The sequence below is a fragment of the Colobus angolensis genome, unplaced genomic scaffold, assembly GCF_000951035.1.
Source record: "Colobus angolensis palliatus isolate OR3802 unplaced genomic scaffold, Cang.pa_1.0 Scaffold23, whole genome shotgun sequence".
Lineage (NCBI taxonomy): Eukaryota > Metazoa > Chordata > Mammalia > Primates > Cercopithecidae > Colobus > Colobus angolensis.
Window position 1 is genome coordinate 14,499,175 of NW_012115488.1, and position 134,566 is coordinate 14,633,740.

Genomic DNA, 134,566 nt, shown 5'->3' on the forward strand with positions numbered 1-134,566 from the left:
CAGAGATGGGTTTTGCCATGTTGCCCAAGCTGGTCTCGAACTCCTGGACTCAAGTATTCGCCCACCTCAGCCTCCTAAAGTGCTGGGATTACAGGCGTGAGCCACCATGCCCAGCCAGGATGGAGTATTTATGACTTAATCACCTGCCAAAGGCCACATCCCTTAATATGGTTGCATTGGGGATAAACTTTCAACATGAATTTTGGAAGGGACACCATAATTTAAACCATAGCATGTATAATTAGTATTTCATTCAAGAAATTCAGTAATTCCATGTTACTAGCAGGTCAATGACCATTTAAAAATATATTAATGGTTTAATCATAATGAAAAGTTATCTGATTTTCAACTTTTTCAGTTTTATGTACAGAGCTCAGTGACTAAAATTTTTCTTTAAAAATACAATAAAGTTCAGCTGGTAATAATGTGTATGAAGTACACTCCTCTAATATAACTTTGTAAAAAGAAAATGAATTGAGTGTGCGGAGCTCGCTTTAAACCTAACTCTATAATGATTATAAACTAGATTAAATTTTTTCTGTAATCTAATAGTTACCCAGTTTTTTACTTCATTGTGAGAAGCCTTTTCATTTTCAATGATTATTTTCCAGCTAACAACTGTCAAGAAACACACAAACATTAACTGACATCTCAACAAGGGTTGGTCAAAATCTATCTCAATAGAATTATATCTCTAGTGTTTTTCCATGGGTTTTTATTACTCAGAAACATTCCCAGATTTTCTTTTTTGATATTCCAAAAGGAAGTTAGCTATCTCCTTACTTTTCCTCCCTCTCCCAGCAGCGAAACAAAAACCCATGTCGCAGACTTTCTTTTAGACTGATTAGGAACAGATCCTTTAATGGCCCACTTGATTCTATTAGGCTGTGAAGTCTTCCTGAATAAGGAGAGGATTCACTTACTTCCTAGAGGAACTGCCCAGTTGATATGGTTAGGATGTGTGTCCCCACCCAAATCTCATGTCGAATTGTAATTCCCGGTGTTGGAGGAGGGGCCGGCGGGAGGTGATTGGATCATGGGGGCGGATTTCCCCCTTGCTGATCTTCTGATAGTGAGTGAGTTCTCATGAGATCTGGTTGGTTAAAAGTGTGCAGTACCTCCCCCTTCCCTCCCTTTCTCCTGCCCCAGCCACTAATGGGTGGAGACGTGCCTGCTTCCCTTTCACCTTCTGCCATGCTTGGAAATTTCCTGAGGCTTCCCCAGAAGCAGAATCCTGTACAGCCTGCAGAATTGTGAGCCAATTAAATCTCTTTTCTTTATAAATTACCTAGTCTCAGGTATGTCTTTACAGTGTGTGAGAACAGACTAATACACCAGTAGATAATCTAAGATAGATCTCCTTTACATCAGATAGGTAAATTAAGTTGTTTCTCTCCCTTCTCATTCCTTTCATCATTTATGTAAAATCTTATATTCTAATGTTTTTTTCTTCAGTAACTACAAAAGAGGACAATTTCTCCCCTTCTCAATCTTATCTAAACAGAAACTCTGAATACATTATCCAAACCTTCAACAATATTTATTTGTTTTAAAGTCACACAAATACACATGTGCATATATATACATAATTTTGTATGCAAAGTATACCTTTATTAATATTTGTTTAATATTTCTACTTTAATGTTAAAGAGACAATAAGATCCCTGCTATCAGAAACAAGTCTTATCAAGTCACTTGTATAATATAACAGGTCAATGTAGAGTTTGATTTTGCCATTTTGACCCTACTGTTTTCGACCCTGAGGGTATTTTGATGCGAAAGTATTTTTTAATAAAAATATGTAAATCAGAAGCTAACATTAGTGAATCTTAGAATTCTACAGTCAGCTAAATTATCATTCAAGAAAAAAAGTGAAATGAAAGCTTATTTTGAGACAGAAATCAGAAGAATTTACCATGAATAGGCCCTAGCTGTGAAAGAACTACTTAAGGAGGAATTTTAGAAACAAGAAAATCCTGGAGGAAGAACGAATGTGAGAAGGAAAGATAAGAAAAGAGAGTGATTAACACATGGATTAGTTCAAACAGACATGGACCTTTAGAACAAGAATAATGACTAAGTTTTACAGTTAATAAAAAAAGAATGCTGAAGTATTGGACAACAATTACATGTAAGTTGGGCATGGGGACATTCACATAAAATTTATATATTAACTAATTAAGAATTGAGATTCAAATGATGGCAAGCTGTTTCATCCAAGAACATGTATGTCAGATTACATTTTCCAAAGATGCTGCACTCCCATCCCACAATGTGACCTTGACACTCCTCTCATCGAGAAATGGGGTCTATGTCCTCACCCCTTTAACCTGAGCCATCTTGTCTCTGAGTTGTAACCAGTAGAATGCAGCTGAAGTGACACTGTGTGAATTCTAAGACTAGGTTATAAAAAGTGATGTAATTTTCTCCTTGTTCACTGGCACACCCACTTCTGTACCCCGGCGCCACCATGTAAGATGTCCAACTACCCTGAGGCCTCTATGCTGTGAGGAATGCAAGGGCAGGGTACGTGTAGGGCAACTGGTTATCAGCCCCAGCTGAAGTCCTAGCCAACAACAAGCATCACCTGTCAGACATGAAAGTGAAGGTGCCTCCGGATGATTCCAGCCTCGAGTCACTGGGCCACTTGAGGATGTTGAATCACCGCAAGTCATTTGAGTTTTCCCACCTGAGGCCCCAGACATCATGGGGCAGATACAAGCCATTCCTATTGTGTTCTATCTAACCTCTGACCCACAGAATTTGTCAGTAAAATGAAATGGCTGTTTTAAGCCCCTAAATTCTAGGATAATTTTGTTATCCTAATAGTAACTAGAGCAAACAGGGAAAGCCTTTTCCATGTTGTTTTTTTAGTTGCTTTTCTTATTAATGTTTAAAGTTTTCTTCATATAGATCTCATGCATTTCCAGTTAGTTGCATTCCAAGAGATTTTATCCTTTTTGTTATTACTGTCAGTGAAATATTTTCTCCTATTAAGTTTGTAAGTGAGTGTTGTTTACATATATAGATTATGCGTGCATACATTTGTTCCCAGACAATTTACTTAATTTTTCAATTTGTTTTAGTTGGTTTTCTTGTTGATTCTCTTGGGACTTCCAGGCATACAATCGTATCATCTGAAAATGATTTTATCCCTTTTCCCTAATTTTTTGTATCTCTATTTTATTTTTCTTTTATATTTGCCTTGGGTAATTTAAATTCTATACATGTTGAGTTTGCATAGATATATGATTTTAGATAAAGTTAGCGAATTTTTGTTATTAAGCTTGCTGGGGAAGATCAACTGGGGATGACTAGGCAAAGAGAGTAATATGGGATCTGAGAATTTGAAATCTGAGAATCATCAATGTAGGGGCAATCACTGAAGTCATGAGAGCAGATGAAAGGGCTCCAGGAGGAACAATGTATAGCAAGAGGAGAGAAAAGAGCCTAGGACAGAACCCTAAGAAACATCAACATGTAAGAGACTGACTGAACAAGTTATCCTGCAGCAGAGAAGTTGAAAAAACAAGAGCATTTTGCAATAGAAGGAAAAAAAGATGGCATTTCAAAAAGGGGGAAAGGTCTGCAAGCTCTTGAGAAAGCTAAGGATGTCCTTCGGATTGGGCAATTTGAGGGCTGTTGGTGACCTTGAAATAGCAGTGTGACTGGAGTGGTGGAGGAGGAAACTTAGTTTGTAGTGAGTTGAGAAATGAATGGCATGTAAGAAAGAATCATTTTTAACAAACTTTGAGGAAGTTTGTCTTAATTATTAGAATTAATAATGGGACTTAGCAGAGTTATGAAGGCAAATCAATTTCAAAAAATCAACTGTATTTTTTTTTTTTTTTTTTTTTTTCAATCAATGTTGACCAGGTTGGCCTCGAACGTGTGGCCTCGCCTCCCCGAGTGCCAGGGCAACCGGCCTGAGCCACCGCGGCTCCCAACTGTATTTTTATACACCAATAAGAAAGAGGTAGGTGATGAAACAGGAAATTATTCCCTTTATATTCACTTTATAATAATATCTAAAAATATCTGGTATGTAGGAATAAAACATCACTGAAAAACATTAAAGAAGACTTAAATAAGTGAAGAGATACATACTATGTTTATAAATGGGAAAACTGAATCCCATATTAATTCACAGACTTAATACAATCCCAATTACAATCTTAACTTCTTTCCTTTGTGTAACTTGATAGTCTGATTATAAAATTTATGTAAGATTGTGGCCGGGTGTAGTGGCTAATACCTGTAATCCCAGCACTTTGGGAGGCCAAGGCAGGCAGTTCACAAGGTCAGGAGATCAAGACCATCCTGGCCAACATGGTGAAACCCTGTCTCTACTGAAAATATAAAAATTAGCTGGGTGTGGTGGTGCGTGCCTGTAGTCTCAGCTACTCAGGAGGCTGAGGCCGGAGAATGGCGTGAACCCGGGAGGCAGAGGTGGCAGTGAGCCGAGATCACGCCACTGTACTCCCGCCTGGGGAACAGAGAGAGATTCCATCTCAAAAAAAAAAAAATATGTAAGATTGCAAAGGGCCAAGAGAAGACATATTTTTCAAAGGTGAAATAATTAAGGCAGCATAGTATTGACAGGATAACCAAGTAGACGAATAGAAAAGCACAGACACTTAACATATGAAGTAGATGGCGCTGCAGAGCAATAGGGAAAGGAAACTCTTTTCAAAAAATGAAATTCAAACAATAGAATATCCATATGGAGAAAAAGAAAATTGTTTTCCTGTTTTGTGTTATGTATAAAAATTATTTGCAGGTAGATTAAATACCTACATGTGAGAGGCAAAATATAATGCTACTAAAAATAATACAGAAAAAATTTTATGATCTCAGGGTAGGGAAGAATTTCTTTAACAAGACAGAAAAAGTCCTACTTATAAAGGAAAATATTGATAAATTTGATTTCATTAAACTAAAGAACTTCAGTTCAGCAAAACAAAGAAACTAAAAGATAAACTACAGAATGAGAAGCCATAAGTAACAGATACAGCTAACAAAAACTAAAATCTAGAATACAGAAAGAATTTGTTCAGATCTAGAACAAAAACCACTCGATGTAAAATATGGACAAAAGAGTTCAACAGATACCACATAAAAAGACAAATCCAAATGGCTAATAAAGTCAATCTTATTGTTGTCAAGGAAATGCAAATGAAAATCACGATGACTCACTGCCCACCAGAATTGGCAAAAATACAAAAGTGTGAAAATAACAGGATAGTTACTTTGGTGAGGATACAGAGTAACAGAATCGCTGTGTACTATGGGTGCAGTGTAAATTGAAGCTACCACTTTGGAAAATTGTCTGGCATTCTCTTATAAAATTAAATATATGTATATTTCATGACATGGTAATTTCAATCCTACATATATACCATAGAGAAAAATGTGTATATAGATGCATATATCAAAATGTTCCTAGATGCACTGTTTATGATAGCTTAAATCAGGAAACAACACACATAGTCATCAACACTAGAATGGATACATAAACCATGGTATATTCATGTATTAGAATTCCATACAGCAACAAAGATGAAAGAACTGTTATATACAACAATATGGATGAAGCTTCTATAAATAACATGGAACAAAGGGAGCACAACACAGGAAAATATACACCATGACTCCATTTATATCAAATTCAAAAGCAGGTAATTATATGATTTAGGATTGCATGCTTGGAAAGTATATTGGCATACTTAAGCTGAATAATTAAGGACTGTTTAATAAAAGGTGTGGGCAGAGTTTAGGAAAAACTACAAGGAATAGTGCATGCCCTCGGGCTCATAACAGCCAGAGCCATAACCAATCCTAGGCCTGAGAGAGGTGCATGGAAAGGTAAGTCTCATAAAAAATGTGGCCTTTTGGGTTGAGCACAGTGGCTCATGCCTGTAATCCCAAATAGCAAACAACAACAAACAAATAATAGTTGTAATGCCAAAATACTTGAATAAGGGGTCCAGATATTAGCTACTTTAAGCCATTTTAGTTAGGGAGAAGATTTGTAAAAAATGCAAAGCTCTCAGGACCCTAAAATAGGAGTGTGTGTGTGTGTGTGTGTGTATGTGTATTTTAAAAATAAAAGGCAGAATTCTCTATTTCTAAAAAGGCCTATTAAATTTTTAATTGGGCCAGGTGTGGTGCTCATGCCTGTAATCCCAACACTTTGGGAGGCTGAGGCAGGCAGATCACCTGAGGTCAGGAGTTCAAGACGAGCCTGCACAACATGGCAAAACCCCATCTCTACTAAAAATACAAAAAAAAAAAAAAATTAGCTGGGCATGGTGGTGATGTACTCCAGTAGTCCGAGTTACTTGGGAGGCTGAGGCAGGAGAATTGGATGAACCCGGGAGGCAGAGGTTGCAGAGAGCTGAGATCGCACCACTGCACTCCAGCCTGAGCAACAGAGCAAGGCTCTATCTCAAAAAAATAGAAATGTGGCCTTTGTTTGGTGTGACAGTTAATTTTATGTGTCAGCTTGGCTGGTGATATGGTTTGGCTATGTTCCCACCCAAATCTCACCTTGAATTGTAGCTCCCATAATCCCCATGTGTCAAGGGAGGGACCTGGTGGAAGGCAATTGACTCATGGGGGCAGGTTTTTCCTGGGCTGTTCTCATGATAGTGAATGAGTCTCATGAGATCTGATGGTTTTATAAAGGGCAGTTCCCCTGCATATGTTCTCTTGTCTGCTGTCATGTAAGACATGCCTTTGCTCCTCCTTGCCTTCTGCCATGATTGTGAGCCTCCCCAACCATGTGAAACTGTGAGTCCATTAAACATCTTTTTCTTTATACATTACATAGTCTCAGGTATGTCTTCATTAGCAGTCTAAGAACAGACTAATACAATAAATTGGTACCAGTAGAGCAGGGTGCTGCTGTAAAGATACATGAAAATGTGGAAGCGACTTTGGAACTGGGTAACAAGCAGAGTTGAAACAGTTTGGAGGGCTCAGAAGAAGACAGGAAGATGTGGGGAAGTTTAGCACTTCCAAGAAACTTGTTAAATGGCTTTGACCAAAATGCTGATAATGATATGGACAATAAAGTTCAGGCTGAGGTGGTCTCAGATGGAGATGAGGAACTTGTTGGGAACTGGAGTAAAGGTCACTCTTGCTATGCAGAGACTGACAGCATTTTGCTCTGCCCTAGAGATCTGTGGAAGTTTGAACTTGAGAGAGATGATTTAGGGTATCTGGCAAAAGAAATTTCTAAGCAGCAAAGTGTTCAAGAGGAAGCAGAGCATAAAAGTTTGAAAAATTTGCAGTCTAACAATGCGACAGAAAAGAAAAACCCATTTTCTGGGGAGAAATTCAAGCCAGCTGCAGAAAATTGCATAAGTAAGGAAGAGTCAAATGTTAATCTGGTGATTAACAAAGACAACCCGCAAAATGTCTCCAGGGCATGTCAGAGACCTTGCAGCATCCCCTCCCATCACAGGCGCAAGGACTAGAAGAGAAAAATGGTTTCCCGGGCCAGGCCCAGGGCCCCCTGCTGTGTGCAGCCTAGGGACTTGGTGCCCTGCATCCCAGCTGCTCCAGCTGTGGCTAAAAGGGGCCAAAGCTCAGGCCGTGGCTTAGAGTGTGCAAGCCCCAACCCCTGGCAGCTTCCATGTGGTGTTGAGCCTTCAGGTGCACAGAAGACAAGAATTGAGGTTTGGGAACTTCTACCTAGATTTCAGAGGATGTATGGAAATGCCTAGATGTCCAGACAAAAGTTTACTGCAGGGGCAGAGCACTCATGGAGAACCTCTGCTAGGGCAGTGCAGAGGGAAATGTGGGGTGGGAGCCCCCACACAGAGTCCCCACTGGGGCACTGCCTAGTGGAGGTGTGAGAAGAGGGCTGCCATCCTCCAAACCCCAGAATGGTAGATTCACCCACAGCTTGCACTGTGCACCTGGAAAAGCCGCAGACACTCACTACCAGCCCATGAAAGCAGCCAGGAGGGGAGGTTATACCCTGCAAAGCCACATGGGCAGAGCCATGGGAGCCCACCTCTTGCATCAGTGTGACCTGCATGTGAGACATGGAGTCAAAAGAGATGATTTTAGAGGTTTAAGATTTGACTGCCCCACGGGATTTAGGACTTGCATGGAGTCTGTAGCCCCTTCATTTTGGCCAATTTCTCCCATTTGGAATAGTATATTTACCCAATGTCTGTACCCCCATTGTATCTAGGAAGCAACTAACTTGCTTTTGATTTTACAGACTCCTAGGTGGAAGGTACTTGCCTTATCTCAGATGAGACTTTGGACTGGTGGACTTTTGAGTTAATGCTAAAATGAGTGAAGACTTTGGGGAACTGTTGGGAAGGCACGATTGGTGCTGAAATGTGAGGACATGAGATTTGGGAGGTGCCAGGGGTGGAATGATATGATTTGGCTGTGTCCCCACGAAAATTTCATCTTGAATTGCAGCTCCCATAATCCCTACGTGTCATGAGAGGGACCCAGTGGGAGGTAATTGAATCATGGGGGTGAGTTTTTCCCATGCTGTTCTCATGATAGTGAATAAGTCCCATGAGATCTGATGGTTTTATAAAGGGCAATTCTCCTGCACATGTTCTCTTGCCTGCCACCATGTAAGACGTGCCTTTGCTCCTCCTTCACCTTCTGCCATGATCATGAGTCCATTAAACCTCTTTCCTTTATAAATTATGCAGTCTCAGGTATGTCTTTATTAGCAGTGTGAGAACAGACTAATACGGCTGGGTCATGGGGTCCATATACTTGGTTGCTTCTGTGAAGGTATTTTTTGGATGAGATTGACATTTAAATTGCTGGACTTTGAATAAAGCAGATTACCCTCTGTAATGTGGATGGGACTTATCAACTCACTTGAAGGCCTTAATAGAAAAAAGATTGTCCTCCCTCAACCAAGAAGGATTTCAGCCGGCAGACTGCCTTTGAACTCAAACTGCAACTTTTCCCTAGGTCTCCAGCCTGCCAGCCTACCCTGTAGATTGTGGATTTATTTGAGTCTCCACAATTGCATGAGCCAATTCCTTAAAATAAATATCTCTCTCTCTCTCTCTCAATATATAGATATGTGTGTGTATATGTGTGTGGGTACACACATTATATACATATATGTATATGTTTGTATATACAAACACACACAACACACACATATATATATACAAACATCATGTTGGTTCTATTACTCCAGATAACTAATACAGTTGGTGACAAAGGAGACTCTGCAGGGGAGGAGCCAGGGGAAGGAAATATCCTGTCTCATTCTGCTCCCTCTGATCTCTGCATTGACTAAACCTATCTAGAAGCCAGAGGCCAAAGGACTCTGTTGATATACAAGCTAGCTTCCCAGTGGATGGAGCAGGATGGAGAAGGGGAGGAATGGGCCTAGAGGGACAAAGAAAGGGTTAAACCCATAAAGAAAAGGTGAGGAATCATTATAATAAAATTCAGGATGGTGGTTATCTCTAGAAGGGTGAGAAGATCAATTTAGAAGGGACATATAGGATGGGGTTATTTCCTTGATCTAAATGACAGTTAACTGGGTATTTGTTTTATAGTTATTCATTAAACTATACATTTATGTTTTATACCTTTTGTATATTTTGTAATTTAAAAGTTTAAAGAAGAAAACAATACTGAGCAATTAAGAACTTATAAAATATTTGAATTCTAAGTGGTAAATAATTTTCCAGGTGAGCAATTTTGTAGCATTTAAAACCAGTTTGCTTTAAACACTAGAAAATATGTTATAGACCATTATACAAGTCATAACAAGTGAAAAAGTTAAATAACCCTGAACTAAAAGATACTTTCTCTCTTTTTTTTTCTTTAAAAAAAATGTTGCTTCTAGCCATAGGGGGAAGAAAGAATAATAGCTAGAGACTTGCATATGTTTAAACCCTAACAGCGAAGAGCAGTAGAGAGATAAAAGTTGAAGACGGGGAGAAGAAAAGGGAAATAGATGCCATGCAGTCCCTCCAAGTTAAAAGGTCTACACACAGCACTATCAGAGGGATCAGCCTGAGATCAGATAACGCATTCTTATTGCATTTTGACTGGAGGAAAAAGTAAAGGACGGATGTGGCTACGTGCACATTTGTTAGCTAATTGTGGGAAGCTGAGGGAAGTTCCCCAGTTGATGCCTCCATTTTCTCTGTGACAGAAAACATGAGACTGAGGGAAGAGATATCAAAGTTACAGACAGGGGAAAGTGAGAAGACTTGAATCACTTTGGAGAGCCAGGCAACACCAAATGCTCAATTGAAGTTGGAGGCCATGAATTTATAGTGCCATCAATATGCACTATTTTGAGATTTTTCTACAGCAATATTTTGCAACCCAGATATGGGTATTGAAAAATCACACACTAAGGTTGATCCAGGGTTGGGGTTTTAGACTGAAAAACAATAGAAAGGAGCTATGAGAACAGAGACAAGAGATGCAGCATGAAATCTCAGTTGGACAGGGAAGAAAACGAAGACAGAAGAGGACTAGCAGAGAGGAAGAAAGCAGGAGGATCAAGAGTTAGCAGGTCCCAGGAGAGCAAAAGCAGGGAGCAACTGGATGATGGAAACAGGGTAGAAGGCTGCTTGTCCAAGTTGTTGGATAACTGAATGTGTTGTTTTAGATGTGGAGCTGTTGCAGGCAGTGATATTATCTAGGGTCTGGCCATGGTAAGGAGGTATAAAGTGGAAGGGAGGTGAAGGTCATCATGGAAAAAGAGGCTGAGATGTTGAAAAGGAGTTCATGAGGCCATTGAGATCATAGAGGACCATGAACATATCTGGGGTCGAGAGAAAGACAGAGGCTAGATACTGAGCATTTAATGAACAATGTGTGTGTTGACGGGAATGAGGTTAGGTGGTTGACTGGGAGGTTGCTAAATGACAGCAACAGGAGAGAAAGATGGGAGTATAGTAAATGTCTTCCTTGAATCTCAGAACAGAAGTGCTTCAGGAGGATGAAAGAGTAATTAACTGGCTCTTCCTCTCTACCCAGATTGGAATTCCAGAAGGTGAACTAGAAAGACTCGACAGGAAGCAAAGCATGGGTAAACCTAGATGGGTAAACCTAGATGGCCAAGATACGTTACAGCTGGGCCTGTAATAAGGCTATCAGGGAATAGGGCAAGTTAGGTTAAACTGGCTATAAAATTTTCAAGAATTCATTTTAGTAATACCCTGATATTGGGTAGTGAGCAGTATTGGTCTAGCTCTGGAGATTCCAAGTTTATACATCACTACTTGATATGAGAATCTAATAGTAAAACACATATATGCATTACATGCAATTATTTGCATACCTGTTCAGTTATAAGATTTATTTGAAGAACCATATTCAGAGACTGGCTTTGTGACTGTGGCTCTTGGATGATCTTTGTAGTTAATGCCATCATGCAGAAAGGTCACCAGTCTTTCCTAAATGGCTGAACCTGCCAATCAGAAGAGAAAATTTTAGAAAATTGGTGAAGGCGTAAATTGGCTTAATGCAGTTTGCTCTGGAAATGGTATCTCTCTGTGATAACTCAGTGTTGGTATAGTTCTAATAAAAGTGTTTATAGACACAAAACATCCTTGGGATAAAATGTACAGGTCATTTTGATCCAGGTGCTTAAAAAATGTCTGTTGAACTGAAAAGATAATGATAATGATGGGCTTCCCATGTAGACTTTCCTATAAGAGAAGACAGTATTTGCTACCTATTATAAGTTTCTACCCCTTTAATAGTCGAGAGTCCCATTACAAATAAGCAAATAAGTATTCTAGTTTACACATTGGCCTCTTGCGCTTTGGATTGGGACAAACCTAGTCCCCTGAGTGTGATCAACCCTGGGCACCTTGACAAAATAAAGTTTGTGGACTTGCAAAACTGAAGAATGAGCCTTGGACAATGTGACTTAACAGGCAATGTCATCCTGAGGCCAGCCTGAGCAGCCCAGCTGGCCTCTCCCCATGACATTTCTAGCTCAGTTGTTTAGAATAGTGACTCTATTTAGATCAATTTCACTTCCTGCAGTAAAAATCTTTGAGATCATGATGGGGATCATTAGCAAAACATTGTTGTAATCATAGTTAATGCAAAAGGACTGAGGAATTTATATTAGATCATAGTGAGTTAATAAAATGCACTGGCTGAAAATGTCTCCTAATTCTAGAGTCTAGCATGGAGAGTTACTAATAGTGTACAATTTGTGGCTGTTTGTGGGTGGTGGCCTAGTAACAGACTGTTCCATTTCAAGGCTACAGCTAGTGAGCACTAAAATGCTTGTGCTGAAACAAAACAAAGCAAACTCAACTCTGCTTTTTTTTTTTTTTGGCCTGTTTTGTTTTGTTTGTATTACATTACACTTCACTGCTGCTTATGTTATACCAGGGCTGCACATTTCTGAGTGTCTCATTCTTTTTATTCATAGATAGACTCATAGACTTTTCCCATGATTCTGAAGAGTTAGACATAATGATCAGTAAAAACAGATTTTTGCCAATATGACAAACATTCTAGTAACAATGACTGATTATTCTTTTGTTTCTGTTCACCTACAAAAAGAATTGTGCACTAATTTGTTCAACAAAATGTCATTTGTTGCCATGTTTTACTGAAGAAAAGGATTTTCTGGCTCCTTAGAATTGAAGAGGTTCTTCTTATGATTTGTCAATTTCTATGGTGGTAAACCAAAGTATATAAAAGAAAAGTCAGTCTAAACATGGCACATCCCTTAATTTTACCCGGTGGTTAAGTAATCCTTATTTTTATATTCAATCAATAAGGATACACTATGACTTAAAGGCAAAAAAAACTCTGGGAAGTCTTTGAAGAAATCAGGGCCTGCACTGTACTATTTACGTTGCAGCCTGAATGAGAGTTTAGGGATGGGAATAGTGGAGGCTTTGCTCAGGTATCTCTAACTTAGTGGAGAAGTTTGAAAAGCTCTGCTTGCCACTGAGATTAGTCCAGAAGGACCTTTGCTTGGCTATCCATACTTATCACATCACTGAGAAAGGTCTAAATGCCTTTTAATGCAGTTGGAGAGTGCCCTTGTCCTACCCAGGTCCTAGAACTGGAGGGAGCTGGTAACACAAGAACATGTTGAAGATGAACATTGAAAACACTCCTTCATTAGCAGAAACAGAATGGGCCTTGTCGGAGTTGTGACAGTTACTGATGGGGCAGGGGATTTGGATCTGGCTAAATATAGCCAGGGGAAAGAAACTAGTAGTGTAACTGGAAAGATGGTAATGATTACACGAGTGCATATGTTTTAATTTGAAGGTAAAAGAGGAGAGAATATCAATCAGAGATATTACTGAAGTCCCAGCTTAATATTTTAAATATTTAAGGAGCTCTAAAGAGGAATATCTGATTCTACTTGAGAGACAGCATTTCAATAAAAAAAGGAATATGAAGATCAAAATAAGTAAGAATGTGTCCAAGGGAATCTCAGGAAAGACTAAATGAGCAGGAAAAAAAGAAAAGTGAAAAAATGTCTGTAAGATAAGCCAAAATTGTTAAATGTTTCAGCTAGGTGATGTATTAGAATGCCAAAAGGACTATTCATGAGGGGTAGAACTGCCAGCCTAATATATAATGGCATTAGCAGGACTTTTCTGAAACAAAGAAAAATCTCTAAGAAAATTTTAATTACTATTAACTGTAAAATCAAATTTTTAACTGCAGACAGGATTATAGAGTGAGAAGTGAAAAGTTATAAACAAGTTGAGAAAATTGAGGACCAAATGTATTGTGTGAGGGCAGACGAAGTCAGGGGAAATGATCTGTGACAGCTTCTGAATAAAAAAGGAGAACATTTCAAAGCATTTCAAAGCCAGCTGGGATAGTACCCAATGGATGGCCATAGCAGAGATGCATGTAAACAACACAGCAAGCAAAGGGAGTGCAGGAGATGGGGAAGGCTTTTAGTACAGTTAAAACATGAGCCAAATTATAGCAATACTGAACAAAATCTATTTTTTAACATATTAGAGTTCATTGAAAAGAAGACATACCAGCAAAGTATTATACCACTTAACTCTAACATACTGTATTTCTGTATGACTACCAATGGAAAACTTCAAAAAAATTATGCATAACTACATAATACACAATCAATGGTGCTTGATAATACTTGTATTTATTTATATACATCCCTGGGGAGTGGTATTTTATAATTTAAAAGAGGTTTTTTTTGTTTGTTTTTTGAGATGGAGTCTTGCTCTGTCACCCAGGCTGCAGTTCAGTGGCGCGATCTCAGCTCACTGCAACCTCTACCTCCCGGGTTCAAGCGATTCTCCTGCCTCAGCCTCCCAAGTAAGTGGGACTACAGACTCCCGCCACCACGCCCGGCTAATTTTTGTATTTTCAGTAGAGGCGGGGTTTCACCTTGTTGGCCAGGCTGGTCTTGAACTCCTGTTGATCTTCCCGCCTCAGCTTCCCAAAGTGCTGGGATTATAGGAGTAAGCCAGTGTGCCCGGCCTAAAAGAGTCTTATCACTTTTCAAGAGCTAAATAACAGAGCAGGCATATTAAAGGCCAGATTACCAGATTTCTTTGGAGTTCAACCCTTTGAAAAATGCTAGTAGAAACAGGGAGTTCTGATTCAAAGAAACGTATGTTCTGCTATTTTTAAGTAATATTTTAACTGTAAAACCAAACAGTTGTTTTAAAAACATCACTGAACACAATGATAGAGGTGGGTAGATAACCGAAGTTCAAACAAAGAAGAGTTTAGGATAGCTGGATTTCACACGTACATAACATTCTAGATCAGGGCTTCCCTGGGCCACACTGGAAGAAGAATTGTCTTGGGCCACACATAAAAAAAAAAAAAAAAAGGATAGCAAAAAAAAAATCTCATAATATTTTAAGAAAGTTTAAAAATTTGTATTGAGCCACATTCAAATCCATCCTGGGCCACATGTGGCCCTTAGGCCGCAGGTTGGACAAGCTTGTTCTAGATTCTCACTTTGACTTCTCCAAACACAACTGAGATTACAGCCTTGCAATTTAAAAGAAATCGACAATTTAGAAGAAGACTGTAGGCTCCTTCTCTGGGAAGAATGACCCAGGGAATAAAATAAGTAAAGTCAACTTTGCTGAAGACTGACTAAATGGTCATTGGTCTTGGTGAATTACTTTGCTTAGGTTACTCTCATGAAGTACATGCAAACTCTTGTTTTTGTTGTTGTTTAAAAAAAGCTAATCTTGAATTTTATAAATTTTGTGTAAATTTGCACACTTTATCTCTCATTAGATTAGTTAAAACAATACAAATACATTTTTCGTGGAGCTGATTTCTAGGAAAACGGGTCTGCAGTTTATCTGTGTTGCTTTTCCCTATCTCTCCTTTACTTCCTGTCTCGCAGCCTCCCTTACCACAGTAGCCAGCCCCAGTGCTGTGTTCCGCATCCTGGCAGGCCCAGCTTCACTGTGGTGTCTCTAAGCTTGTCCTCCAGAGCACAGCTCAAAGCACCAGCCAGGAGTCTCCGAACTTTTTTGACCGAGCACCCCATCAGAAAAAAATGTGAGCACACTCCCAAGGGCTATAAATTACGTGCATATATTACTATGAATACAATAAAACAGAAACAGAAAATTTTTAATAGATGAGATAAAGATCAAGTCAATCGTAGTTTAATGTATTAATTGTCATACATTATTTGATAATGATACATACATTATGAAATTTTCCTCTCAAAAGTTATTGTGAATAAAGCTTTACAGGGAGAAGGACAATTGAATATGTCTCATTTTAAAATCTTGGTTTACATTTTATGACACAGCAATACAGTTATCTGGTTTTATGTTCAGTTTATTTAAAGGCTCTCTGAAAAGAACTTAAAAAGATCTGTGGATTTTATCAATGAAGAACTGCTTCATGATTCTCATTTTTCAGTCCCATTATGCAAAGGTTTTAGTTGATATTTGATGAATATATTTCCTGCTTGCAAAATGTTACTCATCTGTTTCTGAACTAATCAGAAGTGTAATACATTTTTACATGTTTAACACATAGTTTCAGAACTGATTGAAAGTATATTTGGAAAATGTTTAGGGAGTTAGAAAATTCTATAATATGGAAGAGTTTTTATAGGTTACATGCCTTGTTTTCAATCACAAACATTACATAATGAAGGAAGTAGTTTCAAACACTGGGTAAGGGCACAGACCCTGGGGCCAGTTGTCTGAATTGGAATCCCAGCTCCCCTGCTCCCTACTTGGGTAGCTGGGATTACTTGCCTCAGCCTCCCAAGTAGCTGGGACTATAGGCCCCCGCCACCATGCCCAACTAATTTTTGTAATTTTAGTAGAGATGGGTTTCAACATGTTGGCCAGGCTGGTTTCGATCACCTGACCACAGGTGATCCACAAGTTTCTTGCCTCTTTTTTCATGTGGTCAAGTTTCTTAACCTCTTTGTGCCCCATTTTCTCTCCAGTAAATTAGGATAATAATAGAACCTACTCCATAAGGTGGCTGTGAGAATTAAATGAGTCAATATTTGCAAAGCACTTAATGTAATGCCTGGTACATGGTAAGTATACTTAAGTGTATAAAGAATTATGGAGCTGGGCATGGTGGCATGCACCTGTAGTCCCAGCTACTTGGGAGGCTGAGATGGGAGAATCAATTGAGTCTAGCCTGGTCAACAAAGTGAAACCCCATGTCTTAAAAAACAAAATTATGTGTAGAACCCTGGATATACACATGCCATGTGACCTAGCATACCCACAAATATACTATATTTTGAAGCAAAAGTGATCCTAGCAGCTTTGTTTATAATAGGCAGAAACTGGAAATAGCCCACGAGTCTATCTACAATGGGATGGATAAATAAATGGTGGCATGTATTTGTATTGGATGCTATTCAGCAATGAAAAGGAGAAAAACAAACCACAGCTACATCAACACCATTGAATCTTACAAATGATGATGAATAAAAGAATCAAGGCACAAATATATATAGTGTGATCCCACTTAGAAAGAGCTCAAAAGGAAGCCAAACCAAAATATCTGTTTAGGAATGCACATAGAGGTGGTAAAAGTCTAATGAAAAATGAATAATCATTACAAAAGCCAGGCTTATTATAATCTCTGAGGGAAAGAAGAAGAGGGCTGTAGCTGAAGAGGGGCGCCATGCGTGCACACACACAAGCACACGCCTTTGCGTGAGCACTGAGACTGCTCTCTTTTTTGACCTGAGAGATTTTAGGAATGTTTGTTTTATAATTATTCATTAAATCATGTGCATAGCTTTTCTGCATTTTCCTTTATGTGTGTTGTATTGCACAACAAAAACTTTTTCAAGCTGCTATAAAATTCTTGTTTCTACAAAATTAACTACTTGTATAACCTCTTACAGTGTTCTGTATTCTGGCTCCAGCTTCTTTGTTAGAATGAATTGCATAGGAGATATGCTGTGAATGAATTTTATGTAGTTGCTCTCATTGTAATGTTAGCTTGGAATTCTTCTTTTCTATTCTTTTTTTTTTTAATGTTTAGTCAAAACAACTAATCCATCAGTGGTTACATGTAAAGAAGTTTTGCATAAAACACAGTTTTTATTTTTAAACAGTCAATTATTGTTTACAGTATTGTCAAAAGATGTAGAAGAGAAAATATGTCTTCTCTACTACAGCTTTTCTTTAGTGGAAAAGATGTAGTAGAGAAAATATGTCTTCTCTACTACAGCTTTTCTTTAGTGGATCACAGAAAAAGTTATTTCAAAATGTATTTCATTTATTGGAACATAATGTAGTAAATACTAAACTGAAACAGAATTTCTCAAATACCATAAAGTGGAACATATTAAAAACATCTGTGCTTTCAGTTTAACCTTATAGTAAACTTCCCACATTGTTGAACTTGTTCAGATTCTTATGACTGGATGTTTAGCAAAACTTCATGTGAATATTCTCAAGGTATTTGCTAACAAAGGAATGCAGTTGTTTTTTTTCCATTTGTGTTCTATGTATTATTTTAGATATTTTTATCTTGGCAAGAAGAAAACTATTTCCCCAAGAGTGTGCTGCTTTTTGACTTTCATTTTTAAGAAAGCTCAGAAGAGACTTTGTAGCATTTATTCTTGGTGACTTTTCTTGAAAGTATTGACTTGTATATAGTACACTACTTAAACACGCTGGAAACTTTATTGAGTTTGCCTTCAATACTTTGATGTTTAGTTTTTAAGTTGCTAGCTAATTGTAATCAGTTCAGAATATCATTATCTATTAACTATAATATGCACTTAGGGTGAAATCAGTGTTACCAAGAATGGCTGTAAATACATACTTAAAACAGTGTGTTTTATGATCCGTTAGTATGGTCAACTTCTTGGCAAATCTGATTAGTCGTTGGTTTTTTACCTTGCAATGTGGCTCCCAAAGAGTGTCAGAAACATCAGCTTGGCTGGGTGTTTTTGCTTCTTCTTGCATTTTGAACACTGTCTCCCTTGGTTCCTGCTCTAACAGTAGTTTACTTAAATATCATTCGTAAGTCTCCTTAGAAACAGAAAGTGCAACATGTGACAGCCCTCCCGCTACCCCTCACTGCGCATCCTATTGCTGCCATGCCCCCGACACTCCTTGTGTCTGCCCACTTACTGGTCAGCCTGGGGTACCAGCAACAATCCTGACATTAACTAGTAGTAAAGCTTAATTTTTTTCTCCTCCCTTTTTTTTTTTCGGTAGAAAAACAACGGGTGTGATTAGAAGTTTATTCTGGAATTTCAGGGATCATCTTCTGTACCCCACCCTGAAGACTCTGGCTCTAGATAAGTGGTCTTAAAAATTGTGTTGGTTTTTAACCTTAGAAAACCTATCTTTTTAATGAAAATGAATATGAAACTTTTTTTTAAAAAAGATAGCAATAAGACCGCCCTGATTGACTTTAAGATGAAGTGTCAGAGTTCAGATCTCACTGCTTACCCTTTTTCTGCCACCTCCTCAAGCTGATTTGAAGATTCTTCTATGGAAACCTAGTTTTCCTTGAAACATAGTTGGAAAAAATCTTCTGCCAAGCCTAGATCTCTAGGCCTGCCCTCACCAATGCTTACTTCCTCTCCAGCTGTTAAGGAACCAACACGTTTTTCAAAAACGGTGTATGAATATTCACAATTTGGGAACTAGTACTAGCCCACCCAATTACTTTACATGTCCTCACTGTACCTTATGCTACATCTTATTTAGGGATAAGAACATCTAATAGAGTAAATATGAAATGGTGGCATTTCAGCCACTAAAATAGGAAAAAAATATTGTTTGGGTTGGAAGCCCTTCCTGTGTGTTCCCCAGTGACCTTGAGGTTGGAGGACATGTGATATCTGTTCTTTTAACACTGGTAAAATAAAATGTTTTAAATGTGCTAATGAGAGAAACTACAAATACATAAAACAAATAAAAATTTGAAATAAAAGGGAAATAACTTTAAAGAAGTGGTCATAAGAAAATTATGAAAAGATCTTTAAGATACCAGGAAACGGGCCATCTGTGATATTCCTTTAGCCAAGATAAATAACACTTGCTGCTGTAATAATTGACCTCAAAATGTCTGGCTCAACTCACTGAAGATCTGTTTATCACTCAAATCACAGTACAATGCATGCTGTGAGGAGGCTCTGCTCTAACTAGTCATTCAAGGACTGGTTCCACACTGCAGTCCCAATAGCTTCAAACACCTGGCTTCAGGGTTGACCTGACTTCATGTGGTTGAGACAGGAAGATAAAAGAGAATGGAGAGACACACTTCTCTACTGCTCAGCAGGGATCATATTCCGTTGATGAGAACTAATCATGTGGCCCTACCTATATGCACAAAATTTGAGAAATGTCATTTAGCTGTCTTGGAAGAGAAAACAGGTTTGGTGAGTATGTAGCCAGGCTTTGTACTAGATACTCAATTTGTAGCTTGAGTATCACCAGGTAGGACTCCAGAAATCTCTTGGGAAGCCTCCACCACTCTTTTTTCTGCCTGCTTCAATATAGAAATCTTCATGCTAGCACTAACTTCATCTCTTGCTATTCCTAGGATGAGCCATGATCTTCCATTTCTTTATACCTTTGCATCTGATATCTGTTCAGTTCTTTCAAATACTCCTTCCCTTCTAACCTCCTCTTGCTCCAAAGCTAACAAACTCTTAATCTTTTAAGACCTAAGACAATGTTTACTTCCTTTATGAACTTCTATCTGACACAGAAAGCACAGATCTCTTCCTAACATTCACTGAACTTATCTTTTACTTTGTACCTATCTCTTTTACTGACTGCTTAGGCCTGTGTCATAATCACTTAAGGAACTAGAATGTTTTCAAAAGGATTACGTGTGCTAATATTCACAAACTAATTAATATGTCAGAGGCGTTTGAACCAGAGCGACTCCATCTTGAGTAGGGGCTGGGTACAGCAAGGCTGAAACCTACTGGGCTGCATTCCTAGGAGGTTAGGCATTCTTAGCCACAGGATGAGATAGAAGGTCGGCACAAGATACAGGTCACAAAGACCTTGCTGATAAAACAGAATGTGGTAAAGAAGCCGGCCAAAACCCACCAAAATCAAGATGGTGGTGACAGGGACCTCTGGTCAACCTCACTGCTCATTATATGCTAATTATAATGCGCTAGCATGCTAAAAGACACTCCACCAGCACAATGACAGTTTACAAATGTCATGGCAACGTCAGGAAGTTACCCTATATGGTCTAAAAAGTGGAGGAACTCTCAGTTCTGGGAATTGCCCACCCTTTCCAGAAAAACTCATGAATAATCCACCCCTTGTTTAGCATATAATCAAGAAATAACTATAAGTATACTCAGCTGAGCAGCCCATGACACTGCTCTGCCTACGGAGTAGCCGTTATTTTATTCCTTTATTTTCTTAATCAACTTGCTTTCACTTTATGGACTCCCTGAATTCTTCACTGGAGGTCCAAGAACTCTCTTTTGGAGTCGGGATTGGGACCCCTTTCTGGTAACAAAGTGCCTTAGCTTCTTAAGGTCAATGACCAAGTCTTATGTATCTTGGGATCTCCCATGCCTACCCAGCACAGGCTTGGCTCACATATTCAGTAACTAAGGAAAAAATGAATACTTTCTCCCTTTCTGACACTTACCGGTTGTCAGCAACTTTGGTGTCTTTTTTTGTTTCATTTTTGTATTAATATTTTTATATTGTCATAAAATATAACAATATTTACCACATTAATCATGTTCTAGTGTTCAGTACATGTTCTAGTGTTTAGTTAATAATGTTCTAGTGTTCAGTCCTATAGTTCAGTATAGTATGAACTATAGACGCACCTCATGCAACAGATATCTATAACTTTTTCTTCCTGCAAACCTGAAACACTATACCTGTTGAACAACGACCCCTTTTCCCCTCTCCCCAGCCCCTGGTAACCATTATTCTACTTTCTGTTTCTAAGAGTTTGACTACTTTAGATGCCTCCTATAAATGGAATCACTTTTTGTGATTTGCAACTGGCTGATTCCACTTAGCACAAGGTTCTCAAGGTTCATCCATGTTGTAGTTTATGAAGGAATTTTCTGCTTTTTTAAAGAAAGGCTAATCGTCCATTACATGTGTATACCACATTTTCTTTATCCACTCATCCATTCTAGTGCCTTTGCTTTTGACTTATGGGTTTCTGGAAGAGACTGATGAGAAAATATATTTTCCATTAACCCAAAAGAAAAAGTGATCCTGCATTCTGGAATTTTTAAGGATGGTTTAGGTTCTAGAGACTAAAAGAGAAATCATAGAAAATGCAAAGGGAAATTAGATTTAAAAAAATTAGTGACCACATAAAAATGTCTCCTATTATATCTTCTCTGAGCACGAGAAACTACTAAACTACTTTCAACTGAGCAATAAGGGCCCATAATAAAAAGCTGTTACCCTAGTTTTTTTACTACCCTACTCAATACCCCCTCTTTTATACCCTCAAAATAGCTCAGTTGAGAAAAGAAACAGTCCAATTTTACAGAAGGGAAAAATAAATAGATAAAAGGATAAGCAAGAACTCTTTTCAACACGGAGTAAGGTACTGGTTAGAATTTTAATACTGTATGGAGGAGTCTAACCCCAGAGTAATCCCTGGCCCATTTTGGTGTTAGTAAGTGGATCCCAGTGTTCGTTTGTACTGAGGTAGTTTGAAGCACGTTAGGGATATTCATAGCCTTTACTTCAGTGCATTATTATGAAAGAATCTAAAGTATCTTTGCATTTACATGATTATGTTTTCAGTTGGTCTGCGGAGCTATTATTAAATATGTGTCCATAATGTGTACAGAAAAATCTCCAAGTAAACTGGCATTTAACTCACCAACACATTAAACCCCCATACATAACTTCCTTTGAAAACGATCACACTAAAAATCCCAGCATTTAAAATCCTGAAGTTTTCGCTAAAATACGCTAAATATAGCTCGAAATAGTAAATAATCCCCCCAAGGCGACATTAGCAAATTAATTGGTGTGTGAACAAAGAACCCTTTCTGCAGCGGCATGAATGTTGCCTTTATTTTTTCTCACAAGTATGATTTTAGAAAACAGCTGTAGCGCATGTTGACAAATGACAAAGCGGCAGTCGTGGTAAAGCACTTTCGGTCAAAGCCAAGAGGGGGGGGAAATCGGGTTGCTGGGGCGGCACTCGTGCTGGAATCCCTAGCTTCCCTAACCTCCTTTTTCCAGTCCGGAGTGAGCGGGGGCCCCATCGCCCCACCCCCCTTTCCTGGCTCTGGTTACGGCCTTGCGAGTTGAACAAACTTGCTGCAGGCGGATTGGCGGTCGGGAGCTCTCGGGCTGGGGCGTTGTATTTATTAATTTATATTCCGCGGCGCCCCGCGCGGGCCACTCCTTTGTGTCCGGCCGCCGCCGCGGGAGCTCCGGGGCGGGGAGCGAGGTCCCCGTGTCCGCCTGACCCCCGGGGCCGGCACGTGCTGAGCCCGGTCCGCCGAGGGGGCGGAGGCCCCGATCTCCCCGACCCCCCTTCTCTGCCTAGAGGAGGAGGAGGAGCAGCGGCAGCAGCAGCAGGAGGCGATAGCTGCCAGCCGAGGAGGCGCGGCGGAGAGGGGACTGCGGTCAGCTGCGTCCACTCGGGGCTGCGCTGCGGTCCCGCGCCCGGCGATGTTCCCGGGCAGTCCCTGAGTAGCAGGAGCTTGCCCCCCGCCCGCTAGCCCGCCCTGGTGTCCGGCTCGCTCGCTGGCTGGCGCGGCCCCGGCCCCGCTCTGCGTCGGCCCCGCCGCGGTGGAGGCGCGCGAGAGGGACGCGGCTGGGGATGAGCGGATTGCGGGTGAACTCGCCGCCCGGGGGCCCCGCGAGGCCGTAAGCCGCTGCTTTTCTCCGAGTCGCCGCCCTGCCCTTGGATTTGAGATCATGTACGTACGCGCCGCCGTCCTGCCATTGTCTCTCTCCAGCGCGTGCCGTGAGCCCCAGGGACGGGGGCTGGTGCCCATCCTCGCCGCGTGCTGTCCCCCGCACTTCCTGTTCCGAGGAGGGACCCGCGCGCTGACCGTGCTTCCCTTCTCCCCTCGCCCCCTCTCTGTCCGTGCAGGTCCATCCACATCGTGGCGCTGGGGAACGAGGGGGACGCGTTCCACCAGGACAACCGGCCGTCGGGGCTCATCCGCACTTACCTGGGGAGAAGCCCTCTGGTCTCGGGGGACGAGAGCAGCTTGTTGCTGAATGCGACCAGCACGGTCGCGCGTCCGGTGTTCACCGAGTATCAGGCCAGTGCGTTTGGGAATGTCAAGCTGGTGGTCCACGACTGTCCCGTCTGGGTAAGGAACAGCAGCTGCTCCACGCCGAGGCTGAAGAAGCTTTTCTTTCCTTTTTTTCCCCCTCCCCCTTCTGCCCACTTCCGTGAGTGTGGAGTATCCGCGTTACATGGGTCAAATTTTTAAACGTTTTTGAGAAAATCTTTGGTCCTTTGTTTCACTGGGCAGGGGACAGCCCCGTCAGAGAGCACTCTTAGGAAGATAGAAGGCTCCAGTGGGAATGTGGAGCACTTACTGGTACACTTCACAACTATGGGTTGTCCCTTGGTAGGCAGCTGACAGTTGAATGTGCCAACTCCAAGGGACAGGGTCACTAAGTTTCACCAGCAGAAAGCAGTGTTTTTTTATGCCTACCCTATTGGTGATAGTGTAATATTGGTGTTCTAAAAATACAGCCTTCTCAAAGCTCAGCACAGGCAAAAATACTTTTCACTGGGACAGTTCAGAAATAGTTCCTCTGGAAAGCGGAGGAAAAGACAGGGACTGGGAGTTAATTTTAAATGACTCATTTATAGCACTATTAATTGATCTCTGAAAACTTTTAATTTTAATAATGCAAATACTCTATGTATTAGCCATTTGTCTTAGTGACTCATAAATCAGAGATAATATTACTAATGTTGCTTAGAAAACTTTTTAAAAATTAAAATTTGTAATAATGGAACAAAATTGTAGTGAAGTGGATAAATTGTAGCCCGATTCTTGAGCGTTTGATTAAGGGAGAAAGGAATTTAGTTTCTGACACATACAAGTATTTTCAGTATACAATAACATTATGTTTGAATGTTTTCCTTTAGTCTTATTTGAAAATCTGTGATTCTTTACTGATATTGGAGTTACGTATGTTTCAGCTAAGTTTACATTTAATAACAGAAGAAAGTTTAGTGCCTGAAAAAATACGAATTGTCATTGTGTGAGATTTCACATTTAAACAGCAATATTAAAAAACTGAATCAGGGCTATAGGAAACTATCATGCCTTTCTAAAAAATGTGTAGAGTGTACTCGGAAAAATTTTTTATGCAAAATTCCATGTAACAGAAAGAAAAGATCACTCGCTTGTGTAAGTTTTCAGTTAAAGAAGAAAGTTATGTTAATTTGGTAAAATAAAAAACAGGCCTTTTCAATTAAGAGATGCTATTAAACCCCTAGTTATGATAGTGATGACGCTGTTCATAAGAAGTATTGATGGAGAGCTTACTGACCAGAGTCTATGCAGGCAAATGAAACACTTCTTTTAACTTGGACTCTTTTCGTCGTGAAAGATCTTACAGCCTAAAAACATAACGGTTCAACATGCAGTTGAACAAATGTTTGGTGAATAGAGTAAACGTAGGAAAAATAAAATTAGCTACATTAGGATGTTAGGATTGCTTTCCTTGTATTTAATTTGAGCTGTTAACACTTTCCTGTTTATATTGTTAATTTCACAAATAGCAATGCTTGTGATCCCATACACTTTGTCTAGTAAAATGAAATCTTCCAAATGGAGAAAATAAGCCTCTATAGTACGGATTTTTCCCATATGCTGGTTGTTATGGTTTATTTTGCTAATCACTTTTTGTTTGGTTAGACTCTGGCCCTATTTAAGGCCCCAAGTTTATAACCCGGTACAATTTGCTGGGTTACAATGATCTTCAGATATGAGATTCCATTTCTAGAGTTGCTCTTTATAAGGTGCTTTTCTTCACTTGGTGGTAAGTAAAGCCTATCAGAGATACTAAAGCTGATTGCATTAATCAACTGTTACTTGACATATTACAGAATCAGAATATTACATATAGCAGAGCAGATAAAGCACGGCCTTTGATATCAAAAAGATCTGATTTCAGATTCTCACATTGCCATTTCAGGTCTGCGTGTCCTTGTTAAATCACTTACCTTCTCAGCCTTATTTCCCTATCTATAAAATAATCTGCCTCCTAGAGCTGTGCTGAGAAGTGAATGAGAAACTAGCATGCATCAAGTTCTAAGTATAGAGGCTGACATTTAGTAGCTGCTCTATAAGTGGTAGCTAATATAAGAATAAAGTGTTTGTTATAACTTTAGTATAGTTATGTATCACTTGTATTAATACTAAGCAAAAGTAAGATTTTCACAGGTCATTCAAGATGTATACAACTACAGTACCAGTACACTGGGGCAGCGATGTTCATTCTTCATACATGCAGCCCCACATTCAAGTAAAATAAAATAGTTTCACTGTAGAAATTTGGATTTTTTTTTTTAAAGATGAGTTCAATTCTCCAAATGTGGCTCCAAGCCTTGTGTTGCATAACCCCCTAGAGGAAATCCTGGAACTGATTTACAAGGGGTGGGAGAATTTGATTTCCTTCATAATTCTAAAAATCTTCGGAGTATTTTCTCTTTGACATAGTTTGAGAAGAGATGTGTTGTTGCCTTGAAGTTTAAATGAGATATCTGTGTTTCTCTTCCCTAATTCTCGTCTATAGATACTTAGCCTTGCCCTGAATCCTTGCCTTAAATACTTGGAACTTTTAAAACAAATGTGCTGCAGATTCGTTAGACGTAGCACATTATTTAGTGTGTCTTTCTCTCTTTCCTATCCGTTTTTTTGGTGTGGTACATTATTATTTCATTTCATGTTTCTGTATCTTTTACTATTTGTTAAAAATATTCCACAAAAAGCAGTGAGGTAGTTCAGTAGATTTACAGTTTTCTTTGCAGGGTTTGAAGCTCTGCTTTGGATTACAAATAAAAATATTTATAGTCTACACATCCTCAATCCCACAGAGTTAAAGATGCCCGGACCCATTTTTTCATAACGTTTTCCCTTAAAGGTCCTCCTCTTCCCCGGATACTTCTCCAGTAACTCTGGAATTTTGAACTATTTGGAATTCGAAAAGCAGCTACTTTTGATTTATTCTCTCAGAGTTAAATGGCTGCTTAATATTGGCCCCTCTTTTGTTTAGCTTTTTTTCTCGTTTGTCTTCCTTGTTATACTTATGCACTCTGTTATACTTGTATACGTTGAACTTGAACCCTATAACAGAGGCATTTGGAACTGAATAGGCTGTGTGGTTTGGGATTTGGCAGTTTGAGAGTTCTGCTGGGAAGCTTTCCCATTTTCTTGCACTGTGTCCCACTTCCCTTCTCCCCCCTTGCACCCTCTACCAAGTTCAAGCCTTGCTTTTGTTGTTTATAGTCCATAGTTTGCCTTTTTTTTTTTTTTTTGGTTCTTTTACCTTCCTTCAAAAATACTGTACGCATCCCAGTTTTGATAGGGTATTCATGACAAAAAATTCTGCAGTTCTTGTTACTCTGAGTGTACTTGTGGGAAATGAGTGGCTGGGAGGGTATGGGGAACTGGAGGAGGCACTGATGAGAAGAAGCTTTCTCTGCAGAAGGGCATTGCTGTGTGATACTCCTCCAGAATATTCCATTGTTGGATAAAAGCTCTGTCACGTAGACCTTGGTTGGCTGATTCAAACGCTGTTAACCCTGTTTTAGATTCATTATTTCAAAGTTTGAACTTTCTTAGCTCAACAGATTTTGGACCTGTTAGTCACACCTAGCTATTTTCTTAATCTAGCTTTATTACATCCTAGAAGTATGTACCAAAGGCCACATAAAAGGACAAATGATTAATAGTTAACTAGAATGTGAGAAGAAAACTACTTGTACTTATTTGGTAGTGGAATTAAGATACCTAAAGATATTTTCCTTACATCACTATTCATACAAAAACTTTGAAAAATTACATTTAAAATATCAACCCAGGCCAGGCTCATGCCTGTAATCCTACCACTTTGGGAGATCAAAGTGGGCAGATTGCCTGAGCTCAGAAGTTCGAGACCAGCTTGAGCATCATGGTTGAAACCCCATCTCTGCTAAAGTACAAAAAATTAGCTGGAATAGTGGTGCACACCTGTAGTCCCAGCTACTCGGGAGGCTGAGGCACAGGAATTGCGTGAACCTGGGAGGCGGAGGCTGCAGTGAGCCAAGATCACGTCATTGAACTCCATCCTGGGCAACAGAGTGTAAGACCCTGTCTCAAAAAAAAAAAGAAAAAAAAAATCAAAACATTATATTTTTAAGGAATAGTGTTTATAGTAAATTACTTACGGCCCCAGTTCTAAATAAATATAAATGTTATTAGCTGTAGCACAAAAGTAAATATTTCAGAACTAGAAGTGTTTATCCTGAATTTTTAATTTATGTAAGCAAAATACATGAATTGAAAAAAATATTCCTTACCATGTTAACACCTTGTAATACACAGTATTTCTTTTTTATAAAGGAGTTTCTCCCTCACCCGACATTCATACTCTATATTTACAGTACTGTCCAAAGGATGGATGAAGTTGAAAAGTATAGATGGATTTTGAAAATACAAATAAAGTATACAGAACTTCACAGAATTTAAAATGTATTGCAGTTCAAAACACTGAAAATCCTGCAGTGTCTAACTGGGTCACAGGAAAACCTTTGAGGCTTCGTTACTCATACTGTTGCTCTTCCATCTAATGCCATAATGTTATACTTTTGAATTTATGAGGTGATAAAAATATAGTGTAATTTTAAAACAAAGGGCTTATTTTTAAGTGCAAATAGTGAAAGAGGTTGCTTATTTCATCTGACTCTCAAGAATTCTCAGGTTCTCCTGTTTAACCATTACATAATTGTGCAGGCTACACGAGTAAGTAAACATTTTTAAGAAGAAGGTTGGCAGACTGCAACACTTTTAATTTTATGTAGTTACTTATTTTAAAATAATTTTTTATGAATTCCAAAAATTAATGTCATAAATTATTTCAGCATTGATTGGAAGATAAGTAGACTAAAGATTGCTATTTGCATTTTGGTTTAGGACATATTTGACAGTGATTGGTACACTTCTCGAAATCTCATTGGGGGCGCTGACATCATTGTGATCAAATACAACGTTAATGACAAGTTTTCATTCCATGAAGTAAAGGATAATTATATTCCAGTGATAAAAAGAGCATTAAATTCAGTTCCGGTAATTATTGCTGCTGTTGGTACCAGACAAAATGGTAAGTATTTAATATTCTCTTTTATAGTGAGCATGCAAATATTGTATATTTTAAATAGTGCTAACTTTATTAATGAATAATAGGGTTTGTTTTTGAAAACCAAAGTGACTTTGGTTCAATGCCAGCTGCTATCACTTCATCATTTGATACGATAAAAAGGCAACAAAGGAGAGGATTATGAACTTCTGCTGTGATTCCACTGGGTGCAAATCCGTCTTCTAAATGGCTCTTCTGCAGTAGTGATGGAAGTCAGCAATTGTGTTATTTTGACATATGAGAGGTATTAGGCTGATGCTGAGCCCTAGAAAACTCTTTTTGATGGTCTGAAGGTCTACCCAATTGGGAAGGATAGATTGTTCACATGAAAATGTGGACTTGGGAGCAGGATTTTTAGGTAGATAATAATGAGTGAGCTGGAAACACTGACAGTGCTGCCTAAGAGAAATTGCTTATTCCATGACTGGCAGATTCACTGGGTTTGGGCTGCTTCAGCCATTACTGCTGTGCATATTATTGTCAGATACCTTTGGGCCAACTCAAGATTCAGTTTGATTTGGTGGTATTTTACAGATCTTCTTAGTGGAATTTCCTTAGTAAAACTATTTAAAAATTTTTACTTTTACACATTATTCTAAAAACTTTTAAATTGAGAAATTGCAAAGTAAAGGACATAAAATTTGGTCATCTTAGAGTACAGCTAAATGCATTTTTACCTATGTATACAGCCGTGCAACCCACACAGATCAAGGCATGGAACATTTGCAGCACTTGAGAACGCTCCCTCATGCCCTTCCCAGTTAATAACTCTCTTCCTCAGAGGTAACTGCTATTCTGACTTCTAACAACATAGATTAGTTTTACCTATTTCTGAACTTGATACCAATGAAATTATACAGTATGTGGTGGTGTCTTAGGTCAGGCTAATTTCAGTTGGCATAATACTTTTGAGATTTGTCCATGTTGTGTTTATCTGTAGTTCGTTCTTTTTATTACTGTATATTATTCCATTGTATGAATATGCCATAATGTATTTATCTGTTCTTTTGAGGATGCTTAGGTGGTTACCCAGGAGTGGGATTGTTGGGTCAGAGGGCGGGTATATATTTAGCATGAGTAGATACAAATAAGGCAGGCATGACCCACCCATGACCTCATATCCTCTCTATTCCCTTATCTTTCTTTTTATTTCTGGTCATGATTCATAAAAGAGGTATCCACACTTCCCGAGTCCATTTCCTATTCATTCTTCAGTCCACTACAGTCTGACTTTGACTTTCACAAGTGCACCAAGTTTGTTCTCACTCAGGGTCTCCAGTTGCTGTGGAGTCCCAAAAGAAGAGAATAGAGAAAATGGAGGGATGGTAATATCTGAAGTCACAAAGTTAAGACTTTCAAAGTTCATGTGATGGACACAGTGTTGGGCAGTGGGACTTTAGGAGGTAATTAGGGCAAGAGATCTCTGCCCTCGTAAATGGATTGATGCTATTATCTCTAGAGTGGGTTCATTATCATGGGAGTGGGCTCCTGATAAAAGGATGAGTTTGGCCCCCTTCTGCCCTCTGTCTTGTGAGCTCTCTTGTACTTCTGCCTTCCACCATGGGACGATGCTGCAGGAAGGCCTCACCAGATGCTGGCACCTTGATGTTGGACATCTTAGCCTCCAGAACTGTGAGAAATAAATTTTTTTTCTTTAGAAATTACCCAGTCTGTGGTGTTCCATTTTAGCAGCACAAAATGAACTAAGACACCATTTATATCCTTGTTAGCCAAATTTAATACACTTTAATAACAATCATCTCTTATTGAAGAGATAAGAGATAATAATAGTTATCTCTTATTGAAATTATTGAAATAGACTTCTCCCTCCATTTAATAAAGCTACTGTTTCCTTCCTGGTTCTTCTAACTCTCTGTCTCCCTTACCTTTCTCCCATCTCCCACACACACAGCGGCACCAACATATCATGGAATTGCTTCTCAGGGTTCCATATTTGACTTCACCTGTTCTTACTCTTCAACCAAACCATTAACCTGCTAATCTGTTACCCTGGCTTCTCCTATATAAACACTGATGACTGTTCAGTCTGTCTCTCTGGCTTTAGTCTCACTCCTGACATGTATCTCCATAGACATCATCTTCCTCTGGCCAAATTCCCTGTCTTGGTGAATGGTGCCAATCCTATCCATTCACCCAAACAAGAATCATCCTAGACCCAGCCCAATTCCCCATATCCAGTTGATTAAGAACCCCTTTTGCTTTTATATTTTAAATAAATCTCAAACTCATTACTTTCTTTTCATCTCCGTTGGATTTCACATTCTAGTCATTTAATTATTTGTCATGGTGGCCTTCCTTTTGGTCTCTTTAAGGGATGGTTTCAGATTTTGTAGGTCCTTTGTAAGGAAAAAACCCCACAAAATAACAGATACACATATGTACAAAAGTAAATATTTAGAATGATAAGTGAAAGCACAGCAAATTACAACTAAAAAAGCTGTTGAATACGATAAACGTTTTTAAATACATGTATATATTTTTGAGATAGGGTCTCGCTCTGTTGCCCAGGCTGGAGTACAGTGGCATGATCGTGGCTCACTGCAGCCTCGGCCTCCTGGACTCGAATGATCCCCTCACCTCAGCCTCCTGAGTAGCAGGGACTATAGGCACATGCCACCACACCTGGCTGATTTTTTTGTAGAGACAGATTTCTGCCACGTTGCTCAGGCTAGTCTCCGTCTCCTAGGCTCAAGCCATCTGCCCCCCTCAGCCTCCCAAAGTGCTGGGGTTACAGGCATGAGCCATCACATCTGGCAACACAACTTTTTAACAGCCTGATACTTCTTCAACTTTTCTTATATTTTTGGGGTGACCATAGTCTTTGGTCATCTCTTCATATGATAACCACTGATAGGTTATGGCTGTGTCCCCACACAGATCTCACACTGAATTGTCATAATCCCTGTGTGTCACGGGTGGGACCTGGTGGGAGGTAGTTGAATCATGGGAGCAGGTTTTTCCCGTGCTGTTCTTGTGATAGTTAATAAGTCTTGTAAGATCTGATGGTTTTATAAAAGGGCAGTTCTGCTCATGCTCTTTTGCCTGCTGCCATGTAAGATGTGACTTTGCTTCTCCTTCACCTTCCACCGTGATTGTGAGACCTCCCTAGCCATGTGGAACTATGAGTCCGTTAAACCTCCTTTTCTTTATAAATTACCCAGTCTCCGGTATGTCTTTACTAGCAGCATGAGAACGGACTAATACAACCACTTTGTGATATTTTCTATGTAGAGAAGAGAATGATAATCAGTTTTTCTTTCTGCATATTTCTTCTCTTTCCACATCTTTCTGGTCCTGGGCACCAGAGTTTGTGTTGTATTCCTATTTCAGCTCAGGATTCTTGTCATAATACCAAGTAAGTGTGCACTGTGGGTGGCAGAAACATTTCTGAAAGTCATACATGTATTAGGATAGTTATCACTCAACTATACATGGACGTGACTATAAATCACAAATAGCTAACTAAGCCTAAAGTTAAATTCACCTTAGCAGCATCCCCAAAATGCCCATAGTTATTCCAGAGCTGCCTGATACAAGATGAAGTGATCTGGAGTGGAAAGAGACAGTAGTCTTGACTAAATATCTTATTTTGCAAATTTTACAAAAGAATATGACCATGTGAAGATATATTGCTTAGGTTCTTCCTGGGGCTTGGAAAGGATCCATAAGAAAAGAGCCTTGAAACTTGAGCTTCATCAGCTTCATGGTAAATTGGCCTCTGGTGTGCTATTCCTGGTTTGTCTCTTTCTGAAATAAATTCTCTCAGAATAGTCATCCTAGAATACAAGTGAGATCATGGCGCTCAATGCTTGGGATTCTTTAGGAACTTTCTTCTTTGCCTCTTATTTTGCAAAATTTCAAACCTAAGAAAGTTGACAAAAATGAGACATTGAACCCTAGATTTTATAAGCAAGCGCGCACATGCTCAAACACACACACACACACACACACACACAATTTTTGGCTGAACTATTTGAGAGTAAATTGTAAACGTTATGAGATTTCTTTATTCGTATTTACTTTAGCATGTATTATCTCATCATCAATCAAGAAATCTAACATACTATTATATTTTTACTATTATTTAAGATATAATCCATATTTACATTTCCTCAGTTGTTTCTTTATAATGTGCGTTAGAGCTGGGGTTTATTGTTGTTGTTGTTTAACCAATCCAGGATGCAGTTAAAAATTACACATTGCATTTAGTTGTTACATGTCTCTATTCTCTTTTTTTTCTTTCTTTCTTTCTTTTTTTTTTTAGAGACAAGATCTTGCTGTGTTGCCTAGGCTGGTCTGGAACTCCGGCTTAAGCAATTCCCCTGCCACAGACTCCCAAGTAGCTAGGATTATCGGCATGCATTACCACGTCTACCTTCTAATCTCTTTTAATTTGGAGCAGTACTCCCAATGGTTTTTGGCGGGGAGGGACCGTGTCTTTTGTAATGTTAACATTTTTAATGAACCCAGGCCCTTTAGTTTCATAATTCCTTCATTTATGATAAATATGCTTGGAAAATAGTGATGTTTCTATCATTCCTCCTACACTGATACTCTTCTGTAAATGGAGCTTTCCTTTTTCTGTGCTCCCAAATTTTTCTCTTAGAATTATCATGATTCACGGATTTGTATTTTAAATTCAGTATTTTATAATCTGTTCTGATTATTCTTTCAGATGCTCGCATTGTTCCATATTTGCCTAGAGGTAGTCATTTCAAGCTACCTCTAATCAGTTTTTAGCCCCTTCCTTATTTTCTGGCACAAGATATTCAACTCTCAGACTTCGCCTCTCCCAGTCCTAGAATCAGCCATTTCTTTAGGGAATTCTGGTTCCTTCTAGGGGGCAATGATATTTAGAAACCAAGGTCTGGACTCTTAGATGCTCATGACTTTAGGTGTCTTTACTTCTAAGCCCTTTAATTGGCTAGAGCCAGGGATTATACCTTTTCTTTAAATTATGGGCACCGATACCCTTATTTCAGTTCAGTATCTGTATCTCATTTCAATAACTTTTGCTTATAAAATTGTTACCTGAAATACAAGATCCTTCATGATGTAGCCTCTGACTGTTTCTAGAATCTTGCAAGGCACAATTCCCTGTCTTATGTAACAGTCACACTGAACTGCTTGAAAAACTTTATGTTTTTATTTAGGTCTAGGAAAGTCTTAACTTTGTGACTTCAGATATTACCATCCCTCCATTTTCTCTATTCTCTTCTTTTGGGACTCTTGTTAGACTGATGTTGAAACTTCTGGATCTCTTCTCTGTTTCTTTTATCTTTCTTTTATATTTCTTATTGCTTTATTTCTTTGTGTTGCATTATGGTAGATTTCCTTGGCCTTTTCTTCTGGTTCACACGTTAGTTCTGCTGGGTCTGTTCTGCTATTCTGCCTTATTACATTTTTTGTTTCAAAAGCTATCCATACAAGATCTGTAATGGCTCTTTTCATAATTTCTTGTTCCAGTCTTAAGGATGCAAACTTTTGCTTAAAAAAACTCTCAGGGTAATTAATGATACTTAATAATTTGATTTTGATTTGTCTATTAAGTTTGGTTTTAAGACAGCATTATAAGTCATTCTGCTTGATGAGATTTTATTTTATGGTATGGATGCTTCTTAAACATTGGGTAATTCTTAATTTGCCTACCTTTGCAGTTGACTTTCCTTGTTGGATTGATGGCTTCCTCTTTCTCTGCCCAAGTGCTGTCTGGGGATGGGGGTGTAAGTAGGAAAACACCCAGGATCAACAGGCCTGGCTGCTTCCACGGGGGTTCTCCCACTCATCCCCAGTCATTTGCCTTTGGGCCTCCTCCTCCTTCTTGCTCCCCGCATTGTTGAGCAGAGAGCGCTATGGATGTGACTGCAGTGTGAACCTGTACTCAGAGCTTCAGGAGGCCTCTTTTGTCCTGTGCTGCCTGCCTTCATTCTCTCAGGCACTGCTAGTTTCTGAGCTGATGAGGTTTCCCCTCTAGTTTTTGAATGTTGCTGTCTATTCAGTCCTTCCTGCTTCCCTCTCTCTCTTTCTCCTTCCCTCCCTTCCTTCTTTCCTCCCCTCTTCCCTCCTTCCCTCTGTTCTTCCCCTCCCCCCCATTTTTTTTTTTTTTTTTGAGACAGAGTGTCACTCTGTCACCCAGACTGGAGTGCGGTGGCATGATCTCAGCTCACTGCAACCTCCACCTCTCAGGTTCAAGTGATTCTCCTGCCTCAGCCTCCTAAGTAACTGCAATTATAGGTATGAACCACCATGCCTGGGTAATTTCTGTATTTTTAGTAGAGATGGAGTTTCATCATATTGGCCAGGCTGGTCTCAAACTCCTGACCTCAAGTTATCCACCTACCTCAGCCTCCCAAAGTGCTGAGATTACAGGCATGAGACAATGCATCTATCCTCTCTCCCCCTTCCTTCTTTCCTTTCTTCCTCCCTTATTCCTTTCCCCCCTCCCTCTCTCCTTCTTTCTTCTCTCCCTCCTCCCCGCTTTATTTCATCATCTCTGTGATTTGGCAGGGAGGGGAGATCACAGTGTGAGCTTAGCTTTCCATCTTGAAACTGAAAATGAATGTTTTCCTTTCTTCTCACACCCCGTCCTCTGTATATGCTGTATTCTTAACTGTAGTGCCCCTCTACACAGCCCCTGTCATATCAGCATAGCGAATTTATACTTACCTTTTAAATCATTACACTTTCTGTGAAGCCTTCCATAATCCCCCCCAGACAGTTAACTTTCTCTTCTCTGTTCTGTGGTGGCTTTGGACACCTTTATTTCAGTGCTTATTATGCTATATTATAACTGTTTGCAGTCATGTCTATCTTGTCTCCGTTGACTATGAGTTTTTTTATCATTTCATTTTTATATCCTTGGTACTTGATGTGTGGTAGGTGCTCACTAAACGTTTATTCAGTGAGTGAATGGTTTTATGGATGATCTAAGTAAGCGAAAAAATCGGTTTCACTAACAAGATGAAATTAATTTGCCATACAAGATGTAATTATAAAGTAATTACAAAGCTAAATCTGGCTATTCAACTCAAGGACCTTTATTGGCTTCCCCCTATCCATCCCTTGGAATACATGAAGCTGTGCTGGGTACGCTCCTTATGATTCCCTTGCAATTCTTTTTACCTTTTTGTTTGTTTGTTTGTTTGTTTTAAATAGAGATGGGGCTGGCCATGGTGACTCATACCTGCAGTCCCAGCACTTTGGGAGGCTGAGGTGGGAGGATCACTTGAGATCAAGAGTTCAAGACCAGCCTGGGCAACATGGTGAAACCCCATCTCTAGTAAAAATATGAAAATTAGCCAAGTGTGGTGATGCACACCAGTAGTTCCAGCTGCTAGGTAGACTGAGGTGGGAGGATCACTTGAGCCAGAGATCATACCACTGCACTCCAGCCTGGGGACAGAGTGAGACCCTGTCTCAAAATAAATAAATAAATGCATAAAAATTTAAAAAATAAAAAAATGGAGATGGGATTTCACAATGTCGACCAAGCTGGCCCCCAACTCCTGAGCTCAAGGGATCCTTCTACCTCAGCCTCCCAAGTGACTGGAATTAAGCACATGCCATCATGCTCAGCTTCTTGAAATTCTTTTTAAAATTAAAAAGAATTCAGCAAATATAGTCCAGTCTCATTTCTTTCGTTTGTTACCCATGTTTTTGACAACCTTGACCCTATGGATATCTTCATCATATTTGGCTCAGAATAAATTTTCAGCTTCTACGAAATATTGAATCTATCTTGAAAAGAGATTTTTTTTTTTCAGAATGTGCTTAGAGTGTATGCATAGCTTTAAGCTCCCAAAGACAGTCATCCTTTCAGTTATTTTTGAAACTCCAGTAGAGCCTGGTCCTTTACTAGGCTAGAATTTTTTAAAAGAATTTCTAAAACTTCCAAGCAGTGGCAGTGTTGCAAGAATTAACTTACAGGTTCTCAAAGCCACTACTGTTCAAAGAGATGTTACCCATTTGAATGTCAGAGTTACATTGTGCTTGCTTTAAAAAAAAATAGACAGCATTTTATGATAACATCTTAAGCATGTAAGGGAAAAAAAGACTATAATGTTAGCTAGAAGTGTAGCACTGATTCGGTCACATGACCATGCTGCACCACAGTTTAAAATTAGTTTGGTTCCTCTGCTTGTTTCTGATTAAATGGTTAATGTAAATTAATTTAATTCAGAATTGGTTCTCCTGCTATAACCAATACAAGTCAGACTTCTACTTGGAATCTTAGATCGTATAGCTGCTTGATATTGAAGAATATAGGAATGGTTCAAAAGAGAACCACAAAGTAACTATTTAGAAACAAAAGCCTCTCTAGAAGGTTTTAAGAAGTAAGATTTTAGAATCCAGATAAAGGGTAAGTAGCTAAGTTTCAACACAGTTACAGCATAATATGGTGTACAATGACTAGACATTTTTTTCCTTTCTGGTGAGTGAACGAAAACAAATGTCTTCAGTGATGTAGAAGAGTTACAGGGCACTTTCTAGGAACCTGTGTGGGTAAGTTGCTTACCACCATGCACAGTGGAAAACCCGCCCCACTAGCAGAAACCTGAAATTCGTTGTATTTTCTCCCTCAAATCAAGATTGTTAAAAATTATTTTACATTGTGTTCACTTCATTTTTCCACTTGAAACACTCCTGTCTCTGCTTGATTTCTGTCCAGAAATAAAGTTTAATAAGATGATCTGCCTGCCCACTCCATTCCATCAACATAAGGAGACCTTTGTAGATGTAAGAAGACCTCTGTTTTCAGAAAACCAAAGGCACTGTTTACAAAGGCTTTGTAAAGAATGTTAAACACCAACATATTATTTTTCAAGATAGGCTAAATTCTGTATGAAAACTTTATTTGCTCCAAACTTAAAATGATCTTAGAAAAAGTAAAACAAGTAAAATCTCAAATTAGAATTTATGGCATAATTTAGAGAACTCAAGTTTAACGTTTAAATCACTGTATCTTTGGAATCAGTAATTCTTTACTAAAAGTATATCTTTATTTTTTCTTTTGGTGTCACTTTTACTTTCAGGTGAAGCAAGTAGCAGTGTTATGATTGTTTATCTCTAACCCACAAAGAGACTTGGAAAAGTCACATAACCTCTCTGAGCCTCAGTTTCTTCCTCTGCAAAATGAGAATATGAATATATGGCTTCTGAGCTCCAAAATGCTTTCAGTGAAGCTAAAATTATCTAAGTCATGTGTGTCTGTGTGCATGTGTGTGTGCATGTTTATGTGCATTCTTACATACAAGGTATGCATATACACTAAATATAATTCGCATATACCCAGTATTTACATATATCTGCTCCATCTCTGTGCAGTTCATTCATAGGGAAGTTGCTGCATATGTGATGGGGAGTTGCTCAAATGTCCTTTCAGGGCCAATGTACTTACTGCCTCAGTTATTGGGGCTTGTTGGCTGCTGGTGGTGCACACGTGAGCCCCTTTCCATGCATTAGTCTGTGCCGATGGGAGCTGCCATGCCCAAGTTATGCCTGCTCCAGGGGTTTAGTCCTTGTCTGATTACTGGTTGATTTAGGGATAGGGTACAGCTCAGCTACCTCCTTTCCCCAAATGAGGAACAACTCTAAAAGACCATCTAAGCTCCAGAGCCTCCTGTAGGATCAGCTTTGGTCCCTGTTCCAACAGGACTGCAATTCCAATTTTCCCTCTGCCCAGTCTTGCATTCCTCACCCCCGAGAAGGGTTATTCCCAGGATCACTCGCCAATTAACCTTCTCCACACCACTCTTCATCTTAGAGTCTTCCTCCCCACGGGAAGCCAATCTACAACAACTTGCATTTCTGGAAATGAATTTACTCGCTTTTGATCTGGCAGCCGTTTTGAATGGTGACACATCTGATGTTGTGGTCACGATACATAACAAATCTGGCTGACAAATATGGAGTTAAACATATATTTTTAGCCTTACTAGGGATGTTCTTAATAGATAGATTGTTCTCCCACCTTCCTAGCCATAGATGTATACGTGATACAACTGTGAATCTTGGGACATTTCATTTTTTGAGTTAATGCTTTTTATTCCTTCAGTTTTTAATCTTAAAGGAAAAGATAAAGAATGATTGAAGTTGAATGCTTTAGAGTTTAATGATGAAAATGTCTGAATTAATAGGAATGTACTTCATATGAAGTTTACAAAGAGACTGACAATTTTGTTGCCTGGAAAATCAGGTCAGATTGAAGGTTCTGTTACAATAGAAGTATAAGGTTTGCTCAAACTTCGTAAATAGATTTAAAGTTTATTATATTAAAAAAGCAAATCCACTGTTTCCCATGCTCTCCATGGCAATCAAGTTGTTACATTTATCTTCTTTTCTACTGGCCTAGAAATATTGATATTCAGGATGTCAAGGTTGTGTAAAAAGAAGCAGGTCCACGAGTACTGGTTATTTGTTAATATCCATTCACCTACTTTTAAATTCTTCTATTTTCTAAAATGCTATTTATTATTCTTGCAGTGACTGCTTGTTTATTTAGGGACCTTCCTATGGTCATTGACACTTTTTATTCAGGGTTTAGTGGGTAGTGGATATACTGAAGGCTTTTGAACTGTGGCTGTGGTGTGAGCTCTTAGTTTGTTGTTTAATGTTCAGATTGTCTGTGTACCATTTTTTTTCCTGTTTAATTCCAAAACTCTTGGTTTTAAAATTCGTTTTCTCAGAAGAATTACCTTGTACATGCCCACTGTGTACCTCAGACAGAGGGAGCTGTGTTAGTACAACCGAAGGGATCCAACTTGCGAAAGAACTAGGAGCGACCTATCTTGAACTCCACAGCCTTGATGACTTCTACATAGGAAAGTATTTTGGAGGAGTGGTAAGTGGAAATTCCTATTAAGTATAAAGTTATTTGTCGGGTTGGCTCATTAGGTATTTTCTAGAACATCAGTTAGAACTTCAGATTTAAAAGCATGGTTTGTCTTACTTAACCTGGAGAAATAAAATGAGAGTGAGTGGCAGAGGTTTTATCAGAATAAAATTATAATTTTATTTTTCTCTCCAAATGAAACCTTTTCTGTTATCTAATATGGTATTTTGGAATTTTTCATTTGGTGATCTTTAGTAGTCTTTGTTGTGTGTATCAAAAGCGTGTTTACTTACCCAAACCTGTGATGCCAGTTTTAATAGTCATCTTTATACAGCTGAATGAGCCTGGCCGCCTAAGCCAGCAGGCCCTGAAAGTTCTCTTTCATTTCCATCTACTAGTTGAAAAAAATAATTTTTCTTCCTCTGTGTGTGCTTTGGCAAAATTTTATATACTCCTAATTTTGTTGTAGCTCAAGCAGATTCAGAGGAGCTACTTACACAAATAGCTACTTGTTGGATATGTGGGAGCAAGTCTGCTTGCTTGGTTGCAGTGGCACATATTGGGTTCTGCAGTCATTTTGATACTGATCTTAACACACAGCACTTCCCATATAGTATTAGGACTGTAACGTCCTTGAAGAATACTGTGGAGTTGTGTCATTTAAGAATTTGCTGACATAGAAACTACATTTCCAAACCTCTAAGAAGCAACTCCTCTCAACAGACAAATCTGATATACATGGATGAGAAGTTAAAAGCAAAGAAAACCTACTTTACGCAGGAGCACTTTGGCATCCCTCATGAGTTCCCTAGCTCTTCACCATGTACTCTTTCCAATATGCCCCAGTAGTCATTATGTAAATTCATGTTGAAATGTTGAGGTTCCACAGATGACTACAGAAGTGTCATTTGTGTAAATGGGTAAAATAAAGACCAAATATAAATGCTGCTAATTTCCATCAAATATAAATGGCTTTTATTTACCCAATAATATAAAGAAACATTAATATTACAATGTTAAGGAAGATATACTCACAATATTGATATTATCGATGACTGTGAGAAACTTTTGTTGCATTCATTTATAGTGATGAGCAGTGAGTAGAAAGGTGAAGAAGAGAGATTTAATCTTCCTGTCAAGCAGATTATATTCTAGTGGCTTTTTAAAAATCTTAATTTGGCGAAGAATGGTACATTTCCTAAAATGCTTGGGGAGCTGGAGAGCAAAATGATGGTTTGGTTTTGCTTGTTGTCAAGGTTCATTTGTCAGATAGTTTCATGCATTAGATTTGGTTTATTTGTTGAGGGGAGGCCGTTCCCATGGAAGCCACAGGACTCCTTGCTCCCTGTTCCAGGATCCTGAACCTGAAATTCCCAGGATCACTCTTTCCACCTTCCCACTCCCATTTTCTCTCCTCTCTTTCTCTTCTTCTGGCTCCTTTTTTCTCTTTCTTCCTAATATCTAATATTGCAATTAGGGTTAGAGGTATGATGAGGATTGATGTGGCCAAGGTTGGGAGAAAGACATGGCAGTTTCTTTTTTCCTTAACTTAAGACCGGATGAGAATATGGAAACAAGATCAGAATGATCTCTCTTTAGATGCTTTACTTTCTAGTAAAGTACAACTGGGATCTCAAGTGTAAAATAGAATGGCATTGGCAAGCATATGGATGGAGATGATAATGTTAGAATAAAAGGAGCATTGAAAATCTGCATTTAAGGGTCAAGGTTGAAGAGCTCTGCAGTACTACCCTTAGACCTAGGCCAGAGAGAAAGCCACCTGCCTTCCAGTTTTAGAGAGCTCCATCTGTCTGTCCTCCAGTTGCACCCTTCCCCACAGGGTACAAGTCAGTGGAGCCAAGGGTTGTGCCCACCTGGAGCTGGTGGACTTCATTCCTTTCTAGACCTGTGCTGTCCAGTATGGCAGCCACTGGCTACATGTGGCTATTTATATTTAAGTGAATTGAAATAAAATAAAACCAAGTAAAATTCAGTTCTTCAAGCATATGAACCATATTTTAGGTACTCTATGGCTACATGTGGCTAGTGGCTACTGTATTATATAATGCATATATTACAGAACATTTCCATCCACACAGAAGTGTCTGTGGAGTAGTGCTAGGACTATGCTCCCAAACCCAGTACCCCAGAATTCTCTGGCCACTGGTCTTAGGCCTGTTTCGACCTGTGCAGGCCATTTTCCTGGGACAGTCCTCCTGGTGGTGGACCACATGGCTGGTATATGCACCCCTAGGCCTGCCCGGTGACCCAGTGGTGAGTCTTTATAGGGAATGGGGGAGGGGGCGGTAGACAGAGCTTGGAAGTCCACTTCTGTGCACAGAGCTCTTTAAAGCATGAGTTAGAGCAGGAGGTGAGAAGAGAATGGGTGGTCTTAGGGCTCAGGAATTAGGGACCAGTTCTCCCTTTGTTGTATGAACCTCTGAAGAATCTGAGAATTTAAATATAAATCTTGTCTGCAAGGCTTTTGTGATGATGTATTTGTCAAAGCAGAAGTATAGAATATCTTATATATATTACGGTTTGTTTTCTTTATTTACAGCATTTAAATATTTAGGTATGTGGTGGGTGGGCCTCCTTTTGGACTTTTGTCCCAGGCCTTGCAAGCTAGGTCACAGGCCTGAAGCTGTGTAAATGCACCTGAGTGAGATTTTTAATTTGTAAAGGACAGATTTTAAAGAAATTTGTTCCAGAGAAGAAAGTGAGGTTTCCTGCTCATGGGAACGTCTGTAGACACAGAGGCAGATCTGTTCCTGCTTTGAATTTCACTAATATTAACTGTGGTGGTTGCCCACTGAGAAAATTATTAGTAGCGTCACAATTGTAGAGATTGACTTTCTTGAGTATTCAAGAGAGTAGCAGCGTGGGATGGCATGCGCTTATAATCCCAGTGACTTGGAAGGCTGAGGCGGAAGGATCCCTTGAGTCCAGGAATTTGAGTCTAGCTTGAGCAACATAGCGATACTCCATTTCTAAAATTAAAATATATATATATATATATATATATAATTTAAAAAAGAGAACCAACCAATTCCTTCTTTTAAGAAAAAAAGAACTTAGATTCAGGGGCATATGTTTGTTATATAGGTAAATTGTGTGTCACAGGGGTTTGGTGTTCAGATTATTCCACCAACTAGGTAATAAGCATAGTACATGGTAGGTAGTTTTCTGATCCTAACCCTCCTCCCACCACCCTCTCAAGTGGGCCCTGGTGTCTGCTCGTCACTTCTTTGTGTCCATAGGTACTCAATGTTTAGCTCCCACTTACAAGTGAGAACATGTGGTATTTGGTTTCTTGTTCCTGTTAGTTCGTTTAGGATAATGGCCTCTGGCTCCATCCATTTTGCTGCAAAGGACATCGTTTCATTCTTTTTATGTCTGCGTAGTATTCCATCGTGTGTATGCACCATGTTTTCTTTATCCAGTCTATCGTTGATGGACATTTAGGTTGATTCTATGTCTTTGCTGCTATGAATAGTGCATGTGTCTTTGTGGCAGAATGATTAATAACAACTCCTTCTTGAGTGGATAGTTTATTTATGTTCAGAGAAGGCACAATCTCCACTAGATTCATTTTTTTAAATAAAAAAATTGTTTATATGTGTTTGCTAATGCATACATATACATGGTACTGACATTTAAAACGTTTGACAGTTGTGACTTCGGATACAAATTTTCATGTTGGATATATAGTTTTGTTGGATCTTCAATTAAAATTTGATTCCTGTTTTAGTTGGAGTATTTTATGATTCAAGCCTTAAATCAGAAGACAAGTGAAAAAATGAAGAAAAGAAAAATGAGCAACTCATTTCATGGAATTAGACCACCTCAACTTGAACAACCAGGTGCATTTCTTAGCCAATGTGTAGACATTCATTGGACATTCATTACAGATCCTTTCTCACAGGTCTTAGAGCAATTGTTCTCAAACTTGAGCATGCTCAGAGCTTACCTGACATTCTGATTCAGTCAACCTTGGATAGGGCCTAGAATCTACATTAATCAACTTCCCAGATGATGCAGAAGCAGATTGGTACTTGAATCACATTTTGAGAAATACTGCTTTAAAAAATGAGCCTATAGATTCTAAAAATAATATGTGTCGTGGGTGGAGAGCTGTTCTAGATTAAGGTCTAATGCTAAATAACTACTAAATGCAATGCATGAACCTTGATTGGATACTGGTTCAATAAAAATATCTAGAAGATGCTCCTGCAACATGGGTTAATTTTAATGCAGACTGGAAATTCGATTATATCATGTAATTACTGTTAGTTTTCTTATGTATCATAATGGTATTGTGATGAATAGGAGAATGTTCCTATTACCAGGAGATGAAGGTGAAAGTATTTTAGAGCTGAAGCATCCTGATGACTGCAACTTTTAAATATTTCAGCTGTGTAGCTGTGTGTGTGTGTGTGTGTGTGTTTGCATGTGTGTGTCTTTCTGTCTTTCTAGAGATAAGGGGAAAATAAAATGTTAATAATTGCAAAATCCAGGTGATGGATATATGTGAAGGGTATATGTGTGTTCATTGCATCATTCTTTCAACTTTTTTGAATGTTTGAAAGTATTTTTAATACAAAGTTCAGGGCAAGTAAACTTAAAAATAAATTATATCAACTGTTATCAGAATTTTCTGCATGATTTTGTAATAGAAATAGTAACGTAGCACTTTATTGGATCAATATCCTTTGGAATTTAAGAGACCCCATCTCTTTAAAAAAGTGCAGATGTATAGACCACATATAAATCTAAATGATACACATTTGGCTTTGAATTTCCTGGTGTGCAAAGGTAAAGGGGAGACATGGTCTATTAGGTTGCAAACCCTTGGGCATTAAATCCTTTCTGGATTAGAAAATGAGTGGGAAATGACCAGATAAATAATGTAGATAGTTCTTAGTTCTCATTAATCAAGAAGACAAAACATACTACATCCTGGGAGAAAGCAAAACATTACATGTCATTTAGCTCTAAAAGAAATATCTGGGCCCAGGCGTGGTGGCTCATGCCTATAATCCCAGCACTTTGGGAGGCCAAAGTGGGCAGATCAGCAGGGGTCAGGAGTTCCAGACCAGCCTGGCCAACATGGTGAAACCCTGTTTATACTAAAAATACAAAAATTAGCCGGGCGTGATGGTGACGCCTGTAGTCCCAACTACTCGGGAGGCTGAGGCAAGAGAACTGCGTGAACTGGGGAGGCAGAGGTTACAGTGAGCCGAGATCATACCACTGCACTCCAGTGAGACTCTGTCTCAAAAAAAAACCAAAAAAGAAATCTCTTGTGTGGGTCTTCATGTGGGGGCACTAAGTGATATAGGCAGATATTTTACAGTTAGGGTCGGTGGAGAGGGCCTGGAGTGTAGGTATTCTGAGTTGATTGAGGGCTCATCTCTCTTTATTGGTGATCAAACTAGTAGACTGAAGGTTATCCTCTATTAGAAATTAGGGAGCTGGGTCAGCACTTTTGCTGAAGCATTTTAGTAGAAGGAAAAGTACTAGTTTTGGAATCCAAATAAAGGGGTCAAAATGTTTTCCAACAATAGCGTTCAAGACAGTGAGCCTTGACTTTGAGAAGTTGCAGAATTTTAACAGCTCAGCCCTCTACCTCTGCTTCTAGTCCCAAGAGGAAAAGGACTTCAGATGTGAGGTTCGGTTCTTTGGAACTTATTCAGTACTCTGAACTTTTAAAATCAGGTAGAAGTAAAGAGTGATGACTATGAAATACTCAAGTTCGGTATTTGGTGGTTTGTTTTATTTTGGGACACACAAGTAAGAAGAAATGTTATTTTATTGCTCCGTATGTCATTAGTAGGTTTTTCATTTGCTCTATAAAATGTAAATAAACATAGTATTTGTGTGTCTGTGTTATAAAATTCTATAGTTCCTGAATAATTAGTTTATATGTGTTTATAAATTAGGTTAAGCTGTACAAATTTGCTGTTTTTGTGCATCAAAGAATGGTTAAATATTGGCTGTTTCTTATGGTTTAACCTAATAATCTTTTAAAATATTATACAATTGTATTTAAAGTAAACATGAGATTATTGGGTCTGTAAACCTGAAAGGAGTTTATTATTTTTATTTTCTTTTTCAAAACAGAAAAAATGCCTGTCTTAAAGGCTGAAGCATCACATTATAACTCTGACTTAAATAACTTGCTGTTCTGCTGCCAGTGTGTGGATGTGGTATTTTACAACCCCGATTTAAAGGAAGTTGTAGAGGCCCACAAGATCGTTCTCTGCGCTGTAAGCCATGTTTTCATGCTGCTTTTCAATGTGAAGAGTCCCACTGACATTCAAGATTCCAGTATCATCCGAACTACCCAGGATCTCTTTGCTATAAACAGAGATACTGCATTTCCAGGTGCTAGCCAGGAATCTTCAGGCAACCCACCATTACGAGTGATTGTTAAAGACGCCCTCTTCTGTTCTTGTTTATCCGACATCCTTCGCTTCATTTATTCAGGTATCTTGTCAAGTGGTTCTGGTTACTTACAATCTCATAAGCTTTGGAAATGACAGGTGCCTGTGGTGCTCAAGGGTACTGGTTAGTTTTACAGTGATCTTTTCCTACCATCTGGGATGAAGATTATACATGAAATATTATTTGCTTTATATATAGGAATTGGTCCAAGCTTTCTGTTTTCCTTACAAATGTACTTGCCTCATCTTTTTCCTATCAATTTCATAAGATTTTATTGTGGTAAAATACGTAGAACATAAATTTTACTATCTTAACCATTTTCAAGCACACAGTTCAGTGGAATTAAACACATTCATAATGTTGTGTAACTATCGGCACCATCCGTGTCCCTAGTTCTTTTCATCTTATAAAACTAAAACTCTCTACCCATTAAACAATGATTGCCTATTCCACCCTCTTTCCTGCCACTGACAGCCACCATTCTACTTTCTGTCTCTGTGATTTTAACTCTCCTAAGTGCCTCGTGTAAGTGGAATCATACGGTATTTGTCATTTTGTGATTGACTTATTTTACTTAGCATAATGTCTTAAAGCTTCATCCAAGTTGTGGTGTGTATCAGGATTTTCTTCCTTTTGAGGTCGATAATACTCTGTGGTACATATAGACCACATTTTGTTTACCCATTCATTCATCCATGGACACGTGGGTTGCTTCCACTGTTGCTGCGATTGTGAATAATGCTACTGTGAACATAGTGTACAAATATCTCTTTTGAGACTCTGCTTTTATTTTTTGTTTGCATATATACGCAGAAGTGGAGTTGATGGATCCCATGGTAATTCTATTTTTGATTTTTTACAGAACTGTCACACTGTTTTCCACGGTAGCTATTCCACTTCACGTGCCTACAAACTGCACAAGGGTTCCAGTTTCTCCACATCCTTGCCAACACTTGCTATTTATTTTTTTTAATGGTAGCCATCTTAATGGGTATGACATGGTATCTAATTTTGGTATTGATTTGCATTTCCCTAATGATTAGTGATATCAAGCATCTTTTCATATGTTTTTGTATTTGCCTTGGTTTTAAATCTACTTGTAAAAACAATAATCTACCAAACAGGTATGTTAATATTTTATTTCCTTTAAAAACATCCAAAATATGAAATCTGAGGATTTATTGTCCAATTTAGTTTTAAAGACATAAAGTATTCCAAGAGTGAATGAAATCAAATGTCTATACCTTAAAACCTCACTATTAACTCTTTGGTTCGACTCTTAAGATTTTGTAGGGCGTCAAAGAGAGAGTTGCATTCAGCTTAGGAACTGGAAATCAATATCCAGTGTTAGTTGAGGTCTGATTAACTTTGGCCATGACTATCATAGACGTTACTTTTTTTTTTTTCTTTTCTGTGCCCTTTCTTTTTAAGATTTAACTTATCAAGTATTTTTCTCTTTGCCCTTTTAAAAACTCAGCAGCAACTATATTTTAAAGATAGAAGTTCTATCTGAGTCATTTTAGCAAATGAATTGAAGGTCTTACATCTAAGTGTCCCATGTAAGAATGGAAAAGAACAGATGTAAAATGAATTTTAATGTAAGCATCTAAGTATAAGTTTTCTGAGAACTCCTGTCTTTAATTTTCTTTACCCACTTCAAATCCTGTACCGATGACCTGTTAGGCTAAGTCACTCCTGCTCTGCAATGTGTCTGGAGAAACATTTATAATTAATTTGTTTTTAGGCTTCCAATAAAGCGTAATTGGGAACAGATAAAAAGTTTAAGGTTTACAAAACAAGTATCATTTCCTACAGTTAGAGAAATTTGGGGCAGCCTTTATTTAAGTAATTGATATTTAAAATAAGATATTACTTTGTTCATGTGGGTTGTGGTCATGTAATTTTATAAGTTAAAACTTAAATTATGATTTTGAAAAGTACAGTTGCAGCATGCAGATTTATGTGGATAAAAATGTGGTGTAGAATGTGGTGCTAGGTTAGTGAAATATTGGCTTGGAAAAGGCATAAATTAAGCACCTGTACAACACACACCCAGCACATTGCCTTCAATGGGTTCTCTATAAGTTTTAGTTGAATTAAAGAGTAGGCTCCAGTAGCCGGGCATCATCATATCAGTAAGCCAAACTACTTAAAGACTTCATTTAGTACTATAGATTTTAACATTTAAACTTAGAATGTCACAGTTCAGAGTTTAAGATTTTGAAAAACTAACATGTTTACATGTTAAGAGAAAAAAATGTTTTTAATCATATGTTTAAGGAACTGTGAGGGACGTAACATTTTTATGATAATTTTCTGTTGAAATTACGTGAATTATTCAGCAGGTTTCCAAAATTATGATTGACTACTTTCAAAGACACATGAGCACTCTGAAGTCTTATATTCTTTTTAATATAGTAGCAGTAAAATAGCTAGATGTATCTCCAGTGGTTGATCCTGCCTAGCTTTCTCCTAAGGGGAGTGCTTTATTTAATTGCAAAATTAATACAGGCAGATGGAAAAAAAGGGAAAGAAAAGAAAAAAGTTATCCTTTTACCCCAGACCCTTTCCCCAGTCATTTACCTGTTGTAAATTTTTTGTGCATTCATTCTGATACTGTTTGAACTCTTTCAAACAGTATATATACTGTTAATATACTGGGGACATTTGCGTTAGTAAAAATGTAATCCTAGGTAGCTGCTGCTTTCCAGGGATCACGGTCCATTTCTCATGGCTGGAGCATAGAGTGAAAGGTGATGGCTGGTGGGTGATGAGGTGGGCAAGGTCTGTGGAAGCTGTTCCTGCTGCTCTTAGACTTGTGTTAGAGTTTTAAGCATGATCAGTCTGGGCTTTAGAAAGCTCATCTCTGATGATGGTTGGAGGGTGGAACAGTGCAGCCAAGACAGGCATTCAATCAGGAGGTCCCATTACCCTGGCGATCAGCCTCAGGAAGGCCAACATTCAGACAATGGGTGGCCCTGCCCTTGGCCCTTCATCATCTATACCAGTGCTTTTCAAACCTTAAAGTGTATGCACATCATCTGAGGATCTTGTTCCTGTGGAGATTCTGATTCAGTTGCCTGGAGTGGGGCATGAGATTCTGTGTTTCCAGTAGTCAGTCTCCCAGGTGGTGCTGGATCTCTGGACTACCAGAAGCAGCTGCAATACCTGGTTATGGAAGAACTGGGAAACAGCCAAAGCCAGCAAACTAGGGCCTAGAATTCAGTGCAGAGGCCTAGGAAGGCTACCAAGTTATCAGCTTAGGATTCAAAGTAAAAATGGGGTGAGCTGCAAGGCTGACTGAGGCAGGGCTATTTGGAACTGGGGCTCTCAGTGCCCTGTGTGTCCCCTGCCTGACATGAGGAAAAGTGGATGCCTAGTGGTTGGGTGGAAATTAAGTAAGCCTGGAATAGGGATCGGAGAGCAGGCAGGCATGATGGTGTGGAGAGCCTTCTGAGCTACAGGTCTTCAACCAGTTCAGAGTCCTGGCTTCTTAACCTGACACTGACCCGTTCCATTTCGACTGTGATCTCTCCTTGTATGTCACGGCCAAAGCCGGAGATGCTGTCTGCTCTGAGCAGGGGCACGGGCCGTTGACCTGGGGCTGCAGAGACCCAGATGCTGGTTAAGGAAAAGTGAAAATAACTGGTTCTGCAGGTATCTATTTATTATTCTTTAATTATTTACAGATTACAACCTGTGGCTCAAGGAAAGGTTTCATTTACATTATGTTAAAAAGAGATATCAAAGCTATATTTGCACAGAAAAGACAATTTTGAAAAATGCTGAAAATGAAGAGAAAAAAATTGACCCAGATTCCACTATCAACAGAAAATGTCTAAACATTTATTGTTTTGTTTGATCCTTTGGTCGTTTGTGTATGAATAAGTGATACTGGTTTTGAAACCATATATTTTGTAATCAAATCAAACACAAATTTTAAACCTACATTTTTCTCACAGACTTCAGTAAATGGGCCAGGCTTTTTTTTTTTTTTTTTTTTTTTAAAACAGTTTTAAACCTGTGAGTAGAATGCAAGTGTTAAGGCACAGTTTTGCAGTGGTTTTCCCACAGAAGTGCTGTGGTCTGCCCTTGGATTATGCTAGAGAACCATTGAAGACAGGAGTTGTTTGTCTGTGTTCCCATCAGATGAGTTGGTAAAGCAGAAGTTGAACTCCATCGTGGGTTCAGGAATATTTGCCTTGAGCAAACATGGGCTAGAAAATTGTAATAAGCCTATCTCCTGTCCTTTTTTTTTTTTTAAAAAGAACCAAATTACAAAGAATATCTTAATTCTTTTTAAATAACATGCTTTTTTTAACCTTTAGGAATTTGAAATTTGGTGTGTATTGTGTCACCATGAACATTTGGGTCATTATTTAGGAGGGACCTGTTTAACAACAGTCCAGTTAACATTTTACACCTATATATTCCTATTCAAATTTTTGATTCAATAGACACAGTCAAGGTGTGTCCGTTTTGTATATGTTAGTTTTCTATTGAATAACAACAAACACTGCGTAACATGTAAGTACTTAACTACTAATCCTAAGGAACAAGGAGTAATGTGATAAGTGAAGCCAGCCCTTTCCTGGTCTTCAGGGAGTAATTCTTACATGGCATACAATTGTAACATTCTTATAATACTTGATACAGTCTTATGCTTGCACATTCTTGAGTCACATGATCTGAGATGGTTAGGAAGTGAAGTAATTGTAAGAACCTCAAGAATTTAGCTTTGAGCTCTTCCTGCCACAGATGGCCCTTAGAGTTTCACATCACTTATTGAAATGCCATCAGAGTAAACAAATATGTAGAAGCAAGCTTTCATCTTCAGTTTGCATAGCATTCTCCAGTTCTTAGAATTATTCCATGGCATGCCCTTTTCTGTATTGCATAAAAACACAGTGTAGTATACATAAGTATACCATGCGCTCTAAAAGTCTAAGTGAATTCAGTGCTTTAAGAAGTTAGCTAAAGAAAATCCCAGTCAGTGATGCAAGATGTCATCCTGCCCTTGTCTGCAGTCAGTCGATCAGTAAAGTTATGCAAGATGAGTAAGTTCTGGAGACCTGCTATATGACATTTTGCCTAATGTTAACGATATTGTATTATATACTTAAAAGTTTGCTAAGAGGGTAAATCTGATGTTAAATGTTCTTACCACTGGAAAAATAAAAGGAAAGTCCCAGCCTTAGGACTATTGGCTTATTAGGACCTGAAAGTTTCAAAGATGACTTGATTAATGTTTCTAATTATGAAAACAGCCCAATCATCACTGTGCTCTTGAGAATTAGTCTTACTTTCATTTTCAATGATTGATTCTTCCTGTGTGTGTTCTCAGACAGTTCAGTGGCCTGTGGGGATTTACCTGCTACTAATTCCATCTACTTAGATTATTTGATGCTTGCTTGCTTGCTTTTAGATAATCTTCTGAATGGAGATATTTTATAGGTGTTTTTTAGTTAATATGCTTTTACTTAAATAACAATGTAACTTTTACATATGTAAGTATGTAAGAGAACACAGAGACAGTACTTGTGTTCTTCTTTAGACTGGATGAGTGTAGACAATAAAAAATACCTACATGTTCCCATTTCTTGTTTCTGCATACCACTAACACTGGGTTTCAGTAATGGCTGAAATTTCTTTCCTTTTTCCTCTTTTTTTTTTTTTTTTTTTGAGACGGGGTCTCACTCTGTTGCTCCCGCTGGAGTGCAGTGGCATGATCACGGCTCACTGAGCAGTGAGCCTGGGTTCAAGCAGTTCTCCTGCCTCAGCCTCCCGAGTAGCTGGGATTACAGGCACATACCACCATGCCCAGCTAATTTTTGTATTTCTAGTAGACAGGGCTTCCCCATGTTAGCCAGGCTGGTCTCGAACTCAGTGGCTGAAACTTCTAAAGGGAAAACAGTGGCCATCAGCAGCATACAATGCACATTAGGGTCACCAGGGAGGATTTTAAAACACTGATGCCAGGGGCTTCAGGCCCAGAAATTCTAATTTACTTGATCTGGAGATGGGACCTCCTCTGATGGTATTTTATAAAAGATCCCAGGTATGTATAATACACAGGTGTGGTTGATAGTCACTGGCATAGAGTAATTTTCTTGATCTGGAATCTATTGGCTTCTAAGCGGTTTTTATGCTCTGAGATTGTTATACTGACTTTAATGTTTGTGTGCACATTAAATTTTCTGGTGATACAATCCAAAGAATCTATGAGATGGGAAAAGAGGATGTGGCCGCAGAGTTAAAAAGCATTCATGCAGAAAAAGAGAAACGGAAATCATAGAGCTCTTCTACACTACACAGCTTTGGGAATTTGAGGAGGAAGGAGAGCAATCAGTGAAGGCATAGAAAGCTCTAGCAAAGGCAGAAAGAAGCAGTGGTGTGCTGGAGCTGGCACCAGCTTGTGAGAGCCCAGTTGTGTTTATCATCACCATTTCCTTGTTCTGTGATGTCATGTTGGTAGCATCACAGAAATGGCAAATGCTACATATCATTTGACTCCCTCCCCCAGGACACACTGTAAGTATTAGGATGGCCAGGTGGGGAGAAGTTGAAAGGATGCGCAATAGTGCTCAGTGCTGCCGGGCTCAGCTGTAAAGAGCTTGAGAGCTTCTGGACTTGCAGTCTGCCTCTTCCGATTGGATTTGGTTCCAGACTGGCTGCAATTGCCTGATCTCATTGGTTTAATAAGTGTTTATGTGCCTGCCTCATACCCCAGTATCCATGAATGCATCTGGTGAGTGCTGAATACAGGAAGGAAAATAGCAGAAGAAATAAACTGAGAGCAGATTGAAAAGGATCTCGAATTACCCAGAGAGGCGAAGTGACTTGTCACACTAGTAGTCAATAGCTGAGATAGAACTGGATCCTAGGTCTCCTAACTATACCGCCCACACGAGGCTTCCTGAATTCTATTTTTATGAGATAGGACCTTCCATAAATCGTAGGATGGATGCGGGTCATCTCTTGGAATATCATGATCAGATTCATGCTTTTGAAAACTCACCAGCTTTGAGTAATAGGATGGGTTTGATGGGGAAAAGGCTGTTAGGGAGCAGAGAGGTTGGAAAGGAGGTTGCTGCAGGCCAAGTGAGAGAAGTCCTTGGGGAAAAGGTCAGCTTTTGCTGACCATAACATAAGAATTTTGTAAGACATAGAGGAAAAGGGGCTGACAGAGTGGGAGAAATGAGCTTGGGGAGAGTTTTGAAGTGGACTGGGGAAAGGCAAGGGACAGTGGGGTGATTTTGCTCCAATGACATGAGCTACATGGATGATATAGCTCCCTTCCTCAGGCTGGTTTTGTAGAGTTGACTCTCAAACATCCCAGTCTGCCCCTGACAATACATGAGACCTTCTGAATGCATTCTATGGCTGCTGTGTGTTCCTCTACCTGATGATAGTCACTGCTGCCCATGACTAGTAAGATTTAATTCACCCTTGGGAAAGACCACATCTACCCTCTTACTCAGGACAAGTAAATAATTTGGGCGCTGGACCACTTGGCATGGTAAATCATATTCAGACCATTGCTGTTATCACTAGCTGGCCACCTATTGCAGAGAGGTAGCAGCAGTCCGGGGAGGAAGACTTCAGATTTTGAGAAATAATTTAGGGGAAGTTAAACTGATTTTTTTGAAATGTGAGTACTGTTTAAACGTTTTAGTATAGTTATAAGGATATATACATAGTAAAGAAAAATTAAAAGAAAGCACTAAAAAAAAGGGAATGCTGTATTTAATAAGAGATTTACTTTAGTTACTTCCTCATTTAACAGAAAAATCCAGCATGTACTAATTTGTTTACAGGTGCTTTTCAGTGGGAAGAATTGGAAGAAGATATCAGGAAGAAGTTGAAAGATTCTGGGGATGTTTCAGATGTAATCGAGAAAGTTAAATGCATTTTAAAAACACCAGGAAAGGTAAATTAATTTGTTGTAAGTTAGTTTACTTTGACTCTCTGAATTATAACTCACATACTATGACGAATATAAAATTGAGTCGTTACAAGAGTCAAATACTATATAAATGTAAATGTTTCCCTTAAGTATATTTTGCCATTTAAATATTTAAAACATAAACATTGGTTATTTGTATCTTAGATTTTGTGTGTGTGTGTAACAGGATCTCACTGTGTTGCCCAGGTGGGAGTGTGGTGGCATGATCTTGGCTCACTGCAGCCTCCACCTCCTGGGCTCAAGTGACATCTCCGACCTCAGCCTCCCAAGGAGCTAGGACTACAGATATACGTCACTACACCTGGCTAATTTTTATATTTTTTGTAGAGACGTGGTTTTTCCATGTTGCCCAGTCTAGTCTCAAACTCCTGGGCTCAAACGATCTGCCCACCATAGCCTCCCAAGGTCCTGGGATTATAGGCATGAGCCACCACACTCGGCCCTATCTTAGACTTTATGTAAGAATTAAAATATGTGTGAGTCATGTCTTTAAAATGCTCATTTGCGAATTCTGCCTTCTGAAACATTCCCCTGGAGCTCTGGGAATACACCATCTATATCAAGAATAAAAGGCTGTTTAATTTGTCCAGGTATGGTTAAGGTTATTAGACCATCTCACTCCTCACAGTTTAAGTTTCAAATAGTTTCTGAGAGGAAGGCAGTTGTGTATGTCCCTTTTTCAAGTGTTCTGAGAAATCTATTCAATGAGGTGGACAGTTAAGGATTATCTCATCAATTATAGGTTTAAAATTATAAATTAGATTCAAGTTTATAAAAACAGACTTTGTATATTGCCATAGACTGGTGTACATTAAAACTCTAGTAACTTGGGATTGTGTAGTCTGTAAGGGCTTTAAAAAACATTTCAAAACTTTTAAGACATTGCACAATTTAGCCAGTGTATTCTTTTTTCTGATTTTGTGATAAACAAATTGGCTGCAGTAGATAAATAAGGTAAGTTATATGCAATGCTTAGTGGACTAAAGGTATATATTAACTATAAGACAAATTACTATTCCTTTAATTTTTTAATACAGATGACTTTTCTGTTTTCTAAAACCTGTTAACATTTTAAAGTTAATGTTTTACAAATATAAAACTGTACTAGCTTTTAGTGAAGATTCTTGATTGTTCTTTAGTTGAGGAGGTAGTCTTTTTTGTAAACAAAGTAACATGGAATTAAGGATTAAGATTTTTTTTTGTTTTTCAGCAACACATTGAAGCAGGTATACAGAAGCTGTCCAGTTTTACAAGTATATGGCAGGATGGTAGCTCTTGCAGTCTAATGCAACTGAATAATCCTTTGTAAAACTGTGCACATATGCCTGTATTCTCATTTTCAAAACAGTTCATCTAGTTGATTAACTTTTTTATGGACCAGTAAAAATGTACATCACGTACATTTGTGTTCTCCCAAACTTCTGCCCTTGCATTTTTTTCAAATTCAAAACAGAATTGAGGAGAAAATCTGTTTATAGATTCTCTCCCTCTCTCTCCAGTTCTCTCTCTCATACATTCATGTGTAATATACATCTATAAAATATTCACAGTATGCAAAATCATAACCTTTATATGGCTGACAAGTACAGAAATGTTGACTTTTCTTCTAACCCTGAACCTTTTCTTGAGTCTGATTCCGAACACATTCCTTTGAATACGGGGAATAAAATGAATTCTTGTTGGGGAAAGGGAAGGCTGAGTGATATGATTCTGTGGTATTGCACTGAATTCCCTCTGCATAGGGGGGAAGAAGAGTTCTTTCACCCCTTCTTCCTGTGCTTTCCCAGGGTAAGGGGCTGTCTCATTTACTCAGTACCACACGGGGATGTAACCCTGAATTGGGACTTGCGAAATGGTGGATTACAGTTGTGAATTTGCCACAAATCATCTCTGTGGCTTTGAGCGTGTCAGGGCTTCCTATAAAATGAGGGATAAATTGGACGGTTTTTGAAGACTCTCTGAGCTGTCCAATTTGGTGACACTTTTTGTTTGTTTGTTCGTTGTTTTTTTGAGACAGAGTCTCACTCAGTCACCCAGGCTGGAGTGTCGTGGCGCGATCTCGGCTCACTGCAAACTCTGCCTCCCAGGTTCATGCCATTCTCCTGCCTCAGCCTCTTGAGTAGCTGGGACTACAGGTGCCTGCCACCACCACGCCCGGCTAGTTTTTTTGTATTTTTAGTAGAGACAGGGTTTCACTGTGTTAGCCAGGATGGTCTCGATCTCCTGACCTCGTGATCCCCCCATCTTGGCCTCCCAAAGTGCTGAGATTACAGGCGTGAGCCACCGCGCCCAGCTGGTGATGCTTTTTGCCTGTTACTCTCTTTTACGCGTGGCGGGTACTTGACTCCCATCCCCAAATTCATTCCATAGGTATGATGGTATGTTGTGTATAGGATCTTAGAGTGACTGTATAGGACCAGGATTTGTATGATCCTGTTTTGCCTCTCTGTTTTGCTTATGGATATCATTCTGGAATGTTTTCTGCTGTCTTAGGAGGAAGGATAGTATCATTTCCCCACCCCACCCCCCACCACCAAATATTTTAAACTTCCCACCATAATAGATTAATTTAGAGTGAGAAGTAAATGTCATTTATTCTTATTACTGCTAATGTTGTGTGTTTATTTCTTAGGGATAAAGCTTTCAGAGTTCCCTAGCTAGCCAAGCAGAGGATTAGCATTCTGACCAGGGCTGGGGCTCTGAGATTCAACAGGGGGAATGGGTAGAGACATCAGAATTTAAAATGAATAAAATATGATATTTCAATACAAATCACAAGTAAATCGTTCCAAATTAGGGAACAACATAGACTTTAAGCAAGATTGAGGTCCTAATGAATCCTAGTACTTAAAATGACTTATTATTTCATCATCATTTGGGTAACATTACCTGAAAATATTCAGGCTTGTTTTGTTTATCCACTGTAAATAGAGTAAAATTAAAAGAAAGAGAAAGGGAGAAAGGAAAAGAAAAGAAATGGGTGGAGGGTATGGAAAGGGAGGCTGGCCCTTGACTACCAGGAGTGTTGGCACAAAGAGGATGCCTGAAGACCACAGAAAGGATAAAGCACTGAAGCCTGAGTTAGACAGAGAGGCTGCTCCCAGAGCCACCAGCTCCAGCCAGGCGCGTCAGGACAGACGAGTTATCAAGAGAGAGGGTCTCAGGAATGCAAGATCAGAAACCCAGGAAGGTCTTTATAGGTTCTAGTGGGCTCTACTGTGAGTAGGAAGGACAATTAGGATTATAAGATTGGATGTGAAGATGGAGGTGAACCACCCGGGCCTGGTGACTCACACCTGTAATCCTGGCATTTTGGGAGGCTGTGGCAGGCAGATTGCCTGAGGTTAGGAGTTTGAGACCAACCTGGGAAACATGGAAAAACCCCATCTCTACAAAAAATTAGCTGGGCATGGTGGTGCATGCCTGTAGTCCCAGCTTCTTGGGAGGCTGAGACATGAGAAGCTCTTGAGTCTGGGAGGTGGAGGTAGCAGTGAGCCAAGATCGTGCCATTGCACTCTAGCCTGGGCCACAGAGCAAGACTCCATCTCAAAAAAGATGGAGATGAACCAATTCATCACTCTTGGTTATTTTTTAAATGTTCACTGCTTTAAGAGAAAGTGTTAAGCTAGTAAGTAGAAGAAGGATATGGTGTGATAAGAGAAAGATGTATTTTTCTTTTCTTTTTTTTTTTCCAGAGACAGGGTCTCACTCTGTCGCCCAGGCTGGAGTGCAGTGGCATAATCTCAGCTCACTACAGCCTCCGCCTCCTGGGTTCAAGTGATTCTACTACCTCAGCCTCCCGAGTAGCTGTTATTACAGGCACGTGCCACCACGTCCAGCTAATTTTTGTATTTTCAGTAGAAATGGGGTTTCACTATATTGGCCAGGCTCGTCTGAAACCCCAGACCTCAAGTGCCCACCTTGGCCTCCAAAGTGCTGGGATTATAGGCGTGAGCCACTGCGCCTGGCCCAAGAATGTATTTTTCTTAATTATAAATCAAGTACTATCTTAATGAACAAATTAGGTTGTACATGTAAACATATTTTAGTAGTAGGCATTTGTGTGGGGTTGGACTACTGTTGTCTGTTTCCTGACAAAGACTCATAGGGGTTTTAGGACCTTGCAGCTTCTCAGCCATGGAGCTGAGTTTTCACTTAGGCAGTTCGTTTACTGCTGTGAATGCGGAAGAGAGCTGTGTTGTTCACCGACAGGCAGCCCATACCGTTCTTGAAGGTAAGTTCTTTTGAAACCTATGATCAGAGATGCCATAGAGTATGGAATCATATTTCTTTTGAGATTTAGCATAATTTTCCAAATTCTCAGCCTAGCCTGTGTGTTATCAAAGCATATTAAATACCTTCCCCCTATATTTTTGTTTTCCCTTATAGATTAATTGCCTAAGGAATTGCAAAACCTATCAAGCCAGAAAACCTCTGTGGTTTTATAACACTTCACTCAAGTTTTTCCTTAATAAGCCAATGCTTGCCGATGTTGTCTTCGAAATTCAAGGTATGGATGAACTTCTACAAAGTTTATGATTCATTTTTATTTCTTGTGTTCTTTCCTTGCTTTCTACTTCAGATTGGAATGTTTGTTGTGAAGGAATGATTTCATTCCCTATTGAGGGATGTAGATTAATGCTACCTTAATGTCAACAAAATCTTCCAGGTAAATAGGAAGTATTTTATTAAAATGAGAAAAGACATTTATATTTCCCTTAGTATTTTTTTCCTTTGCCATATGCTTCATCAACTTTGAGGGCCTAGCAAAGGATGGGATGATCTGTAATATTTTATTATATATTTTTGTGTGTATTTCTTTAAAATCCTAGTGTTTGCTGCATCTGGAGCTAACCCTCTTAAAATTATATTATCTGTAGCTTATTTTATCCAGCTCTCTTCCTTTTTATTTGAGCAAAAGGAATTGACTATTATTTTATTCAACTGTCTTCTGTTTCTTTTGAGAAAAAAGATTGAGGGTTCTGCCTGGCCCACCTCAGGCACCCATAGATATTGCTACATTTATTCCTCATAGCACTTTGAGAATTTTATCACCAGAGCAACTGAGAGCTGCTGCTTATCTCTCTAAGAAAGTAAGACTACCGAATTTTAATGAAGATGAACTGTTTGAGTGCCCATTGTTGATTACTTGCTTGGATAATTTTGTCACTTTAGTAGATTAAGATCTAAAGAATGTGGTGGGAGCTGCCAGCACACAAGGTGCCACCGGGCAGGGGAGAGGCGGAGGGAGGGGACGTGGGCTCATGGCCATGTGCGTCTTGCATTCTGACCCTCACTGGCCGCTGACCTGCCTGATTGCACAAGCTCTGCCGCTGCCCTGCAGAAATACTTGGATTACCCAAGTCTTTCCACACATGAGACCAGTGTCAGAATACTGGGCTCTTCATCTCATTTGGGCTTATGCCAAAGATGTAAAATTTGGTGCAGGTGCCTGAGCCTTAATGCTTCAAGGTGTTGACCTTTTAGTCAATGCCGTAGCTGCTACAGTGGGGCTGAAGGGGGAACTGTGATTACTGAACGAAGCTAGGGATGTCCCAGAGTAACAAAAGATGGTGTGACTGTTGCAAAGTCAATTGGCTTAAAGGATAAATATAAAAATATTGGAGCTAAGCTTGTTGCCAGTAACACTAAGATGTTGCCAATAACACAAATGAAGAGGCTGGGGGTGGCACCACCACTGCTACTGTACTCACACACCCTATGGTCAAGAAAGGTTTTGAGAAGATTAGCAGAGGTGCTAATCCAGTGAAAATCAGAAAAGGTATGATGTTAGCTATTGATGCTCTAATTGCTGAACTTAAGAAACAGCCTAACTCCAGCCTGAGCGACAGAGGGAGACTCCATCTCAAAAAAATAAAAAGCAGTCTAAACCTGTGACAACCCTTGAAGAAATTACTCAGTTTGCTACAGTTTCTGCAAATAGAGACAAAAAGGTCAGCAACATCATTTCTGAAGCAATGAAAGGGGTTGGAAGAAAGGCTGTCATTACAGTAAAGGATGGAAAAACACTGAATGGTGCATTAGAATCACCATATCTAATTTTTGCATACCTATTAATACATCGAAATTTTTGCATACCTTATTAATACATCAAATAATTAGGCTAAATTTTCGCATAACTTATTAATACATCGAAAGGTCAGAAATGTGAATTCAAGGATGCCTGTGTTCTGTTGAGTGAAACAGAAATGTCTAGTACCCAGTCTGTTGCACCTACTCTTGAAATTGCCAGTGCTCACTATAAGCCTTTGGCTGTCATTGCTGAAGATGTTGATGGACAAGCTCTACAAACTTTCCTTTTGAATAGGCTGAAAGTTGGTCTTCAGGTTATAGCAGTGAAAGCTCCAGGTTTGTTGACAATAGAAAGAACCAGCTTAAAGATATGGCTCTTGCTGCTGGTGGTGCAGTGTTTGCAAAAGAGGGGTTGGCCTCATAACACAGGAAAAGTTGGAGAGGTCATTGTGACCAAAGGTGATGCTGTGCTCTTTAAAGGAAATGGTGACAAGTCTTGAATTGAAAATTATATTCAAGAAATCATTGAGCAGTTAGATATCACAGCTAGTGAATATGAAAAGGGAAAAGTGAATGAATGGCAAAACTTTAAAATGGAGTAGCTGTGCTGAAGGTTGGTGTGGCAAGTGATGTCAAAATGAATGAAAAGAAAGAGTTTTAGATGCCCTTAATGCTATAAGAGCTGCTATTGAAGAAAACATCATTCTGGGATGGGGTTGTGCCTTGCTTCAGTGCATTCCAGCCTTGGACTCATTAACTCCAACTAATAAAAATAAAAAATTGGTATAGAAATTATTAAAAGAATGTTCAACATTCTGGCAGTGACCACTGCTAAGAATGCAGGTGTTGAAGGATCTTTGGTAGTTGAGGCAATTGTGCAGCGTTCCTCAGAAGCTGGTTATGGAGCTATGGTTGGGGATTTTGTGAATATGGTGGAAAAGAAATCATTGACCCAATGAAGGATGCGAGAACTGCTTTATTAGATGCTGCTTGAGTGCCTTCTCCATTAATTACAGCAGAAGTTATAGTCACAGAAATTCCTAAAGAAGAGAAGGACCCTGGAATGGGTGCTGTAGGTGGGATGAGAGGTGGCATTTCTGATTCCTAGAATAGAGCTTGACCTTTATTCATGAACTTGTGATAGGAAGCTCAAGGCAGTATTTCTCACCAGTAACTGAAGAAAAGTCTAGGTGATGTTTTAAAAAAGTCACTATAACCCTCGGTTACTGGTTTATGTTTTAAATCACTGTAACCATCAGTTACTGATTTCAACTGACAATAAACAGCAGTTTACTGCTGTCATTGTCCATGCCTGCAAATAATTATTTTGTACTTTTGGATAAAAACACATTTTACATTCCTGATACTGGGTGAAAGAGCCGCGTACCAATGTATTGCTTTCAGCTTAAATCACTGAGACATTATTACTACTATGCTGTTAAAATCAGGATTTTAGTGCTTGCTAACAGCAGATGAGAAGTTAAGAAGCAGCTTTTCTGTGGAGAGTAAGAATAATTGTGTACAAAGTAGAGGAATACCTAATTATGTGACAACCTTTATGTAATACAAATTTGTTTAAAGTTAAAAAAGAATGAATTGTTAGATACCTTCAGTTATGCAAGAAAGATCGAATTCCACCATATTCACAAAATCCCCAACCATAGCTCCATAACCAGCTTCTGAGGAACGCTGCACAATTGCCTCAGCTACCAAAGATCCTTCAACACCTGCATTCTTAGCAGTGGTCACTGCCAGAATGCTGAGCATTCTTTTAATAATTTCTATACCAATTTTTTATTTTTATTAGTTGGAGTTAATGAGTCCAAGGCTGGAATGCACTACTGTTTTCCAATGAAAATCTAAGTAGAACTTTAGATGGGCAATTACTAAAAGGAAGATGTAATCCAATTTAATGGTAGAATTGTGTAGCAGCTAACAATAGTCGTTTACTTTTAAAAATATTTCCTCAGAAAGATGCACATTACTTTTAACTTTGGTCATCTGCCAAGACAGGGAAATGGAAACTTTCCAATGTACCTTCCGACAAGCCACGGCCAGCCCCGTGTGCAGTATGAGCCTGGGACCCTGAAAGTAGGGCAGCGAGAGTGACCTTGAGATACAGAAAAACGACTGGGAAAAAAGCTAACAAGAGGACACAGGCTTGATACCATGCTTTCGTCATTTTAGACCTAAAACTGGCTCTAAGCCCCTCATGTGATCACACCTTCATTTATTTGTTGCCTAAATAAAGATCCAAACTGTCTATCTAGAGACAGCTTTCATAAATTACTCATTATAGGTAGGGCACTCCTAGTCAGGGATAAAGCTCCTGGTGATTATAGAATTCTCTCATTAGCTTCTAGGAGAAAACTCTCTGTTGATGAAGACGTTTACTAAAAGTGTTTGGTATGCTCTATCCATACCAGAGAAACACAGGAATAGATAATTTTGTGCAAATCATCTAAGAAGCTTCTCGACAGAAAAGACTACATCCATTGTTAAGAAGAAATATGATTAGTAAATTAAAAAGTATTTCCATCTTTCTAAAATTAGCTTTTTAAAAAAGTCTAGTTTTTGGAGATTGAATCAGTTTCTGCATTCTGAAAGAAGGATAATGATGCCATTGGAGATGGCTGAATATTGTCTTCCAGATGACTTCCTGGGGGGCAGTGAGGTCACCCGTGATTTAGGGTTGATTGTGAGCAGACTCCGCAAGATGGAGATAAAGTGGGGGCAATCCATTCCAGTGACCATTTTAACAACCTAGGGCACTGCTTTTCATAACCAGAAAAAGAATTAGTAATCTGAAGGTTGTATGGTGAACATATGAGAGTAGTGTCTAGTGGTGTTTGATCCAGGGCATGGTGAGTTCTGGTAGATGTCTTCTGTCCTATAACATAGTGTTTGTATTAATCAGACCAAGCATCTCTGATCTTCCTGGATGTTCTAGCTACTGGTTCTATGGCCAGGGCTGACCAATCTCTTAGCATTTGCACAATACTTGATACAAATTAGGTACAGCATACTCGATTAGGTATTTACTTCCTAAGTCATGAGTATGTTTTAGTCCTCGGTCTGCTCTTTTTTTTTTTTTTTTAAACCTGGGTCCTCTTCATTGGTGTTTCAAATGTTCCCAAACCCCTCAGTCATCCCCTAAGACTCTGGAATTTTGGGTTATTCTCTAAATGACTAATCTCATTCTTTGTGTGTGTGCTTTAGAAGTTTAACTGTGAGGAGGAAACAAAATTTCCACTAATAAAGGATCTATGTTATTATGTTGCTGTGTCTCCTACAGTCCCTAGAACTGTGACTTACCTTTAATAAATGGCTATTGATAGTAAGATTAATGGTCCTGAACTTGGGAATCCACCACCGAAGCATAAATGTGCTTGAAGAAGACTTTGCGTTGTAATAAACTTGTGAAAGGAAAGAGGGTCCATCTCTTTGCCAGGGACGTTCATTTTGCAGCACAGTTTGAGAGCAATCTTTTTCAAGTAAATTGAATATGAATGCCTGTCCCCATCATACATTAATGAATTAGGGATTGTCTCCCATCCCCACCTTTTCTCTTTTGCTGTGTTATAAAATAGCTACCAAATTTGCTTATAATTTGCATAGAAGGCATTGGCATCAAACATGATGTCAGCATAACTCACTGAAAAGATTTTCAAAAGGAATATGGAACACATGAAAATATATGTCATATTAAAAACGAGAGATAAGCAGTGATGTGGTGAACCCTTGCTCCTCCTAATCTTGTGCTTTTTCTTCCATGAGTCTACCTACTGCAGGCACCTGCTCCCCTTTCACCCTTTATGCAGGGGCTGGGGTCAGGAGGGCTGGCTGGATGATGATGTGCAGCGACTGCTGTGGTGCTCTTTATTGCTTCCCTAGCTATGAAAGCAAGTCGTCTTAGGAGTCGGAAGCAGGGAACAGCAGGAATGGTGGAGGCAGGATCTGGCAGCAGCTTCTCTAAAGTCAGCTGTAGGCGAGGCACACCAGCTCCTGAGAACTGGGGTGGGGAGGGGAGCTGTAGACAGCAGCAGCAGTGTCGTTTCCTCAGGATGGGCCCCAATTCCAGCCTTGGCTTTGCGTCCTGACCAGTGTGTCTGTGGGCAAGTCGCCTGACATTTCTTGTCTTCAAGTCTCATTTGTGAAGTGAAGAGGGTGACGAACTATACAGATTCTAAAAGGTTCTTTTTAGTTGTGTAACTAATAGCCATCCTTCTTTGATTCTCCTTGCACTACTTGCAGGGTAGCAGTGAGAAAACTAAGAAGAAATTTTGAGTTAGAAGTTGAGTGAATTCTTGCTCCTTTCATGGTTAAAATATGTGACCACTAGCCCATTGAATAGAATGGAGCATGTTTGAATTCGCCTCCCTATGGTCACTCTGGCAGCAGGCTCAGCTTACTAGGGCCATTTCTCTAATGTACCTTTGGAATTCTTCCAAAATGTATAGGGGGAAGTAGAAAAACCAGAGGCGTTCTGAGTGAGGAAAGAAGCAGATGACTCAGCAAATCACCAATCTCCTTCATCTCCTTGAACAGCAAATAGTTGAATTTCATGAAGAAACTTAAATTTTTTCTGATTATGAAAGTCTTATACGATGGTTGTAACCAAGTGTGCAGAGAATAATCACACTTATAGACAATGTCTGTTTTGTTCATAAGTGAATTAAAAAGGTCAGGAAAGATATATTCCATATTGTGAACAGTGGTCATGTTTAGAAACTGAAATGGGCATGGTGATTAGAAAAATGTTATAAGTGCTTGTTGTAGGACAGTCAGATAATATATAAAGATGCAAAAAGTAAAAAATAAAAATCACCCATAATCCTATGCCTCAATAACAATCCCAGTTTGATTCTGGCAAAATTCCCTCAAGTCAGTTTTCCTCTGCTTAGAAAAAGGGGCTGGGAAAATAGATACTATCTACCCAATTGTGTGTCTTTTATTTTTAAACTTATGTCTTAAGCATTTTACACTGGATTAAAAACCGCTTGTTAACATTTTTAATATAGGTATAAATTTTAACTATTTTAACTATAGGTATAAATTTAGGTATCTCCTTTATTTTCACTATTAGAAATAACAGCTGCATTGAAGATTTAATGTAAATATCTCACTCTGAAATTGGGATTATGTCCATAGAATAGATTCCTTGTCAAAGAATAGGAACATCTGTAAGACATCATAAATGCTATGAATTTGTATATGTCCAGAATGATTGTACTAATTTACATTCCCATTGGCAGTGTATGAAAGCGCTTGTTTTCATACAAACAAATCCTTGTCAGCATGAAGTATGCTTACATCTTAATTTTTCTTGCAAATTTGGTACAACTGTGTGTTTTTAATATTCTAATCTAGAATCAAGAATTTCAGACTGTGCAAATCAAAATCCAAATCTCCTCTGATTCATTGAATCTTTTAGTATTGAGACATTTGTATTACATATATATATGATAGCATTGACTCTGGCAGCAACTCTACTAGAGATTATATATGTAAATCTCAAGTCTTGCAACAGTGTTGTATTTTGGTATTGGTGTTCACAACCCTACTTGCCACGTGATGGTGGAGCAGAGATTTGCACCTTAACTCAAAGGTGAGCGTGAGAGTGCTTAAAACACCTGGTTAGTGCACCTAGAAAAATTAGATTGATTTCAGAATGGCACAGTCATAACTGTTGCTCTATTTAAAGTCAAATTGCATTCTCTCATGTATCCTATTTTACATTCTTGTCATTATCTGAAAATTTATAAAGGTTGAGTACCGTTAATCTAAAACCATAATATACAAAATATCCTAAAATCCAAGATTTTTTGAGTGCTGATGTGTGCTCAAAGAAAATGCTCATTGGAGCATTTTGGATTTTGGATTTTTGGATTAGAGGTGCTAAACTATTAAGGAGATTAGAAATGCTAAACTATTAAGAATGTGTGTATATATATATGTACTATTAAACATTCTTAATTATATATATACACACATATATATATATATATCCACATATATATATACTTACCAAATTTTCCAAAATCTAAAATAAAATGGAAGCGTTGAAACATCTCTGGTCCCAAGCATTTCAGATAAGGGATACTCAACCTAAGCCAGGCATGAAGGTTTGCGTTTTAGATCATGTTAATGCCTCTCAGTGTGACAGCCTTTGGGCTTTATGGTTTTGAATTATAGTTAAATTATTAACAGACAGCTAAATTTTAATGTCACTCTGAAAAATGAATGTCTAATTTTGGGGGCTATAAATAGGAATAGCAATTGGAAGTGTGAAAGTACTTCTAACTTTATCAGTGATGTGTAATTCAAATGTTTTACACCAAACCAAAAAAAAATTGGAAAGGAAAATATTTTTATATTTTAAATTTATTTATGTCGAACTTAAGACAGACCCTGAAAGTAAGGATTGGGTAACCAGTCTCAAATCTTAATTATAAACTTTTTTTTAAGTTACAGTGCAGTCTTCAGATAAATTTACAATTTTTTTTTGCTATACACTTTACTTAAAGTATTTATAATGCAAAATACACACTTCAAAAGATTCATAGTTGTGAAATAATTCACACTGGAAGGTAACTTTGATATCAATACAAATTTATGTGAAGTAATTGGAATAATAATTTAAAAATTATATGAGTATCCATTTAAATGTAATGTTTTGGCTGGGCATGGTGACTTATGGCTGTAATCCCAGCGCTTTTGGAGGCCAAGGTGGGCGGATCACCTGAGGTCTGGAGTTCAAGACCAGCCTGGCCAACGTGGTGAAACCCCATCTCTACTAAAAATACAAAAATCAGCCGGGCAAGGCGGCCATGCCTATAATCCCAGCTACCCGGAAGGCTGAGGCACAAGAATCGCTTGAACCCGGGAAGCAGAGGAAGCTGTGAGCTAAGGTCACACCACTGTACTCTAGCCAGAAGACAGTGAGACTGTCTCAAAAAGTAAAATTTTTTAAAAATGTAATTTATTTTATAATTATATTTTGTAATTATTTCACACAATAATAATAAATCTGAAGTCACACGTACTAAGTCTTTGGCTTCTTTACTCCAGTTTTGAGCATGAATATTAACCTCATGAGAGGTTTAAGGAAAACTAAATGAGAATGGAATCTATGGAACAATTTAGACCAGAACTGACATACTGAGGCACCTTGATGAGGTGGTGGTAGTGCCATGGGTCAGGAACACCTGGTTAAGATCTTTGCTTGGATGCATATTTACTATGTAGGTTTGACTATGTTACTTTACATTTCTGCATTTTTTTTTGCCTATAAAATAGGGATACTAATTTCTACCTTGTGGCGTGGTCATGGGGGTTGAGATAGTGCATACAAAGGACAAGCAGAGGCTTCACCTGCAGACTCCACTCCCCTTCACCTGCAGACTCCACTCCCCTTCACCTGCAATGGCAGCTAGTTTAGTACTGGTGGATCACTGTACTTTTTCCTGCTGAACCCACGTTCCGCAGCCAGTCTTTCTTTTAAAGTGTCCCAGGCCTTCACTGAAAACTGGCTGAAATTAGCCTACGATAGAAAATGGGATACCATCCCTCTAATAGGTGATCATCAAACATATATATATATTTTCTTTACCACTCCCAATTTGTTGTTTTGGCGTGTGAAAAAAAAAAAAAAAACAGTTACTCTAACAGTTCTAAAGTCAGTATTGGTAAATATTTAGAGGTACGGATGTCCTTTTGACATGAATCTGTCACATGAAGAGTTCTTTAGAAATTTACATTCCTTCCCCATTTACTTAGCTAGTATATATTCTGAATCTCCCTTGAGCTAGATAGGTATCCTTTTTTAGCAATGAAACCAAAACCAGTTCTAAAAATTTCACTTTTGAAACCTGGAAAGTAGTATGAAGAAAGTGTGACAAATGTAGTATTTTATTTTAGTAAACAGCGGAAACAAAGATTCTTGATAATCTCTGTAAAGTGACTAGAAAACTTGAGCTTTTCATTTTTATTTCACTCTTGTAGTTCTTTTCCTTAGAAAAAAATTCTTAAAACTGTAACATCAAATGAATACTACAAAGAGAAGATAGTTTGGCCTTGACAGGTTAAAGGAACATGATTATCTTTTAACTAGAAAATGCTGTCTTCCATTTCCTTAAGTAATTTCTTTACCTGTATCCTATTGCCAATTAGTATGTAAACTGCATTATGTTCCTTCAGCATATTTTTACATACAGTGTTGAAAGATCTAACCATACTAAGGTAGTGTATTACAGTTTCACAACAGAACAATTTATAACATCAAAACAGTTGTTTGAAGAGGTGAAAAACTGAAGTTGATGTTTTCTTAACAGGAAGTGTAATCGTTTTCCAAACTAAATTCCAATATTGAAATAGGCTTAAAAATGCTTTAAGGTACAGTTGTCAGCCAGGTGCAAGGGCTCACGCAGGTAATGCCAGCACTTTGAGAGGCTGAAGTGGGCGCATCACTTGAAGCCAGGAGTTCAAGACCGGCCTGGCCACCACAGCAAAACCCTGTCTCTAGTGAAAATACAAAAAAAAATTAGCCAGGCATAGTAACGCAGGCCTGTAATCTCAGCTACTCGGGAAGCTGAGGCATGAGAATCATTTGAACCAGGGAGGCGGAGGTTGTGGTGAGAGATTGTGCTACTGTACTCTAGCCTGGACAACAAAGCAAGACTCTGTCTCAAAAAAAACAAAAAAGAAAAAAAAAAGGTACAGTTGTTCCTTAATGTCCATGGGGGATTGGTTGCAAGGACCTCCTGCAGACACCCAGATCTGCTATGCTCAAATTCGTGATATTAAATGGCTTAGTAGTTACATGTAACCTATGCATATCCTCTTGCATACTTAAAATCATCTCTAGATTACTTATAATATCTAACACAATGTAAACGTTATATAAATAGTTGTTATAGTGTATTGTTTAGGGAATAATGACAATTTTTAAAAAATTTTGTGTATGTTCAATACAGTTGCAGGGTTTTTTTCTGAATATTTTTCACTCTCTGTTGGTTCAGTCTGTGGATGTGGAACCCATGGATTCGGAGAGCTAACTGTACTGAGTGTTTTGTTGCTGGGTTTTGCAACTCTGTTATAACCACATTATCAACAGAAAATTTCTGTTAAAATTTCAAGGTTACTTATCAAATTCTACCCCCATCAACTATCTACTTGGTATTTTTTGGTAGATCTTAAATCCCTGCGCTTACCCCAAGTTGTAGATCATCCAGTTTATTGAAGTCATGCTTCCAATTATTAAAAAAAAGTGCCCTATTTATCTTTAACATTTTAAAACCTTACAATTACAAGTCAAATGGCATTACCTGTTTGTATTCTTTATTAACTGCTGCATACAGATAATAGCCAACATGCTTTAATTATGGAAACTGGTCCTTTCCGGTGGAGGGACATTGTCACAGTGAGGCGAGGAAGGGAGTGTGCCTGCCGGGAGGTGAGTGTTGACTGGCTGGGAGGGCTTCACAAGTTACTTCCCTGCTCCTCGGGTAGTTGTAGCTGTGCAAATCGCAGTGCCAAGCAGTAGACTCAAAGCTGGCAGTGCCAGGTGTTGCTTGTAGATCCTGAGTGATTATTGGCTTTGGAAAAAGCCACTGGGCTTAGATGTAACTCTTTTTCTTCTTTCGTGAGTCAGGAGATGGTTTGCTTGGATTTAAAAGGGATGAAGAACCCAATAATTGTAAATGCTTTAGAGAAGACTATATAACCCTGATAAGTACTAGATTTTAGAGATATGTAGGTAAATTCTTGGGCAGGGCTGAGTGGTTTAGTTTGGTTGGAGAGTTACTTTCTGGAATGCGACAGCTTTGTCACCCACACTGGCTGTGGTGTCTTCCACGAAAGTAAAAACTGCTCCAAAGCAGAGGTAGCTTTGTCTTCCTCCTCTTTGTATGTTCAGTTCCAAATGCAATGATTGGCACATGCTGATGCTCAGTAATAATCTGTTGAAGTGATCCAGGCCGAACTGAAGACTGGCAGTGTGTACTCGTGGTTTCCTAAGGTGATAGAAGTGGAGAGCCCTGGCCACCTGTGGCCCTATCCAGCGCTGCCTTTGTGTGGTGCAGCAGTAGCTAGAAAGCCTAGCAAGCTTTTCCTAGAGAGTCAGTTCAGTTCAGTGTGTTCAGTGAGCAATATGGGCTGAGAGGGCCCTCAAAATTCAACGTAGCGCTGGCTCTCCCAGCAGCAGGCATTGTTCCTGTGAGACAGAATGGTTGCCTGGGGAAGTAGTGTGCTGGGGAGACTGCAGGGATTAAAGTCATCCTCTTCCAGATTTTCATTAAGTCTGAAATGCTGTCTTCGGCTCCATGAGAGATCCTCTTGCTATTCCTACTGTGGTGTATGGACTGCTTATGGTTTGCTTCTTACAGTTTCCCATTTCAGATAAGGGGAAGCGTGGCCAAGACGGTTCTGTGAGTCAGGCCCAGAAGGGTAATGGGGTTGTTTTCTTGGGAAGCACATGGGCACGGGTAGTATTATTAGTATTTCAAGCCAATTGGAAAGGATTGATGTTTCATTATAAAAATATGAAGCAAAATATTTCATTTCAGTGTTTCTATTTCTGGAAATACAAACCAAGTGACAAATAGTTGTCTGACTTGCAAATTGTTGGTTTCAAGGTCAACATCTGAACTTTCTTTATTGCTCCCTTTAAAATTAAGAAGTTTCTGGATTAATGGTAGTTATCACTCCCAAATTTAGATTCTGCATATCAGCCTAGCTGTCCCTAATGTAGTAGTCTAATTAGAAGGAAAATTGCTGGAATAACCCTGCGGGTTTATCTCACTTGTTTCTTGTTTCCCTTTTGAACCTTTCAGGTACGACAGTGCCAGCCCACAGGGCCATCCTGGTGGCCCGTTGTGAAGTGATGGCAGCCATGTTTAATGGTAATTACATGGAAGCAAAGAGTGTCCTGATTCCCGTTTATGGTGTTTCCAAAGAGACTTTCTTGTCGTTTTTAGAATACCTGTACACAGACTCCTGCTGCCCAGGTTAGCAATACAAATGTTGATAGTATCTCATAATTGTTTCTTTCCTTGCCACCCATTTTGTTAAATTGCATTCTGTGGAATCTATTTTCATTTAAGATTTATTAGTTGACATCATGGAATGTACTAAGCAGTTAGAGGTGGTGCTGGAACCACAACGAATTTTCATTCAGTTCAAGTGGAGGTGCAGTAATTGGGTGCCTTTTATGGATCTCCAATGCCGGCACAAGTTCACATGCCCCAGCCAGCTCCTACAGCATGGGGATCACTGTAGGCACCCAGAAATGAAGGTGTCTTGTGGTACCCATGGCTACTCTAATTCTAGAGATTGGGGCAGATTGTTACTTGAAGCACTGTCTCGTCCACAAGAAGAGGAGGTTTGTGCAACTGCTATGATGGCTGTGACTTCTGATTGGGTCACTTTTAAGGACTTTCAACATTCTAAGACTTTTTTGGTCTTCTTTTTGGCCCAGAGGATGTGGGATTTGTAAAGGCCTCCTTCTGACTTCTGCTAAAGTCAGAAACTCCTCAAACTGACTTCTCTGAAAACTTGTCTTGAGATGTTTAGAATGCCCAGTGGACTATAGGATTCATTTCCAAATTCACTGACCAAGGACTATCTTTGACCAGGAACCAAACATCTGTGGCAGCTCTAGGTTGGAACAGATCCGGCAGGGTTCTTCTAGCTGGAGGCACTTGAAGAAATAGCAAAATTTTTTCTACAGGCCTGGAGCCTTGCTTGGGATGCTGACAGGGAAGCCCTCTGTGAGTAGTCTTCAGCCTTTGGCCACCAGATGGCTCCTATCACAAGCACAGCTAGATTCAGCTTCGTGGAGCTCAGTTCTGGAGACTGAGACCTTGATTAGAGAATCTGGTCAAGCACCCTAATAAAAATAAAAAGCAAACACACATTTCAGGCCAGACTTCTCTTCAGATTCACTGCTTTAATTTTTAGAATGGAAAGGTTTCTTACATTAGGTATTGAAATAAGTTTTAAACAAGTCATGAGCCCTCTAGTGAAAGATTTTAGAAGTTCAAAACGAAGCGAATTTATTTGTTTTGGTTAAATTAATTCTGGTCTTGCAGCTTGCTGTATTTTGGAGCCAGTTGCAGTTATTTCTGTCAGTGTTAAAGACTGACTTATCGCCAGGTGCAGTGGCTCATGCCTGTAATCCCAGCACTTTGGAAGGCTGAGACGAGCAGATCACCTGAAGTCAGGAGTTCAAGAACAGCCTGACCAACATGGTGAAACCCCGTCTCTACTAAAAATACAAAAATTAGCCAGGTGTCACAACGTGCACCTGTAATCCCAGCTACATGGGAGGCAGAGGCAGGAGAATCACCTGAACCTGTGAGGCAGTGGTTGCACTGAGCCAAGATGGTGCCACCACACTCCAGCCAGGGTGACAGAGTGAGACTCCGTCTCAAAAAAAGACTGACTTATTATTTTTGCCTAATAAAAGTGAAAGCATTAGTTCTTTTTGGAAATAAAGCTTATTGTTTATTATTTCATTGTTGGCAAATTTGTATATTAAATTTAAAAATTGACCAGATTTGAAATAATCGGAAAATCTGATTTTCAGTCATCCTCTCACTCAAGTAATTGAAACTGCTAATATTAAGTTTTGCCTTTTGCTAATTAGAAAAAATTACAGAGGAAAGCAGTAATAATGATAGGATTTTTTTAAATTGGCAAAAGTGTGTTAGGGAAAAATGAGTCAAAATGAATAATCGAAAAGTTAAACCAGATACTGGAATCTATGCATTGGGAAGATCACAGAAGACAGGTAATGTTATTGTGTTAAATATTCACCATACACAGTGTTCTTGGTTCCATAGCTACAAAAGAATGTAAGAATGTAAGGAGGGATAAGAATGAGAATTACATGAAAAACCAGATTTCTAGGGAAGTATTGAATTGGGTGGTTGCCAGGGCCTGGGGAAAGGGGAAAACAGGGAGTTAGTGTTTAATGGGTACAGAGTTTCAGTTTGGGAAGAAGAAACGTGTCCTGGAGATAGTGGTGGTGATGACTGCACAGCATTGTGAATGTGCTTCATGACAATGAATCATACACTTAGAAGTGGTTAAAATGGGCTGGGTGTGGTGGCTCACGCCTGTAATCCCAGCACTTTGGGAGGCCGAGGCGGGTGGATCACAAAGTCAGGAGATCGAGACCATCCTAGCTAACACGGTGAAACCCTGTCTTTACTAAGAATACAAAAAAATTAGCTGGGCGTGGTGGCTGGCGCCTATAGTCCCGGCTACCCGGGAGGCTGAAGCAGGAGAGTGGTGTGAACCCAGGAGGCAGAGCTTGCAGTGAGCCAAGATCACGCCACTGTACTCCAGCCTGGGCAACAGAGCAAGACTCTGTCTCAAAAAAAAAAAGGCTAAAATGGTAAATTTCATGTTATGTTTATTTTATCACAATAAAAACAAAACAACAAACCAACCAACCAACCTGAAGACTAAAGTCAAGAAGAAGAAAATGGCAAAGATCTAGTCCTGGAATTAATTTTTAAGGGCCATTATAGAGTCACCTTTTCTGAAGAATTTTAAAAAAAAAAAAGAAGAAGAATGGCTTCCCTTCTGAGTATGAAGGCTTAAATGGATTCCTTTTATTATTTTATTTTATTTTATTTTTATTTTCTTGAGATGGAGTATCGCTCTGTCACCCAGGCTGCAGTGCAGTGGCACAATGTCTGCTCACTGCAACCTTCGCCTCCCAGGTTCTAGTGATTCTCCTGCCTCAGCCTCCCTAGTAGCTGAGACTACAGGAACCTGCCACCACACCTGGCTAATTTTTTTGTATTTTTAGTAGAGATGGAGTTTCACCATGTTGGCCAGAATGGTCTTGATCTCGACCTCATGATCTGTCCACCTCGGCCTCCCAAAGTGCTGGGATTACAGGCGTGAGCCACTGAGCCCGGCCTTCTTTTTAAAATGGAATAATAGGCTAGGTGTGATGGCTCACATATGTAATCCCAGCACTTTGGGAGGCCAAGGTGGGAGGATCATTTGAGCTCAGGAGTTCAAGACCAGCCTGGGCAACATAGTGAGACCTGTCTCTACAAAAAAAAAGAAAAAAAGATAAAATGGAGTAGAAGTGCAGAATGCTGACTCCCTTGAGGCTTTTCCTAAGTATTCTATTCTATGGCGGATGATACGGCCAGCATGTTTTTTTAATTGTTGTTTTTTGGGGTGTGTGTGTGTGTGGTGTTTAGGTCATTAAAGAAACGGTTTTATCATCCACTTTCTCTCATGTCCCTTTTCTCATCAGCTGGCATATTCCAGGCCATGTGTCTCCTGATCTGTGCCGAGATGTACCAGGTGTCCAGACTGCAGCACATCTGTGAGCTGTTCATCATTACGCAGCTGCAGAGCATGCCAAGCAGGGAACTGGCATCCATGAACCTTGATATAGTTGACCTGCTCAAAAAGGCCAAGGTAATTGACTCTGTGTATCTGACAACCTAATTTTTTATAAAATATTTTTAAAATTATACTATTTTAAAATTTCTCCTTTTTAAGCATACATTAATACTAGTCTTAGTTTGGAAGTTTGGCTAATGAGGCTAAAGTGCCTTCCCAACAGTTTATCTGGCTAGATAATTTTGAAGCATTAGGGTTTGTGCGCAGTCCCTTTATAAGGAGGCAAAATGTCCAGACATGGAATTTTTTTAACTAAATAGTGGCCCTTAGCAAAGTCATTTGAATGTGGTGCTATACTGTGTCACATAGGCATTATAGGAAATATAATTTACATTGAATTTCCCCAAACAATCATATCTTCAGGTTCCTAAAAGGGAAATGACAGAATTGGCCCATATATACTGATAGCAATGGTTAAGTTAAACTCATTTACTTCTTCATTTTTTCATCATATAATGAACATGTTTTGAAGTTTCAGTTGTATGTAGGAGATACTGGTGTGCCTCATTTATCCTTGCAGAATGCCTTTTGTTTTCATGTCTCACTGTATTAGCAATCACTGCTGTATATGTACATGCTTCTTCTGGGCCTCTTGCAAGCTCAGAGTCTTTTGTTTTCAATAATTGTATCATTACTGATTTTAGAGAACGGGGGTCGGGGGGTTACATAATTAAGTTAATTTTAAGTAACTGCAGTTACAGAGACTCTAAATTATGAATTGGAGCCAGGTCTGTAAATAAACTAGGACTACTGTGTTGAAATCTACTTCCCAAATCCTCAGATGTGCTCACAGTCAAAAACCTGCCAAATCCTCATTCCCACTTTCTTTCATTCCTGGAAGCAGAAAGCTTATTCAGATGGGCTATCCTGCCGTTGGCCATTCTGCCATTCCATCCACTGCCCCAGACAGTTTCAGGACTTGCAGTGGTTATGGCATACTTTTGTGTGCTCAACTTGTGGTAAGCTGAGCCCTCTAGATTTTTTTCACAGGAATATATTTGTTCAATCACTACAGAGTGTCAGTAATTCTTGAAATCTGGCATCCAACATATCTATACCTATCAACTTTGACATCCAGGGTTACAAAAGCATGACAACTTTTGTCTCCATCTACATTGCTAAAATGGAGCCACATGATGGGGCAAATTCCAGATCTGTGACAGCTGAACGCTTGCCTCCAAGCTGAGACGAATTCATTCATCAACACTTCTGTTTATAGAAGGGGATTTATTTAAAGCATTTAGGTCTTCTCCTACTATCTCCTTAACCATTTTGGACTTCATTTCTCTCATAATCAAGTCTTAAGATCACCTGTACTTAATATTAGGGCTAAAAACAAATTTAAAAATTGAGTAACACTGATCTCTCTTTGTAATATATTTACATTCATCTCATGATAAATAAATAGCTCCCTTCTAAATTTAGTTTACAGTTTTTAAATTCTTTCTAGTAGTTCCACAATCTCAGTTCATTTTTGATATATCATTTTCATACTATTCTAACAAGTTGTTCATACTTTTTAAAAAATAGGACGCAAGTTTATTTTTCCTTATCTTTTAGTATCCTCTTAAATCATTTATGTATAAGAGAACTTCCTATGTGGTCCCATTGATTTCTTGAGGTGCCTCTCCTCTCTGCCCCCCTACATTTGGTTCCTCATCAGAATCGTTTCTGACTGCACTGTCAGAAATTCTTGACTTGTTTTCCCTGATTCTGTGGTTTCTGACTCGGTGATTGTCTTTATCTTTTCCCCTTGACTTTAAAACAATCTAAGGTACCAGCTCATTTTGAATTTTGTTTCTGAAGACTTTTTATTTTCTAAGATTAAGCCTAAATTTACCAGTTTTCCTTTAGTCTTTTCCTGGTGGTTCCTAATTTGGCAGTTGTGAATTCCAGATAACAGAAGTTTTCTTCCCAAGTTTTCTTTGAAGTTCCTAGTTTGAGGTTTCACTTCACCAGCCAGTTCACCCTGTTGGTCAGAATTTGGTTAACCTTTCCCTTGCCATTTCTCTGACTTTTAGGAGTGAAATTGTCTTTTAGCAGAATTAGACTCCCAGTAGCTCTCCAAATAATCAAAATTTCTGATCACTCTGCCAGTTTTGTACTGTGTGTCAGGCAACATCTGTCATACTTTCTTAGCTAGATGAGCAGTGTGGGTATTCTCTCACTTCTCTGTCCTTTTTCCCCTAACCTCTCTCAGATCTCTACCATGATTTACCTTCAGGTTTCCATCAAGGAGGACTCTTAAAATACAGAGTTGAGATGCAGATTCCTTATCTCTACTCCTGTTTAAACCCTATCTGTTTAAACTTTGGTGATTCCTATGAAGTTGTATTTATTCTCGTATTAAAAATTTTAATGCATCTTCTTATTTGTAATCTATATATTAATAATTGGCTACCTGAAGCTACAACTTGTATTTCTGAGAGTTTCTGGGTACTTTCTTTTGAGTTTATGGGTATTTTCTCCACATTCTTCTTGTAGCTGTTACGTTCTATTGCATTTGGCTTATGGCTTTTTAATGCCTTTTTAACAATTCTGTTGCTTATTTCAGTTTGACCCATTTTCTTACATCAACACATATCCTTCTAAAACCTAGTTTTTACAGTGAGACGTATTCCATTCCTGTTACAGAGGCCCTAGATTATGAATCTGGGCCAGGTCTATACATTAGCTAGGACTGCTGTGTTGAAATCTACTTCCCAAACCTCTGCATGTGCTACCAATTCCTCATTCTTCAATTATTTCATTCCTAGAAGCAGAAAGCTTACTCAGTTGTGTCATCCATCCTACTGTATTTAAGATATTTTGGATAATATAATAAGATTTAAGATATTATAATTGTGGACTCTTTGCAAAAGAGTTACAAAAGCATGACAACTTTTGTCTTCCATCCACATTGCTAAAATGGAGCCACTGGATGGGGCAGATTCCAGATCTGTGACAGCTGAATACTTGCCTCCAAGCTGAGACGAATTCATTCATCAACACTTCTGTTTATAGAAGGGAATTTATTTAAAGCCTCTAGGTCTTCTCCTACTATCTCCTTAACCATTTTGGACTTCATTTCTCTCATAATCAAGTCTTTATGATCACCTGTATTTAATATTAGGGATAAAAACAAATTTAAAAATTGAGTGTGGACTGTTTGCAAAAGAGTCCAAATTATAATATCTTAAAAGTATCTTAAATCTTGGTCAAAAATAAAATTCTTCATTTTTAAGCATGCTTTTGTGGCCAGCTGTTTATTTCTGTGACCTCCCTTTTCCTTCTCAATCACAGCCCTTAAGGCAATGTCCTAACTTCCTGGTGTTTTGTTATCTGCTCTGGGTTAATCATCTAATAGTAGTGGTGGCTTCTTTAAAAAGCTGAAGGGTCTTACTCTGTTCCCTGGAGATTGCACACATTCATCTGCTAAAAGATAGGGGGAGAAAAAACTGTTAAAATGTTACGTGGGAGTAGATAAACTATAAAGTTATTTCCAGTTCAAAAATTCTGATTTTATGTAATGACAATAACAGGGACCTGTGAATATATGTGTTTAAATACTCTCACACTATACAGCTTTAAAAAAAAAAAAAAAAGCAAATCCTTGAGTTTTTTTCATTAAGGTTTGAAATTACTAATCACTCTTCAATGTAGCATTACTTGTTGCTTCCTTAATATTTTTGCATCTCCTTAGAAGAGCTATACTTAGCCAAAAGGTGGAAGCAACCCGAACGTCCACTGACAGGTGAAGAGATAAACAAAGTGTGGTATATATGTACAATGGGATATTATTCAGCCTTAAGAAGGAATGAAATTTTGATATCTGCTACAACATGGATGAAACTTGGAAAATATTACCCTCAATGAGCCAATCATAAAAGAACAAATATTTTACAATTTCACTTATATGAGGTACCTAGAACAGTGAAATTCACAGAGACAGAAAGTAATACAGTGGGTGCTAGGACCTGGTAGGGATAGGGAGAACACTGTTTAATGGTACAGAGTTTCATTTTGGGGTGATAGAAGTGGTCTGGAAATGGATAGTGGTGTTGGGTTGCCCCACCATGTGTATGTACTTATTAATGACACTTAACTGTACACTTAAGGATTATTAAAATGGTAAGTTTTGTGTTATACGTCTTGTACCACAATAATAATAAAAAAAGAGTTCTATACTTATGTACCAAAGTTGCCTGCCAGCAAGTCATCTGCGTTAGTGGTTGGATGGATCAGTGAGTGTCACTACATGGACACCAAGGTGATGATGTCGGTGGCCTGCTTGCTTGGAGTTTTCCCTCCATTAGCAGCTGTTGGAACTCAGAATGAGGAGAATGGAGCTGGAAATCCTGCTCAGTTTACTGTACATATCATTAAAAGCAAATATTTAGACACAGCTTTCTCTTAGAAACATTTACACATTGAAACCCATGCCTTCGACCGATGGTGTTTCCTTCTCAAAATATGTTTTGACTTGCTCCTCAGGTGAACTTGTTTCAACATTGCTCACCATCATCTGCTACACAGATACAGGTGCAGTTAGTGACGTCCGTGGCTTTAGATTAAAAGCTTAAATTAAATCGTTAAGAACCTCAAACAGATGCAGCTATGCATTGCTTAAAGATGTTTGGCCACTCTGGCAGCCATAGATTGTTATTCGCTGTTGGTTTGGCTTCTTCCGAGAATGTACTTTTAACATTATCTGTTAATAGTGCTCCCTCATCCTGTCTACTGTCACAGTAGACTGAAAGCTGCATCAGGTAAAGGCACATTAAACATGAATATGGGCTCTCCGTGATTGCTCCCAGGCCGTTCTCTTGATCTGATCATCATACTGGTGGCCATTATGTGCAATGTTGTTTCACTTTTCATTTTTCTTGCAGTTTCACCATTCTGATTGCCTTTCAACCTGGCTGCTTCATTTCATTGCTACTAACTACCTCATCTTCAGTCAAAAGCCTGAATTTCAGGATCTTTCAGGTAGATTGCCAATTTCTGTTTTGAAAAGAAAACTTTATGTTCTTTGTTCTTAGATTTGAGACATAAGCTGTAGAAGTAGTGCTTTTAGCAAAATAAGAATAGTCAATGTAATAAATTTGTTGTAAATTATGCAGTGTGGTAATTATGGAAACAATTTATAGTCACCTGTGTTACATAAGCGGCTTAACCTGTGTTACACAAGAAGTTTTCTAATGATTATTTTATAGCTCCCATCCATTTTTAAACACATTTTCTTTCCCTGAAATAGATAAGGTGACAAAATGTGTCCTCAGGTGGCATTTGCTTGTGAAAAATGATATCTTAGTTGTAACTACCTAGGTTGGTAGCAAAGTTTAGACAGTACAGATTTAAAAATTTAACTCTTGTAAACTATATGGTATATAGCTTTATTGTACTGGATATCTGTATTTACTGAGTATATCTATATGGGAGTCCATTATATTTGCAATAACAGTTTTTCATATATAAAAGAATGTTGTGAAACTTACTGAGAGTACATGTAATATGCTTTCTAAGGTAAATTATAAAGATTAAAACCAAAGTGTGAACTACTGAGTACTGCATAAAAAGAAAAAAATGAAAATATAATAGTTGTCAGAATAGACAGTTTAGATGCAATGGTTTGCTTGTGTTATTTTCTAGCATAGACTCAAGGAAAATTTGAGCTAAAAAGAAAAGGAAGGAAAGATTACCTTTTCAAGGAGTTTCACACTCTGGACAAACAAATCTCCATGGAGATAACTGAAGTGACTTCTAGGGTGGGGGGCAGAAGGTAGGGAGTGGATGAGGAGAAGAAGAGAGAGAGGGAGTAAGGGAAAGGGAAAGAGAACGCTAAAATGTACAGCTCTTGGACTCTTCCCTCCCTTCTTCAGTCAGAGTACTTCCACTTTATCTGTTTCATATCTTGAGTTCTACCTAAAATTATACATCCTGAAAAAGACTTTGCTGGTAAAAGATACAAAAATCGTATGGTCAAGATGATGATTTGACCTTGATGTAATCCCAGCCAACTTGGGAGGCTGAGGCTGAAGGATCACTTGAACCCAGGAGTCTGAGTCCAGCCTGAGCAACATAACGAGACCCCTGTCTCTAAAAGAAAAAAAAAGTAAAAATCTCTTGTTTTTATTCAGCCACTTGTTGTACAGTTAAAGGAAACCCAGGAACACACAATCAGTTTTTAGGAGATGTATTCAGCCAGTCAGCAAACATTATATGTCTATTGGGAGCCTCCTTACATAAGTCAACTATTAGTACAGTAGAGAAGCATAATCACATCAAAACAAAACAACACGTATTAATTAGCTAGGTACTTTGTGCAAGGAAAAAACAAAGTCAGTTCATAAAAAGATAAGGCTTGTGTATACTTGCTGTCAGAAGGAACATTCTACAGTTATTTTTAATTTTTTTTTATTTTTATTTTTTTTTTGAGACGGAGTCTTGCTCTGTTGCCCAGGCTGGAGTGCACTGGTGCCATCTCGACTCACTGCAAGCTCTGCCTCCTGGGCTCACGCCATTCTCCTGCCTCAGCCTCCCGAGTAGCTGGGACTACAGGCGCCCACCACCATGCCCGGCTAATTTTTTTTTGTATTTTTCGTAGAGATGGGGTTTCACCGTGTTAGCCAGGATGGTCTCGATCTCCTGACCTTGTGATCCGCCCACCTCAGCCTCCCAAAGTGCTGGGATTACAGGCGTGAGCCACCACACCCTGTCCAGTTATTCTTTAAGTAGCTGCTTCTATAGTTATTTAAGAAGCTAGCTAAAAGTTAAATGAATTGCACTTTGGTCCTGGATCCACTTTCATTATGCTACCTTAGGTCACTCTTATTTGTAAAAGAAGAATAAGATTATTTTCTACTTACTATCTTGTATAGATATGTGGTATATATGGAGTACTATTACATCCTTGGGAGAAAGATGCTCTATAAATCCTTTTAGTTATGAATTTTCATTATATGGTATTACTCAATTGCCTATAAAGTATGTTATGACATCTGGCATGGTGCAAAGCAGGGCTTCCCGTGCGATGTGAGGTGGCAGGCTAAGGAGGAGAGGCTGTGTGGATGTTGCCTTCTGTTCCTTTGATGGGAATTAAAAGGGAATCATGAGAACTCTCATTCTGCAGTGCCTCTTCCTGTCCAGGGACCTGCTATGAGGTGTCGTCCTCTTGGGCAGAGGAAAAAAGCGCCTTTTGGATAAGGGAGAATTTAATTGTCTAAATCAATAGTTACTCACTGGCTGTCTATGGTTTAGGTGTAGCCTGCCAACGTGTTTTATTTGGACCCCACAGTTAAAAATATATAGTGCTGGTATTTAAAAATACCATATTTATGGCTTCTTTTGAAAAATTGGAAGATCTGGCTACCCCAGGCCCATCTTCCTAGTGGCAACATGTGGCTTGACACTGGCGGCCCACCTAAAGGCGTATGCCCTCTCCAGAGGGTCACAGTCACTTCTCTCCAGTGCTTTACACCTGGCCTGCTGCACATGGGGACTTGAAGTTGGGAAAGGTTCTTGTCACAGTCACTCTATGGCTTCCTTATAGAACTGCCCATCTTCAGTTTCAGAAGTTCTCAAATTATTATTGGAATTCTGTTGACTGAGAATTTTTCATTTTTAGACGTGTTTAGAAATCAAAAAGTGAGACTGGAAAAGATGTCATGTCAGTACAGGCACAGAGACATCAGAACCCAGTTAAAACGTCATTAAGTATTAGGTTTTTATATACTGGACTCATGAACACAAACAGCAGTGCACAGGAATATGTTACCCTTGGCATTTATGGATTCATTATTCTCACAGTTTAATTTAGCTCAATATTATGTGTTATGGCGTTGTTTGTTTTGTTTTGTTTTGTTTTGCTGGCTGCCAGAGCTCATCTGTAATAACTTTTCTCTGGTTTTTGATATTTACTGAGGGAGTAGCCTCATGTCACCTTTGCTTCCTATTGAAACTTAGAGCTAAGCAGCTAGTTTGTATGGTTCTGCAGCTTGAATCAAGACCTTATTAATCTGAGTTACAATAGATGAGGTTAAACAGTAGATGGAGAATCAAGCGATTCTCCTGCCTCATCCTCCTCAGTAGCTGGGATTATAGGCGTGCACCACCACACCCAGCTGACTTTGTTTTTTGGTAGAGATGGGGTTTTGCCATGTTGGCCAGGCTGGTCTCGAACTCCTGACCTCAAATAATCTGCCCACCTCGGCCTCCCAGAGTGGTGGGATTACAGACATGAGCCATCGTGCCTGATCTCCAGCAAGGTCTTTATGATCTGTATCTTGTGTCGATCTCTTATCTCATTCTGTAACCTAGAATGCCTAACTGTCTGGGAATGCAGCCCAGTAGGTTTCAGCCTCATTGTCCCCAGCCCCTATTCAAGATGCAGTTGCTCTGGTTCAAATGCCTCTGACAGTTGTGCTTCACCAAAACTAGAGAATGAACAAAGCGAAGGACCCTCCATTCAAGAATGGAGGGATCCAATCCCAAGGCAGGAAGCAGGTCCAGAAAGCAGGCAGGGCAGCAGCAACAGGAAAGAACAGCTTATCTGATGACTGGCTGGGTGGGAAGCACAACTGAGAGGAGTTGAAGGATTTTGGAAGACTAAGTTAGCTACAAAGAAAACTAAGTATTATAAATTGAAAAAAAAAAATCTGTCATATCCAGGAAAAACAAACATTTTATTGAAAAAGAAAAGGAAGCCAGGCATATGGTGGCTTACGCCTGTAATCCCAGCACTTTGGGAGGCTGAGGCGGGCAGATCACGAGGTCAGGAGATCTACCATCCTGGCCAACAAGGTGAAACCCCATCGCTACTAAAAATACAAAAAATTAGCTGGGCGTGGTGACACACACCTGTAGTCCCAGCTACTCGGGAGGCTGAGGTGGGATAATTGCTTGAAACATGAAGGCAGAGGTTGCAGTGAGCTGAGACTGTGCCATTGCACTCCAGCCTGGATGACAGAGGGAGACTCCATCTCAAAAAAAAAAAAAGAAAGAAAAGGAAAATAATCAAATACTACTCAAAGTAGTGGACAAAATGTATATAATTGTAAGTCACATCATAACTTGAATCCTGATACTAATTTAACCAAAATGGTAGTAAATTGTTTGGGAAACCTTGCGAGAATGGTAGGAGATGTATCACAGAGCTTGAATCTCATCTATTATAGAGGAAATCAATAGCTGATATCTTAATTGATCCACAATAAAACATTCAGTTAACATTCTTTTTCTTAACACTTCAGTGGAAGAACGCAGTTTTGTTGAAAAGCACAGATGGCCGTCGAATATGTACTTGAAGCAGCTTGCGGAATACAGGAAGTATATTCACTCCCGGAAATGTCGTTGCTTAGTAATGTAACCTGGAGCTTTTATATACTACATTTCTTTTTTATTATTATGAAGACTGGGATACTTCCAGGTTCCAGTAAAATTCTTCTGACTGAAACCAATGTGGGTGTTAGAAAAATTACCATATAGCTTAATATGTTTATCAGTTCTCTTTGAAAAAAAACTACCATTGTGGTCTTAAAAAGGGAAGAAAATATACCATAGGCTAAAACTAAGGCTTTCACTCTAGAATGCAAAGCTGTTTTGCAGCTATGTTTTCCCTTAAAGATGTCCTGTTGCTTTAGTGATATTTAGACCCCTCTCAGTTAAGAAGTGCTTAAATTAAAAAAAACAAAATTATATAGGATTAATACAGAAATTTTATCATGTCTGATTAATTGCTCTATTAAAATAAGGGGCATTTAAAGACCCAGCATAACTATTTGTATGATGAGAAATCTGAAGGAAAACCCATCAGTCCAACATGAGATTTTTAGGAATAGTAATTTACCTGCCCCTTGGAAAGTGAAATGCCACTTGGTTCCCAATTGGTGACAGTGTTTGAATCATGATAAAAAAATTTCTACTTTTCACCTGGACAACCCAATTGAGCCACTTTGTCTCCTTTTGGCAATCTGAGTAGGCAGGGAACCGAGGCAGAGCTGGCTTTCTTAGCATGTAACTTGTGTAGCAGCACAGGGCCCACACTTAGAAGGACCCCGCGCTTGGTTCAAGGCTCTGCTATAGCGGAAATTCTTAATGATGTTTGAAGAAGGGCCCCATGATTTCATTTTGTGCTGAGCCCTCAAAATTATATCTGTTTCCTGGCAGGAAATATCCTATGTTTTCTTGCTCAAACAGCTTTCTCTGTTTGGGCAGAAAAGAGGCACTGCTATAAAGGGAAGAGAAGGAGGCTCACCGGAGGGAAGAGAACATAACGAAAATTCCCGCCTTTGGGGAGGTCTGAACCACCCAGGGCCTCCACTGCCACCTTGACTGGCAAGGGAGAAATGTGTTGTGTTGTCTTAGCTTTAAAACAGTCACAGTTCTTGCTCTATCATAGATGAACAAATATTTTCTTGATCATTCTGTAAGACTAGGAGGTTGGTAAGAGTGACTAACCAGCCTAACTTTAATACACATGTATAAAGATGCTCTCAGAGAAAGATGCTCTGTAGAGAATTTGCTACCGAAGTTGGCTCAAGAATTTTTTTTAGTGTTATTTACCAAGATTAGGACGTCAGTGGCTGAAATTCTTTGAATTCTTCTCAAGGACTGCAAGATTATTTGATAAAGAGTAGCATGAATGTTGTCCTCTAAGATTACACAGTAAGTTCAAAGAAAGGATATAAGTCAAAGGCTTGTTACATACAGGGAGAATGGACTGGGATAGAGGACAGAATGATAGTTTCTTTCTTTCATATCACATGTATAGAGAAACAATTATATCAGAAACTCACAAACCTAGAGATGGAAAAACAGATTACTGTCTATTGTCAGCATCATTTTAATCTGTAAGTCAGTACTGGAATATGTTTTTCTTTTAATTTCCAGTGACTTTAGAATACACACAGTTTTTCCAACTTTTAAAAATTTTGACTAAATGGTTTTATAGTATATTATTGGGACCCCATACCGTTAGCCCTTGTGTGTATACCAACACTGCCAAAGTGAAACATTAGGCCAGGCATGGTGGCTTAGGCCTGTAATAACAGCATTTTGGGAGTCTGAGGCAGGTGGATAACTTGAGGTCAGTTCAAAACCAGCCTGGCCAACACAGTGAAACCCTGTCTCTACTAAAAATACAAAATTAGCCAGGTGTGGTGGCACACATCTGTAATCCCAGCTACTCAGGAAGCTGAGGCAGGAAAATCGCTTGAATCCGGGAGGTGGATGTTGTAGTGAGCTGAGATCATATCACTGCACTCCAACCTGGATGATGAGCGAAACTCCATCTCAAAAAAAAAAAAAACACAGTGAAATATTAAAACTTCCCAATAGATATATTCCAGGAAACATTTTAATTGGGCAGATTTTAATGAGGGTGTATCAATGAAGATTACTGAAATCGATTTTATGTCTTTTGTATTTTAATCACTTGAGTTAATCAACCACCGGCAAATCCCATTTGACAAGGATTAGCATTGTAAAAAATAGATACTGTGGTAGATTTCTCGAAATTCATTCACATTTAAGACTTTTAAAATGCAATGATCTTTTGTTTTTCATGAGCATATTCTCACCTATATAAATTACGGCATTTAAAGTTCAAACTCAGTAACTTTTAATCTAGGAAACTGAAAAATATAAGTTGCAAAGCAAAAAAAGTCATTTTGAAAATACTATTTAATGTTTAACTAGACTATAGGTAGTTCCTTAAGGTTGTTTGACCTGAAGTGGAGTTGGGTTTGGAAGCTGGTGCCCAGTTGGTGCAGAGCGTGTAGTTTTGTTATGAAAGTTCTTTACCACCTGTGTAAGTGACACCAGCACGCAGATGTCATGGCTTTCCAGAGCTAGTCAGAAGAGAAATCAAATTAGTGTTTAAACCCATTTGCATATAGACTCGTCAGTACATTTAACTCAATATAACAAGAAATTGTAAAATACTTATATCTTAGAGAAATGAGTGCTGGTTTTGAGAGTTGTTTTTTAACTGAAAGATTATTTCTAGATGGGTATGTGCTTTGTGCTGGTTTCTGCTTCCATATATTTCCCAGGCATTTTAATTAGAGAAGACACTCTGTGGTAGAACTTTCCTTTCCTTTCTTGGCCAGAGTCTTTACCCTATTTAACCCTTTGTGTATTTCTGACTGCTCACTGTTCATATTATAGGAGACTAGATTTGTAATATAAAACTCTCTATAACACGAATGAAATTAACCCCGTCCAAGCCAGCATGGTGGCTTCATATTGAGTAGTAACAGAAGTCTGAACAATTGGATAAATTTGACTTCCAAGACAGCTAAACTTTTCAACTGCAATTTTAAAAACTACACTACGCTGTTATAGTTAATCTGACAAAAATGTCCTCAAAGAATACTTTATTTTATTTAAAGCATCTGTTTAATTCAACCTTTAATAATTTTGCAAAGAAGGGTATGTGTGTATTTTAATATAGCCTGACCTGAATTTATATGTTTTTAGCTTTAGTATTTAACATTTTGTAACAAATAAACCTTTTTTAAAGCAAGTTTAATGAAGCGTCCTGTGGTTATTTTACCTTGGATGTTGAAATACTGAAATGATTTGGAGAATGCTGCCTTGTTTCTCTCAAGCATAATTATGCTTCACAGATAATTTTCATTATGTATAAAATATTTGGAAGGTGGCTGATACTATAGATGACTCATATGTGTCGTGAGATAAAGAAATTTATATTATCTTTAACAGTCAAGACCAGAATTTATCTCAGCAAAATAACTGCCTTTATTTAGAAAAGTGCTTTGATAATTAAACATAGAAGTGAGCTCCTTATAGGCTTGAGTGTTGTCTGAGACCAAGGCTTGGGAAGTGGAGAAGCTGCTCTGCATAATAGATGGAAAAGAATCTGGAATTTCCCAGGGCTGAGGAGCCCAGGTAGGGAGGGGAAAGAGATGAGACAGCCATACCATGAGAATGGATGGTGCATGGAATGATGCAGCTCCTCCCCAGCAGGTTCCCAAATTTTCAGTAAAGCCTACTAAACTCACAAAGGGCTCCACAGTTTGGAATTATGTTCCTCACACAGATCTTATTTGGACACACATCTTCATAGAAGAGCCCTATTGCCTTTAGTTACCTCCACAGTCCTCTTTGCCATGAGGCCTTTTATAACTTAGCCCTGTCTTTTCTGCCTGAGCACTCTTCCCACAGGCAGAAAAGGTGCTGCCATCTTGACACACTGGACTGTCCATTAAGATTGGGTACTGGCAGACTTTAAACTCTTCCTGTGGCTTGAGGTGGGCTGCCATTCCCTGTCTGCTTTGCAAACCCCTGCGTATCCTGAAAAGCCCATCTTAAATATCCTTTCTCTTTTGTGTTCTGTCACTTTCCCAGGAAGAATTTGTTGCTTTTGTGTGTGTCTTTCCTTAGCTCTTTATTCATACCTTTGTTATGGTGCTTATGGCATTTCTAGGTATTTGTGTATGGGTGGTCTCTACTGGGCTATTACTTGAGGGGCAGGGACTGTGTCTTGAATTTTCTTCATGACCTGCTTCCCAACCCTCCATCTAGCATAGGGCCTGGCATAACCTGTGTAATACATGGGACTGAAAAGGCCAGATTGCTTCAGTTGGAACAATAATTGGAAACTTGCAAATGAAAATGAAAAGCATGCTAACACTTGAAACTGTTTGCTCAATGTCAGGAGTAGCCAGTATCAGCCAGCATGTGGGACCAGGGTGATCAGCGAGGCCAAGTGTATGAGGAGTTGATGAACATAGAATGGAAAAGTGATAAGTGATGGACCACTGAGGAGATGCAGAACATGAACAAAATAGTCCTTGGAGACATCTTTGCCTGGGAGTCTTCACTGGAATTTGGGCAGTAAGATGAGATGGGGAGACAGAAGAGTTTTTGTTGGGCATAACGAAGTTGGAAATGCTCTTGGTGCTATACACAGTGTTTGACTGTATGCAGATGTTCCTTTAACTGCACATACTTAATTTTCCATGTCCTGAGGCAGGCTGTGTCTCAAAATCTCAGTTGTCCTCTACTGTTACAGCTTAATGTTCAACAGTAAACTAATGATCAGCATTAGCGTAAAAGTGTCTGGCATTCTCTCATATGTTCAGAGCAAAGAGCTCTCTTATTTATAATTATTTAAGAAAATAGCATGCAATTTATGTCACAGCCTGACAAGTTCTTCCTGCCTGCTGCCTCCCAAAAAAGCAATGCATTGAGAGCAGCAGGTGTTGTAGCAAAGAAACACTTGCAGGGCCAGCCAGGTGAGGAGAATAGGAGACTTTTCTTAATCCACCTCCCTAACAATTCAGCTACTAGGGTTCTCAAGGGTACTTTGGTGGGTAGGGAGCTGGGGAACTGAAATAATTGATTGGCTGGGGATGGAATTACAGGGATGTGTGTCTAAACGGCCTTCATGCATCTGAGTCAGTTTTGAGGAGGGGATCTCAGGACCAGGTGGTATCTCTTGGTCTACCAAAATGCTAAATCTGAAAAATACCTGAAAAACCAGTTCTCTAGGTTTCAAAATAGTGATATTATCCATAGGAGTAGTTGGGGAAATGACAAATTTTGCAGCCTTCGGTTGTATAACTCTGGGGCAGTAAGCAACTTACAGAAAAACAAGTTAAGCAGACAATGGATGGTTATTGTTCACCCATGCCTATTCTTTAGCAAAGTTCAGGCCCCTAACATAATTCTAACCTTGTTACCTCGTGTTGGTATTTGCAAATACGGTTTCAATTTTTGAACAAGGAGATCAGTTCAAGGAGGGAAAGGACTGTTATGATTTCCACACAAGAGTGAGCAAAAGCACTTTAGCCTGTTAGAAGCAAGATGGAGTCAGTTATGTTAAACTTCCCTTACTACTACAATTTTTGCAAAGGCAGTTTCATTTAATGGACAGGATATATTATTATTTTTTAATTAAGGAGAAAGGAATGGGGATCTCAAGCCCTCTTCCTTTGTTGGGCACTTGGAAGATCTGAAGAACTTTTTAACTCAAAAACATATGAACAAAATCCAAAACATTAACTTGCCTTGAAGGTCAAGCCCAGTCCCTCATCTTTGACTTAGTGCCTGTCCTGTTTTGTTCATGCCCAAGCAAGATTCTGTTTCTTCCCCAACTACCTACATCACCACTAAAATGCTTTTGCTTTCAATACTTGTAACCTCTCGGACTCCAAAGGTCCCAGTGGTTTCATCTCTGATATGTCATATTCAAACTGAATGGTTCAACACTCAGAAATTACTGAAAGGGGTCTCATTCTCTTTATTTTTTGATGGTTAACATTGTGTAAAAGGTAATACATTTGCCTGGTTCAAAGCTCAAAATAATATAAAAAGTCAGCTTTGAGAAGAAAGTGCTAGCTCCCATTCCTTCCCCTCGTGCCCTGCATCCTTCACAGGTACTCAGATTTATTAGTGTCTTGTGCATGAAAACTGTTTATTTATGTGAATACAAGCAAATGAAAGTGCACATTTCTCATCTTCCTCCCTATAGGAAACAGAATAATAGCCTCCTCCAAAATGTCCATATTCCTAATCCCCAGAACCTGTGAATGATTTGCCTTTCATGGCAAAAGGGATTTTGCTGATTTGATTAAGTTAAGGATCTTGAGATACAGAGATTGTTCTGAGAGGGTTCATTGTAATCATGAGGGCCTTTATAGGAGGGTGGCAGTAGAATGAGCATTAGAGGAGAAGGCAGTGTGATGGCAAGAGATTTTAAATGGCTGCCCTTTGCCCTCAGGGGCCCTGAGCTAAGGAATAAAGATGGGTTCTAGAAGCTGGAAATGCCAAGGGGATGGAGTCTTTCCTCAGTGCCCCCAGAAGGAACCAACCTTGCTGAGACCTGGACTTCAGCCCCGTCATTCTGATTTTGGACTTCTGACCTCCAAAGCTGTAGAGAATAAGTCCGTATTGTTTTAAGCCACTGTGTTTGGAATAATTTGTTACAGCCGCTCAGTCAGTCCAGTAAACAGCTGGTTTAATGAATTGTTTTGTGAGGTCTTAATACCTGAAACACAGCATTTTGTTAAACAAGTTGTTCTCAAACTGTGGCAGTCATCAGAATCCCCTGAGGGGCTGATTAAAACAGGGGCTGGGTGTGGTGGAATGTGCCTGTAGACCCAGTTACTTTGTAGGCTGAGGTGAAGGATTGCTTGAGCCTGGGAGTTGGAGTACAGCCTGAGGAACACAGCGATAGCTTGTCTCCTAAAAAAAAAAATTAAGGCTGGGCACGACTGGCGCAAGCCTGTAATCCCAGCACTTTGGGAAGTCGAGGCCGGCGGATCACCTGAGGTCGGGAGTTCAAGACCAGTCTGACCAACATGAAGAAACCCCGTCTCTAAAAAAAATGCAAAATTAGCCAGCTGTGGTGGCGCATGCCCGTAATCCCAGCTACTCGGGAGGCTGAGGCAGGAGAATCGCTTAAACCCAGGAGGCGGAGGTTGCAGTGAGCTGAGATCGTTCCATTGCACTCCAGCCTGGGTAAGAAGAGCGAAACCCAGTCTCAAAAAATAAGTAAAAATTAAATTAAAATACAATTTAAAAACCCAGAAACAGAATGCTGGGCCTCAGTCGCAGACTTCTGATTTTGTCCATCTGGGGTGGGACCTGAGAATTTGCATTTATAAGAAGTTCCCAGGTGATGCTTATATGTCACTGGTCCACAGATCATGCTTTGAGAACCCATAAGACAATTAATTCCAGTTTTCAGGTCTGGAGCAGCACCCAGCTCCTTGAGGGCCGTTCCTTCTCCGCCACTCTCTGCCCCAGCCCACAGGAGTTTCCCTTGCCCTTCCACCACCAGTGTGACCTTTGACCTCTAGGACCAGGCTCCTCCTTTCTCCTTGATAGTTTTTCCAGTTCCATCACTCATCCCCCATTTTTCTAATTATGTTTCACAAACATTTGACTGAAAGACCAGACTTTTCCCTGAGGCCTAGGGTAGCCTAGCGGCTACTGCCTCCCAAAAATGATCACTCTTTGTGGGAGCTGGGAGCTGATCTAGACCTTCTCAGGATCACACATTCAGCCCTATGCCCTCCCTTCACATTTTGTTGACCTTATAATCTCTCCTGCTCAGGGTTTCTCTGGGCTTATACTGAGCGCTGTGTCCTGGACCCTTTGGACCAATCAAAGACGCAGGACTGTGAATTCTCATAGAGTTGATACAGGAGTTATTAAAAAATAATTTGTAGGCAGATAGTAAGGTTTTTGGTGGAATTTTTCCTGTAATAAGAAACAACCCCTGAACCAACTCTTTCCTAACAGAAAGGGCAGCTTGAAGGGCCGGGCCAGCAAGCTTTGATATGCCAATACAGGCCCGTAAAAACTGGGCTCACTCAGTATGGTGATTCCCACCATCTTTTCCTTGTCACCGGGTGTACCAAATGTCATGGCCACCTCCAGATAACACCATGGGTTCAGAACATCATGGTGACCCGTATTTGCATACTAAAGGGCTAAGGTGGGAGGGCCAGGCTTTTTGCCGGCTAGGTAAATGACACACCTTGTCAAACCAATCCCCTGGGCCCTATGCAAACCAGACACTACCTCCTCCAGCATCCAAATATAAGCAGCCACTTTTTGGTGCACACAGGGTTTTCTCTTCGAATCCCCCCTCCATCTTTCTCTGTCCTGGGGAGGTACTTTCTTCTTCCTTCCTTGTTTCTTGCCTATTAAATTTTTGATCCTTAAAATCACTCCACGTGTGTTCATATCATTACTCCTATTGGCTGGAGGCCAAGAACCCTGGTGTTCCTCCGGTCATCAGAGCTGTATCAGAGTTAATGTAAAATTAAATTCTGAAAAAACTTAGCAACTGTCTTACATGAATTTTTAAAGCATTTTAAACATAAAATTTCAGTCCCTCAATATTTTTTGTTTACAATGATAGAATTTTCTACTGTCTCAGAATACACATTTTTACCTGAGTTGTCTACCTTTTGTTAATTTCTGATTTTTAAAAAATACTCAGCCGCCTTGTAAGAATGAGAAGAACTATTGGAGCACAATCATAAATAAATAATCTTTTTAAGCCTAAGAGCCTTGCAACACCAAATTTGGCTAAGCAAGTTCTAAAGAGAGTTACTGAGTAACCACTATCCTCAGGCAGGCTGGCTTGGAACAGGAGAGAGCTTTTTCCTTCCTTCTCCCAAGTGGAAGCATCTTGCTTTTGCCTTTACTTTTCATAAATTTAAGGCTGAGGAAAAATGCAACATCCTCAGTTTCAGTTTCCATAAAATTAAAATTTATGTAGGCAATTTTCATTGTCCTCAAAATCTCTTGTCTAATTCTCTCCCCATTGTCAAGCCTGAGTCACTGAAGACACCGTTGTTCTGGGGGCTTCTGTCCCGTTGGTTGGAAGAGGACTGGGGTTGGTGTTCTAAATTTAGTGACTTCCTCTGAGGAGTGGATGCCTCCGAGGCAATAAAGCCGTTCTAGTTTAAAGGAACTACATACCAAAATCCCTGAGAGGCCACCTGCTAGAACCCTGCTTGCAATGCCGCAGTACCCAGGCGAGGTTAAAATGCTTTCTTTGACTAGACAGAAAGCGAAAGTTAAGAAAATTCCTTAGCAAGAACTCAGATATAAAGATTATGTACAAAAGCTAACAGGCGCTATTAAGTATGCCTGGGCATTTTTCTAAGCTGCGCATCACCACCACCACCAACAACAGTAACAACAAAACCTTCTCTTTTACAACCCTCACAATTTTTGTTTGTTTTGAGACGGAGTCTCATTCCATTGCCCAGGTGATCTCCGTTCACTTCAGCCTCTGCCTCCCGGGTTCAAGTGATTCTTTTGCCTCAACCTCCCGAGTAGCTGGGGTTACAGGCACCCGCCATCGCGCCCTGCTAATTTTTGTATTTTTAGTAGAGACAGGGTTTCACCATGTTGACCACACTGGTCTCGAACTCCTGGCCTCAAATGATCCACCTGCCTTGGCTTCCCAAAGTGCTAGGATTCCAGGGGTGAGCCACAGCTCCCAGCCTGACCCTCACGACTTTTAATGAATGTGATAAGAAAGACTGATTTTGTATAGCATCTTAGTAGGCACTGGGTGGCCCTACGCTGCTAGAGGGTGTCCTTATAAACATATTTGTTGCTTGTAACTTACTTTTGTTGTTGTTGTTCACAAATGTCATTTGCTCAGACATCCAAGGAAGATGGGCTACCATTAGCTCTTACTTTTTGTGTGTCTTCTAACACTCTCTCCAAAATATAATAGTTTCTTAGGAAATGTCTGTTGAATGTAACAGAACACGGCAGGGAACACAATGTCACTGGTCTCCAAGTGGACGGTATTGACTGTTTCGGTCTAGATACCCATCCACACCCAGCTAATTTTTGTATTTTTAGTAGAGATGGGGTTTTGCCATATCAGCCAGGCTGGTTTCAAACTCCTGACTTTAGGTGATCCACCCACATCGGCCTCCCAAAGTGCTGGGATTACAGGCGTGAGCCACCCGCGCTTGGCCTAATTTTTGTATTTTTAGTAGAGACAGGGTCTCTACTAAGGTCGATCAGCATAGTCTAGAACTCCTGACCTCCAGTGATCCACTTGTCTCGGCCTCCCAAAGTGCTGGGATTACAGGCATGAGCCACCGTGCCCAGCCAAAACATGTAACATGTTGCAGATACTAATTCCACAGTACTTTCAGAGTGTCTCAAGGGGAAGAGTGGATTGGGAGCCCTGACGGAGCTCACCTGCTGTATGACTCCACATGACTCATCCCCTCATCATCCCTCTAAGCTGGAGGTGCCTCTCAGGGAGGCTGTTTTCCATCCATCCTCTGTTGCCCTTTCCTATATCTCAGCAAAGGGAAAGAGGTAAATATTTTATATGCTTGTGGGGTTTAATGAGGCTAAGAGTATCTGTTTTTAAAGTTTATCAGATAAAAGGCATAGACTCTCAAAATGAGCGCAAGTCCTGCAGGCCAGCACTGTATAGCCCAGCATTTCCAAACTCATGGAACCCATTTTTTCATGTAACATTTGCTGATGTGCCATGGAACCAGTGTTCTGAGACAGCTGCTCTGGAGACTCTGAGCTCAAGTAGTTGGGATTACAGGCATGTGCCACCATGCCAGGTAATTTTTGTATTTTTAGTAGAGATGGGTTTTCACCATGTTAGCCAGGCTGGTCTTGAATTCCTGACGTAAAGCGACCTCAAGCGATACACCTGCCTTGGCCTCCCAAAGTGCTGTATACAGCCTCTTTGAATGCCTGGGAAACACTGCTGAAGATTCCGTATACCCTGACCTTGGTAAGAGTAGACCATTATTTGGTACTACACTTACATGGCAGCAATTTGCTAGATTCTCTGTAAGTAGGAAATTTCCAAACTACCAGTGTCAGCCACCTCTTTGGTTCAGAGCAGTAATTTTCAACATTTCCAAGCTTGTAGGCCCCCCCCCTTTTTTTTTTTGCCATAGTAAAAGATGGGGCAGACCACAGCCTCTCCACATATACTGGTGAGCTTTTGCCATCAACTGAGAAAGCAGAATTGGTCAAAAGCTACTATGAATGCTGGGATTTTTTTTTAAAAGTAAATTAAATATTTTGAATAGATAATTATATGTACATGGCAGTTATCCTTGAACTGAGTTTATATTTTATTCCTTGCTGCTTCCACCATACAGAAAGTAAACCAGGAAAAACTTCTAACTGGGTAAATCAGCTGTTGACCTTTACTGAAATATTGGAAAAGGGCCAGGCATGGTGGCTCATGCCTGTAATTCCAACACTTTGGAAGGCAGAGGCAGGCAGAGCTCATGCGGCTTAGTGGGGATCACTTATCCCTCACTTATCAAATTCCTATAAAGGAGGAGGGATTTTTCTTCTTCCAGCTCAGGGAGTGTTGAAGGCGCGCTTTGCATCCTTTGCTCCTTTTCTCACTTGGAGGAGGAGGAGTCCTCTGGTTAGATTAAGGATAGTCTATCTGCCATTGGGCCACACCTTCACACAGGGGTGGGGAAACTGACTCAAAAATAACCTAAGGTGTGGCCGCCCCTCCCTTGTGCTGCCCGCTAAAGGCTTCCTGGATGGGGAGGAGACCTAGAGCTCCTTGGTTTTCCTGTGGTTTACCTGTCTGGAGATGTCCACACTGTCCCCTTTCTGGGGGCAACCGTCCCTGCCACCCCTTGCATTTTTTAATCATACAGTGACTGTTTTGGTGAGGCTAAAGGAGATCTTCTATGCAGGGGGCTGGATAAAGGCACCCAGAGTCAGTTCTACACAAGGGTCGCATTCTAGATGTCGGGGGACAGCCCCCATGGCCACAGGTTCCAGCTGAGCTCTTTAATTCTGTCTTCCCAGGAGTTGCTGGTCCTCCATTCCCAGAGTGGGTCCTTTGGTCCCCATTTAACACATCTGGTTAGAACCCTGGGCAGACTGTGTTAAAGATCATCCACACTCAGTTCTCAAGGATGACTTAATAATGGGAGGAAGTGCAAAATCTCCACCCCATAAACAGCTGTAATTTTACATATGAAGTGTCTTAAGTTTCACAAGGCACACAAGAGAATAGGAAGGAAGCATCTCTGCTTGCTTCTGAGAAAGCTCAGCTGTAGGTCCCCAGAGGCTTGAGCCCAGTCAACTAGGAGGGAGGAGTTGAGCGCACAGAAAGAGCCCGTAAAAAACCCCAGAGCCTCGGGTTCTGTGCTGTCATTGACTCTCCTAGTTACCCCTCTCTCTCCCACCTTCAGCTCCGCACAGCTCACCAGAAAAGTCGCCTGGGGACAGGAAGTATAAACTTGTGCATTAAATATAGACCCATTTTAAACATCACTTGTGCTTAAAGGGACCAGACCAGAATTCTCTTCCCCTAATGAGCCAGATTAAATTCTGCCCCTTCAAACATTCGGTGTATTTAATAAGAAGACCCCTATTAAGGCCGGGTGTGGTGGCTCACGCCTGTAATCCCAGCACTTTGGGAGGCTGAGTGGGTGGATCTCTTGAGGTCAGGAGTTTGAGACTAGCCTGGCCAACATGGTGAAATCCTGTCTCTACTAAAAATACAAAATAGCCAGGTGTGGTGGTGTGCACCTGTAATTCCAGCTACTCAGGAGGCTGAGGCAGGATAATCACTTGAACCCAGGAGGTGGAGGTTGTAGTGAGCCAAGATCATGCCACTGCATTCCAGCCTGGGTGACAGAGTAAGACTCTGTCTCAAAAAAAAAAAAAAAAAAAAAGACCCCTATTAATATAAGAAAGGAATTCTAAGTAAAATATCTCAGGAGCCCAGTTCTTTACAATATTATGGTATAGTCAATTAGGGAGCATGGCTTTCTCTGGCAACCAAAGGTCAAGATAATGACCTAACAATACTCACAGGGGATATAAATACTGTGGTCTGGGCGACATAGATCCATTTATCACCAGTTTAAGAATTTACCATCGGTTTAAGAATTTACCAGTTCTTTCTCCCTGCTTAAGGGGCATCTTTGGACAGCCTTGAATTGGAAGAAATGGCTGTCTGGAGTCCAGCCCAAAGAGCCAGGCTGGAGGAAGCAGAGAAGGTGGTTATTAAAATCAACAACATTTGCAGGAGATTGGATCACTTACTTTCTTCAATAAACAGAAAGAGTAGAGCTTTGGCTGTTAATTTTTTGGTTGGTAATTTTTGGTTTTTGTTTTGTGTTGTTTTGTTTTGCCAGCCCCTAGTGCCAGTCTCTCCATACTCTTTGAAAGATCATTCTTTCTGTCCTTGCATATCACAGAATTACTCAGCAAGGAGCAGGGCAGAAAACAGGAAGTTACATGAGACTCCACACACCGGCCAGGGAGCTGCCAAGTCCCTTTTCCCTGCTTGGCAGCCAGAACCCTGACGATGAGGCGCAACCCCCAGCTGTGAAGCTGGAGAGACTGAATGGCTCAAAAGAAAAGGTGTCCAGGAACCAATAATTGGGGGATCTCCCAATGAGACAGCCAGATCCACACCTGTTCATTTATTCTTTAATTTGTTCACTCAAGAAAGAGCCTACTATCTGCCAAACAGTCTTGATGCTGCAGATACAGCAGTAAATAGACACCAATCCCTGACTTCAAGGCACTTATATTCTAGTAGGGAAGAGACAGTAAACTAAATAAATCATACCATATATTAAAAGATAGACTGGGTGTGGTGGCTCACACCTGTAATCTTAGCACTTTGGGAGGCCAAGGCAGGTGGATCACTTGAGCTCAGGAGTTCGAGATCAGCCTGGGCAATAAGATGAAACCCTGTCTCTACCAAAAATACAAAAATTAGGTGAGCTTCCATGGAGGTATGTGTCTGTGGTCCCATCTACTCAGGAGGCTGAGGTGGGAGAATCACTTGAGCGTCGGAGGATTGGTTGAGCCCGGGAGGCAGAGGTTGCAGTGAGCTAAGATCATGCCACTGCACTCCAGCCTGGATGACAGAGTAAGACCACATCTCAAAAAAAAAAAAAAAAAGATAAATGCTATAGGAAAAAATATATTGATAAAGAGGGATAGGGAATGCTAAGTGAAAATGGAAGGGAGAGTGTTAGATAGGGGGATGGGGGAGCCCTTGCTGAGAAGGTGAGATTTGAACAAAGACTCCATCTATGATGAAGCTATCAGTTGGCAAGCCTAACCTATGCACACAAGTCTTCCAATCAGTTTTTTAGTGCCTCATTCTTTAAATATTTACAGAGAGTCACATCTCCAGACATTTAAGGAAGGCTTTCAGATGTAAAAGAGAAAGAAAATTGGGGCTCAGAGGAAAAATAATAAAAAAGAGAAAGACGCAGTTTGCTAATTTTCTTTCCATAGCCCTTCTCTGCTTCTTCTTGTATAGATCTCCTCTTTTTGTATAGTTTTAGTGAGTTTTAGTTGGGCAAGAGGCTTCCCAGGCGGGGGCCCCTCTGCCTAGCCTGCCCTGCAGCTGGTGGGGCTATCACACTAAGTTCTGGCCAATGGGATGTGAGCAGAAGTGGCACATATGACCCCTGGGTCAGTCATGACCCTTTGGAGCAAATGCCACCTGCCTGCCTCTGGACTTTTTTGATAAAGAAGCTTCTATCAGACATTATATCTTTGTTATAGCAGCCTAGCATGTAATCTGACTCATACACGTGGGTCAAAGGAAAGAGGAGATCCAACATAGGAGAGAAAAAGGGAATCCCCAGAATGACAGTGAAGGGAGATCCCAGATAGAGAACCCTGTCTGCCTCAGGACAGAGGGCAGCAGTCCAGACTGGAGCAGTGTAATTTTCCATGTTGAGGGTTCTCTGTAGTTGTACAGTTTTTAACTTGAGGACAGAAAGCTGAGATGGGCCTGAAGCAGATCCTTGTCTGTACTTAGCTTGCCTGGTGGTGATGACATTTCTGTTCTCCCTGCTACACAGCTGGCCAGCTGAAGAGGTGTGGGTGTGCTTTGAGCTCCTCCTGAAAGCTGAGGGCAGGGACATGCTGAGCTTAGAAGCAGAAAATGCAGAGCAGCCCTCTGCCATTACCACATTTCTGGGGGACACTCCATGCTTGGTTCACACAATAGCCTCCCTGATCGTGGCGTGCTGTGTTTCCAGGGACTCACTCAGCACCACTTCTGCTTCCCCAGAAGAGGCTCTGGAAAACTTTCAAGGGATGCTGAAGCCAGTCTATAACTCAGTCAGTGTTCAGTTTACCTGTTCTTGGGATTGTTTGTCTAATTGTGATATCACCTTTTTCTTACACAGCTAGGTCAGTGTTACTGGTTTTCAAAAGTAAAATGTATTGCTTAGAGATATTATAAGGAGTAAAACTATAAAGTATCAGAATGATTACAACAAAAATGAACTAGTGGTTACCTCTATGGAGGGATGGAGAGAGGGAATACCCTTGGGGAAGGGCGCACGGCCCTGTAAGGTACTTTATCAGGACCTGAGTTTGAGGCAGTTAGAGCAGAAAAGACTTTTAATACTATTGGCTTTTTAAACCATATGCATTCATTGCTTTGATAAAATAGCTCTTCTATGCTGGGAACTGGGTTTCCATAGTTAAGTCTAGGTTCTTGCCATTGGGTACTTCTTTTTTTTTTTTTGAGACAGAGTCTCACTCTGTTACCCAGGCTGGAGTGCAATGGCATGATCTCAGCTCACTGCAACCTCCACCTCCCAGGTTCTAGCAATTCTTCTGCCTCAGCCTCCTGAGTGGCTAGGACTACAGGCACGTGCCACCACACCCAGGTAATTTTTGTATTTTTAGTAGAGATGGGGTTTCACCATATTGGCTAGGCTGGTCTCGAACTCCCAACCTCGTGATCCACCTGCCTGGGCCTCTCAAAGTGCTGGGATTACAGGCATGAGCCACTGTGCCCAGTTGCCTTCGGGTACTTCTGAATTTGGCAAGAAACCAATACAGATGATTAACTACAGCGTAGCCTGATGACAGCTGTACGGTATCTATAGGCAGTGTTTTTGAATTCCAGAAGAGGAAATGATGATTTTCAGTCAAAAGGCCATGAGAGGAGAGAGAAAATATAGGGGAACAGTCTGTAAATCAGGTCTTGAACAAGGAGGAGTTTCAAAGTAAAACAAAGGAGAAGAAAAGCATCTCAGGAGAAAGAAACACAATGAGCATGGACAAAGAAGTGTGAAAGTGCAGGGAAGTGGTCCAGAGTGGATCAGGCACTGTAACCTCTGGCGGGGGAGGGGAGGGGTGGCATTCATATTGTGCAGTGTGTAACCTGAACAATCATCCGTAGCGATCCTGGTTGAAGGGAGTGGTTAGGGCCCATAAAAGAAAGAAGCAAGAAGTGCAAGGGCCTTAAGTGGGAAATGGCAAAAAGGAATATGAAATGAAAAAAGACTGTTATTAAACCCTAAGCATTATTCAGTAAGCTGGAGCTGGCATTTATTTCAATATGAAATTTCAAAATTATATCAACCATTTGTACCCAATGAGTGACAGCAGCACATGTCTTTATTTATATTGGCATGGCCAAACATAAACACAGTGTTAAGTTAGTATATTTCGCCTAACATTCCTTAATGTATTGAGAACATGGAAACGAATTGGACAAAAATCACTGAATCATCTACAGGTATTTTTTTTATTAGAAAAGAAATTAAGTGTTGTCACTAGAGACTGAAGAAGGAAATTAACAATCTTACAATTCTAGAACAGGCAAACTTCATAAGGGATTCTTAAGTTTTCAAAATGTGGGGGCTCTTTCACAGATACACTCTTGGTGTAGGGGGCTGTAGTTTTCTCAGATGTTTTACATTTTGTGCTTTAATCTTTGCTGGTAGTCTAAATCAAATAAATACACAGTGTTCAGGATTATCTGGATAGCCATCTTAAATAACAGAGTGTTCCGCATGACCGCAGCCTCTGCACTTGTGCCTCTGATCCATGTGACACCAAGACCAACTATGCTTTTTATATGATTTCTCCAATTGGGTCCTGTGACCTTTCACAGAATTGCTGAACATTTCCTATGAGATCTATGGAGGACAAGATGGAGAACACTGGTTCGGAGCAGTGATTTTCAAGGTGGGATGGGATGGGGTGGGGTTGAGTGGAGAGATGCATGTAGTTTGAAAGAACACATTCAAAATACCCACTGATTTTGTAATACAAACTCCATAAAGTCAAGCAGCAAAATGATTTCAGCTAATGGACAGCAGCAGATAACCAACTATGGATTCATCATTGTGGAGAAGGAGTCTGGATAAACATAGTTGAAAAACACTGGCTTAGAGGTAGAGACATGCCGACACGTGGAGAACAGTAAGAAACGTGTGCCAAAGAGAACAGTTGAGGGTCAGTGAGCGAATCCTGGGCCAGAACTTGTCACAGTCTTCTGAAAACCAAAGAGCGCATCCAGAAGAAAACCAAGATGGCCTGTCAACCTTCTTGGCCCTGTGGTTAAGAGCAAGTTGATTCACTTTTAAATACGTAGCCAAAAGAGGAAAAAAGCTGTTTGTGCCCCCAAATTCATCCACCAGGAAGTGCTGTCATCATTTGCAATTTCATCCAGCTCTTGGGGACAGATGTCAGCATGGGGGGCCTGCTCTGCCAGGAAAGAAAGAATGGGATCTCCTTGTAAGGCAAAATCCTTCCTTTCTCTCATTACCAGAACACTTACACCTGCCATTTCAACACACTGTGTTGCAGATGGCCTTGAGATGCAGCTGCCGGTAAAATACTGACAGCATAGAACACTGAAGGAAAAGGCCAAATGCAAGTAAGGAGACTTTCTGAATACGGGGGACTCTAATGCCCACACCAAAATAGAAGCAGTTTGAGAAATGACATTTCCCATCTTCTCCCATTCTTAATCTAAGCCTAAATTGCTAAACATGTCCCAGAATAGGAAACATTTGGTACCACCATTAATTGGGTTTGAGTGCTTTTAGTATCAGTGGTAAGGCTAGGAAGTGAACTCAGACAGACATAGGGTGCACCTGCTGTGATGATATTGTAGAATGACGATTAGAAGATTTATAGCATTGACTATTTCATTTCAGGGAAATCAGTTGTATTTTTTCAGACCTTTTTCCCCCTTCTGTTGCTATGTTGAGTAACCATCACAAATTATATATACTCATTGCCCAAGAGATGAGTTATTAATTAGCAGGCAATAGATACCCCTCTAAGAACATTTTGGTTAAAGAACCATTCATTTCTCCCTCAACTAAAGCAGCCCTTATGTCTCTCTGTGTACAGGTCTCTGAAATGGCCTGTTTGGGAGCTGGCTAGCGCTAGCTGTGCTGGGGAACTGGGGGAGGGAGGAGCTCAGACTCCAAAACCACCATGGTTTCTTTCTAAAATGTTCATCGCCCCGTGGTTTTCCACAGAGCCAAAGATCTCCTTTAGGTTACTGATTTTAGAAAACTTTGTTTTGGCTTTTGGGAAGCCAACTAAATAGAGTTGATCTGCCAGATGAACACAGGTAAAGCCAAAATGACCTCAGTTTCACGTCGCATTTTGAATAAATTCAAATTGTTTACCACGGCCTGGGTGCTCTGGCCCCTGCTCACCTTTCTCGCTATTCTTCCTTCTTACTGCACTTCATTTACTCTATTCATGCTTTCTTTCTGTTCCATGAACATCCCTTACCTGTTGCCACCTCAGAGTCTTTGTACTTGCTATTCCCTCTGCCTGAAAAGCTCTTCTGCTTCATCTCTGCTTAGCAGTCTCCTTGTCAATCAGGTCTCAGCTCAACCCTTCCTGAGAAAGGCCCTCCCTTACCATGTTAGCTCGATTTTCTCCCCACCCCCTGACATATTCTATCACATTATTCTATTCTATTTCAGGATTTGCTTGTTTTAGATCTGTCTACCTCTCTGGAATATAAGTTCCAGGTTATCATTTTATGCATCATTATATTCTCATGCATCTGGCACATGCTCAATAAATATTTGTTAAATGAAGGTGGAGTGAAAGAATTTCTCCCATTGACACAATCTCTTTGTAAAGTGTGAAATTCGTTAAGTAATTAACATCACCATTCCTCAACTCACCCCAAATCATTTTTCCCCAGCCAGAATGCTGTCCTACAGTATAACAAACCATGACAGAAGAATTCCACGGTGTCCCATGTTCCTGGCCTAGCCCCTACCTGCCACTCACCTGTGGTTACTGCAGAGCTCCAATCTGCTTTAGCCGCGTCAGCAGTTCCCCACTCTGTTGCATAGAGACTAGATCACTGCATCCGCCTATACAATCTTTACCGATAAAGACTCGAGGAACCTAAAAAAGCACACAACCCAGGACATTACTACATTACTAGACTAGAAAGAACATATCCTGCCACTAAATATTTCCCATGATTCCAAATTTTTAAAATCACTTTACAACCTCCTCATGTATATGCTTATAGGACAGGACTTCCTTACTGTTATAAGGGGTAACATGATAAACCCAAGAATGTTTTTAAGCCAGAAGAGTTTTCAAGTTGAGTGTGCTATGCATGAGCTTGTCCAACTTGTCAAAGGGATTTTAAAATTTCACTCTACGGAAACATGTTTCAGGAGAATTCTGATTGGCTGCAGTCAGACTACCTAGATTGAACTCTATTTTCTCTGCATCAGGGACCACACCTAAGATTGTAAACTGGGTCACAACAATCAGCAAGGAAGGAATTCATTTCTAAATACAGCTGGAAAAGTATTTGCATTAGGTCTCTGATTTTTCAGGTCTATGGTTTATTAAATACAATCATCTCTCTGTGTTGTTAAAACACAGGTGAGGGCCAGTTACAGTGGCTCTTGACTGTAATCCTACTACTTTTGTGAGGCTGAGGTGGGAGGGTCACTTGAGCCCAAGAGTTCAAGACCAGCCTAGGTAACATAGTGAGACCCCCGTCTCTACAAAAAATACAAAAATTAGCCAGGCATGGCGGTGCATGCCTGTAGTCCCAGCTACTCAGGAAGCTGAAGTGGGAGGATCGCTTTGGCCTGGGAGGTCAAGGCTGCAGTAAGCTGTGACGGTGCCATTGCACTTACACCTGTGTGACAGAGCAAAACAAACAAAACAACACAACACAGGTAAGCTCTGTCCTCAACCAGGAGGGTGTACCAGGGGTGGTATTTGAGTCTCCTTTAATCACTGGTCCACCATAAGATGGTTAAGTCACCCCAGACGTGGGTGCGTCACCCATGCCAAGCCACAGTCATGACACCTGCTGAATAGGCTTCTCTCTAGTTCCATGCTTCCTCCCTGCTGCTAGGAGCAGACACATTACAGAATTCCAGAGGGCTTTTAGAATCGCGAGGGAGGAGGAAACACCTCAACATGGCTGAATTTCCAGGCCAAGGGTGTTCCACCAAGGCTGCCTGGCAGTGAAGAAACAAGCCCCATGGAAGTCACCATGTCATCAGAGCCAGCGGGCCTTTCCCCGAGTACCAGGAACGCACTGGAGGGAAGGGAGAGGTGGAGGCAGAAAGCAGTGAGACTATTTTTCAAAGCTTTGGGCTTTCCTCAGAAAGCACAGCAATTGGAGCAAATTGTCCAAAAAGTGAGAAAGATGAGAAAAGGGGCTTAATTATTATGGGTAAGTTCTTACAGCACTTTTATTTAAAAGGGGATCTGAGTGAAGGTAGGCATTAAAAATAAAATCTAAAAATTAGAAACAAATCTTGCACATTTCCATGGCTATTTCCTGTGCTCTCACAGGATAACTGAGGCTTCGAAAACCCACAGCCCTGGAGCTGCCCCCCAGAGACGACCCTGAAATGTGACCAGGCTGCCCCCAGCGTGGAGTTTTGCGCTCAGTGTCTGGCAAAGAAGCGAAAGGCTCCTTTACCCGCACACCCATCCTCTAGTCTGGACAACTGCAAAACTGCCTTAAATCGTATCAGTGAATGGTACCCCTAATGCGAGATGAACGGCAGGCTGTACAGGATGGCATGGGGGGCTGTGGCAGTGAAACCGAAGCAAGTACTGTTGACAAAGCTGAGCAAAGAAGAGGAACTAGCCTGTGCTGCCTCCCCGCCCATCCTGTCCCGTCCTGTCCCAGCCTCCTCCTTAGAGGAACTTAAGAGTCCACTACTGTCAAGGAGAGGAAAGAACTGCCGCCCCAGAATGAGTTTAGTAATCCTGTGGTTCTTACTGTCCTGGAGTAGGTTCCCCCAGCCTCAGCCAGGCAGCATCTCCTGCACACTAGCTAGGGTTACACAAATGCAACTACTCAAAAGCAATTTCTCAACACTCCTCAGCTTCCTCCCTGGTACAAACCACCTTCATTTGTCACCTGAATAACGGCTATAGCCTCCCAATGTCTCCCAGCTTCAACCTTCACTCTTGCCCTACTGTCTCTTTTCCCCACAGCTGCCAGAGTGGCCCTTTCTTTTTTGAGGCAGAGTCTCGCTCTGTTGCCCAGGCTGGAGTGCAGTGGCGAGATCTTGGCTCACTGCAAGCTCCGCCTCCTGGGTTCACACCATTCTCCTGCCTCAGCCTCCCGAGTAGCTGGGACTACAGGCACCTGCCACCACACCCAGCTAATTTTTTGTATTTTTATAGAGATGGGGTTTCACCGTATTAGCCAGGATGGTCTCGATCTCCTGATTTCATGATCCGCCCGCCTTGGCCTCCCGAAGTGCTGGGATTACGGGCGTGAGCCACCGTGCCCGGCCCAGTGTGGCCCTTTCAAAATGGGGTCAGATCAAGTGACTCATCTGCTCAGCACCCACCAAGGGCATCTCATCTCACACCGAGTACCAGTTACAGTTCTTCCAAGCTCCCATTAGCTCTCAGACCTCACCTCCACTAACTCTCCTACTGGCTCACAGTGCTGCAACCATACCGGCCTCCTTACTATTCCACAAACCTGCCAGGCAAACATCTACCCCGGGACCTTTGCATTCACGCTTCCTGTAAATTGTGTATGCCCATCTCCCTCAGCTCCTATAGATATCTGCTCGAATGTTCCCTTCTCAGTGAGACGCAATGGCTCCATTTAAAACTGGACCCTGCTGCTTCTTCCCTACCTTTTCTAGTTTTCCTCATAGCACGTGCCACTTACCACCTCTCAACATACTGTTTTATTATTGTATTTGTTTGTCTCCCCCACTAAAATATAGGTTCAACAAAGGCAGAAGGTTTTTTTTCATGACAGAAAAGGCAGAATTTTTCCCCCACTGTCCATGAAAGTGCCTGGTACATAGTAAGTGCTTAAAAATATTTGTTGCATGCAGTAAAATCATCATTCAAATGTGAAGGAGAAATACTTTCTAAAATAAACAAAACTTGAGGGAATGTGTTACCAATGGAATCACCTTGCAAGAAATGCCCAAAGAAGTTCTTCAGAGAGAAGGGAAATGACATAGGTCAGACACTCAGATCTATGTAAAGAAAAGTGCATTAGAGGAGAAATAAATGAAGGCACTAATTTAGGAGCTGTGACTATAGCAAAACAAAAACAGGTTTTACCAAGTACATGGCTTGATTGAAGGCACTAACTTTCCATAATCATGTCCTGCTGATTACCTACTAGATACAGCTACTTTACAGAATAATTAAGACCGCAGGTTCAGGCCGGGTGCTGTGGCTCACACCTGTAATCCCAGCACTTTGGGAGGCTGAGGTGGGTGGATCACAAGGTCAGGAGATCGAGACTATCCTGGCTAACACAGTGAAAACCCCGTCTCTACTAAACATACAAAAAATTAGCTGGGCGTGGTGGCGGGCGCCTGTATTCCCAGCTACTCAGGAGGCTGAGGCAAGAGAATGGCGTGAACCCGGGACACGGAGCTTGCAGTGAGCCGAGATCTCGCCACTGCACTCCAGCCTGGGGGACAGAGCTAGACTCTGTCTCAAAAAAACAAACAAACAAGCAAAAAACCCACAGGAGCTTTCAGACCCTTTGAATACAAACACTTACATGTTGGCGATCAAACATGCAGCTTTAACAGATTTGTTCTTCCCCTAGGAGGAATGCATTCAGAATTCAAGAATCTGTGAAAAACATTTTTCTAAAAATGAAAAACAGGCTTGTTGAGGTGGATCATGTCTGTAATCCCAGCAGTTTGGGAGGCCAAGGTGGGAGGATAACTGGAGGCCAGGAGTTCAAGACCAGCCTGGGCAACATAACAAGACCCTCATCTGTACAAAAACCTTAAAAAATTAGCTGGATACGATGGCTCGCGCCTGTAGTCCCAGCCACGGGAGACTGAGGTGGGAGGGTCACTTCAGCCCAGGAGTTCGAGGCTGCAGTCAGCTATCATTGCACCCCTGTACTCCAGCCTGGGTGACAGAGCAAGACTCTGTCTCTTAAAAAAAAACCTTAAAAGATCACTGCAAGAAATATTGTTGTTCTACAAAGAAATGAAAAAGCAATTGTCGGCCAGGTGTGGTGGCTCACGCTTGCACTTTGGGAGGCTGAGGTGGGTGGATCACCTGAGATCAGGAGTTCGAGACCAGCCTGGCCAACATGGTGAAACCCCATCTCTACTAAAAATACAAACATTAGCTGGGCGTGGTGGCGTGCGGTTGTAATCCCAGCTACTTGGGAGGCTGAGGGAGGAGAACCCAGGAGGCTGAGGGAGGAGAACGCAGGAGGCTTGGCTCCCACCTCTGACATTGTGATTTAGTTATTGAGGGGCATAATTTGGGCATAGGGATTGTTTTACAAGCTCTCTAGGTGATCCTAATGTGCAGCAAATTTGGGAACAAATGGCTAAATGGTCCTCAGGGTGGCAGCCACAGTGGGGCCAGTAGTAGTGTTTGCACTGCCCTTTACACCTCTCAGGGCCTGGCATCCTATGCAGCTGGTGGTCCCAGTAGGCAGCAATAGCCTCTCTCGTCATTGTGTATACTCCAGGACCTCAGCACACAGCAGTAGGGTAACACACTAAGCCCCCTCTGTACCAAAATGCTGACTTCTTATTAGAGAGAAGGCGAGAAACAACCTCCAATGTTTTACACTCAGAACCCAGTAACAACCTTGTAAGTCAAACTAAAACTAAAATAGCAAATGTGCTTGGCCCAACACTGTGCTCCCAAAAGGGAACTTAGCTGAGCTGGTGGGACATTTCTCATCCCACCTCGCAGCAGAACTGATACAGGTGATGTGGTTGGCATCCCTCCTGAAGCCCAGGATGCAAAGCCAAGGATGCTAAAGACAGGGAAGTCTTTCAGATGGAGGAGAGCAATTTTCAGAGGGTCCCACAGCCTATTCATAGCAAATGAGACTTTGAGGTCACCTAATCTGGTCTTGCAGCTGGGATCTTTGAGGACTACAGGAGTGGTGACTTGCCCAGGATCACACAGCCAGCCATTATGAGAGCCAGGCCAGAACTCCAGGCTATGATTCCCTACAATGTGGGGCCTGGAAACATCCATAATTAATTTAGAACAAGGGGCAGATAATGGTACATTAGATTTTTCCAGTGAGAGGAATAAAATAAGGAAGAATGAGCAAATTAGAAAAAGAAAGCCTGGAGAAGAGAATGAAGAACATGACTCTCATGTTAAATAACCAACACATCACACCCAGCCCTCCACCCCAGCTTCCACCTCCAGCCCTGCCAGCTGAAAACTGTCATTTTGGCAGTGCTTAAAACAAAGACTCTAGATAATTCCCCGGGGACTCCCCGGCAAGCTGCTGGGCCCACTTACCCTGTCGCACAGCAGACATCAGCTGTACTCTCTCTTCGGCTGTGAGAGGACCTTTGACTGCAGTGCCGCCGCTCATTCAAGTGACCGAGATCCTCGCTAAGGCGCCCTCCCCCACACCCCCCGCCCCGCACAGCCCTCTGGACGCCTTGAAGGACAGAGCCGCAGCCTTATCCTAAAGAAACGCACAGCTCTGACAAGAAAAGGCAATCCGGGAGACTTTCCCTAGCCGTTTAAAATGAAACTCACCGTTCTTGCTCCCGTGAGCTGTTGCAAATAATCTTGAATCTCGTCAGTGTGGTTGGTGGCTGTGATATCGACAAATTCCAGAAGCCCTTGTTTGATAGGCAATTGACTGAGGATCTCTTGGGCCCTCCTGCAGTATGGGCAGGTGGGCTTGATGAACACAACCACCTTCCCAGGCTGGATTTTGCCGTTCACAAACTCTTGAGCCATGCCGATGGGCTGCGGTCTGCCCGGGAAGAATCTTCAGTTGCAGAAATTGCTTGGGGTATTGAGCCCCGACCCAGCCAGTTGGCTCTTATTTAATAAGGAACCTCCCTGGAGGCGGAGTTTGCCTGGTAGCTTGCTCGAGTTTTAAAGGGACAGCTTCAAAGACATTTCCATCTGGTATACTTCACTAGTTAGCAATGCCTAGGAATGCAATACTTGCTATTTAATCGTTGGTAGCTATGAAAGACACTCTGGGTATCTTTGTTGTCCCTGGACATTTGGGGAGTGCCTGCCCATCGGCAATGATCAGAATTTAGTCACCTCTGGGGAAGCATACATTGCTTACTCACAAAGGGGCTGAGGAGGCAGTGACTTCTTAGAGCAAATTCTTGTTTTACCTCTCGGAGATACAGTTGTATTTTAAAATGCAAACAGAATCACTTAAGAAACAGAACACTTTGAAATCTCTTTAGAGGAAGTGAAATTGAAACAGTGACTTTGCACTCCTTATGAAGGTCGCTGTCAGAGCGTTTTGCTTGGACTGTATGGTGGGTGTTTGTTGTTGTGATCTTTTTAATGGAATTCATTCTCAGTATTTAAAAATCTGGACGTCTCACAAAACAATGTGGACTTACAATTTCTCTCTGAAAAGTCAGATCGGGCAATACAGAGCTTGCATCTTTTAGTGCAAGCTGCTGGGGCTGACAGCTGATGTCCCCTTTGTATAGGGCAAGTAGTGGCTTTGGTTTGCCACAGGTAACAACGACAGGCCCATGCCTGAGACACCGGCTTCACCCCATAACCACTTGAATTGGTAACCCTTGAATAGCAGTTTAATATGGAGTCAAATTCCAACACAATCCCTGATACAAAACTACAGATGAAATGAGAATCTTTTTTTTCTGGTTGACCTTCTGTTTGTGACTCTGCTTTTACTGTTTGTGAGGGGAAGTAGTGTTGTCACTCAGACAGCACATTCACTTCAAGTGTTATTAAGACACGAGTTGCACCAGTAGGAAATCTTCCGCTCTTCGCCAGGGTGCCCGTTCTCCTTATCCCGCGGAGCGCAGTCTTCTACTCTTGGGTCTAGTTCCGGCCCCCTCTAGCGTATGGTAGCTTAAATAAACAAATCATGGAAAAACCATGCCCTTTAAACGTGAATCATCCTTTCCCCAGGAAGCTAGCTTTACGGTGAAACTGGAGTATCTTCAAAGAGGCAGGGCCAAGGCCGCAGCTGGACACCGCCACTGCCACGTGCAAGGAATCCCAAGCAAACTGTGATCAAGGGAAGGGAAGAAAATCCACTCCCGGAAGCAGCTTTTTACTGTGACTCTCATCGTTAATAAAATTAAAATAGCAAAATGAAAGTCAGATTCTGAGTCACGGAGGGGGAGCTAAGTGACAGCTCTGTCCAGAGAAAAGGATGGGGCTGGCAGGCCCCTCGGCGCGGTCAGGGCCCCGGACTTCCCACTTCCCTCCAGAGGAGGCTCCGCCACAGAGTCTGACTCTCCTCTCTTTTTTCAGTCTTTTACCTCCGAACCCTGTGGCCAGGCTCCTTCCAGAGACCCCCGCCAGGAGGTCCAGGGTCTCTTTCAGGGTCCTCAGGGCTGCTGCCTTAGATTCCCTCAGCCTGAGGTTTTTCTGCACGACTTGCACCTGCTACTCACTCAGAGCCTTTCTCTTCTCCCATCTGTGGTTGGCTCCTCCCTTCCTGCTGCCTCTTCCTCAGTCTGCCACTGTGTTCAAGTTAAAAGCCAACACCACCACCACCACCACCACCACTCTCCATTTCCTGCTTTCCTGCCTCTGCCCTTTCATGAAATTTACTGTCTGTACCTTTCTCACCTCCATTCTCTCGTTTTGTTGCAATCTGACCTTGTCAACCATTCTGCTGAATTGTTGGGCGACACCAATCATGGCCTCTATGTTGCCAAATAACCATTTAGCTAGGTATCCTGACCTTTTGCAATTAGTCACCTGCCCCAAAACTGGGGTAGAGGCTGGGGTCCAGGGAGACTATTGTCTGCCTCTCACTCAGTCCCAGGGACTGCCTGGTGTCTGAAGCCTTAGGACATAAGGCACAAACTAAAGAAGGCATTTTTTTTTTTTTTTGAGGCATCATGTGGAACATGGGTGACAAAGAGATGGCAAAGAGGGTGTATCCTCTCCATTTCTCAGAAAATGCTGTGGCTTCAACTCAGTGAAAAATGACGAGCATAGAAGCCTCTGCTGCATTGCATAGCAGGAGCTGAAACCCAGCATGGACCTCAGGGCATCTCAATGGGAAGCCCCCATGGGGGCTGCAGATGCCTCAAGTGCTGTAGATGGAAAGAGGGTGTGTGCGTGGACTAACACATGTGGACTCTCCTTCGGCTTGTGTGAGACACCCCCAAGCACTCCCAGAAAATACACCTTGGAGGGCGGGAAGTGAGGGCATTTTTTAGGGGAAAATCAGTCCTGCTGTGCAGATGGTTGGCAACAAGCTAGTGAAATATGTGTGGTTACTCTTAATGTGACTTCATTTGTACTCACAGGCTGATGAGGGCTGCAAAAAATGTGGCCACAAATGAACATTCTTTAGGTTTTTTCCTTATTCACTGTGCAGGGTTTGACCTTGGAGATCCCTGCAGGCCCCTGGAAGTTCTCCTCTTCCCAATGCCCATTGCAGCGTGATCTTTTTGCTCTATCTGGATATTGTCTCAGTCTCTTTGTTAAGAATTTTGCCTACACATATGGTCTATCTTGGGGCTTGATCTTCCCGCTGTGTATACACCCATTCCTTGAGAGGTTGTAGCTCCACACATGGCTCCAGCTGTCAGCATTTTACTTATGAGCATCACATATTTTTCTTTATCTGGACCTCTCTCCTAAGCTTCAGGGATGGCTATCTCATTGCCTACTGATTCCTTAAGCCTCTCAGCCTCTAGGGAACCAAAACTGAATCTCCCCTGAAACCACCCTCTTTCCTCCATAACTGCTCAGTGAGCCTGCATGCACCTTCATGTACCTTTTTGGCCAGGGCGGAAACCTGGCAGGCATCTGTGCTACCCTCTGCTTTTACTTATGCACAGTGGCCAAACCCTACCAAGTCTACCCCCTGAGTGCCTCCCTGGTCTGAACACCTGCTGCTCCCATTGGTCCAGCCCTCATTAGTTCTTCACTCCCTCTTGTAGCACTTCCACCCTTGCCTTGCTGCCTGCTCCACACTGCTGCTGGGGCAATCTTTAAAAATACACACCCTATCTTGTTCCATCTTAAAACTAGTCCATGGGCTGGGCGCGGTGGCTCATGCTTGTAATCCCAACACTTTGGGAGGCCAAGGTGGGCGGATCACGAGGTCAGGAGTTTGAGACCAGTCTGGCCAATATGGTGAAACCCCATCTTTACTAAAAGTACAAAAGTTAGCTGGGTGTGGTGGTGTGCACCTGTAGTCCCAGCTCTTCGGGAGGCTGAGGCAGAAGAATCTCTTGAACCCGGGAGGCAGAGGTTGCAGTGAGCCGAGATCGTGCCACCACACTGGGCGACAGAGCAAGACTCCATCTCAAAAAACAAACAAACAAAAAACTAGTCCATGTTTCCCCAGGACAAAATCCAGATTTCCTTGTGGGGATGTGGCCCTGTGATGGGTCCTCGCTGCCCTGTTCACCATATCCCAGCCTCACCCCAACATTTTAGAGACAGGAGGCAGCCAATGGTCCGTGGTAAAACCCTGCCTCCAAGTCTAAAACAATCTGAGGCTGAAAAACTGGATTGCTGTCCTAGCACTTTGGGAGGCCGAGGCAGGTGGATCACCTGAGGTCAGGAGTTAAAGACCAGCCTGGCCAACATGGTGAAACCCCATCTCTACTAAAAATACAAAAAAATTAGCTGGGCGTTGTGGCGGGTGCCTGTAATCCCAGCTACTTGGGAGGCTGAGGAAGGAGAAACGCTTCAACCCAGGAGGCAGAGGTTGCAGTGACCCGAGATCTTGCCATTGCACTCTGGCCTGGGCTACAAGAGCAAAAGTCTGTCTCAAAAAATACCGGAAACAAAGACAAAACACTGGACAGCTGGTCCCGGATGAGGCCTGCCCTTTCCCGACTGATTCTTTCTGAATAATGTCCACCTGTGCACTTGAAAGATGGAGTGGAACCTTGGGAAGTTTGCACCGTTTGCAGCAAGGAGGAGCCTGGCCTCTCCTGTTCCTGTGTGCTGACCTGGAACTCAATCTGTGACCTGGGAAACCTGCTATCAGGACTCTCTCTTGCTTTGCTGAGAGTTATTTTTCCTTTTTCCTTTTTATCCAATAAACTCCATTTTCCTCAACTTTCTATGTGTCCACAAGCCCAATCTTTCCTGGTCGTGTAACAAGAGCCCAGTTTTACCTGAACTAAGGGGAAAGTTCTGCAACAATTTCTCCTTTGCTCCAAATGTGTGGACTCTGAGCCACTTCCTCACTGCTGCCACTCACACTTGGGACCTGTTGCTCCCTGTGCCCAGGGTGCCCTTCCTCTTGTTTCTGTGTGGCTGACTCCTGCTGGCCCAAAGGGATCCAGATCAGGATGGTGTGTTAGCACCTCTAAGAAGTACCCCAAAACACACACCTCTTTCCCCCATGGGATGGGTGCCCCTCCATGGAGCTCACATGTCATACTGCGCCCTGACTCATCACATGTCATTGTTCCTTTGTATTAATTTTCTGTGATCTATAGTGAGTTCCTTGAGGGCAGGGAAAGGACTTTTATCTCTGCATTACCACAGCCCACACTGGTTCTTATCCATCCATCCATCCCATCCATCCAACAGACATTTATTAATCAACTACTCTCAGCCAAACACAAACATCCATGATACAGCCCCAGGTCTTAGGAGTTTACAGTTTAGTGGGCAATATAAACATGGAAAATGGACTGTTCGAAAGTATTCTAGTTAACAGAAATGTATATGGATATTAGGTTAACCAAAGCGAGTAGTCATTCCCACCTGGAGGTTGGCTGGGGAAAGGGCCCATATCAAAGGAGAGCCAGGCTGAATCTTGAGGGATAAGAAGAAGCTTGTGAGTGTACAAGGAAGGGAAGGGCATTTCAGGCAGAGGGAGTAGGAAGAAGAAGAACAACATAAACAGTGCTCAACATTGAACATGAATAGAGCATTGGGCTTTGAGTGGGGAGAGGAGAGAGAGACAACTGGAGAGCAGGCAGAGAACAAGGGAATTTTACCACATTGCAGAGGGAGGACTTTACACACAGGCATCAAGGAGCTGGAACAGGTATACTTTACACTTGGATAGATTTGTAGTCAAATGTTTGATGTATTAGTGACGGTGTCACATCTCCCAAGTCACACAGTGAGTACCTAAATGCAGTTTGATCACAGAAAGGCTGTAATGAGTGACAGGAATGCTTTGGAGCTGGCAAAACTTTCAGGGTCCCTCTGTGTTCACCCCCAGTCTTGGCTTCCACAAGGCTTGAAGTGGTACAAAGGGGTGGTTCAGGGGGTGGTGGGCTGCCATTGCTCCAGCTGCCCTCAAGGCTGCTACACTAAGCATGGCTGCCCACGTGGCCTCCTAGGCATGCTGCTGTGGAGGCTCAGGTGAGACAGCCTTAGTACCAGCCGCCCTTTTCAACCTCAGACAATGAAGGTTCTGGTTTGGGGCCGTGCCTTGTTTTCAGAGTCTAATTCTTTAGAAAGCTCTCTCTGGCCCTCTCCAGATTTGACTGCAGGGGTCACTGACTCTGGCTCTAACTGCAGTCTCTCTGGCCAGATGTTTCCTTGCCTTCTACCTCTATGTGGGGCTGTGTGATACTGAACTCAGTAACACTGACAGCTACCATTTACTATGTACCTACTGTGTGCTGGGCTCAGTGCTAAGAGCTTTATATGCATGATCTCTAATCATCGCAGCAACTTTGAAAAGTTGATATTTTGGATCCCAAACTGACTGGAAGAATAAGGAAAGTCTTCCTAACTTGAGGGACTTGAAGTTCAACCAAGGTCAGGACTACAGGCTGCCTCCCTACAGGCTCTGCCATACATTTGGAAAGTCTCTCTTGTTGCCCCGTCTCTGCAAACAACCATGTCCAGAGGAAATGGGAAAGTGTTATTCTAAAGTTTTCCCACAGGAAACCTCACCTTGTGTTATTGGCTAAATTGCATCACAGGCTAATTCCTGACCCAGAGAGTAGCAAAAGGACTGGAGTGACCACCACTTTTGGAGAAAATGAGGCCCATTGCTGAATTGGAAATGGTTTGACTTCTAAGGGAGAGCTCTGATGGGGAGAAGTAGATTCCTTAACAAACAGGAATTCCCTAAGAAGGAAGAAGAGAAAAATGGTTGTGGGGTAGGCAACCAACTGCGTTCATTGCCAACTCCTAGCACAAACTTCTTAGAACCAGTGAGCCACCAATGGGAACTTTATCTTGCTTAGACAGACAAAACTGAAAACGCTGAAATAAAAGCTGGGGCTTGTGCTGTTGAGAAGAAGGTTTTATCTACTCCAGGCCTAAATGTTTTTCAATGAGGTTATCGAAATGCTATTTATTTAACAAATAAATATCCCATTACCGTAGGTATCAGTATCTGCCATTTGCAGGTAAGAAAACAGACAGAGGAAGGTTAGGAGGCTTTGTCCCGGGCTTCCCAGCAAGGAAGAGGCAGATGTGGGATTCAAGCTCAGGTGTTGGGTCAAAGCAGATGCTCTCTCTGCTGCTCTACTGAGCAAATTCCAAGGTCTTAAAGGAAGGATAACACAAGCCTGAAAGGGGTCCCGAAGACCATCTACTCTAACCCCCTCATGAGCTTGTCTCCATGCCATGGCATTTTCCCACTGGGCACTTGTCCAGACTCCCCTTGAGCCCCTCCATGGAACAGGCAGGAATTCACATCTATGAAAAGAATGCTGAGTGTCCCCCATGGAGCAGGAGCCCACTCCTCAGGGAAACTGTGTGCCTGTACCCAAGGCACACACAACTTTCAAGTAAGAGGGAACATGTCATAGTGTCATTCAGGATCTCAGATCCAGGATCAGGGAGAAGCAGCACCTGTGTGCAAAACATCATATGAGATAGAATCACAGCCTTCCTTGTGAGAAATAAAAAGAGTGGTCCCAAACAGAAGTGAATTGAAATTCACATTGCAAGGCTTTTCTGAAAACACACCTGAGCACATTTCTGTCTGAAATCTATTTGTGATGTTTCTACCAGCTGGTGGCCTGTCTGAGCACCAGCTCCTTCCTAAGCTAGGCTTACTCCACACAGCTGATAGAGGCTCAGCAGTGCTTAACTAGGCCTGTCCTAAACTCACCCCACAACTAAAATGAGACATTCCTGTTATCATCTTATTCCTAGTCTAACTTTTATCTGGATAATTCTTTTTGTCTATACACATTCAACCCCCAAACAATCTATGAACTGGATATCTTTTTGGTGTAAAATAAATAAAACATTGACAAGTGTTCAACTTAAATACTCCTTAAAGGGGCACTAATTAGAAATATATCAACATAATGAAATACTTTAAAATGTTTTTTAAGAGGCAGAATTAAGTCGGTTGATACGAAATAACATATCTCTAAGATGTTATTAAGATATTGATTAAGATGTTATTAAGATATGTTATTAAGATGCAGCACAGTGACATCAGTATGCTAGCTACCATTTATGTTTAAAAAAATGGTATATCGAGCGGGACTTTCTTGTTCATTAGAGTAGAATTGGAAGGACAAAGCTGAGGACTATGAAGGATAAATAATGCACCTTGTATAGAAAACCAAAAACAACAGGCCAGAATTCCTTTCCAGGGCTTTCTTAAAGATGAAACAACTGACCTTGCAGCTATCAGCACACACTCGCCATCTTCCCACCCTAGTTGGCCTAGTAACCAGTGTTGGAGTTTTTCCTTTCCCACCACGCCCTGCTGCAAGTCACATGAAATGGGCCCCAAGAGAAACATTATTAAAGATTGGAGTTTACTTGCAAGCAGAGGAGGCTGGTGCCTCATTTACCAGTTGGTCAGCTGCTTAGGTATAGTTGATGCATTGATCTGCCCTGTTCCTGCTAAGCAGGGGCAAAGAGCCTTGGGAGGAATGGCAGAGTCTGGCTTGAAAGGGACATGTGAGTCTCCCATGGGCAAGTGGACACCATGGAAGGTGACAGTCTTGAGTTGCCTTGTTTCCTGTCACTGGGCAAGGAGACCCAAACATAAAAGGCTGTGGGGTGTACACAGAGGTAGAGGTTGAAGGGGCTGGAAGAGGTCAACCTGCAGCTGGATCCGCCACATTGGGGAAGCCATGTGTGTGAGAGAGCCTCTCTGAAGAACTTACCTGCTAGCCTCAAAGAGCCTGTTTTAGGGTGCCAGATATTCAGATGGTTAGTGTTGGTCAGTGAGGCCATGAGCATTCACAGAGAAAGAACCATAACGCAGGAAGTTCAGTAAGGAGACAGTTACCCTCCCTCCCCATTGCCTCTCCTAGTCCCCAACTTTGATAAAGGATGGGCAGAAGCTGTCATTGAACCTGATCATGACTCATCCCTCTCTACTCCAAGAGGAAAAGTGAGGGGACAGGAGTAAAAGACAGATATGCCGCTTGCCCACTGCAGGTGCTCCCAGGTCATGATGGGGGTGGGTGGTTTGAGTAGATATGCTCATAATTTTAGACTAGATTAGACTAGAATTTTTAACAGCTAAAAGCAAGAAGAAAGCTATGAGACCCCTTCATTTTCTGCCTCCCTCATAGGGATGGGAGATTGGACAGAGCACTGTTGTAAGTTGTGATCAGTTAAAACCCCCCTCCCACATTTTAGGTTAGTTTCCCACAGCTCTATATATGTGGATATGGGCAGACTATCTCTGGAAGGATAGAGAAGAAATGAGGATATGCCTCTTGAAGAATGACTTGCAGACTGACTGCAGGCCAGATATACTTCCTGCATATCTTTTGTGCTGGTTTTTGTTTGCTTGTTATCACATCTAAATATTACAAAATAGGCAGAAGGCATGCCAAAGCAGTGAGAGGGAACAGGGAGGATGAAAAAATGGAGACAGGACCCTTATAGCTCAGAAAAAATCAACCAAATTTATCTCTTTAAGGCAACACGTTCACACTGAGGTGCAAAACTCAAATCTATTATTTGTCCCAGAAGGAGTGGGTACAGGGGTGATGGGAGCTACTCTGCACTCGGTTTGGTCCTGAGGGGCAGAGGAAGTGAGGATAAATGAGGATACTTCCAGACAAGTTGCATGCTACAATTGGCCTATCCGGTTGGCAGGAGACAGAAGAGACACTGGGATGCACACAGCCTTCCACCTGCCTGCCCTCTGCCTAAAGGAGTCTCTTACCTACATCCTGGGTCATGAGAGCATTCCAGAAAGTGGAACCTGACCCTGGCCTTCCCCACCAGACCACCTGCAAAGGAAAACTCGTCAGATTCAAGTATGAGTAGTCAGAAAGTGCCATCACGAGATCTGCGTACAGCTAACAACAGAGGAAAGGGGTCTGGGACAGGGACAGAAGAAACATCACCATGGTATTACAGATGCATGTACAGGATTCTCCCTGTGACGCTGTTTGTAATAATGATGATAATAATAACTTTACAACTTGAGAATGGCCTAAATATCCATGAATAGGGAACTAATTATACAAATCATGGTACATCTATATAACTAGTTCTTTTGAAGCCTATTTTATGTAATATTTATACATGATAACAAGCAACCAAAAGCCAGCACGAAAGGTATGCAGGAAGTAGACCTGACCTGGGGTCAGTCTGCAAGGCATTCCTCAGGAGGCTTTTCCTCATTCCTTCTGTATCTTTCCAGAGATAGTCTGCCCATATCCACAAAATCATGAGTTCTGTCTGTACATGCTAATATGGAAAGATATTCAAGATATATAAATCACTTTAAGTGACTTATTAAATAGGCAACATATAAACATAGTATAAAATCCTAATAATACACAAGAGTATACAGTGCAAAGCAAGTTGCTCTTTTTTAAAAAACCACAAACATGTTTATTCCTCTAAAAACAGTATACCATCTTACCAGTTTTCAAAACGTTATTATCAATTATCTGCAGATCACTCTCATTAATCTGAGTTTTGCAAATCTCAGACAGAGCAGAGCAATTCACCAGCACCATCATCAAGCGAGCTACATATCTATTCTTTACCAAAGCAAGGAGACACTTAAGATCAAGTCAAGAGAAGAGCTTTCAGTGTTTACAGAAGGGTAACTCACATCCATTTGTCATACATTTCAGGGTCCCATATCCCTCTTTTAAATTGTCTAACTCCTAACCCAGTTTATTTTTATAGTCTGAAAACAAGGAGTCACCCAAGTGAGATATTCCTTCAGAACACTGTTGAAAATGAATCAAACATGGAGATCCCCCAGATCTCTGTTCTCAAGTGTTAAAAATATTTTATATTAGCACACAGAATATCCTTAGATATATTCCTTTATGTTCTAAAGAGTTTGTGTTTCCCCCTTTTTGATGATGTTTTCAATTTCTTCCGAGACCTTTCCTGTATAGTCATTTGATTCTATTGCTTTTAACTTCTCTTGAAACTCCAGTGGCAAACCATTTTTTTTTGCACCCATGCAAATAATCTTTTTATACTGTGAAGACAGAGGAGCACTTTCGTAATTTGTCATCAGATAACTTTGACAGGTTAGTTCTCTTTCTTCTTGAGTTGAAACTTTAACTTCTATTACAACATATTTTCCTTCTTTTTTTTTTTTTTGAGACGGAGTCTTGCTCTGTCGCCAGGCTGGAGTGCCGTGGCGCAATCTCGGCTCACTGCAAGCTCTGCCTTCCGAATTCAAGCCGTTCTCCTGCCTCAGCCTCCTGGGTAACTGGGATTACAGGTGTGCGCCACCTCGCCCAGCTAAGTTTTGTATTTGTAGTAGAGACGGAGTTTCACCATGTTGGCCTGGATGGTCTCGATCTGCAGGCGGGCCACACAAAAGAACGCCGCTGAGGGGTTTCGGAGGTGGATACTCTTGTCAGCAGGTTGCTGGCATAGGCGAAGTACAGAAAACTGTCCTCATCCGGGCCCGGGACGTCCCTGCAGCCCGAGTTCGCCATGTCCCGTGCTGCCTGCACGGGACCCTGGAGCAGAGCTGTGAGGAGTTGTCAGAGAGCACAGCGCGGCGGCCCAGGACCCTGGCCCAGTGACTGCCTCGCCGCCGCCTCCAGCAAGTTGCTCTTTTACCTCATTCCTCATCAGTTCAGATCCTCTCACGAGGGGCAACCCCTATTTTTGGATTCTTGTACCAGGATATGTTATTAAATTTTTTTAAAAAGGTCAGACCAGCGTATGATTCCATATGTGTAAAATTTAGAAGATTACATATATATTTGCAGGTGTGGGTATATGTACAATATATATAATATGTTATACATATACACAATACAATATATAAAATCAATATATAGTATTTTTTCTAAAAAGGGACTGATGACTCTGTTAATTAATTAATAATTTCCCCATCAGTCAGATGAGGAAGGGGTTTTTATTTTCCATCTTTCTTCATTGACGATTTACCATATGCACTTTCACTTGTATGTTTAATCTTTTTATTTATTTAAAGTAGGTACTGGGATGTAGGGAGGTGGAGAAACCAGTTTGGACTAGACTTTAAAGAACGGTGGCAGAAGGGTATGAGATACAATAATAACCTGAGGGAATAGCAGTGTTGAGAAAAAGCATCTTTCATTTAAGGGAACCTTGACTAGATTTGTTTTATTTTTTCCTTTTGTAGAGGAAGCAACTAGTTGACAGGGGAAAATATGAGAGAGAGACAGAGAGAGAAAAAGAGGATGCTTGATGGAGCAAAGTCACCAACAGCACTGGAGGAGGGGACAGAGGGCCAGGCAGTGGGGCTGACCTCAGAGAAGACAGGTGCACCTTTGGAGGGTGCCCCGGATGGGGGCGGGGAGGGGACAGACAAGGAGGGTGCTGAGGCTGAGGATGGGCAAGCTAACTGGCCACAGTGCAAGCCCAAGGGGACAAGGGATTCCAGACTCTGGACACATGGCTGAAATAGCCAACTGTGGGTTCCTGGCTACAGAGGAGGTGAGTGGAGCCAGGAGAAGAAGATGAGAGAGCAGAGTGGGGAGGCACTAAGTCAAGATGAAGATGAAAAACTGGTTCAGTGCCAGGGTTTATAAAAACAATAATATTTTTAAAAGGTTATGCTCAATGACAGGAAATTCAGGCTCTGTGTGACAGGAAATTCAGCAGGTACTCGGTGGGCTGCATAACTGAATTTGTGTAGCAATGTCAGAAATGCTGAAACAAAACAATAAAAGTTTTTTAGAAAATACTTTCAAGCTTTTGGGAAACATAATTTTGGCTAACATGACCCCGCAATTAAATGTAGTCTATTTAATTAGGGAGGCAGTACTTCTGGAGGAAAACAAATTGCCTAGGCTGTCAATTTAGCAATGCAACAAACATGAAATCAATAGTTTATTAATATCAGGTGTATGGGTATATACTTGCCTTATACAGAAGAGTTACATTCACACACCTGGTTGCAAAGAAATTAAACATGAGCTGAGATGCTCAAAGGAAATGAATCACTTAGGGATAGAGCATCTTCAATTAGAAAGGACAGTTTGTCCCACCCAGAAACAATCTCTGGGCTCATGTGTAGCTGGAACTGTCACTTGGAATGACTTGTCAAAAAAGCTTGAGGTAAAACTAAAGCTGAAACTGAAAGGTAAAACTCTGAGCTAATAATAACTATTGACCCATATCACCAGAAAGTTTAGGAAAGGAATCAAGAGGAAACAACAGCCACTTAGCCCTTCCTCATCCAAGAATCCTTTCTGCCATTCCTTTCCATCCAGCACTTTTTCCCCCTGTAGTAACTTTCGGCTTTCACATTTCATTACTCCTCCGCAGAATATGAGGTTCAATTACAGGACTCACACAGACAGATGAGAAGTGTACTTGTGACAAAATGTTATCCAGTGGGCTTCTGGCTAATATATTTTTGGCACATCCAAATTATGAAAGAGGATGCAATTGTTGATAAAACCAAGGAAGGAATGTATGTGCTGAGTATTCTGTGTCTAAAATCAAAGTGGGCTGGGTGCAGTGGCTCACGCCTGTAATCTCAACACTTTGGGGGACTGAGGTGGGTGGATCATTTGAGGTCAGGAGTTCAAGATCAGCCTGGCCAACATGGTGAAACCCCATCTCTACCAAAAACACAAAACTTAGCTGGGTATGGTGGCATGTGCCTGTAATCCCAGCTACTTGGGAGGCTGAGGCAAGAGAATCACTTGAATCTGGGAGGTGGAAGTTGCAGTGAACTGAGATCGCAGCACTGCACTCCAGCCTGGGTGATAGAGTGAGACTCCATCTCAAAACAAAACAAAACAAAACAAGAAGAAAACAAACAATAAAAAAAAAAAACACTCACAAAAAACAAAAAAGTGCAGAACCATGTGTGTAGGACAATCTTTTTTATGAATATAACAATCTAAGGTATGAAAGCATTATATATGTGTGTGTATGGTTATATATGAATGAGATAGAGGTGTATATCCTAACATGAAACATTTCCAAGCGAAAAACATACTAAGTTTGTTACTTTGCAAAGTAATATCTACATCTAAAAAATGAAAAATAAAAAACTACACATGTATAGACGCGTGTTCTGTGCAGTGTGGGTGCCTAGACATGGGACCGGGGGGAGGCACAGCCAGCCGTGGGCAGTGCGACCTTGAGCAGGCGGGAACTGGAGCAGGAGGGTGCAGGTTTTCAGCTTTCCTCTGTAGGCTTCTATATTATTTGAAACTTACACAGTCAGGATATATTCCTATATGACTTATGTAAGAAAATAAAGAGAAACAGTAAGCACCAAAAATGAAAAGTACATAATCAACTCTTTGAGGCCTTCATGGGAAACTGGAGAACCAGACAGGAGTTAATACGAACATGAAACACATCCAGGCCTACTAATCATGACCACTCTGGGAAAGAGGGGACAGAGAGTTTGGTAGTCGTGGCAGACCCAAGTATCTTACTTCTGCAGATTTGAGGAATACCAGAGAAATGTGGAGAGACTGAGCTTGCAAGTCCATCTCAAAAGGTCTTTGCCCTTCAGCAGTGACGTGGCAGTGGGGAGGAAGGAAGAAAACAGGCTGTCTCTGTGTGACCGGTGATGCCTAAGGGCTGGAGCATGAGATGGTCCCCAGGCCCTGTGCCGTAACTGACATGCAGGAATAGGCGTTGGCACTGGCGAGAGCCAGTCTGCGTGTGACAGAAGCAGCAGACGATCAGAAATGGAGGGGGCTTTCTGACAACGACACCATCATCCCATGGGGAAGGAACATCTGACTCTTGGCTCACACTAAGATGCTGCCAGAGCGGCTGGTCTCAGCCCCAGATAGAAAGTCTCCACAACGCAGCCTCTGAGGTCCTTCTGCTCAAGGTAAGATCCCTACTTGCCTGGCTCTATCTGGATTGCTGAAAATACTCAAGCACAGGGCAAGCTGAGGAAGGGGCGTGTGGAGGGAGGTGGGTGGTGGCAACAAGTCAGTCTTCTGAATCCCCTATCAAAAATCTGGGAAAGGTAACTTTTTACAATGAGGGTTGGAAACACTGACGCAGAGGATACTGACTGGGGAGGTTTGGAGCCAACCACGGGACCAGGTCTGTCCATTACAGTAGAACCAACACGGCAACCTGGAGTCACATAGGCTAATCTAAACCGGCCTGATGGATCCCCATGTCCTTCCCAGGCCTTCACTGCTCCAAGAGTAACCAGTCACATGTCTCAGTAGCAGGAAGGAAGTCATTGACCTCATAGCAAGTGAAGCTGGTGAAGGAACAGAAGAGAGGTGAGAATCTCCATAACGAGGGGAGGGCAGCATGGAAGAGGGAGTCCAGGCCCTGCCAGCTGAGGAGATGGGGACATAAGGCACAGCTGTGGAAACCCTGGGCCACCACTCTGCAGCGTCCCCAAAGCCTGCTGTGGTACTCTGTGGCGGCCCTCTGCATCCCGTCTGGCTACCAAGGCAAAAGGGTCTCAGCTGTTTAGGCTAGTACTAGCCATGCTCCCTCTAACGCCTAAGTGAGGGTTCCTGAGGCCTCCACTTCAGCATCTGGGATACCACAAGAGGGTGCCAGGAGGGGAAGAGGCCCTAAACATGAGCAGGGGATTTTGGCATCCAATGTGTTGGCCTGGAGACTGTGAGGAACATAGAAACTTGGAGAACACACAGCAGGTGTTGGTGTGAGGCTGGGCGATGCAAAAATGGAGACTGGGGTTGGGAAACCAACTCATGGTACAGAGGAAACACAATACTGTAGGCCTTTACATAACCAGCTTTCAACCTGTTTGTACAGGAGAGTCTCCTGGGAAGCTTTAAAAATATCTGTCTGGGCCCCAACCCAGAACAATTAAATTGGAACCTCAGGAGTCCTCTTGGACTTATGCTCCTTCCAGAGACCTTTCTTCCTCAGAGGAAAACCCACTCAAAGGTGTCTTTTCCGTCTTTGCTGGGAGGCAGAAAATTCACTTGGCACACAGGCTACTCTGCCGTGTCTTGGGAAGTTTACCTGCTCTGTGAGGTGCTGTTTCACTATGAAATTTACTCCCCTGTGATTTTCAGTCCAAGAAACTGAGTCTCAGGGACCCTGGCTAACGACAGCCCTCACCTCCCTTTGGGTATATCCCCATTTATTTATGGAAAGTATTTTCCGCCACTTGAAGCACAAAGATTTACTGAGGGGAGGGTGTAGCAGAGTGGTGGGTTAATCCTGAGTGGAGTTGCTTTGCTGTGCAGGTAACTTCCTCTTCCCCCTTACGGCATGAACAGACACAGGCCTTTGTGTTCTGAGTTCTGGATTCCCTTGTCCTGGGTGTGGAATGGACAAATGTAAGCTCTTTTGCTTTTTAGAATGGAGATGTTTTGAAATGTAAGCTGGAGAGAGGTAGGGGATGGCAATCAGGCTTTGAGAAGAAGGGAGTGGCCTGGCTCTGATAGCACGGAGAGGGTGGCCAGTCTTGAGTGGTGGGGACTTCTGTGGCATTCACCATCCAGCACCCAAGTTGAGATATACATCTCAGGTGAACTGAGTGAACTGAGGCCCTGGATACCTGGGGATGAGACCCAGAGTCTTAGGAACTGGGGGCCAAGTGAAAGGGCCAAGGATCTTGCCTGACCTGGAGATGGTGGGGGCCACCAGAGGAGCCTGCAGATGGGGGCATTGTCCTGGGAGCCTGGACAATGAGCAGCTCACTGGCTACCATGCTGCACTAAAGGCCCCTGCTCAATGTTCCTGAATGGTGGAAACTCTAGGACTCTAGACTTCTTTGATCTTCCCAAGGGAGGGATGAAAGCAAGGTGATTGGGGACTGGGCCAGATTTAATTTTCTTTAGAGGAATTAAGAAACGTGGCAATTCTTTTTTTTTTTTTTTTTGAGATGGAGTCTTGCTGTGTTACCAGGCTGGAGTGCAGTAGCGCAATCTCAGCTCACTGCAATCTCTGCCTCCTGGGTTCACGCCATTCTCTTGCCTCAGCCTCCTGAGTAGCTGGGACTACAGGCACCTGCCACCACACCCAGCTAATTTTTGTATTTTTAGTAGAGATGGGGTTTTACCACGTTGCCCAGGGTGGTCTCGATCTCTTGACCTCGTGATCCACCCGCCTGAGCCTCCCAAAGTGCTGGGATTATAGGCTGAGCCACCGCGCCCAGCTGAAATGTGGCAATTCTTATGCTCTAGGGTAGTGGAGTGATTCACACGACCTATATAGATTTGTTGGTTTAAGCAGATCATTGAGAGAGGGCGTTTCCATCCAGTGACTTTGAAGAAGAGGGTAGAATTAAAGTCTGGTTTATGGCATGAAAAAACCTAACAGAGCCAAAGGGGTAATGCAGGAAAGCCAGGGGAGGAGATCCTGGTAGCAGGTGTTCTAAAAGGAACTTTTTCCTCCTCTAGGGCATCTTTGGTGAAGTTGAAACTGGTTCCCCAACGTTTACATGTGATGGTTTCTCTTACCTCAATTCCTTCTTGGAAATGTTTTAAAGTAACTCTGATTTATTGTTACAAAAACTCCTATAAAAATGTGTAGTTCCTCTCATTCCTGACCCCTAGCTTCAGTTCCTCTCGCCAAAAGCAACTGCTGTTACCAGTTTCTCGTGTCTTCTTCTGGGGATTTTTTTCTTCACGTATTTTTTCTTAAACAGTATCATTTCTGCTGCTATTCCGCCCCAGCCCTGGTCACTTTGCAATTGACCTTGAGCAGATGTACCCCTAACTCATTTTTAGAATGCTACTCACGATTCCATTTTGTGAATGTACCCTCATATATTCAACCAGTCTCCTGTTATTGGAGTTTCTAGCATGACTTTCCCTTCTGTGTGAGTGTTTTCTTTTGGAGAACTCAGAGGTACCTGTGGCGGGGCGGCGGGGGACGCAGGAACTTGAGGTCAGAGGACCCAGAGAGTTGGAATCCTGGGGAATTGTTAATATTGGGGAACTTTGGGGTTTCCCCAGCCAAGGCATTGGAGATTTGAGGTGATACTAAAAATATCTCAAGGGTTGATATTTCAGTTTTTTCCCTCCTCTGAATCCCAGAAATTTCTGGACTAAGCTCCCCTTATGTGCATTAGTGCAGGGCTAAAGAGAATGTACCTTTCCATGCCCTGCAGTCCCACCCAGAGGCTCTCCATAAAATTGGATTGAATTGAATATACCTTATCTTTTGTGAACAAAAATACAGCATTTGTTGCACAGTTGTTTTTTTCCTCCTCTGAATCTTCCAGTAGAGAATGGCAGTCCTTGTAAAGACCTTCCTATTAGTTTTGGGAATCAGCAGATGGTGTCTGACATGCACTTAATTTGTTTTTTCCTTCCCCACCAACTCTGGCCCTGTCTCTTTTAGGCCCTGCTGTTTTGCTGGGCTGAGCAGTGTCCCTGCCTTTCAACATCACCCTGAAGGCCCTGACCCGTGAGTACTGATTCACAGGCAGTGTCGGAGGCACTTTAAGATTCCTGCCATGTCATCCTGTTCCTCTTCTGACACAGGCAAGAGCAGAAATATTCCAGTTGGGTGTTGGCTTCTTCCAGGACTGGGTCAACATTCAGGAATTATGAAACTAGGTGCCTCATTTCCTCATGATCTGAAAAGCCAATGGAAATTCCCTCAGGAGGAACAAGTGGGCGGCTGCCGTATAGACACCAGCTGGGTATCCTCATAGCTGGAGTTTGAGATGAGGAAAGGGTGATGACCCTTGATAGTAACTTAATGCACATGGGGCATTATTCTGATACACACAGTGACACAGCTGGCTGTTGTTACTCCTCTTGGATTATTCCATCCCTTGTACTGAGAGCAAGGTCAGCCCCACCAGGCTGAAGCAATTGGTTGGGAGGAAGGTTTACATAATAGAAAGGAGAAAGAGAATGAGGCAATCTGCATTTTTGTTTCTTCCTCACCTAGTTGAATTCTATGGCAACATTCGCAGAAACACTAGGTCCTAGCTCAGGATTCCCAGTTGTGGTGGTGGGAGAGGTGCCTCCAGGAAGTATTGCAGGACTTCCGGAAGTATACACAGGGCCAATGCTAGGCTGCGGTTCACCAGCATGCGGCAAGGACCAGCAGCAGTTCTGATTGGTTGGGGCCAACGCCATCTGGGGCGTTAATATTTTAAATATGTCTGGGTGTATTCTGATATTTAATATTACATGAACATTTTATATGTGGAACATAAAGGAGGGGATTTCATTTGTAATTCAAACTACGGGAATTGGTAGGTGAGATGGAGAAATTTTGCCATTGGCAAAATCCACTGGCGGTTGAGATGAAGAAATGCAAAAATCACAGTGGGAGGAAAGAAATCCCTGGGGACCATCCCAGCATTTGGGATGGTGGTAGTAAAAATTTTGCACTTATCAGAAAGGCACATGAGTAAAATATGGTTGAGAAACACTACATAAAATAGAGGTGGTTCTGGTTTGATACCAGCAGGGGCGACACACGAGGAAAACCCCCATTATAAATCTGTGCATGCCGTTGGGGGGTGGTGCATTGACAGACATAGAGATTGAAATCATTCAGCCTTGTGGTCATGAGGCGTGCCAATGGCCTTCCCGAGTCTTTGGGGGGAACCCTCGTTTGTTCTTACCATTCTGTGATTTCAGGCGAACGTGCTGGAAAAGGGCTTCCTGAAGTAGAGGCCCACAGAGGGCATTATAGTGTGGTGGTCAAGAGCGTGGTTTCAGTCCCAGGCAGACCCAGTCCCAGTTCCTCGGCTGCCACTCACCGGCCACAGAATGCAGGCGAGTGACTTCATCACTCCAGCCCCCAGTTTCCTCTTTGGTGAGGGTCATAGGACCTTACTGCAGAGGAGAGGGGAGGAGCATTGGAGATGCTATACTGATAATGTATCTTCCACAGGGCCTGGCCTAGAGTAGGTGCTTAGTGAGTAGTAGCTGGCACTGCCAGTGCACAGGAGCGAGAGGGCCTGGGAGTTCCACGTTCAGCCACAGAACAGGAGGCAGAAATGTCAGGAAGGTTGAGAACTGGAAAAGGGCGATGATCAGGAAGAATGACCCTAAGGAAGCAGGAAGACTTCCGAACCCTCGAACATTTCCCAGTCCCCAGTAAATCTCCAGTCCTGATGAAGAGAAAAAATCTTGTTTCTTGTTTTTGTGAGTGTCAGAAGTAGCTGGAAAGACGTGTCCTGTGCCTAGCCAAAGTTAGGAGAAGAGAAAACATCTAGGAACCAGAGGGGGGGAAAAAAAAAAAAAGCTGGAACCTGGGGCTTGGGGTTTGTAGAAAGGCAAAAAAAGAAAAAAAAAAAAAGTAGCTGACAGTCAGCCAAGACTCCAAGTGCGGCCCCAGGGGCTTGGCCAAAAAGAAGCCTGTGGTAATTCCTGACACAGTAGTTCTGGGAAGTTGATTTACCCAATAACCCTCCCTGCATGGGCTCAGTTTAGTTTGTGGCTTGCTATAAATAAACATTTGTTCAACGAACACAACTGAACGGGCAGGCTAGCTTGGCTAATAGTATCTACGATTTAGCTACTCTAGAGCCCTCCAAAGATATCAGGTGTGCCTTATCCATTAGCACAGCGAGGCACAGGGCTGAACAGGTGAAGGGAGTACACAGCTGTGGTCTGACCTGCTCAATATCCCTTCTTCCTGAAACAGAACCTATCTTTTCTTTTTGGGGAGCCACCCCTCCCCTACTCTTAGCCCTTGGCTTAGGTTCCTCTTTTAAGACTCAGTTCTACCAGGAGGTAACTTCTGGTAAATTCTCAAACCCCGGGACACAATTTGAACCAATGAGATGCAATTCAATACCTGGAGCCTCTGGGCCAGAGCTGCTCTCTTGCTAGAGAACTTTGAGTTTGTATATCTGCAATTATTGGGGTTTTGTCTTCTCTCCAAGAAAGCCTCAGTGAGGATGAAGACAACAGGATAAAGCAGAACCAAGAGAGGGAGAGACACCATTTGAGCTCTCCTGACACCATTTGAGCTCCTCCTTCTCCAGGTGAGCATGAGCCAGCCCTGCATTTTCCCATTGCTTGGGCTTGTAAATTCTCTTTGTGCTTAAGTGGGAGTGAGGTGGGCATCTTTCACCTAAACACGTTGGGACACTGAGAGGATACCTTCTGTTTTCTCTTCACCAGCAGAGTGGAAAAGCAACAGAGTCCTCCTTGTGACCTGAATTGCAGATTTCGTAGCACTTTTCAAGGGTTAGCCTCTGTGTTGACTTTTGGTCTTCCCAACTCAGGTGCTTGACTCAAGCTCTAGTCTGAAATTAATTCCACATTTTGTAAAATAAGGAGGAAACAGGAGTTGGTGAAGAAGCGTCAATATTTTACAATAAGATTGATTTATATAAAATTTGCTAAAAATCTGCCAGTGTATCAACTGCTGAGCCTGGATTATCATCTCCAGCATGGAGTACTGTCTTTTTCTTAATTGCGTGGGAGCCATTCTGAGAAACAGTAGTAAATAACTTTGTCAAAAATGGAGAAGAGTCATCTGGACAATGGAAATTAGTATTCTATTACCTTTCAAATTTGATGAGTATGGGCTTGGGGTTTAGTAAGTAGTAAATATGGTTTGCATGACCGTGTCTCTGGCAAGAGGATATACATCTCTGAATAGAACCTGGGCAGCAAATATAAACTTCCTTTAGGTTCATGTAGTTTGACAACTATATGCTTTTCTAACCTGTGGGTTAGATGCAGATATGGTTCTTTCTTGTTCCCTGCAGACACCCTGGTCTCCCTTTGTATTAGTCCATTTTCACACTGCTATAAAGAATATCTGAGACCAGGTAATTTATTAAAAACAAAGAGGTTTAATTGACTCACAGTTCAGCATGGCTGGCAAGGTTGCAGGAAACTTACAATCATGGTGGAAGGCAAAGGGGGAAGCAAGGCATGTCTTACATGGTGGGAGGAGAGAGAGACAGCAAGTGAAGAGGACGTGCTACACTTTTAAACCATCAGATCTCCTGAGAACTCACTCACTATCACAAGAACAGCATGGGGGAAACCACCCCCATGATCCAATCACCTCCCACTAGTTCCTCCCTCAACACTTAGGGATTACAATTCAAGATGAGATTTGGGTGGGGACAGAAAGCCAAACCATATCACCCTTCTTCAACATATCCAAAATGTTCCTTACCTTTTCAGTTCAAGCCATGTGTGAGCTTGGGAAAGTTGTCTCAATGTGTTTCAGTGATGTTATCTGTAAAATGAGCAGCTTGGACTAGATCAGTGGTTCCAACTTTTTAAAAAAGGAGTAGAATTCTTTGTTCAAACAGAGCTTACACCAAACACCCATAAAGTAAACAGATAAAACTGGAGCTGTTGAAATGTGGGTGGGACCTGGAAGCCTCCTTGGTTGGCCTCAAGGATGGCTCTTGAGGTAACTTTATAAGCCTTTAAGACTCAGATGAAGGGCCAGGCCTGGTGGTTCATGACTGTAATCCCAGCACTTTGGGAGGCCAAGGAGGGCAGATGACCTGAGATCAGGAGTTTGCGACTAGCCTGGCCCAGTTGGTGAAACCCTGTCTTTACTAAAAATACAAAAATTAACCAGGTGCGGTGGCAGCTGCCTGTAGTCCCAGCTACTTGGGAGGCTGAGGCAGGAGAATCTCTTGAACTCGGGAGGTAGAGGTTGCAGTGAGCGAAAAAAAAAAAGACTCAGATGAACATTTCAGACCAGATGTTCTCCAAGATCTTTTCCAGTTCCAAACATTGCAGTCCTGTTTTTAAGTGCCATATCTTCTGTGAAGTCTTTTTAATACCCTGGCTCATGCAGATTGCTTCTTTTTCTGTGCCACTTAGCGTTTGTGACTATGCACACACACTGCCCGTGTTTGTACACTGAACCACGTATGGAGATTGTCTTTCTTTGAAGCTTGTACCTCTGTGTGATTCTTTTGGGAACTGACTCAAAACTGACTAGTAAGTTATAGAATGTAACTGACAGAATTCCAGGAAATGGGAAGATAACTTTTGTTTACAGTCCAGGGAATGGTCTGTCCTCCTGGGGCAAGTCGCCTGTGCTGACAAATGGTGAGCTGCTAGCCCAGAGCAAATCAAATCTGGATAGATATGAAGCATGGGTACCAGGCACAGCTGGGCAGGCACAGACCAAAGGTCTGCATAATTGGTCTTTCTCCCGGATCTTTTTTTCCTGGTGCTCGTGTTGGCCAAGCTGTGGTAGTTGGAAGGCCATGGAAGATGTTTGCATAGCATCACCTTGCAGCACCACTGGGCCAGCCACTGCAGTAGATGGTTAGGTTACTACTAAAGACACCATCAAGGGGAAAAGCCTGGGCTTGTCTCTACTACTCCACCTGCCTTAGTTATTTTCCTTCCACTGTGAATCGAGTTCTCTTTCCTGAATAGCGGACTTTTTTACTGTCATCCTCACTCTGGAGTTCTGTGTAAACTTTAGGGAGCTTAGAAACATACCTCACACTGGATGTGATTTTTGGAAGACCAGCCATGTTCAGTGGGACCTACCCTAGGACAGTATTTAGTGAACAGGTTCCGGAGGCTCAGGAAACGACGTTATGGCTGGAGCACCACCTAGTGGCAGTGAAGAACAGTGCGTGTGGTGAACGAATGCTCTTCCCAATGAAGTGTAAATGGGTAAATATTAAGTTAAATCGCTTTCAGGGATTCCCTTTCTCCAAAAACAATCCCATTTAAAATATGCTTTAAAGCAAAAACTATACTGGACATAATTTTTAGTCTTTTTACTAATTATTCCAAAGATATCAGTGTCACCATAATGAAGACTAATTATTCTAGAGTTCTAAGTGATAAGATGCTTAATACTAGCCTATAAATGATTGCTATCATTTACCAGAGGAATTAGGAGAAAAAATGTGGCAAATTCAGTGGAAACTCACTTCTGAAAATTATTCAGTTTGCCACAGAACTTTTGGAATATTGAATTTTAGAATCCTTGTGTTGTGAAAAGTCTCAAGGATACACTAGTCCTGTGCTGAACATTTTCTTAGCCATGGAACTCTTTCTTCTAATAAAATCTTATTCTGCCACCTGTATTACCTTCAAACCCTTAGAGCTGTCAACAAGGGAAGCTATGCAGTTGTCAATATATTCGAATTTGATGTACATATGAGGTACAGTTTATGCTGTGGTCATACTGAGCTTTTCCACAAACCTACTAAAACATATATATATATATATATATCACCACTAAAGGAGTCATCTTCAGAGGCAGTACTTTTATGCCAATAGAACCACCACTGATTGAGACAATTTGGGGACTTCTCTTTTAAAATTGCCTTTGTATTGGTTTATACTGGTGACATGAAAATCATATTACATTACTTTGGGTCCTACTTGTTTGGAACAAAAAAACTGCATTATACAGCTCAGTCAATGTTCTTAATTATCAAATTTATCAGATATCCTCTGTTTCTCAAAACTAAATCTCTCCAAAATGTAAGAGTATGATAGTCACGGATTTTGCAGTACATCTCTGTGCTTCTCAAACTCTGGGAGATGATTTACCCTTGAAAGAGCCCAAGGTAATGGCCTTTAAATGGGTTGCAGATACAAGGAGAGGGATAGATGGGCAAAGAAGTGCAATTCATTTTCTATTAGAAAATATGCCTCTAATTTCTAGTTAGAAAAGTTTTAAAGTGATGTAGAAGGTAAGACTAGGATCAGTGGGGGTAATGAGAATGAGAAAGTCTTTAACAGGGGGACTATTAAAAGACTCACTCCTTCAGGATGGCTTTGGTATAATGTGTATGATTGTAGAGACAGACTTTGTTCCTATGACAACAGATGTAAAAAAAAAAAGAGACAAATATTCCTATTTTTTTTCCATAAAATATCCAGCATTTACAAAGCAGTTTGCAAAGGTTAAAGTCAGATCTCAAGTTAAACCTGGTGTGTAGTCATAGTACTAATCATGCACAATACTCTTTGATCATTTAATTTAGTTGAAATTAAAAACAACTTGATAAGTATAATTTTAATAATGAATTATTTTAAATAGGCAACATATACATCAACAATTGGTTTCAAATCTGTGCTTGCTGGCTGAGAAGAGGGGTTAAGAGTATGGGCTCTGACATCCCAGGATTGAATTCTAGCTTGACTTTCGGCAAATTACATAATATTTCAGTGCCTTAGTCTCCAGCTCTGGAAAATGAGGATGATAATAATTGCACGCCCTTAAAAATTTGTTGTGAGGAATGTAAAATAACATTTTCTCCTTACGGGAGCATTTCTCAAGGATGGATCATAACTGACTACTGTGTTTCTCAAGGTTGGCTCCAAACCAGCAGAAGCTGAATAAAGGACTGTGAACTTGGAATGACTGTGGGACGCTAGGCTCTTACTGGTCCTAACTGAAGACTTGTTCCCTAACAGTGAGCAATGGGGTTTCTTTTAACCAACACTATTTAGAACTTTAGATTCATTCTGTTCTTTCCAAAGTGCTGGATTTCAACCCTTAATTATCAATAACCACATGAACCTACCCTGGCAAGCCCTTTAACAACTCTGAATTTTCCCTGTCAGTGAGCTACTGCTTAATTCAGTAAATTTCTCCCTAGCCTGTATTCCTGTGGCTAGCAAGTCAATCGACTCAGCTTTTATTTTATTTTGAGACGGAGTCTTGCTCTGTCGTTTAGGCTGGAGTACAGTAGCTTCATCTTGGCTCACTGCAACCTCCGCCTCCCGGGTTCGAGTGATTCTCCTGTCTCAACCTCCTGGGTAACTGGGACTACAGGCGTGTGCCACCACACCCAGCTAATTTTTGCATTTTTAGTAGAGATGGGGTTTCACCATGTTGGCCAGGCTGGTCTTGAACTCCTGACCTCAAGTGATCCACCCGCCTCGGTCTCCCAAAGTGCTGGGATGACAGGCGTGAGCCACCATGCCTGGCCTATATATTTTCTGTCTACTTTCTAGGAGATTTCCTTAGCTTAATAACCAATGAATTATCCATTTCTGCTATTATATTTTTCATTTCTGAGAGTACTTTTTTCTCCTCTTTATCTCT

The 134,566-nt window shown here is 41.1% G+C and overlaps 2 protein-coding genes and 1 pseudogene across 6 annotated transcripts; 1 reads left to right on the forward strand and 2 right to left on the reverse strand.

Moving 5' to 3' along the window:
• Window positions 1–1,139: 1,139 nt before the first annotated feature.
• On the forward strand, window positions 1,140–87,062 carry RHOBTB3 (Rho-related BTB domain containing 3). 2 transcript variants are annotated; one of them, XM_011944282.1, is made up of 13 exons: window positions 1,140–1,253; window positions 23,545–23,770; window positions 28,598–28,784; window positions 39,527–39,681; window positions 43,424–43,535; window positions 45,796–46,161; window positions 53,937–54,049; window positions 58,475–58,595; window positions 70,951–71,124; window positions 74,400–74,566; window positions 79,423–79,519; window positions 83,782–83,893; window positions 84,746–87,062. In XM_011944282.1, exons 1-13 carry the CDS (start codon window positions 1,156–1,158, stop codon window positions 84,762–84,764), a joined length of 1,947 nt encoding a protein of 648 aa, XP_011799672.1. In that variant the 5' UTR covers window positions 1,140–1,155; the 3' UTR covers window positions 84,765–87,062. The 2 variants fall into 2 exon arrangements, with proteins under 2 accessions (XP_011799672.1, XP_011799673.1); XM_011944283.1 differs by lacking the exon at window positions 1,140–1,253 and adding an exon at window positions 22,728–23,368 and having other exon boundaries at window positions 83,782–87,062.
• A 13,364-nt stretch (window positions 87,063–100,426) lies between these two features.
• On the reverse strand, window positions 100,427–109,382 carry GLRX (glutaredoxin (thioltransferase)). 4 transcript variants are annotated; one of them, XM_011944287.1, is made up of 3 exons: window positions 108,833–109,250; window positions 103,100–103,219; window positions 100,427–101,386 (listed from the first exon to the last, which is right to left on the reverse strand). In XM_011944287.1, the coding sequence occupies exons 1-2, from the start codon at window positions 109,037–109,039 to the stop codon at window positions 103,106–103,108; spliced, it is 321 nt and encodes a 106-aa protein (XP_011799677.1). In that variant the 5' UTR covers window positions 109,040–109,250; the 3' UTR covers window positions 100,427–101,386; window positions 103,100–103,105. The 4 variants fall into 4 exon arrangements, with proteins under 4 accessions (XP_011799677.1, XP_011799676.1, XP_011799678.1 ...); XM_011944286.1 differs by having other exon boundaries at window positions 100,427–101,539; XM_011944288.1 differs by having other exon boundaries at window positions 100,427–100,968; window positions 103,089–103,219.
• A 9,725-nt stretch (window positions 109,383–119,107) lies between these two features.
• On the reverse strand, window positions 119,108–120,105 carry LOC105513423 (annotated as a pseudogene).
• Between the last annotated feature and the right edge of the window lie 14,461 nt (window positions 120,106–134,566).

Excerpts from the sequence above, each read along its gene's own strand:
- RHOBTB3 (XM_011944282.1), top strand. The coding sequence starts at position 1,156 with ATGGGTGGAGACGTGCCTGCTTCCCTTTCACCTTCTGCCATGCTTGGA. Across the intron at positions 28,785-39,526 it reads TGTTGGTACCAGACAAAATG|AAGAATTACCTTGTACATGC; the intron begins GTAAGTATTTAA and ends TCGTTTTCTCAG. Across the intron at positions 74,567-79,422 it reads ACCTGCTCAAAAAGGCCAAG|TTTCACCATTCTGATTGCCT; the intron begins GTAATTGACTCT and ends TTTTTCTTGCAG.
- GLRX (XM_011944287.1), bottom strand. The coding sequence starts at position 109,039 with ATGGCTCAAGAGTTTGTGAACGGCAAAATCCAGCCTGGGAAGGTGGTT. Across the intron at positions 103,220-108,832 it reads AGCTCACGGGAGCAAGAACG|GTTCCTCGAGTCTTTATCGG; the intron begins GTGAGTTTCATT and ends GTGCTTTTTTAG.